This window comes from Phragmites australis, chromosome 11 (assembly GCF_958298935.1).
Source record: "Phragmites australis chromosome 11, lpPhrAust1.1, whole genome shotgun sequence".
NCBI lineage: Eukaryota > Viridiplantae > Streptophyta > Magnoliopsida > Poales > Poaceae > Phragmites > Phragmites australis.
The window spans coordinates 3,684,252-3,815,243 of record NC_084931.1 but is presented as its reverse complement, the minus strand read 5'-3'; the positions used below and the strand labels follow the sequence as shown (position 1 = coordinate 3,815,243).

The 130,992-nt window shown below is 40.8% G+C and overlaps 8 protein-coding genes, 2 long non-coding RNA genes and 2 pseudogenes across 19 annotated transcripts; 5 read left to right on the top strand and 7 right to left on the bottom strand.

Moving 5' to 3' along the window:
- Positions 1–8,553: 8,553 nt before the first annotated feature.
- On the top strand, positions 8,554–11,292 carry LOC133885041 (peroxidase 5-like). Its single transcript, XM_062324672.1, has 3 exons — positions 8,554–8,834; positions 9,710–10,144; positions 10,682–11,292. The coding sequence occupies exons 1-3, from the start codon at positions 8,628–8,630 to the stop codon at positions 11,120–11,122; spliced, it is 1,083 nt and encodes a 360-aa protein (XP_062180656.1). The 5' UTR covers positions 8,554–8,627; the 3' UTR covers positions 11,123–11,292.
- Positions 11,293–14,902: 3,610 nt separating this feature from the next.
- Positions 14,903–18,103, bottom strand: LOC133885388 (GTP diphosphokinase CRSH1, chloroplastic). The gene is made up of 4 exons (XM_062325101.1): positions 17,643–18,103; positions 16,111–17,043; positions 15,311–15,589; positions 14,903–15,201 (listed from the first exon to the last, which is right to left on the bottom strand). The coding sequence occupies exons 1-4, from the start codon at positions 18,006–18,008 to the stop codon at positions 15,064–15,066; spliced, it is 1,716 nt and encodes a 571-aa protein (XP_062181085.1). The 5' UTR covers positions 18,009–18,103; the 3' UTR covers positions 14,903–15,063.
- Positions 18,104–30,987: 12,884 nt separating this feature from the next.
- Positions 30,988–31,746, bottom strand: LOC133885372 (ubiquitin-ribosomal protein eS31y fusion protein). The gene has a single exon (XM_062325077.1). It carries the CDS (start codon positions 31,658–31,660, stop codon positions 31,193–31,195), a length of 468 nt encoding a protein of 155 aa, XP_062181061.1. The 5' UTR covers positions 31,661–31,746; the 3' UTR covers positions 30,988–31,192.
- Positions 31,747–33,654: 1,908 nt separating this feature from the next.
- On the bottom strand, positions 33,655–42,384 carry LOC133883977 (protein MAEA homolog). Of its 6 annotated transcripts, none has more exons than XM_062323389.1 (14): positions 42,307–42,384; positions 41,102–41,374; positions 40,912–41,008; positions 40,611–40,829; positions 40,412–40,532; positions 40,172–40,327; positions 39,776–39,836; positions 38,396–38,453; positions 36,981–37,175; positions 35,261–35,383; positions 34,728–34,913; positions 34,271–34,404; positions 33,965–34,151; positions 33,655–33,888 (listed from the first exon to the last, which is right to left on the bottom strand). In XM_062323389.1, the coding sequence occupies exons 7-14, from the start codon at positions 39,811–39,813 to the stop codon at positions 33,787–33,789; spliced, it is 1,023 nt and encodes a 340-aa protein (XP_062179373.1). In that variant the 5' UTR covers positions 39,814–39,836; positions 40,172–40,327; positions 40,412–40,532; positions 40,611–40,829; positions 40,912–41,008; positions 41,102–41,374; positions 42,307–42,384; the 3' UTR covers positions 33,655–33,786. The 6 variants fall into 6 exon arrangements, with proteins under 6 accessions (XP_062179373.1, XP_062179378.1, XP_062179375.1 ...); XM_062323394.1 differs by having other exon boundaries at positions 40,412–40,518; XM_062323391.1 differs by having other exon boundaries at positions 40,912–40,994.
- A 7,192-nt stretch (positions 42,385–49,576) lies between these two features.
- On the bottom strand, positions 49,577–52,838 carry LOC133883978 (uncharacterized). The gene is made up of 3 exons (XR_009903041.1): positions 52,701–52,838; positions 50,724–50,794; positions 49,577–49,673 (listed from the first exon to the last, which is right to left on the bottom strand). It is a non-coding gene; the product is annotated as an uncharacterized LOC133883978 (long non-coding RNA).
- Positions 52,839–64,563: 11,725 nt separating this feature from the next.
- LOC133885706 (dihydrolipoyl dehydrogenase 1, mitochondrial-like) lies at positions 64,564–68,777 on the bottom strand (annotated as a pseudogene).
- A 1,767-nt stretch (positions 68,778–70,544) lies between these two features.
- Positions 70,545–75,384, top strand: LOC133885286 (uncharacterized; annotated as a pseudogene).
- A 5,587-nt stretch (positions 75,385–80,971) lies between these two features.
- On the top strand, positions 80,972–87,033 carry LOC133884886 (GDSL esterase/lipase At1g09390-like). Its single transcript, XM_062324474.1, has 5 exons — positions 80,972–81,514; positions 85,223–85,408; positions 85,538–85,692; positions 85,862–86,132; positions 86,364–87,033. Exons 1-5 carry the CDS (start codon positions 81,097–81,099, stop codon positions 86,588–86,590), a joined length of 1,257 nt encoding a protein of 418 aa, XP_062180458.1. The 5' UTR covers positions 80,972–81,096; the 3' UTR covers positions 86,591–87,033.
- Positions 87,034–88,720: 1,687 nt separating this feature from the next.
- On the top strand, positions 88,721–93,139 carry LOC133885567 (GDSL esterase/lipase At1g09390-like). The gene is made up of 5 exons (XM_062325291.1): positions 88,721–89,407; positions 91,583–91,768; positions 91,889–92,043; positions 92,178–92,439; positions 92,591–93,139. Exons 1-5 carry the CDS (start codon positions 88,966–88,968, stop codon positions 92,836–92,838), a joined length of 1,293 nt encoding a protein of 430 aa, XP_062181275.1. The 5' UTR covers positions 88,721–88,965; the 3' UTR covers positions 92,839–93,139.
- A 694-nt stretch (positions 93,140–93,833) lies between these two features.
- LOC133884335 (uncharacterized) lies at positions 93,834–103,325 on the top strand. 2 transcript variants are annotated; one of them, XR_009903090.1, is made up of 3 exons: positions 93,834–94,007; positions 94,126–94,207; positions 103,203–103,325. It is a non-coding gene; the product is annotated as an uncharacterized LOC133884335 (long non-coding RNA). The 2 variants fall into 2 exon arrangements; XR_009903089.1 differs by lacking the exon at positions 103,203–103,325 and adding an exon at positions 96,393–96,514.
- A 340-nt stretch (positions 103,326–103,665) lies between these two features.
- LOC133885851 (Golgi apparatus membrane protein-like protein ECHIDNA) lies at positions 103,666–106,571 on the bottom strand. The gene is made up of 6 exons (XM_062325615.1): positions 106,374–106,571; positions 105,924–105,980; positions 105,644–105,847; positions 105,501–105,560; positions 104,418–104,544; positions 103,666–103,931 (listed from the first exon to the last, which is right to left on the bottom strand). The coding sequence occupies exons 1-6, from the start codon at positions 106,386–106,388 to the stop codon at positions 103,843–103,845; spliced, it is 552 nt and encodes a 183-aa protein (XP_062181599.1). The 5' UTR covers positions 106,389–106,571; the 3' UTR covers positions 103,666–103,842.
- A 4,068-nt stretch (positions 106,572–110,639) lies between these two features.
- Positions 110,640–125,701, bottom strand: LOC133884300 (E3 ubiquitin-protein ligase UPL6-like). Of its 4 annotated transcripts, none has more exons than XR_009903054.1 (27): positions 125,526–125,701; positions 125,242–125,419; positions 124,334–124,431; positions 124,117–124,244; positions 122,223–122,334; positions 121,591–121,771; positions 120,391–120,573; positions 119,939–120,121; positions 118,796–118,865; positions 117,892–118,004; positions 117,495–117,799; positions 117,239–117,335; positions 116,797–116,934; positions 116,201–116,287; positions 116,032–116,118; positions 115,795–115,935; positions 115,560–115,685; positions 115,211–115,309; positions 113,914–113,981; positions 113,485–113,551; positions 112,947–113,117; positions 112,782–112,871; positions 112,448–112,528; positions 111,680–111,825; positions 111,494–111,583; positions 111,056–111,386; positions 110,640–110,965 (listed from the first exon to the last, which is right to left on the bottom strand). XR_009903054.1 is itself a non-coding variant. In XM_062323658.1 (26 exons), the coding sequence occupies exons 2-26, from the start codon at positions 125,398–125,400 to the stop codon at positions 111,320–111,322; spliced, it is 3,087 nt and encodes a 1,028-aa protein (XP_062179642.1). In that variant the 5' UTR covers positions 125,401–125,419; positions 125,526–125,701; the 3' UTR covers positions 111,014–111,319. The 4 variants fall into 4 exon arrangements, 1 of the variants encoding a protein (XP_062179642.1); XR_009903055.1 differs by having other exon boundaries at positions 111,068–111,386; XR_009903056.1 differs by having other exon boundaries at positions 124,117–124,238.
- Between the last annotated feature and the right edge of the window lie 5,291 nt (positions 125,702–130,992).

Here is a 130,992-nt window from a genome sequence, read left to right as displayed (position 1 = left end):
CACTTGGTGGGCAAAACAGCAATTTGCATTTGATGAAATTAAGAAATATTTGTCTACTCCGTTGGTGCTTCGGGTGCCTAAAACTGGATTGCCTTTTTAGCTATATATCGTTGCAGGAGATGATGTGATTGGTGTTATTTTAGTACAAGAAATTAATGGTAATGAGCATGCAATCGCTTACTTGAGCCAGGTCTTTTAGAAGCGGAAACAAGATATGTTTTTATTGAAAAATTATGCTTTTCGCTATATTATGATTGTACAAAGTTAAGGCATTATTTGCTATCTAGTACTTGTGTAGTAGCATGTCAAGCTGACGTAATTAAATATATGTTGCAAAAACCAATTTTAAGTAGTAGAATTGGTAAATGGGCTTATGCACTTATGGAATATAATTTGGCTTATGAATCTTTGAAATCTATGAAATGTTAAATTATAGCAAATTTTATTATTGACCATCTGATTGATTATAAGCATGATTTATATGTCGGTTTTATATCTATTAAACAATGGAAGCTTTATTTTAATGGTTCAGCTTGTGAGGTTGCACAAGGTGTTGGTCTTATTTTTTTAAACATCTTGTCATTTAGAGAATTTTGTTCTAATAATCAAGCAGAATATGAAGCTCTCTTATTATGATTAAAATTGTTAAGCTCCATAGGTGTAAAGAACATATAGGCTTTTGGTGATTTGCTACTTGTTGTCCAACGAGTTTCCGGTAATTATCAATATTTTGACGTATCACTAAATAGCTATCTTGATAAATGTCTAGATATTATTGCTATTTTGGATAATTTTGTTGTCAAGCATGTGTCTAGAGATGATAATTTTAGAGCAAATGATTTAGCACAACAAGTATTCAGTTATCAAGTTAATAGAGGTAAATTCTTTGTGATTAAAAAACCGATGCTTGAGAGTGTTGATCATTGTATAACTGAACATAATATTGTGAGTTTGGTTGTGTCTTCTTCATTGAGAGAAAATGTTGGAGTTGTTGTGATTGAAGATTGGAGGAAGCCTGTTATTGATTATTTGAAATATCCAAGCAAGAGTGTTGATAGAAAGATTTGGCGGTAAACTTTCAGATATATATTGTTGAATGATAATTTATATCACCAAACTCTGGATGGTGTACTTCTCAAATGCTTGGATTTAGATGAAGCTAGGATTGCTATGGGAGAAGTGTATGAAGGTATATGTTGCACACATCAATCAGCACACAAGATGAAGTGCTTATTGAAAAGTGCTTATTTTTATTAGCCTACTATGCTTAATGATTACTTCAGGTATTATAAAGAATGCGAGGTATGTCAAAAGTTTGATGATATTCAATTAGTTCCTGCTACTATGATGCATCCTATTATCAGACCATGGCTATTCCGAGGTTGGGGTTTGGATTTCATCGGCCAGATACATCCTTCATCCTCTAAAGGTCATCGTTTTATTTTGATGGCTACTGATTATTTTACAAAGTGGACCGAAGCTATTCCTCTCAAGAACGTGACACATAAGGAGGTAATTAATTTTATATTAGAGTATATTGTTCACAGATTCGGCATTTCAAAGACTTAAACTACGGATCAAGATACTTCATTCATATCACATCAGGTACGTGAATTTGCCGAGTCACTGAAAATTAAGTTTCTCAATTCATCTCCATATTAGGCTCAGGCCAATGGTCAGACCGAGTCTAGTAATAAAATTTTGATTAAGCTCATTAAGAAGAAAATAGATGAACATCCTAGAAGATGGCATAAAGTTCAATCAGAGGCTTTATGGGCATACCGTATATCTAGATTTGGTGTCACTAAAGTAATATCATATGAACTTGTTGATGGTCAAGAAGCTATTTTACCTATTGAAGTAAATCTTAATGCATTCAGATTGGTCAAGCAGAGTAATCTATCGGTTGTGGATTATTATAGTTTAATTATGGACATGATTGATGAAGTGATAGATGAAAGACTGAAGGCTTCGAGGGAGACCGAGAAGGAGCCAAAGCCTATAACAAGAAGGTAAGAGCAAAGTCATTTCAGATTGAAGATATTGTGTGGAAGACTATTTTGCATGTAGGATCAAAGGATAACAACTTTGGCAAATGGAATCCGAGTTGGGAAGGCTCATATAAAGTTGTAAGTATTATTCCTGAAATTTTTTATTTGCTAGAAAGTTTGCAAGGATAGAAATTGTCTAGAGCTATTAATAGGCGATACTTTAAGAAATTTTACCCTAATGTGTGGTAAGATGCTTAAAGAAATATGGCTGATGTATTGATTACCATCGTCCTAAGAAATATTTGTGGCATGTGTCTTAATCATCGCCCTAAGTAGGTAGGAATGGAGATGATATGTTTTTTAGCGAGGAAGCTTCATAAAAAAAAAATAGGAGGGCGTGTGTTGATGATAAGATTTAGTATTTATAGTGGTTATTGCAATAATGACTAGCTTAATGAGCGACCAACAATCAGTACATCCACCGATGAACAGTGCTTCGACCACGATGAACAACGTTTCGACCATGATGAACAGTACCCCCGACCACAGTAAACAGTTCTCGGCCAGAAGAATAGTATTTCCTACCAGATAAATAGTACCATGACCGAATAAACAGTACCCGACCAGTTAACAGTAGCCACGACTATGATCATGTGATACACATATGTTCGAATAAAAAATGTAGTCGAATAAAAAATGTTGAACTATAATAAAGGATACTTAGGTAGATATATGAAAATTTACATGGTTGAATAGGAAATATATGTTAGTTATAGAAAATTTGGACTCATGTGTTATAGCTGAATAATATCTGTAAGTCTTGTTTAGTTTGAATTAGGAGTCTTGATCTCGTACGGCTAAGATCTATCAACTTTTAAATATGAGAGTGTCATGACCGATTGAGAAAATGAACCAATCGATCAAAACACAATCTATCTTTCGTTTTTATCTCTTTTGCCTTGCTTCTGTAGTCGTGTTCTCTCTTTCAATCTACATTACTATGTTTTCTGATCTTAACGACCAAGGGTAAACCACCGGCCATCCACGCTCTGACAAGGTTCCTCTCGAACGTGAGTGATGACGAAGGTCTGATAATACAGTATTACGACCAGAGTATACTAAATACTACTTATCGAATAATACACACTAGATGCTCAGAATTTAACGTGACATCTTTTCACGTCAACAGCTCGTCTGCTCATCTCTCAATCCTCTCAAATTTCGTGAAACATTATAGAATTGCAAACACAATGCACATGTGAGAACGCATCCGAGCCTAGTTAGAAGAATCGACCATGGCTCAAAACGACATAATGTCTCCACCAGTAGCTACAGGCTACCCGTACCCATCAATAACACTGGTTACCGGGGTGTATCTCAGGTGCAAATAATGCACTAGTTTTTGGAAATAATGCAAATTCACTGGAAACCACACTAGAAGTTCTCAAAAAATCTAAAAAAATCTGTCATATGTTCTACATCCATACAATAATTCGATCCCATTTGTGAGATTAAAAGAATGACAAATTTCAGAGGCAATAGCATAACACTATAAACTTTTTCTTGTAGCACTATTGCTTTTGTCATTTTCGTATTTCGCAAACGGAAATGAGCTTGCACATGATATTTTGCATAGATGTAGAACATACCTCAAGTACATCTTAGAATTTTTTTTTTCAGATTTTCATAGAACTCTAAGTATGTTTTGTAGTGAATTTTGCATAATTTTCAAAAACTGGTACATTTGCACCTGAGTTGCACCCTTACCCGTCTGGTTTTTGTATCCTTGTAGCTTGTACAAGACTCAAATGCCGCATATATATCATATGTGACATATGGACCTACCTTGAGCTCAAATTTGACAATCCTTGCAAAAAAAAAAGCAAAAATTCATAAGTGTCTGATTTATGATTTTGTGAAGAAAAGTACTACCAATTATCTGACTCAGAATTCAACAAGAGCAAAAGAAAAATCACCATCATTGACATTTTATTATTTCTGTAGTTCCTTGTGAATGAAGAATAAGAAAAAGAATCTTTCAACCCACTGAAATTCCTTGTCTTTATGCTACAACTGCTCCTTCCCACTTGCAGCATGGTAGGTATAAACAAATGGACTATCTAGTACTTATATAATTGTTAAGTCTGAAATTTATATTTTCCATGTTGTGGATTTCCAGATCAAGATTTCCAGCACATGGTTGATCAATATATAAATAATCGGAGCAGAAAAGAAAAGCAGAACATCTCTTTGTCCTCCAAATCTGCATGCATCAGGCTCATTACCCGTTCTTTGTCTGAAGTTGAAATGTTTAATCAAAAGGGAAAATAAACATTAATTTTACCTTATTGGAATGTACCTAATTTTGAGGCAGATTTTTCGTACACGTTGCAAAAATATAAACATGTGCCCACTCGAAACTTTGTGGCATTTATGCAACAGTCGATCATATTTTCTGAAACAATTAAACATCTAGTTCATGTGAATCTGTTTATCAGTCCCCCCTCCTAAAGCACTAGGCCAAAGAAATATAATATTTTGATAATTTTAAAATGCACTCAGTCTAAATAAATGCACCCTGTCAGAATTAGCCTATCTAAAAACACAAATTTGTTCTTGATTCATAAATACATTTTATCTGAGTTGTTGAAGTACGACACTAATATTGAAAAAGGACTCTTGTCGGTTTGCATCAAAAGAAGCATCAAGGTAAGTCATTCACAAACAATATGCAGTTCTTTATCGGAGAATATAGTTTTAATCCGACTGGAAGGCTCTATACGACGTTGGTTGGTAAACCTCCACAGCATGCCATTGGGTACAGCAATATCATTGGAAGTTTGCGATGAAGATAATTTAATCATGGATAGCCTTACACTTTTCAGCAAATCGAGGTTAAATAAATCATCTAGCCAATTGTCCCACATGCACATATTTAAAAATTCATCTAAATTTACGAAGATCTTTTAAACGGTGCCCTGGAAGTATTCGGCATGCTAGAGGCCTGGGACAGGATGCTTTTTATTTTAGGAATTAATCCACTGCAACGTATCATTTCTTTAGCGGTAGAAGCAAATTTACTCAAACCTGTCCTCTCAAGAGCAGCACAGCTGAGATGCGCCCTATATGCAGATGACACTGCTACTTTTCCAACCCAAATCGGAACGAACTTTTAGCACTAAATGAAATTATCAATGTGTTTGGAAAATGTTGAGGTTTAGTAACAAAATTGAATAAAACTGTGATCTTCCCCATCAGATGCACGTAGCAGCCTATAGACCAAATTGTACATTATCTTGGAAAGATTAGCCAATTCCCATGCAAATACCTCGGTTTGCCATTGCACACGAGGAAAATTCACAGAGTAGATGCCCAGCCTCTCATTGACAAACTAAGTGGCCGACTGCCAGGTTGAAAGGGGAAATTGTTAACACCATCAAGCTAAGAAAATTTAGTAAAGACAATGCTTTCCTCACAGCCGACATATCACCTAACGGTGTTTTCACTACAGAAATGGCTATAAAAAATCAATCGCATTCACCATAGCTTCTTATGGAAGGGAGAAGAACGAGAGAATGTTAGCGGTGGTCACTGTTTAGCAAGCTGGGACATTGTAAGCAAACCAAAAGAACTAGGTGAGCATTGCGTACGAGTATCAAACCTTCGGAAATTCGTACGTGCATTGCGTCTGCACTGGTTATGGTTCCAATGGCGTGAAGAAGAAAGACCATGAACTAGAATGTAAGTACCTTGTGATCAAACTGATAGAGACCTCTTCAACGCCTCTACAGTGGTCACCATAGGTGACGGAAAGAAGGCATTGTTTTGGCACCATAGCTGGGTGAATGGCCAAGCTCCAAAGAACTTAGCACCAGCTATATACACCATTGTCAGGAGAAAAAATCAAACAGTAAGCCAAGAACTTCCTGGCCACCATTGGTTGCAAAGTGTTGTACACATAAACACACAACAAGAGCTTGATCAACTAGTGCTTCTGTGGGAGAAATTGCAGAAGTTTGAGCTTAAAATGGATGTCTCTGACACAATCACATAGTGATGGATAGCAAGCGGGGAATGCACCGCCAGGAGCACTTACAACATCCAATTTTTAGGAGCCACACAGAGAGTTAACATGTAGCCGGTATGGAAGGCGAAAATTGAACCAAAATGCAAGTTCTTCAAATGGATTCTCCTACAAAATAAGATTCTAACGGCGGATAATCTCGCGTGAAGGGGATGGCCACATGACCAAAGGTGCAAACTATGTGGACAAGATAATGAAATGCCAGTTCATCTTTGCAAGAACTGCACTTATACAAAAGACGTTTGGGTGTGCATCGCTGAGTGGTACGGCATGGCAAGTTTGTCGAATTTCAATGATCATCACTCATTAAAGGATTGGTGGAATGAGGCAAATAAGAGAGTGGACAAGTATATGGGGAAGGATTTTAATATATTTTTGGTGGAATATTTGGAAAGAACGTAATCGGAGAACTTTCCAAATTGAAGCCCTGTCATCAACACAGGTCACCTACAGAATCGAGGATATCAACCAAACAAGGGTAGCCTTTGGAGAGCTACAAACCGAATGCTAGTCTTTCGTTACTAGTGAGTTGTTGCTAGTGAGTTGGATTTAGACGGTTTTTCAAGCAACATAGTAACTTCTAGAATAGGGGGTGGTAGATGAACACCCCCTTCCATAGAGTTGTGTAACCTCTAAATTTTGATCCCCTTCTGATATAAAATCAGCAGAGCTTCTGCCATCGTTTTGAATTTTTTTTCAAAATTGTGTCAAGGAGATAAAAAAGGAACTACTACAACCTCTTTCGGATGTTAGGAGGCTCAAAACTCGAAGGTGCTCTATTGGCTTCACTCATGTGACAGCTTCCAATTTGGTTTTGTTTGCTCGCCAGATTACAAAATTGGTTTTGCTGGATACAAGTGTAAGTCACCTTTTTATCACGAGTGAATTGCACAAAACACCATGTTTTGAAACCATATTGTTATATTACACCAGATTTAAACCTTTGTTGCACCTTGGCCAAAGTTTTAGCCCATAAATTCTCACTTTACACCACCTTTTAGCACTTGACAGGATAGAGTGGCCTTAGGCCTACATGTAAGCTACACAGATGGTTTGAGTGTGGCACAGGGGTTGCCACCAATGTAGATGGTATGGTAGGAAGATCTGAACCATTGATATGAAAAATGGCAGCGACATAGACAAGCATTTTGAGATAAAAAAAAGGTTGAGAGGCCATAACATATCAAATGAGGTATTTGATAAAAAAAATATGAATTGAGATAATCATATAGCATAACTTCGTTTCATATTTTGTAATGGAACTTAAGACCCTCATCATTATATCAAATTGTTCTGATGTTCAAGTGCCTCGTTTGATATTATAGTTCCTCAACTTTTTTTTATCTCAAAATGCTAAACTGTCTGTGTGGCTAATAAGGTGGGCCCAAGGCCACTACATCCTACTTAGTGCTAAAAGGTGGTGCAAAGTGATAATTTTTTAGTCAAAACCTAGTGCAAGCTGTAGCATGTTCTTAAATGTGATGCAATATGACAATATAACTCCAAAACATGATGTTTTGTACAATTTGCTCTTTTCTTTTTATTATGGAAACCCACACCCTCACGGCAATAGAGGGCTGAGAGAGTGCCTCTGGAGGCAACCGTCGGGACTCGAACCTAAATTGGCTGCTTGAGGACTGGCTGAAAGAACCAACTGGTTCACCAGCCCTAAGGACCGGCTCAAGGAACCAACTGGTTTTGTACAATTCACTCTTTTATCATTGGATAGGTATATAACATGTTGTTTGACTAAAATTTGTCCAATCTCTACTACTTAAAAAATACGTAGTGATTCTCGCACCAGGCAGGACGTACCACCTCCAGTCCTGCAGATTACCTCTAAAATTCACAGAAATTACCCACTCATACCACTCAATCTCTACTACTCCGCTCGCGTATCTTTCGCTCCCAGAAATCCCACTCCCACGTTTCGCCTCTGGCTCGCACGCCCGCCTGCCTAGAGCGCTGCACGCCATGCATGTCGGTCGCCTTCGCAGCTCCTCACTGACACCCATACATGGATGGACCTAATGACTAATGAATAAAAAAAAAATGCGATTTGCACTTATGAAAAAACCAGTCAAGATGCTGTAGAAAATAAAAACTATTTTTTTTTTCTCCAACACTACCTAGAAAATGAGAACTCACCTATTTTCGCCGAATATTCGGAGGGTCGATCTTGATCCGACTTGCAGAAGCTAGCAGAACATAGCCATGCATGCAACTGCAGCTCAATATACGTCCAAGTACCACGTTCACACTGACAAAACTGCTTCTATTTTTTAAAATAAAAAACTTTATTAACTCTTATTGTTACATCAAAAGTTAATATAACCGTATAAAAAGTCCTTCTAATTTTAAATATTAAAGAAAGCACACATGAAAGACACTAAGATTAAAATAAAATAGAGACAGATAAGCTGGAAACAGATCCCCTCCATTTTCTATTGGCCGGCAAGCATCAACGTCCTATAAAACCCCTCGGTGCAGCACCCAGCCACACATCCAGGCAAGAAGAGCAGCAGCCAGCAGCAGAGCTCTCCGCTCCAACCATGACGAAGCGGCGCTGCTGCTTACGCTTCGCCACAATCCTCGCCGCGCTTCTCTCTGCCACCGCCTGCCTCGACGTCGGCTTCTATGACAGGACGTGCCCCTCCGCCGAGACCGTCGTGCAGCAGACCGTGGCGGCCGCGTTCACGAACAACTCCGGCGTTGCTCCTGCCTTGATCCGCCTGCACTTCCATGACTGCTTCGTAAGAGTAAGTGCATGCACAGGAACTGCTAATGAAATGGAAGCCTATTACATGATAAATCTGATACCATTTGCATGTGTTAATCTTAATATTTTTAGAATATATTTTCGTGTATGCTAGTGATATCTTCTCTACGGTAGAAAACACGGCTCACGTTATTTCTTTCCATACTTTCCTTTTATTTAATAAAAATCTTTAAAATTTAAATAATTTACTTATTTTTATCATCCTCTCATCCTGCAGTCTCGTCATCTTATTAACAGCTACGGATATAAGACACGTTTTACTCATAAAAATAAATAAATAAATCAGAAGAAAAATTATCAGATAATCTCCTATTTTTTTTCAGATCCTATCTAAAATCAAACTACAGAATCGCTCTCGACGAATTCGTTCAGTGGTGCTCCTATGACGTATTCATATCTCTATATTTGAGTTTGTGCTTAATATTATCGTGTTTAATATTTATATTTTCGTTGCAATATACAAACACTTACCTACTAAATTAGTGAAAAATTAAGAGAAAAATTATCGGATAATCTCCTACTTTTTTAATTCCATCTAAAATCAAACTCCGGAATCGTTCTTGAATTCGTTCGGTGGCACTCCTACGACGCATTCACATCTCTATATCTTAAATTTATACTTAATATTATCATGTTCAATATTTATATTTTCGTTACAATACATAAATACTTACCTAATAAATCAGTGAATTTTGAGTGTTTGATTGTGCGTATTACAAAATGACGTCTGTTCATTTACGAAGGTCAGTTGTAGCACATGAACAAAACATGTACTTAGTCTGTCAAGTTTGATTTTTTGACTGTACGTACTACAAAACGACATGTGTTCATACTTTCGGCCGTACATGTTTGCAGGGCTGCGACGGCTCGGTTCTGATCGACACGACAGCGAACAACACGGCGGAGAAGGACGCGGCACCCAACAACCCGAGCCTCCGGTTCTTCGACGTGGTTGACCGCGCCAAGGCGGCCCTCGAGGCGCAGTGCCCCGGCGTGGTCTCGTGTGCCGACGTCCTCGCCTTCGCGGCCCGGGACAGCGTCGCGCTCGCCGGCGGCCTCCGCTACGAGGTGCCCGCGGGGCGCCGCGACGGCCGGATTTCCCGCGACACGGACGCGCTCAATAACCTGCCAGCGCCGACGTCTAATTCGTCCGAGCTGGTCGACGCCTTCGCCGTCAAGAACCTCACCCTAGAGGACATGGTCGTCCTCTCCGGCGCCCACAGCATCGGCGTCTCTCACTGCAGCAGCTTCGTCGAGCGGCTCTACAACTTCACCAATACAACCGACGGAGTAAGCAAACAACACTTCCAATTAATACATGCAAAGTTTCAAAAGTTCAACCGTAATACAGAATCGCCACACGAAAATAATATCACTAAGATTTGTCTCAAATACACTTTCACTATATATATATACTTTTAAATTTATACTACTCTCTACCGTCTAAAATAAGTATCATTTTGGGTTGCGTATAGTTAACTCTTTAAAACTTCAACTATAAATTATTTTTTATATGTTGAGTTTGGATATATGAAAATAACACAGATAGATTTATCTCGAAAAATATTTTCATAATAATGTACTTTTGCTATGTTTTATCAATAAATTACAACAAAAAATAGTAGGCAAAGTTATATCCTAATAATCGTATTTATATCCAACGATACTTTTTGGGAGTAATATATTTTCATCAATAAAGGTACGTGGTCAATGTCTTGTATTAGAGACCGTGAAAAGTGAAAAGGAACCTATATGTAGCGAAAAAGAGAGTACATGCACTATGCATCAAGTGAAGCTCTTACCCAGTTCCATTGCTGTGGTGACCAGATCGATCCGAAGTTGAGCAACGCGTACGCGTTCCTTCTCCAGAGCATCTGCCCCCGGAACACCAACGGGACCTTCCCAACGACGACGACGTTCATGGACATCATCACTGCGACGAGACTCGACAACAAGTACTACGTCGGCCTGGCCAACAACCTGGGCCTCTTCCAGTCCGACGCGGCGCTGCTGACCAACGCGACGATGAAGGCGCTGGTCGACGCCTTCGTGCGCAGCGAGGCGACATGGAAGGCCAAGTTCGTCAGGTCCATGCTCAAGATGGGGCAGATCGACGTGCTGTCGGAGACGCAGGGCGAGATCAGGCGCAACTGCCGGGTCATCAACCCTCTCAACGCCACCGCCGCCGGCGACCGTCATTTCCTGGCCAAATCAGGTTCTTCAGGATCCACTGGAGTGGCTGCAAGCGAATTGCACAGTGATGCCTAGTGTGAATATAATGTGTCATATTGTTGCAATAAGTACAGTAATGAGCAACTTATCTAGGTAGCTTGCTTGTTACAAAGCAAAGAGGCAGCACAATCCAGAAAACCTAAGAAAAAGCAGGTGTATTGCTCTTGTAGTCTGTTGTACGTTACTTGACGTTCATCTGTGTCTGTGCACTTTTGAGTTTGATTTTGAGGGAGTGAATGTGTGCCAACTGCCAAATGTTATTGTTCTTGGCAAACTTGTGATGTTCATCTGATTAGTAAAATAAAAATGAATGTTTTTGGTTGATAAGTTTTTTTTTTTTTTTTTTGGGAAGAGCTAGCTAGCTAGCTGTGCATATGTTGAATCGGTTAACAAAATATTCTCATGAATTGTCAACGACAAACAGGGGTCCAACATGATGTGCAATTTATCCGAATATGCCCGCAGCTTAAGGCGATAAACACGGCACATATAAATTAAGAAGGTGTTTCTCTAATCGTACAATCAAATGGATGAGATGTACCACCAACTTCTTAATCCAGTTGATTGACTTTTGTCCGCAAGTGCTAAAACTATACTCAACACTGGACACGATGTGATCCAAAACAACTGCATTTTTAAATAAAAATATATATTAATGCGGACTGGTAGAGTTTTGTATATATATCCTAAATGACTGTGATTCTGTTTAGCTGGCACCATGTACTTAAGGAGTCCGTTTGCACTCTGGCATAGGAGAATTGTATATTTCAATAAATAACGGTTCAAATTTTCATACCAGACAAAGTGCCCAGGGGAGCTGGCGCCCCATCTGCAAAAGTTACATGATAATGTTTCAAAAATACAAAAAATATTCATGGACGTATTACACATAAAATTACAAAACCTGCAAAAGTTTAGTTTTTTAGCATCAGATCCCCTTCCTCGAGATCTTCATTAGATGCCTTTTAATAGAGATGTAAGCTCGGAGTTCGAACCCTGAACCGGTAAGGACACACCCTTACGTCTTACCAGTGAGCCACACGCTCGTTTACCATAAGTTCAATATCTACAAAGTAAAAACGTTTCCATCTTGAAACCACGGAAATGCTCGATAAAGATCATAGTGGTATCCATATGTTAATACAACTCAGTGCCATATCACACTTCAGTTAGAAAGTCCTTGTGCTTTTAAATTATCACAACATGGAACAACAAATAGACCTGAAGGAAGCTAGTCAAACAAGTATCTGTAAGTTGATATAGATAGGTCTTCGTAGTTCCTCAAAGGTGATATTTATATATATATAAAATATGGATCTGAATTGACCTAGCACTCATCCCAATCTGTTATGACGACACAGGTAGTTAGGTAGACTCGAGTCGAATTTTTAAACCAATAGTACAACTGCGACAGAGCAATTGGTGCCATTTGATCTAATAAACTTGGGGGTAGATTATAATGCAAACAAGTTTTCCAGTTTTCATCAAAAGATTCCAGATCTACACCTCTTTGCTATCAATTAGGTGTTGTCGTTCTCGATGGTAAAGGAAAAGTGGTGTCAATGCCGACGATGCCTGTTTAAGGTTATTTTGCTTGTTGCTCGGGAATTGATTGATTATAATTAATCATGTGACTCTTAACATTGAATGTATATTTTTCTTGTCATTGAAAGGGTTTCGAGCTCCCTTTCCTTTTATTTTTATGTTCTATACCCTAAATCTTCCTAACTTTGTCCACACGCATCAATAACATGTAAGGTTTACATGGTGTTATCTTAGTCAACAAGATAATTTTTCTCAAGAACTTTTTTTTTACTTATACATCAGTCTCATTGTATCGTTATTAATTTTACTATTTTTTACTATACTACTACTTTTATTATTATTATTATTATTGTTGTTGTTGTTGTTGTTGTTGTTGTTGTTGTTTCTCATCATCTTTTTAGTTATATCTCGTAGGTTTCATCTCTAATCTACTCTAACTTATTTGGGACAAACACTTTGTTGTTATTGTGAGTGTATTTTATAGGATCTTTCCGTGCCCCAACTAATTTCTCCCCTTATTTATCTGCATAGTTATTATGGTATTTTGATATATAAAACCCTTGAACTCTGAACGAAAAATCAAGGATAGTTGGATCCAACAAGTATGCGTGTAGAATGAAAGCTAAAGGCATACCATGTCAACAGGCATAGCAGCAGTGCTTAATGTTGCATTTTCGCTGGCTCCTCTGGAAATAACCTGTAGACAGCAACATGCAAATAAATAAGCCAACGCGGTGAATTTCACGGTGTTTGGAGGTCAATTTTGCAACAACATATTTATCAATGAGCTTCATTCGTGATCAAACATGACTTTCCCTTGCAAAAGACAATCATCAAGTTGCTGAAAATTAGAACATCATACTCTAGCAATCAGAAGTAGTAATCTCTTACCACATCCTCTGCCTTTTCACATTGACAGCCAGGAACACCTCCCGGATCATGATCTCCACGGAGAGCACGGAGAATAGCTGAATGGCATCGGCCTGGACTATTTGGTGCCCGCCCAAGGCCCAACCTGCCAAGTTTGCGCAGGTCAGTGCAAACAGCTGCACCCATGGTTTAACACCATGCCCAGGATATGTCTCTAAGGGTGGCAGTGGGCCGGATCGGACCGTCCTCTCATGGGTTTCAGACCCAGCAGGGACGGGTTCAGTGTAAAAACCGTCCTGTGAGGCTATCGGGTTGAGGCCCTGGCTTCCGTTATGTGTTATTTAAAATTTACGTTTCCCTTCTCTGCTACTGGATTAAATTCGTCATCCCTTCTATGTCACTCTCGTTACTTGCTTGTTATCCTATAGTAAAGTGATGGCTGAAAAGACAAACAGTTTGTCATAAGTGGTTCATAACAGTTTGTCACCCAAACCTCTCGTTATAATCTAACACGTAAAAATACATGAAAAGTTGTGCTCTCGATCAAAGGGCATTTATATGCTGTTTACAATCTCTTTTTCTTTTTCCCATTATCACATTTTACGTTTTGTAATTCACATTCCTAGAATTTTCATGCAAAACTCCTGTGTTTCAAATGAACCTAAATCTATTATAATCCAACACACGTAAAATTACACTGTTTTCGGTGAAATTATATCAAAGTTCCTGCAAAATTTCTGCGTTCCAAATGAACCTAAATCTATTGAAATGATTGCATAAGACCATAGCGGTTTTCTTGTGTTAGTGCATCTCACTACAATGTCAGACTTCGGTTAGAAAGTATTTGTGTTTATAAGTTACTTACAACATGGAACAACAGTTAAAACTGAAGAAAGCTTGGTCAAACAAGCACCATTTAAGTTGCTATAGCTAGCCGCCTAGCCCTTTGTTGATTTCCATCACTGATATACATAAAGAATATGGACCTGACTTGGCCTAGCACTCGTCCCAATCTGTTCTAACAACATCAGCACTTAGGTAGCATAGGATAATTTTTTTAACCTATAGTCCAACTTCAGACAAAGCAGCTGGCGCAGATTGATGTAATAAAACTAAGGTCAATTGTAGTACAGGTTTCCATCAAAAGGTTCCAGATAAAGACATCTTTGATATCAATGATAAAGGCATTGTCTAAACGATGCATGTTTATGGTTATCTTGCTTGTTGCTCAGAAATCAAATGAGTGTCAACTTCTCACTATTTCTCTTGTGATTGAAAGGTTTTTTTACATTGGTTTTCTGGTCCTTGCCGGTTTGCCCTAGATCTTGTTAACTTGGTCTACAAGCATTACTCTCAACATATTTCGACTTCTGGTACCATGTGGAGAATTCAAGAAAGAACTCAACAAACAATCACTCAGCTTTTCTGAATCACATACAACACCATGTACATTCAACGAGTATTTACAATTCAGTGATGATATCACTTCTCGGTGCAGTATATATGCGAAACTACAACAAGATGGTGGTCTGGTAGGTTGTGTTAAGTTGATAAGTTCCAATTCAGCTCACAAGCAGTTTGTCACCCAGCTCTTTTCGGTAGACTTGAATGAGACCTGCGCTGTCGATCGTATGCAGCTTCTCTTTCAAGATCTTCCTGTAGTGATCATCCTCGTCCTCCAAGCTTCTCATCAGTTCAACCTGATAAGCCAAGACATGTAAAGGATATCAAACTTCTCGTTCCCTACCTGAAGCCAGTTTTCACAATGATGCACTGAATTGATCACTGCAAATGTATAACTTAAACTACCTGTTTCTGGAACGACTCGAATTCATCGGAGCTCAAGGAGCCATCGCTGTTTGCATCAAGAAGATGCATGAGCTCTGTTGCATCTTCGCCCCCCGCACCTAGATCTTCCATGACCTCGGTGAGCTCCTCGATGCTGATCCTCCCATCCCCGTTTTTATCAAGCAGGCAAAAAGCCCGGTTCTTGCAGTCGCCTCTTACTTGATCACTAGCTGGTAGGTCACGAAGGCGCAGAGCTGCTAACTCTGCTGCAGCCAACATAATTGCCTTGAGTCTTTTAGCCTGGACAACATAAATCAAGAAATGCTTATTCTAAGCAATGCCTAAATGATATTATTTCAGACTTTCATTTTAGTCTCCAAAAAGGAGTACAGATTTTGAACACTGCATATGCACAGCATAGGAGAAGTTCTTTTTGGAATAGTCTATCGAGTTACTAACATAATTTAAGGTAGAAACTACTACTATGCCTTAGCTACAATCACAGCTGTATACTATGAAGTAACTAGTAATAGCCCTGTGACAGTTTCAGTAAGAAACCTTGTACAGGGCGTACCCAGGGCTGAAAATTCCCACACATAATGGGGTCTGGGGAAGGGAATTTCTAGGCATCCTTACACTTGCTTTTTCAGTAAGAAACCTTTTATATAAGCTAAATTTCACTCACACATTGAAGCAAACAACACTGTAGGTAATTCATTATGTGTTTACAGTTTTCCAGTTACCAAGGGGGAAAACACCTGTATTAACGTGACAAATGCTACTTTCCAAAACAACAGAATGAGAATTTCACAGGATTTTACCTCTCCAGGATCGGTAAGACCGCCTTTGTAGAGAGAGTGGGACGCCTCTCCACCAACAGCGAATCTATCCATCTCCTTGGTGCGTATCTGTATCTCCATTAGTGGCCTCGTCATCCCAGGTTCACTTACATCGATGGCCACATGCAAGCTCTGGTAACCATTTTCTTTTGGCCGAGTGATATAATCTTTTGTCCTACCTGGGACTTCCTTCCAGAGAGCTTGAATGATTTCATGTGTCCTGTGGCAAGCTCTGGACCCCCAATCTGATGAGTTACCGTCACATCGACGCTCCAAGATTACCCGCAAACCTAGTATGTCGTTAACTTCTTCTGGTTTCCGGCCATCTTTTACTAGCTTCTTCATAGTACTGAAACGGCTTTTGTATCTCCCTTGAATTGAGATGTCCTGCACAATCCGGTTCAACTCCTCATCAGATTTCAATGCTTGAAGCAACTGCTCCTTGTACTCGTCTATCAAGAGCCTGCTCTCAGTTTCTTGGCTCCTCAACCATTGATCAACATGGTCATATGAATGAGGAAACAGGTACCGAAATGAAAGATCCTCTAACTCTAGTGATAGATTACCCGCTCCAATGGCATGGGCAAGTGGGGCATATATCTTCATGACTTCGAGAGACTTTATCCTCTGCAGATACTTTGGGAGGAAATCAAGGTGTCTCATCATATCAAGCTTCAGTGCAAGCTCCAATATTACCGCACGGATGTCATAGTAAGAAAGGCAAAACTTTCTCAATGCGCTTGCGCTTTCATCATCCAATACGTCAAGCTTTGAAGGAGCATGCTTAAGCCTTAAGCTCTCATGCAGCAAATGAGCTGTGCTAATCCCAATCTGAGCTTTTACATCCCTCATGCTTATGGCTCCTGCATCCAGGGCTTCCCTTAGTATGCCAGCTGATATGACTTCAGCATCCATCTGTCATCAGGCATACAACACGAATTCAAAAGCCTGGTCAGATTGGAGAGCGTCACAGTTGCTAAAGGAATAAATCCAAATTTCCCCCTGTACGTTCATAAAAAGATTAAGGGAGCATTGAAATGAAAAGTATGAGGCAAGCAGTAGTAATCAGTGACATATGATTAAGCAAACGTTTTTTAGTCATCAAGATAATGCAGCCACTCCACGGAAAGATTTCACTCGTTTAAATTAAGTATGAAGTCTATCCATAAATCATCTCAGCTCTCCATAATTTTATTCCATTATCTAAAGAATGTGAACTCAACTGACATTACTAAAATGCAATAAATAAACCAATACATTTCATTAAATTTGACGCTCCAAGCTAACCATCATTTCTCGGATAAGAAAAATTCTTGTTCCAGCATACAAACTTGACACAAAGAAAGAAGAAGAAGAGCAGGAGGCAAGAAAGCTAAGTAACAAGCAAAAAATTTCAAAAATTATTTGAACTCTACCAGTTCATATGACCAAGAAATTCCCTCTTGTACTCCAAAATGCAGTCTTATGCACAGATATAGGGACAGAGGAGATGGTACTTGGCTCAGGAATTGTACCTGGAGGTCGGCGAGGGAGGCGGCGACGGCGAGGGCGCGTGCGAGCGCCCTGCCGCCGTCGCCGTCGCGGAGGGCGGGGAGAGCCAGCTTCAGCGCAAGGAAGAGCAGGCGCGACGACGAGGACGTCGCCAGTTCCTCCCCCATACGCTCCGTGAGCTCGTTGAACGCGCCCACCAGCTCCGCCACTAGCCGCCCGCCGCCCTCCGGCGGGGTCAACGACGCGGACGGAGCGGGCTGGGAAGACGGGGCGGCGGCGGCGGCGGCAGGGAGGCGCAACCGCTGCAGGCGAGGTGGGCCGCAGCGAGGGCGGGCACGACGGTAGGGGCGGCCGCCGGCGGCGACGGTGGCAGCAGCAGCGGTCGCCATGACTGGGTGGGCCCCGCTCGCTCTGGCGATGGATTGGGGGTGGTTACGTGGCAGTTACGTGGGGTGGTGGTTTGTGTGGATTTTCGCGGGGGGGCCTGAGTTCAGGGCTTTATCGTGGCCATCGACGGATGCTTGAAGATTCGCACAGACATTTAATGGTGAGAGAGTATGGCTCTAATTTCTGAGTGCGCACGAATCTCGAAGTGCACCAACGAACAGGATAACCACCTGCTTTCAGCTCCCGCTACGAAACGATTTACCGGGTCTCTATTTGGCAGTTGATGTGGCTATTGGCTTGGGCTTCGCCACGTAGGCAAATCACACATGCTCTCTTCTTTTTGGAAAAATGTAAAAACCTCCAAAAATCACTTGGATTTTGACTTTTCTCCTAAAAATTGTTTTATTACAACCCTAAATTTGGCTTTGTTGAAAAACCCACCAAAAATTCAAATAATAAAAAAATCACAAAAATATTCTAAAAAAACTAGAAACAATTATAAGATCTTATGTGAAATTTGTTTTAAAAATAATATACTTTGCATCCTATTTTATGGAGAGGAAGTTTGGAAAAAAAAGAAAAATATACAGCTCATTTATTAACTCATGTTATTTTAACTTTGTCATGTCTACCATTATTTTTCCTATACAAATAATTGTTTAAGTAAACTAATAAAATTGGTTTCACTAATTTTTAGGTGTTATGGATTAGTTATGAATTAATCTATCTGTCACATATTTACTCAATATTGCACGTTATAATAACTATTTCAAGATATCATATATTTTTACAAGATAGAGGATCATGTAAGAAGACTAAAAAAAATTGTTTCATGATTTTTTGATTAGTAAATAATTAACTATGTATTTAACTCGAATTAATAAATGAACTGCATATTTTTCTTTCTTTTTTTTCAAACTTACTCTCCATGAAATATGATGCAAATGATATTGGGACTGGTTTCTTTAACCAGAGGGAAACAAATTTCACAAAAGGTCTTAGATTTGTCTCTAATTTTTTTTTAGAATTTTTTGTGATTTTTTTTAAAATTGTTTTGATTTTGTAGGGTGTTTTTCAACAAAACAAACCTGTGGAGGGGTTTTTGCAACAAAATAATTTTTGAGGAGAAAGTTAAAATTTAAGTGATTTTTGAGGGGTTTCGCATTTTCCCCTTCTTTTTCCAGAGAGAAAATTGCACCGTTGGTCTTTAAACTTGTGCGGTTGTCTCTAATAGCCCCCGAAATTGAAATTTAGGGCTGCAACGTAGGATTAAAAAATCGTAGGAATAGAAAAAGTATAAGAATATAATAGAAATACATATGTAAAACAGATGGTTGAAAAATAGAACAATTTGTAGTAATTTTCGTTTTGATAAATTGTAGAAAAAACGCAGAAATAGTTAGAAGAGAAATGAGAAGTGAATGGAAAAAATCTTCGTGGTTAACTATTATTTTGCAGGTCAATTACTTGTATACAATTTTTTTCTGATAGGAAACAACCAAGCTATAGGGACCTTCATTCCTATCCACTGGTTTTCTGGTCATCCGTAGCCATTCACAAGTGGTGAGCGGTGACTAGAGCGAGGAGAGCTTCACATCGACCGGAGCGAGGAGAGTTATTATCGATGTAAAGAATATAGGGGTCCCTTTCGAGATGATCTGTAACAACCAGTTTTGCCATTATCCGCTTTCATTCTCCAGCTCAGGCCCACCGCGCGACCAGTCGGCGCCAGCATCTGATCACGGCACTGGCCTTCGCGGGATTTCCCCCAACTAGCCTTTACTGGTCACAGGGCAGGTACTCATCTAAGTTAGTCAAACCTCATTTAATATCGCTACTCACATCGTTTTTCTTCCCTAGGAAGTTCACCCCGGCTGGCGCAGGGCTACCGTGTCCCGTCCCGCAACATTAATTGTTGCGGGACAGGCTCGCAGACACAACAAGGGACGTGGCAGGCGCGCGTGGGAAACCGGCGATGGGACTGTGTAGGCCGGATGACCCGGGCGTGACAAGCGAAGATGTGTCCGATGGATGGGACGGGCATTGCAATGCTCCAGAGCAGGCACAACACATATGCATCCTGTAATGACAACCTACATTAGCCGTCTAGGTAGTCATGGGTCTATTTGATGGGCCCACGTGTAAGACTCCTTTTCTCCTGGGCTATAAGGGGAAGGGGGTCCGTCTTGAGAGAGGGGACCGAAAAAATATAAAGGAGAAACCATACTCAATGAGAAGAATACATAAGATGTAGGGTTATTACCCCAAGGGGGCCTGAATCTGGATAAACTCTAGTGTTCTTAGATTAGCGCAGGCACATCCCAGAGAACACAGATCATGCACACGTAGTCCGATACACCCCGAAATCACTGTCAGGGATTAACCCTCGACATTTGGCGCGCCAGGTAGGGGACATGTTTTTGAGTTCTGGTAAGTGTTGTTAATTTATTTTGGGCTACCCATGTTCGAATCCCCGACGACCAGCGAGTACTGCTCCGAGGATCCAAGTCACTGCTAGGTGTTCTTCATGTGATACGACCCAGATAAACCCGATATGTTCCAGATTCAGGACATTGGATCTGGATCCGAAGGCTTTGGGATTCGACGAAGAGCAGCAGAGGCATCCATATTCCTAGTGCCGACGGGGGCTCACGGACCGCAAGCCCCGGAGGAACCAACCTCATCAACGGCAGCCCACCCAGAAGAACGCTCACCGCGTCGGGACGGCCAACACCCAAGCCTGTGGCGCAAACCAAAACCATCAGCCAGGTATGATCCGATCAGGTAAAAGAGTACCCATAAACTAATCGGGTATGTTGTTTCTTCGAGCAGGTTCATCCCGAGGACGAATAGAAGGGTCCACACTTTGCACTTCTGACATGGGTAACAACCACTTCCCATTGGATACCAGGATCACAGAAATGCAACCCTCTCTTCCCCCAATACTGACCACCCATCAATAGGAAGAGGGAATCCTTTCCCTACCTTGCAGGATTTCAAAGTACCATGGGCGTTGTACTGGTCCCTAAGCGAGGCACGCTTCCTCCGACCAAGAACGAACGAGCACAGGACCCTGCATCATTAAGTACATCGTTCAATTATATTTTTCCAATTAATAATAGCATGGCGGAGTATGAGGACCTCTTATCTGGAACTCGAGCAGCACCCGTGCGAAGGGAGAAATGCCTACTAGCGATGATGGACTCGCTACTGGGTGTGAACCTAGTGCCAAAAGGATTTTTAGTGCTCGAACTAGATGATGGGGACATACCAGTCCGAAGTGAGAAAGCTAGAGCGACGCACCATCGAACAAGAAGTCACGCACGTCCCTCGCAAGGACTACCTCCTTGGCCGATGGGCTGGTCCATCTAGCCTCTTCTTGCGAACCCGCCCCGGTCAGAATCTTTGAAAAAAGATTCACACGACCAATCACCGCGGTATCGGGCCAACATGGAAGGGATACTCCGCTTGAAAATGGAACACTAGAGGCAACACCTTTGGAGGCAACACCTCCCTCGGTGCTGTCGACCTTGGGTGGCCATCTTGTGGTCGCCTTGCTCGATTCGAGTACGACCTGGATGGATCAGATCTTGAACTACCTTCAGAATCAAGCAACCCCTAGCGACGATGTGTCAGCATAAAGGGTCACGCAGGCAGACCGTGAGAATCCTCCTTGGTAGAGGGACGCCTCTACCACCAAGGGAGCAATGACTCTTTACTGAAATACATCGCTCAGGAAAGGGGGAGCATAGCGTTCCCTAACATCCTCAGAGGTATGCGTGGAGGACGAACCTCACACCGCCCTCCAGGATGCTTGCAAGCAGGTGAAACAGTGCGAGTTGTGCCAGTACCACAGTCAAAATATCAACCTACCAGTCCAGGCACATCAACCCATACCACTCTCTCGGCCTTTCGCTGTCTGGGGGCTCGATATCGTGGGACCATTCCCTAAAAACCTCAAGCTATTTTAAATTCCTATGCGTGGCAATCGACAAATTCACAAAGTGGATCGAAACCAAGCTCGTTAGGGAGATCACCGTCACATCAGCGATTAAAGTCTATACGAGCACTGGTAGTGCGGCTTGGCAGTCCTAGTCGCATAAATACGAACAACAGAATCCGATTCGCCAGTCGGTGGTCGCACACTGGTCGTCTCAGATGGCTAGCCAGTCGGACCCGACTAGATGGCCTGGCGAAGACAACGATGAAAACTCGAGCGAAGAGTTCTGCGAGCATGCTCTATGGCTCGAGCAGCCAGGTCCTAATAGAGCCTCAGGCGCGGCTGCGACCACCAAGTGCGAGACTGAGCGCGAGTCGTAGGCGACCTTTAGTTTCCCGGCCTCACGAAGTCGGATTTTGCCAAGCTGGTCGGCCGCAAATTACACAACTCGCGAAGCACCAGTTATGTGTATAAGACTGTTCGGCGACGAACCTGTTTGTCTATTTTGCAGGACCTTCCGAACGAGGGTGGAACATGACATGTAAGTATTTAAAATCCAAAAAACTAAGTTTTCTGTGTTGCAGGACTTCACGGACATGCACGATACTGCACCAAATTGTAAGTGTTTCCATTTAAAGAACTTGACTTCCTAGTTGGCCGTTGAAATGTCGCCTAGAGGGGGGGGGTGTGAATAGGTGAAACCTAAAAATTCTGCGAACTTAAAACAGTGGATCAGAAAAAGTGCGAACATTCCATATTTTTGTCCGGAACGTCCGCACTTATCTGGAGGTTCTGTAGAAAAGTGCGGATACTCCGGACTTTTTGGGAAAACTTGAACTGGAGTGAAATCTGAGATAAGGTGTTACAATTTTACAAGTTACCAAGCATCAGTAGATGTATGCCAACCTATAAGACCAAATACCTGTAGCTCAAACTTTACAACGAGATAGATTGGGTTTAAACCCTAGAATTCCATTCAAACAAAAGAGTATAGCTAAATGCAAGAAACTGAACAAAGTTGATACAAGAATTTGTTTACTGGAATTCGGCTACTCCACAAAGAAGTGCCTACGTCTCCGTTGAGGAGCTCACAAAGAGCCGGGTCTTTTCCAACCATATCCTCACCAAAGCGGCCACAAAGATCGAGCTTCAGATTTCTTACTCAACTTGTCGTGGTGATACAAACGTCCCGGGGCTCACCACAAACTTGGGAGCTCAACGGGCGACGCCTATCCGTCTAGGTGCACGAACCACGAAGAGTAAAGAACTTGAAACCACCGGCTTGACGAAGAAACGAGTGCTCAAAGGATGGCTTTGTACTTCAGTAGCACTATTGCTTAAACTCACTCAACCCTAGCAAGGATCTCAACAAGAATCACAAAAGGGGACTGGAAAGGAGCTTTTAATGAGCTAGAAGCCTTTTGTCTCAAAGCTGGTCGGAATTGAAAAGCTCAGATGTTGTTGCATTGAAGGGTGTGGGGTTTTTATACTCCACACTCAAAAACTAGTTGTTATGCTCTGAAAAGTGCGGACCCTTCGCACAAGTCCGGAACCTCCGCACTTATGTGGACACTCTGCAGAAAAGTGCGGACCTTCCGCAGTTAGCCAAGAACTCACTAAAGTGCGGACCCTCCGCACAAAAGTGCGGACCTTCCGCACAAGTGTGGATACTCTGCAGAAAAGTGCGGACCTTCCGTATTTTTCTGAAACAAAAGATTTAGGGCTAACTTTCTATGACTCTCATGGGTTTGTTTGGACTTTTGAGCATTGTTTCTATACAACCAAGTAGATTTCATGTCCCCCTTTATAGTACGGCATCCTAAATTCAAATATAAAGCATAAAAGAATTTTAAAAGCATAGGAGCCAAGCCGCTTTCCTTTATCCGTTTTTGTGGGGGTTCACAATGTGTCACATTTTTCACTTGATGGAACTAACATCTGTCCATAACTCATAAAGCTTATTAGTTCTTTAATTATTTTGTCATTATCACCAAAACCCACTTAGGGGCCTAGATGCACTTTTAATCTCTCCCTTTTTGGTGATTGATGACAACCCAATTAAAGCTTACAAGATATGTATATGTTAAAAGATTTTAAATGCTTATGATATAGAGAGCTCTCTCTAAAGATGTGCATTGAATTGACTTCAAAACTTTTGGCCTAAAATACCAATTGCACAAATTTTGGGACAAGTGAAGGCTCCCCCTATATCATAGCATTTATGGGGTGCAACAACCATATGTGTGAAGAGGCATGAGTAGACATGATGCATATGACAAAATATATCACAAATTCTAAAAAAGAGAGAAACAAATATTACATATTAAACAAGACATATCATCACACTAACACAAATATAGTCTTACAAATTTAAAAGTTTAACTGGGTATACTACAATCACACATAGGTTCTCATGTCCACCACCACACGAATAGAATTATTACAAAACGATGCGAATAGACGAAATGACCAAAGATAGATAAACCTTTCACTCCCCCTTTGGCATCAAGCGCCAAAAAGGGAGAAATGAAAGACACGAGAAGCAGCTAGTCATCATCTTCGTCGTCCTCAGCGTCATCTTCTCCTTCTTCATCGTTGTCGCCTTCTTCTTCATACTCCTCTTCTTCTTCTTCAATCTCACCACGAGAGTAGAAAGTACGGCGAGAGCGGGAAGCCGGAGGGGCCTCTTCTTCTTCCTCCTCTTCTTGTTCATCCGCGGCGTCCCACTCGGCAAAAGGATCTTCAAAGTCGGGCAACTCTCGATGAGGAGACGTGGGAAGTTGTAGGTGCTCTTTGACTTCCTTCACTTCTCGTTGCAACTCATTCACCTCCGTTGCATTACATTTGCAAATGTTGAAGATGGCACGGAGAACGGATTTTACACGAGAGTCGCGGGTACGAGAGCCACCACCACCACCATGAGAATGAGAAGATGGTGCACGAGGTGGGGTGGCACGGGACGAACTTGCTCCTCCACTAGAGGAGGCCTTGAGCTTCTTCGAACGATAGGGTTCATGAATGCAATCCTTTGGAAATAAGATCTTGGTGACCTTTTCAATGATATACATAATATATAAGGAGCATACGGGAGGTTCTTTCTTTCATCTTTCATGGCATCAATGAGTTCTACCCATATGAAGTCACCAACACTAAATGTTCCTTGTGATACCATGGATTTTTGTCACATCTTGAAAGTGCATCTAGCCCTTATGTGTGGTTTTGGTAATTAATGATAATACCTATGAACTAACAATGTTGTTGAGATTGTTAGTAGGTTGTTCAATAGGTGATGCATGGAGAAGAGACATGCATGAACTCTAGGTGAATGGGAAGATTGAAAGTACATCGAGATGAACGAGCTCTAGGTGATGCTCGGATGTGATGCATGGAGGAGAAATATGCATCTAAATAAAGGAGTTCTTGGTGATGCTCATAAGAAGAAGAAGCTCAATAAGATTAGCAATAAGCTTGAAGGCTAAGTTACTTGTGGAGATCAAGTAACTAAAGGTATGACTTGTTAATAGAGTTTTATGGACTAACCCGTATGCTATGTGTTTAAGAATGTGGTGTTAGATTCTATATGAAGATTTGACAATATTCATGAAGGCTAATAAGTTACTTATGGAGATCAAGTAACTTAAGGTATAAAAATTGTCATTTAGGTTTTATGGACTAACCCATGTGCTTTGTGCTTGAGAGTGAGTTGGGGTTAGGATCCATAAGAAGGCATAACTTGAATTGAAATTACATATGCCAAAAGTGAAGAAAAAAAGTGGACTCCATATATGAAAAAGTGAATTATCTGAAGATGTCGAATACAAAATGGTTTTCTATGGCAAGACGGTGAAGGGCAAGCAAGACTCGGCTGCGATGGACCATCCGGTGGTGAAGGGCAAGCAAATAGCTTGGCGCCGAAGGACCAAGGCGATAGTGAAGAGCGAGTGAAGCTTTGCGCCAATGGACCGTGCGAGGCCATGGGAAGCTATGGATGATTCACATCAATCATATGAAGAATCAAGAAGAGATGAAGTGAAGAATATATGAAAGTTGGCAACCCTCAAGGTTTGAAAGTAAGAAGCGGTACTTGAAAGTATTTAAAAGGCTCAAATTGGTTCAAATGTGTTTTATCTTTGAAATTGAGTCTAGATATGCCGCACTATTAAGAGGGATGCAACGTGAGCTAATTGTCGCGTCTCAGTGCTCAAGAGTTTCCAACCAAACCCAAAGTGAGAGTTTGTCGTTAAGAGTCCGGAGCGGAAAGTGCGGAAGTGTCCAAAATGGGTTTTGGAGTGTTTCTAATTTGATCCTTTGTGTTTTAGGTCATGAATTCAGTTGGGATGTGTAGCCCTCTGAATGAGCTTTCCATAGAGTCCAAAATCGTCGAAATCGGACTCCGGGATCAAAAGTTATCGTCATTTTTCGGAGGTCAGCTGTGCTGTACTCGGAGACTCCGGTGAAGACCGGATTCTCCGGTACCTGGAAAGGCCGGAGACTCCGGTGAAGTCCGGATACTCCGGTGAAGTCCGGATACTCCGGTACCTGGAGTGGCCAGAGACTCCGGGAAGTCTCCGGGGCTGTTTTCTGGGTAAAGTGCCAACCGGAGACTCCGATGTAGGCCGGATACTCCGGTAAAAGTCCAGAAAAGCGCATAACGGCTAGTTCTGACACATTCTGTGACCGTTCTGACGCCGTATTTGGATTTAGGGCCGGATACTCCGGTGTTCACCGGATACTCCGGTCAGTTCTGACAAAAACAGTAACGACTAGTTGTTTGGAGTGGGCTATTTATACCCCACTCACCCCATCCTTTGGGGCTGCTGCAAGGGGCACGAAAAGAACACATTTCTAGAGCCAAAAGAACCTCTCCCACTCCATTCTAGTGTGTGATTTGAGAAGAAAAGAGAGTTGGGTTGAGAGATTGGAAGATTGAGTGCAAGTGAGCAAAATCCAATCTTGAGCACTTGAGTTCGCGATAAGAAGTTCTCGAAGTGTTTGTTACTCTTGGAGGTGAAGCCTCCTAGGCGGCTAGGCGTCACCGACGAGCACCCAAGGTTGTGGGTTGCCGTGGAAGTTTGTGAAGGGCTCGATTTCGCCTCCGCAAGGGAAGAAATCAAGAGTGGATCGAGGAAAGCGGTTGAAAGAGACCCGGCTCGTTGGAGCTTCCTCAACGGAGACGTAGGATTCACGGTGGTGAATCCTAACTTCGGGAAACAATTCTTTGTGTCTCCTCTCTTGTTTCCTTACTTTTATGTTCTTGCTCAAATCTTTGTGCATATTGCTCGATCTACTTGTTTGTGTGTATTTGAGTGTAGGTTCTCTGTGGATCTACTTGGAATCATCTCCGGGAACACATGACATCACTTGGTTTGAGCTAGAACACTCTATCCATTATTTATATTCAGTTTCGGGCTCAGTTCTGTACAGAATCCGGAGAATCCGGACTTTACCGGAGTTTTCGGACCTGTACACACCGGAGTATCCGGACTACACCGGAGTCTCCGGTGAACAGTAATTTCAGGCATATGAACAGTATTTTCAGCCTTTTTCAATTTAAGTTTTATTGCATATCTCTTGCTAGAATTGAGTAATTTTTGTCACCTTAGGATTGTAATTTTCACATTTATTTAGGGTGATTGTGCACTAGTTGAGCCTAGCATATTTAGGTTTTTCTCTTGTGAAAAACTCATTAGTTTATATTCCGCTGCAAGTTTAGGCGAACGGTAGAAAGGGTTGAATTTTTGTAACAACGCCTATTCACCCCCCCTCTAGGCGACATCATTGTCCTTTCACATCTCCCTTCTTCGGATATAAGATCTGACGAAAGAGAAGGTTGAGGATGTGATAAAATGGCTTCAAACCATGAGTGGTACCATCAGCCATCATACCCCTTTCATATAAATCAACCAGAAGATATTCCTTGATTTTCTTCTCAACATGGATAGAGCCATGCTCATCATCTTTGGTTCCAAAGCAAGAAGACGAGAGAATGTCTTGTAGTCTATGTAGTAATGAATCCCAAGTGTTGTCCAATGACTTTCTTCAATTGCTCCAGACTCGACAGTCAAACGCATCACTTCCTTAATTGACTCAGACCTCATTTTACCTTGCAACACCTTGTTGGTTACAATACTAAAAGACTGCATATTTTCCATTATGTCTTTCATTATCTTAACTATAGGGTTCTTTCTATACTTCTTTGGGCTATCATTATTACCAGAAGCACTTCGCTTCAACATATTGGCATCCTTTCTATTGATGTTTTTTTCCTCAACGCCTACATCACCCAATTTTTCCTCATTATTGATATTTGCTCTCACTCCTTCACCAGAAACATAAGAGGAAGAACCATCGACATGATTGTTATCAAACACCCTTTCTAGTTCTGCGAGATTTTCAAGGAGATCGTTCCGAAGTTTCTTCCATTCTGCATATGCTGGAAATCAAAAAAGGTAATGTTATGTTAAGCTTGGCTATAATAAAATGAAAAGTAACATATGAGGTAAAAAGTGATTACCTTTGTATTGTCTTTCCGCAATTGTCGCTTGCCACAACCATTCCTTTAGCATTGTCCCATCCAAATCCAGTAACTTTTTTAATGGTTAACCAAAAATTGTACAATCCCTTCAGTGCATCCCATCAATTTTTGAGCTACAGTTTAGTGGGTTTTCTTCCTGTCTTAGTGAAAAATTTCTCATATAGATTCTTATAGCCTTTGAAAGTTATACTTCCAAGGGGCCTATTCACAGCATCTATTTTCTCCACACATATTTCACAAAACACCTTATTGTGAAAAATGTCCCAACTGACTTTATCCGGCACAAAGTCCTCCATCTATTTTTCATAACAGTAGGTAAGCTAGAATCAAACATCACATAAAGCCCTATGCAAATTTAATAACTAAAATAGTTCAGTTAAATATCGCAAGCATGATATAACAACTATTCCGAGCGAAATTAATAGTCTATACAGAGCTGAATTAAAAGGACACGTTGAATTCAGAGCGAAGTTGATGGTCTATACAATTTTATCGTTTGATTTCAGAGCCAAGAAGGACACGAGAACTTTATTTTCAAAGATTGAACATTTGCAACATGCAACAACTACATATCTCCATAGATGATACGCAACAGAAAAAACAGATCGATTACCTAGGAGGTGTGGCTGGACGAGCACCGGCTGGACCTAGGAGGTGTGGCTGGACGAGCACCGGCTGGACAGGCAGGCAGATCAGTGAAGGGAGAGAGGGGAGAGCCGACGAAAGATTGCTGATTAGAATAGAAGACCGGAAGAAAACGTTTCGGGGAACATAATAACATTGGTGGGTAATTACATGTTGCTTGTTGCTTGTGTAAGTATTTTTATTTTTTCTAAAATCATAATCTGCAAAAAGCTGATTAGACGCATATCGTAGATTGTGATATAAAAAGGGACCTGATTTTGAAAAACTGCTTATTTTAGGTTCAGCTTTTAAAAGCAACTTTTCAGAATCCAAAACTAAAAAAAAAAAAAAGGCACTAAGGCCCATATATGTGCTCCGCAAAATAAGAAAGAAGTTGCATACATTACACGAATGTACAGTGATTCTCACCAGCAAAACCAAACAGGCCAGAACAGCTTAATGACTACTTCATGATTACATTCTTGGTATGAAAGAAAATAACGATCATTTCAGAAAATAATCACGGGAACTTTGCTCCAGCAATGTGAACATTACATGCCAGTATAAGTATAGCATCACTTATCAGACATTTAGACCCCTATAATCAGTCTGACCCTAGGAAGAATTGTACCCAGCAACCAAGATAGCTGAATAATAGAACCATTTTCATTTGAGTATGATTCGATGACAGAACCATGTAGGCACCGACCTATCCAGTATTCACTCAAAATTGAGTTGAATTTTTGAAGGACCAAACACATTCATCTCAGCAATCAACCTTGTCAACCGCTCGCTTAAAATGGAGTTTTCCAAACTAAACGAAAATTCAATCAGCGAGCAGGTGAGAACAAGCTCACAACTGGTCGCAAAATCATGGCATCGACAAGAAAGTAATCCCAGGGTTAACCTAGTCCATGACTACAGCACAATTAGCAACGACCACATGGTTCTAGAAACAGACTAACAAATTCACATGTCATCCAGACTTATATGGCAATTGTAAGCAATTGTTGCACAATGGAAGCCATGCATTACTAATTCTGCAAGTCAAATCATCATTAACAAAATCACATCACAATGACAAATTCCTTAGCATCCCTAATATGCACACATAAGACTAACAATAGGCTAGACACTACTAACCTCCACAATCACATAACTGTAGTGTACCAAGCGTACCTCCATTGCTGACAAACATGATATATCTCCGTTGGCAATTACCAGAAGGGAGGTTCAAAACACTAATCCAACACCTATATCTCATGAAACATGAATGATCAAGAAATCGCAAAGGATCAAAGAATTAAAACCATTCGAAACCTTGCCAGTTGCCATCCCTGCACCAATATCTATCTCACAGTGATCACATCAACAAGAACATAATTAACCAAATCATGCAATACATATTCACATGACGCCAACAACTTCAATGGTAACTTTAAACAATGTCCTGCAATGGAAGCCACGCATTTCTAATTCTGCTAGTCAGAGCATCATTAAAAGAAACACATCACAATGACATATCCCTTAGCACCCCTAATATGCATATGCGCACACGAATTATCACAAGACTACCACTAGGCTCTACACTACCAACCTCCACAATCACAGAACTGTAGTACCAGGTGCACCTCAATTGTTGACAAACATGATACACCTCCATTGGTAGTTACCTGAATGGAGGTTCAAAACACTAATCAATCACCAATATCTCATGGAACATGAATGACCAAGAATCGCAAAGGGTCAAAGCGCTAAAACCATTCGAACCCATGTCAATTGCCACCCTGGCACCAATATCAATCTCACAGCGATCGCACCAACACAAGAACATACTTAACCGAATCATGCTACTATAGCCGATCAATGATAACGAAATGGGTGAAGATATAATCATCTGAAATGATAGCATATGAAACCAAAATTAATGCATCGCATCAACTCAGTAACAGGCGTACCAAGAAGATACTACTACTCCATTAAGTTTCAACCAAACACATATCTAAATAAGATCCAATTCGAGTATCCAACAGCTCAGTTCTTGATAGGTAGGCAGGTAAAGCAAAGCGAGGCGAAGCGAACCCGCCTTACGCCTTCTGGTTGTAGACGTAGGTGAGGCCGCACTTGCCGCAGTAATGGCGGTCGAAGTGGTTGGCCATGAAGGTGCCCGCGCCGCAGTCGGCGTTGGGACACTCCTTGCGGAGGCGGGTGACCTTGCCGGTGGAGTCGTCGACCTTGTAGAACTGCAGCACGGCGAGCTTCACCTTCTTATGCTTGTGCTTCAATTTCTTCGGCTTGGTGTACGTCTTCTTCTTGCGCTTCTTCGCGCCACCACGCAGGCGGAGCACCAGGTGCAGCGTCGACTCCTTCTGGATGTTGTAGTCGGCGAGGGTGCGTCCGTCCTCGAGCTGCTTGCCGGCGAAGATGAGCCGCTGCTGGTCCGGCGGGATGCCTTCCTTGTCCTGGATCTTGGCCTTCACGTTGTCGATGGTATCGGAGGACTCAACCTCCAGCGTGATGGTCTTCCCCGTCAGGGTCTTCACGAAGATCTGCATCTTGGCGGCGGTGGGGGGTCACCTCCGCGCGGCGGCGGCGGGGTAGAGTTTGGGAGCGGTGGGGCGGAGGCTAGGTTTTGGTAGGAAGGGTGGTGTTCGGCTATATAGAGGAGGTGGAGCGGCAGAAGCTGTTGGATCTAGGGGTTTGGGGATCTGACGGATGCAGTGCGTTGGGCTGGGCTGGTTTGTTTGATGTCGCGCAGCCCACGAGTGACGAGTGGGATGGCCTGTTCCGCTTCTTTGCTTTGGAGGCGTCTTAGTATTTTCCGTCTTACCTACTCGTGAAACGTATGGCTTTCTTTGAAGTTAGACAAGTTAGACCATTTTTTTTCTTTTCGCGCAAAGGAGCTACACGAGTTTGACCAAACACGGTAGCCAGTGATGCAAACACGGTACCTAATGAATAGTTTTAGGTCACCATTTAATTCATTTCTTCCTTAACTTAATTGAGAGAGTAAATCTTTAGTTTATTTTTTTAGTTTCAGATCAATCTAATAACTTAGAAAATACAAAACTCGCATCCTAACGGCAGCTAAAGGTTCCACGATCGCACCTCACAGCATTTTTTTTAGACAGTTGGCACACTCGTCGGTCCTGATTCTGATGGGTCCACAACTCATGAGCCTGCATTGAAGTTTTGCTATTCTACTCTTCCCAAGCTATTTGCAGCTGCAGCTGCTTCTCTTTAGGGAAAAATGCAAACCTCTCTAAAAGTCATTTGGATTTTGATTTTTCCTTTCAAAAATTGTTTTGTTGAAAAAAACCTCAAAGATTTAGTTTTGTTGCAAAAACACATCCGAAAATTCAAAAAACAATTAAAAAATCACAAAAAATTCTAAAAAAAACTAGAGACAATTCTAAGAACTTTTGTGAAAAAATATTTCAAAAATAATATTCTTTGCATCATATTTCATGAGAGAGGAAGTTTGAAAAAAAAGAAAAACATGCAGCTCATTTATTAATTCGAGTTAAATGCATAGTTAATTATTTACTAATCCAAAAATCATGAAACCAATTTTTTAGTCTTCTTACATGATCCTCCATCTTCTAAAAATACATAAAATCTTAAAATAGTTATTGTAACGTGCAGGATTTAGTAAATGTGTTGCAGATAGATTAATTCATAACTAATCCATAACACCCCCAAAATTAGTGAAACCACTTTTATTAGTTTACTTAAACAATTATTTGTGTAGGAAAAATAATGGTAGACATGACTAATTAAAATAACATGAGTTAATAAATGAGCTGTATATTTTTTTTTCAAACTTCCTCTGCATGAAATATGATGCAAAGGATATTATTTTTGAAAAAAAAATTACAGAAGGTCTTAAAATTGTCTCTAGTTTTTTTAGAATTTTTTATGATTTTTTGAATTTTTTAGGGTTTTTTGCAACATAGTTAAACTTTTGAGGGTTTTTTGCAACAAAACAATTTCTGGGGGGAAAGTCAAAATCCTTTGGGGAGTTTTGCATTTTTCCCTTCTCTTTAACATGGAAACAAACTTCATGGTTCAGTATGAATGCTGTTCGACATTTGCGGTGAGGTCGGTTTGATACTTCAATGGAATGACTTGTGGAGATCTTCCTGTGTTTAATTCGTGCGCAAGAACCTTGCAATCTGACAAGTTCTTTGCAAACCCAGAGATCCTGCAAAATGATCTGCTAACATGGCGATAATCCTCACGCCTTCACTTTGAAGGACATTTTAATTGGGTCTGAATCTTCCCAAGTTTAGAACATGTTGTGATCTGCTGAAGCCAACCAAATACAACGCCATTGAAGAACAAACACTTTGCATATTTGCACTGAGAAATGGGATTGCGTCAGATACTCTCCAATGGTTCCCCTTTTCTTGTAAAGCTGGGGAAATTTGCAGCTACATTTGTTTTAAACTTATAATGTGCACGGGCAATGAATATTACTCCACTTTGGCAGGCGTTCGACCATCAAAACATTAGCTTCAAAGATGCAACAATCAAGAGGCAGACGAGGTAATTCCAACCAGTTTAACTTAGCCATATAACTCAATCTAAGTTAACAGGACGCAGAATGCGCTGATCATTCTATGTACATTTTTCACTCTTATAACTCAATCCAAGCCACACAAATCAGAGTCTTTCACTCTTACGAGATGAAAGCCCTGACGCAATCTTCGAATTTGCAAACATCTCCTGTCCTGGGGCATTTGATCTCGCCACCATTTTTCTTGGACATCTCTTGAAGAGCCTGTGACAGATATGGAACAAGCGCTAAGATGGTTTGAACAGACGCATTAGAAACAACAGCTCAGCTGAGTGCGCACCTTCTCGCTATACACATAGCCGTTTGGCAGAACCCGTGGTGGGTTCTCTGTGTCCATGAGCTCCTTTGTGATGTAGCAGACAAGCTTTGAGTGGTGCTGCTTGGAGAACGGCAGAGGGTCAGCTAGTTTTCTGAAGCCGTCAAGCGACAAGGGGTCTTCTTTGGGGCAGTTGCCCTCAGAGCAGAACCTTTAGATAGTCAAGGGCAAACTACAAGATACTGTAATCACAAGTTCACGATACTAGCAATTTCTACTGAAATGGTAAAAACTGAAAAACAAAGTAAGCACTGATCATGTGAGGGATACGGAGTCTTGAGAGCTGTCAAGCCTGCTTGAAGGTATATGTTCAGCAACGGCTCTAGTGTCATGCCGTACAATTTGTAGAACTCTTGCTTAAACTGGTCCACAAGATGGTCCCACTGGTTTTGCTCAAACAAGACCTGCAAGTAAAACACGAGGCGTAAGGTAGCAAAATCTTTGTAATGCAGCTAGGAGCTGATCCCACTAGTGATCCACTAGGAATGACAGGAAGACTCCTGGCATGTATAATTTTGCACCATCCACGCTTAAGGCAGGAAACAAGATCTGGCTTGGCAAACATGTTATATTCAGGATTAGACTGTTTTATGGATCCCAGCTCAAGACAACTGTTGACTAGAAACCAAGGATGCTACATTAACAAGGATTTCTCAAAATCCAGCTGTTATCAGATTCATGATGTAGTGACATACCATAACTAGAGAACACAGAAAATGCTGCTAACCTTGTAAGTAGTACAGTTCGTACTGCTTCTAAAAACCAATGTTGCTGTAACACGCTGCAATTCTTTCATGTGCGTAGCTCCCCAGGGAGCAAGGTATTTTCGAGCATACGCTATAGCCTGTATGAAACTTTTAGCCTTGACAAGTTCCACAAATTCTTGAATCCTCAATAAAAACTCAAGCTTACTCTGCAGGCCACATAACAAAAGTCACTAAAGCACTAGAGCAAAGGAAAGCATTGAAATAAAGTCATAGAGAAGATATATGCTACTAATCAACTAGTAAAATCAAGTTCTTCGGAAAATGATAACAGGAAACATCACTCATCGTGAAGGCACAAGTCATTGCAAATGTTGAAGTCAATTTATTCATCATGAAGCAATGAAAAATTTATAAAGAACTATTACTGGTAAAAAAAAAAAATTGAAATCACAGCATTCACCAGTGTTCTATTATATGCACAGAATCATTATCACAGCTCACTGCTATGCTGATGGAAGAAAATCAATAATAAAGTTGCAAAAAGTCAAACAACCTTTGATTTCTTTAACCGAGACTTGTTTTCTGCACACCAAGCTAAAGCAGGAGCAATTTCCTTATTCTGAAGAGAATCAATTACTCTTTTTGCATTTAGGAAGACATCGGTATCAACGAGGTCCTGCGTATCAATAGTTGGCCAGTTAGGTTAGGTTCAAAAGAGTATCCAGGAAAAATAAAATCTGGTTCCATAATAAAGCAGCAGGTACCAATCAGTTTCAGTTCCATGCATGATGTGATCGATGACCACTCTCACTTAGATACTGGTTCTATAATATCAAAAGCACATATCAGCATGTTCAACTACTGCTAGATAGTTATGTTATGGCTTTGGTTCTGGGAAACTAAGCATGGCGCTCTAGGACAGGCCAGACAAGAGAAAGAGGTCGACAGCACCAAGAAGGTGGCCGGCAGCGGCTGTGTGCACGGGTGAGGGAGAGAAGGAGACCGGAGAGCTGAAAGCTGAGAGGATAAACATCTTTAATCCATACTTGATAATTGAGGAATCCATGGCCTTATATTTATAGCCAGACTCAGTACAGATCCCATAGGAGGATCCTTCCTAACTTAAATAAGAGATATAATTCTATTCTTAAAAGATAACTTCCTAATCTACTACAGTCCGGGCTCTTCCTACTGAATGGGTGACTTGACAACCAAGTTGATGAAGCCCTCCTAGCCGTGCAGCTGGTGGTAGTGGCGCTAGCGTTGCCACCCTAGGGTGGCGACAGCAACCTGGGTTGCTGCCCGAACTGGGCCACCAAGCCCATAACAATTACATATAGCTGGACAGCACAATATAAGTGTCAAAGAAATAGAAATAACTTATGCCTTTCCATTTCACAGACATTGAAGCAAATAGACTTTTAAACAAATAAAAGCAGGAAAAAACTAGACACCAAAATGTAACAGAACAGCATAAATAAACACAATAGAATCCCATTGAAATTCAATAAGGGAGGACATACAAGTTTATGTTGAGATCACCTACTAATGCAATGTCCTATCTCCTTTGTTTGGCAGGAGGGATGTCATACATAATATGATAGCAAATGAAAGCTCAACTGGAACTGAACCACAGACGATCAATAATCAATATATTGTTGAGGCGAGATCTTTCTTGTAAGAGTTGAGACCCAAACACGAGGCGAATAGAAATTTTGTATCATTTACGTTCAAAATTTCAGAAATTTTATACAGGCTTTTTAGAAGATATATCTTCTTTACAAGATTACTTACATAACTTCAACAATCAAGATAGATCAATTCAGTATCAAAGTAGCGCACTCTAAGTGTATACCTTGTTGAAAGTCAGTTCAAAACAATATGTCAGCGACATTGATAGTCTCTGCCTAGTTGCTGCTGCTAAATTTGATTTCTGTTCTTCGAAAGATAACATCCTCCTGCTTCCGAATTTCTACGTTGACATTCTCAAGCCGACTTTTCATTTTCTTGCCAAAATCACACATTGACACAAACCAAAAGTTCTTTCTCGTTGTCAGGTTATGCTCACTGAATCACTATTCTTTGTATCTGCACTGTATTTTGTGCTACTTACAACCCCTACTAGCTATAGTGCGCATAGGCATCATTTCAAAATCACCCATAATAAACATATTGGGAAAATGAAGTCAGAGGGAACAAACTACAAGATTACATGAATCAACAAAAATCTCCTATCGGGATGCTCTTCCAGCCAGGTGCAACCATCATTATACCTGAATACCGGAAGTCTCAGCGAGCTTGGCGGCGGTATCGTAGTACGACATCCGCAGCATGTAATCGACCAGGATCCGCTTCAGCCGCATGTCTTCCCACTCGCTGTCATCGCCGGCGCTCGCGGTCGCCAGCCGATCCAGCCGCGCCCGGCACCTCTGCACCTGCAGCTCCTCCGCCCGCGCGCCCTCCTCCATCTGGACGGATCAAGAACCAATACATCACTGAGCAAACATCAACAGAACACATTTTTTCTTCAGTAGAATCCAGAAACAAGAAGTGATGAATCAAAAGGTCAAGATCTTCTCCGAGCCATGTATGATTCGGCGAGATAGGGGGATGCGGGGAGATTGGGGGCGGTGCCTTGCGCTTGAGGCCGTGGAGGCGGGAGACGAGGGAGGTGAGGTGGTCCACGGCGGCGGCGCTGCTCTCAACCGGTGTGGCGGAGGCGCAGGAGAGGACGGCGGCGATCTCCTTCTCGGCGAGGCGGTGGTTGGAGCGGACGGTGGACCGGAGGGCCTCCAGGGGCACGCGCACCAGCTGGTGCTCCAGCCGCACCGACTCCGCCGCGCGCGTCTGCCGCCCTACCGCCGCCGATGGCGCCGGAGACGGCGACGGCGACGGCGTGTCGATGGCCATCTCCATCTCTTCTTTTCCTCTTTCCTGGGTCGAGAGATCGAGAGAGAGGAGAGATGTGGATAGTTGGAGAACAGGAGGATGAAGGAGAAGTGGCTTCGTTACGGATGCTTATTGTATTTTAGTTCTCTGGATTCTGGATAGAGATGTGACTAGAAAAATAGCGCCCTGTATTGACCTGTTGTTGAAAATAAATCAGTTGTATCTTCAGATTGTAATAACGTAAGAACTAAACACTACGTAAGATTAAGACATATAATTTTTATATAGATTATGATGGTAGCTTATATGAAAAGATAGTAGTTTTGTAAAAGGAAGTGACAATAGATATTTAAAGTAAAATAAGACATGTTATTTAAGAACATGAACTGTTAGTTTAGTCAAGTGACTTACTGATATTACTAAAGTGATCTTCAAAATATTATGATGACGTCCTCCGAAAATGTCACGACAACATCATCTCAAAAATTAATGATGCCTGTGAATAAATGGAAGAGATTGCAATGTAAATTTTATGTTAAATCTGAAATTCTAGAAATAAATGAGCAATATATTTTAGGTTCTCAGTACCACTGCAATAGCATATTATTAGTTATGTAAGGAAAGATAACATATTGAGTGGTACTGCACATAGCATTGCTATATGTACATGAAAAAGTAGCTTAATCCTGTGAGGAAGCATGTTGTAGATTAGAATAAAACATGCTATTACATACCAAGCAATAATAAGTATATTGGTAAATGTGTTGGAAAAATATAATATATGTCGTATTGAAATTACCTTGGGATTATTGTTGTTTGGTTCTTTTGCCGTAAGTACCAAGTGCATCATCGTCATCCTGTTAGTTGTTATTTTGGTGAAATTTTAGAACACGGGAAAAAAAATCAAAAGTTGCTGACTAATGTATCTTAATACATACCTTTGAATCTTTCATAGTAGAATCATATGGTCTTTTAGAGCCTGCAAGACTGGATCCATTTTGATCTCTATATAAATGGAATGGTTATTAGCATTGTTAAAAAGGTTTTTGAAAGAGTTGAAAAATATATATAAAATTGTGGTAACTGTGGTATGTACCCCATTGGTTTAATATCCATTTTGTCATCTGCAAGTTGCATCTAAACTAGAAACTTGGAGCTTTGCTGCATTATTTTTTTATGTTAGTCAATTGAATATAGAGGGTCAACTGGGCAGAACATCTGTACATTTAAGTGAACATGGTTGAAACATTGTACTGAAATTTGAGTTCAAATTTATTTTTCAAACTGAATAAATGTTCCCACCAAGTGAAAAATATTGTAAATTGAGGACATAGCAAAGATAAGACAAAAGACATAATATCGAAAGTGCAAGGGTTCCAATATGATACCACAGCACATGTGATTGATCAGAAGCAGTTATTTGACCTGGAGAAAATATTTGATTGAATCAAGTCTAAGTTATATATCAAATTATACTATGTGGCTGAGCATTTGTACATGATGGTCATAGGAGCAATGTATATATTTTATCGGCAATAAACTAAACATTATAGGGTTACTTGTTGCGTTTCCAATTCAACAAACTCAGCTATAGGATTGCAATGAGTGCTTGTAACTCATACTACACATCAGATTTATAGTAAAATCAAAGTGTGCATTCAAATGATAGTGTTATCAGCTTCCATTTGAGTATTGAAGAAATGAGGTATATGTGCTGAACCTTAGCTGTAGATGAACAGTATATTTACTATCTTAATTACAAATAGTGTCAGCCTTGCAAAATTTGCAATCAACAGTTGAACAAAGTATTAAAAAATTATGGTTGGAGAAATGAATTTACCTGAATCTGGGAGCTATTTGATTTAGCTGCAAATAATTTGAATGAAATCATTGGACGTTGACTTGTTAATGTTGGCATTTGTATAGCTACTCTTGACCTAGTCATAATTGCATGCATATCCTGTTGAATAGCAGGGATTCTTATTTGCTTTCTAAATTGTTCTTTGATGTATATTACCTCAAAAGATGGAATTTTTTAGTCTACACTTTTTAGCGGCATTTTGACTATGAATGTGTATTTTTTGCCAATCAAGGATAAAATTTCAGGAGGTGTGTCAGCTTTCTCAAAGAACATTTGTAATTGTTTGCAAGGTTTCCCAATTAACTGTTGTGCCTTTACCTCAAAGAGAATGAACTCAAGTTCGAAGGTATCATCATTGCCCATCAAACTTAATTTGTACCTGCAAGTGTTTTATATGTTATGACGACATAGTAGAGTGGAAATAAGAATGAAAGACATCAAAGTAGGAGATTTGCAATGAAAAGTCATATTGGGAGTTTCTCAGAACTGAATATAAATTTAACTACTACTAATTACTGTAAGAAGGTAGATAAATCATAAACTTGTTTCTTGTATATGTATCACGGGTTATAAACTTGTCAACGCTACAGAGGACATATGGAAAACATCAGTTTGGTTTTGTTGGAAGTAATATGACATAAGGTTGTGCTAGAAGAAAGGATTCAGATCCCATTATCTAAACAATGCTACATTAACAAGTTAATATGTACTTACCGGTATTCCATTTCGGTGCAGAAGCATTCTTTATTAGTGCAAGTATATGTAGCTCCACTGAAATTAGTTCGAGCATGGCATTTCTGACAAGCTGGGTAGTACCACTTGATTTGGAGTAAGTCTTGTGATAGTAACTGTGCACTCGAACCGATTTGTCTGGAATTTTTTATGAGGGGGTAAATAATTAGTGATTGTTGACTAATTTTTAGTGATTGCAAAAATAGATTGATGAATATGTACCTTCTCTTCTAAAGGATCAACATCTTTTAGCTCCAGCAATGTTTTTTGCCTCACTTCATCTTGGTTGTTGTTACTGCTAGCTAATTGTAACCTTTCTATTGGGTCAGCTTCATTAGGCAAGCTGTGAGCAAAGTTTTGCTTAATATAGTATAAGATTGTTATGCAACAAGAGATCTGAATATATAGTGATGTTACATACCTTGCATAAAAATTTCTAATCTCAGGAATACTTTCATCATTAATGTACCAATGACAGGCTGAAGTTCCACTTAGAAAAGGAGTTTCACCCCTCTGGCTTTTCCACAATGTTCCTACAAAAAGTACAATCACAACATCCTTTTGTCCAACCTCGTATATTTGGTCTCCTCGGAATTCTGTTGCTTTTGAGCCCCAAAGTGAAAGTTCAATTATTTGTCCACTATATTATAGTTAAGAAGAATTAGATAGTGTATTATTCTGCGTATTAGGGAGATAGAGATTTTGGAGAAAATGAAATATACCTTAGATCTTTTAGCTTGACTATCCTTTTGGTTTGTATTTTACCAAATGATTTTATTGCTGCAGCATTTGACACGGCAACAACCTGACCAATAACATCTGAAGGATGTTGAAATATTAGAATTGGAAAATGCTGAAATTATAGAATGTTTCATTAAAAGTTTCATAGGAAACAAAATTGTGTATTTGTACCTAGGAATTGAGCTGTCATGTTGAGGTAATGGTCCAAATCTGATAAGTTTATTAAGCGTAAACATGTCGTGGGAAATTTTGAGGTTGTGGGTCAACTGGAATAATTTTTGTTCTTCTGTTCAGCTTTATCATGTATGGATGTTGCACTACTTTGAACAGTGTTCTTGCATGGTGCACAATAAATTTCTTAATTGTGACTACTCTTCCTTCTACCAGGTTGGTTTTCAATACTTCAATGACCTCTGCTGGAATTTCAACATACATTGATGTTTTCTGCACAATGAGAACATAACAGAGGTCTACACTTTAGGTCTCTTATTTTGGAAATTACTTTTGGGTCATCTGTATCTGAAATCAAGCAATTGAAAGGTAAAGGTATATTGGCAATGTTTGTACATGAACATATACGAAATTACCTTTTTCTATCTCCAATGAATCAATAACAAATCTCTATCTAATGTTTTTTTTAAAAACTGCTTGACAGCTTCCTGCGCTGAGCATGGTTACTAATATAGCACATGCTCACAAATAGTTTGTATCTGAATCCAGTGAAATAGCTATGCATTCAATCATGGCAATGCAGATATTAATCCAATCATACACTGATGTTTTTCAACTTTTCATACAAGTGTATCAAAAGTTTGGATGTTTAAGCATTTTTTAAAAATCAGAAAATGGATGCATGTCTTTGAAAATCGAGATCAGTTATTAGCAGTAAACATGAACTCGTGTTTCTGTACTTGAGCACTCAAGTAAACATGAAATCAGTTATCAGTAGTTGAAATTTTCATTCAACAACAAATGGTAAAATTCCCCTCTATGCATGGCATGACCAATAACAGCAACAGGTTTGTCTTTATGCATGATGTAGCCTTCTTTTTTTTTACATGCAAATCTGTAGTAATATATAAGTACAGATACAAGGAGTATGAATAATTTAACATAAGTAAAGGTGTCTATTGTGACATATGCTTGATCAGTGGTAACATAACTTCTTAGTTGAAAGAAAATTAGTATTTTCGAAATAACATCAGCAATAATCATGTCTAATGATCGTTTTGTATCACTGACAGATAATGTTACCTGTATCTGATCTGTAATAGCTGAGGAAATAAGAGATCATACTATTTGAGTGTAGAAGTAATATCTTATTTTAGTAACTACAATAAGATTTATTTATCAGGAAATAAAAAAATATGTTGTACCTTCTCATCAATAATGACCAGATCTAGGTGTTTTACTGGTTCATCATCACTTTTCCCTCGGAATTCCCATACTCTTGACGCGTATTAGATAATATTGTATTCCCAAACGAAGTTCTGACAGTGGTATGACATCCATCTGCAATGAAAAGAGAGAGAAAAAAAAAAGGATAGAGAAGGAGGAAATACGTAGGATTATAAGAATTTTAAAACTTCTTTTTATACTATGTTTCTTGTTTTTGAACTGCAAGTTCCGTCTTCATTTTCAACAAGAATTTTTAGACCTTTTTTAGAAGTCACTCGATATTGCAACGTATAATTGTCCATGAGAAAAAATTGGTTTGCGTAAGTAAATTCCTATGCAGTTTAATGTTTGACCTTGGCTTTTGTTTATTGTCATTTTACAAACTTTTATTGGAAATTGACGGCGTTGTAAAAGAAACGACCATTTTGATCCTCTTGTTGTTAAATTGATATGTGGAATACATACTTTCTCTCCAGAATGTAATCCTGTCTTAATCACTGCTTCGATAACATTGTCACCAAGAGTAGTGATAATTAAACGTGTTCCATTGCATAATCCTATGCTTTGATTCAAATTTCATAAAAGCATAACTGTTGTACCAACTTTTAGTAGAAGTTTGTGTTGTGGAAAATTATTTGCATTTAACGTGTTTAAATATTCTACTGGGTACAATGTATTGACATCATCTGTTGTATCGAAGCATTTAGCAATGCAATCAGCACTCAAGTATTCTCGTGTTTCACCTGGTACAAGTGATAATATATATTCATTTATTTCGTCAACAATTTCATTTGTAGGATCTAGCATAGCTCTTTCTTTTAGATATTCTGAGTTATAGCAATTTGTAGTAAAATTGGGGAAAACATGGTTAAATATTGCAGGTATTTTAGGTACATCTGTAAAGATTAGCAAATCATGAGGAATTTCTATCCAGGTTGGTTCTGTTTCTCCATCGTGTGCAGTTGCGGGTATGTTTCCATTCCCTATGTCTAATACCCATTTTGTGAATACTTTCAAAGCTTCTTTATTTTCTGCTGAGGAATTTGTATTCCTTACATGCATATTTTCGCTTAGCCGTAAGATCTCAACATGATTCCATAATTCTGAATTTATGATTGTAGCATTTACTATTTGTGATCTAGAACCATTTTCTATTACAGGTAATATCTGTCTTAGATCTCCTCCTAGTACAATAACTTTACCACCAAATGGTATACTTTCAACTTTTATATCTATTGCACTCATTATATCCTTTAGAGATCTATCTAATGCTTTGAAACATTGTCTGTTTGTCATTAGTGCTTCGTCCCATATTATTAATGATGTTTGTATTAGTAGCTCTGAAAGTAGTGTTTCTCGTTTAATATCACATATAGAGGTATCATCTATATCTAAGGGAATTTTAAATCTGGAATGTGCAGTTCTACCATTTGGTAATAATAAAGATGTAACACCTGATGATGCAACAGTTAGGACTATTTTTTTTCTTGCTCGTAAATAAGATACAATTGTATAACATAAATATGTTTTTCTTGTTCCACCGTACCCAGACACAAAATAAAAACTAGGAATATTATTTAAGACTTTGTTTATAATAGCATGGAAAGCATGCTGTTGATCATTGTTTAGCTTAGAATATAGTATGTTTGCTTCTTCTTCTAATCTATTAACATCATAAGCTAATTCTTCGTCAATTAACCTGATGTTATTATATTTGTAGAGTGGCTTGCTTCTTTTTGGTAAATTAAAAAAGTTTATACGCATTCCATTTTCAGATAACATATATTCTATGTCATCTAGGAGCATATCTTGTAATTCCTCATTAGTGATTATATGTTGCACTGGATGATAATTTAATTTCAATTGGTGTTTGTAATCATCTACCATACGTATCCAGTATTTTTTGAAAAAATCATGTTCATTTTGAATATCGCAAAAAGAAAGCATTATGATGAATAATTGGCGTAATTGCAAAGCAGATGCCCATGTTGCAGCCTCTGTAAATGTCCAATGTCATTCATCGTCATTGTTTAGTAATCCTCGTACTGTGCATGCTTCTTTAAATGTATTGTGCAATACTCCTTTATAGGTTTTTAAATCATCATAACATGTAGCTCCTTTTATAATCATAAGTAGCATACGTAAGTAGAATCGTTCATCTTCGTTTGGACTAATATAATATAAACGGCCTATTTTAAATCCATGTGTTCGTTGTTTCCAATATCTTTTTGTACTATTCTATGTCCATCTGTTTGGAAACTCATAGTAAGTTAATTCTCTAGCCTTTTCATATTTTTGGTTTGCTACAAACCATTCAGTAAACATTGTTTTCTGATTATTTGATCTTCTATCAATTTTTTGAGCTCAGCATTATTTTTGAAAGTTACATTATTCATTAAAAGCAGATGGACAGGTAAACGTTCGACGGCTGGTGAATGCCGGTGAATATCATAGCCAAGTAGTCGCCATAATGCATCTTGCTCGCATATATATCTTACATCAAGATATTCTTTTATTTCATCTATGTTACTATTATTTTTGTATATAGGTGTGTCATTACCTTTTTTAATACTCTCAAGAATAACTTTTGCTCGATCTGGACCTTTATGTACATACTTACATAAATACTTCAATATTTTACTTTTGTTACAATATTCTACGTTAATATGAGCCTGATATTTTTTTTAATAGGAACATATTGTGTGGCACAACCCATCTATTATCTAGATTATGATTATCTTGCCTTATGTAAATATTTGTATCTCGTCTTTTATACAATGTAAATCCATTGTCATCAAAGATTGTTTCGTCTCGAAATTCTTTTGGATAAAATTTAGAACATTTACCTTTCTTCATACCTGGACAGTGTGGATCTTTTTGACCGCACGGGCCATGCATCATATGTTCAGATACTAACACATATCCTAGTGGATCCAATTTAGGATCAGGTATTTCAACTGAGATATAAGTATCTATTTTTTTATTGTTATTTCCATTTTATCTTTGTTCAACCAAACTAAAATATGAACATGTGGCAACCCTCTTTTTTGAAATTCTATTGAATATAAAATAGCATTTGTATAGCCAAATACAGTACCACATTTAATATTAGTTAATAATTCTTGCAATTTTAAGTGAAAAACTCGTACTATAATATCAGATCTATCACTTGGTTGTTGTCCTTCTGTTAGCATTAGCATTATTTCGGGCCACTTTGGATTGCATGTAAATGTTACGAAGAAATCAGGAGGCCCATATACACGGCATATTGCAATACCGTCATGATAGTTTTGTAACATATATCTCCGACAACCTGTATGACTGGATGGTAAAATTATTGTCTTACCAATTTGATCACCTTGTTACTCCTTTGTCCACTGCATCAACAATACCTTGCAAATATTCTACTCTTATTTAACTTGATTTCTTGCAATATATTATAATCTATCTTCATCTTCAGATGCATGTGCATCTACTATTGCTTGTTTTGATAAACGACCGTAGCATAAATATGAATTTGGTTGGTTCTTTTTAAAATGTACATGATATTTAAAAAATTCATGCATTGTAACTCTTGTCCGTTTTGATGTAGTAGGCTTATCATTAGTATGATAATAGATACCAAGTTGATAGCCTCGTTCACCATATGGAAATAACAAAGGATACTGCAATGCCATATAAGCTGGATGTAATATAGATATATTTTGTAATTGTCCACATTGACTTTGTATTATTATATCTCGTTTATAATTTTCAATTGATAAATCACCTACAATTAGTACTGCTAAATCATCAACATTTGACATTTCATATTGTATTGGATCATTTTTATTAGCACCAATGATACGAATAGCTAGATCTATACCATTGTGTTGTTTAAGCAAGTCTTGTGCGGAATGGAATTTTTTCACAATTGGATTATATGTATCAAGCATATCTATTAAATCTTTGACTATATTTAGGTCTAAAATACTATCATCGGAGTCATCCTTCTCTAAAGCACGTATTCTATTGAAAATCTTATTTTCTGTGTCAAAAATATAAAGCGATGCAAATTTTGGTACATCATTAGGTTTTGGTAGTAAAGATCCTATATGATGATGTACTTGTCCACTGATACGAAAAACATATGGTCCTTCGCCTTTGTTTACGTGTTTTTCTATATTGGCTCCCATTGATGTAAATGCAAATAAACTATTGTATTGTCTTATTTTCTGAAGAAAATGTTTTGACTTGCTATCTCCATTGTAATTAAGCAGTCTTGTTAAATACTGTGGTGGATCCTTAAATGGAGGAATTTGTATTTTACCCTCTTTGCAACATGAGGTATATATGACATTTTTATCTCTGTTTCTTCCATGTCTAATTATCTTCAAACCAAAATATGGCTCCACAATATTTACATGTGTAATTTGCTTCTCCATAATATGAACGGTTATTGTAAGACTCTTTTAAATTCTTAATATGTTCTGGTGAATAGTAAATCATTCCTTGAGGTATTGATAAATATGCAAAAAAAAAAAATTGCATATTTAAACTACGTCTTTTAGCTTGTCTTTCTCGTATGGAATTGTTAAAATCTTCTTGAACTCCATTGCTAATTTTGAGGGAAGACCTTTTCCGTTTATGCATATTTAAAGCACATTTTTTGCTTGGTATATCACATAAATTTTCGTTTGGGAGCTCTTTACGTTTTAATGACATCTTTATATTTCTATTGATACTTATTTCTTTTTTTTATAGATAATGCGAAGAGAAAGTTAATATTTATTTTCAAATATAGACATTGCGATACAGCACAAAACGTAGAAATCAAAAGAATTTTACCTTTCATAAAGTGCCGAAACAGGTATCAAATAGTGGTCTTAGTGGTCCTTCGCACAAATATGTATTGGAGCCAACAGTTGTAACTGTAAATAAAATACTTTTGCAATTACATTTGAGTAGTAATATTTATGAGCTAATCAAAAAATGGATACAATTACTTCGTAACGATCAAAGATGAGTATCAAAGCAAATAACATAAAAATCATTCTCTAATTGTGCTAGTATTGGAATGTTAGCTACTATCTCAGGCTCTCTTGGAAGGATTGGACCAACAAATACATTTGGATTCCCATTGTTCACAGGGGGTCATATTCATCAGTCGGGATCTGATTTCCCATCTAGGTGTTGAGAATACATATACCACATTACTGTCGACTTTTTTTCTAAGAAGATCCAACTCGATAGCACTAAGCCATTCTTTAATGCCAATAAGCATTATATGCATTGCCAGCACCCAAGCACTAAGGAAAAATTAAATCTGTTTGCATCTAGTGAGATTGTATACAATGTACACTGGTCATTCAAAAGACCAGAAAAGACGAGACAAAAAACAAAGCAGGCAGTTTTCCTTTGTCAAATTAAGGGAATATGAACAGTGGAAATAAGAATGAAAAACACTAAAGTACGAGATTTTCAAATCAGGTTTCTATCTTTTTTTTTTGTTGCTTTCATTTTTATTTCTGGTGTTACAATCATCAATGAATATATCATTTGGAAATACAGAAAAAATGCATTACTATTGAATACTTCAAATTGCATAAATGACAAAAAAAAAATGGACAAATACATAATTACATAGTAAGATATTAAACTCTATAGGTATTTAGAAAAGCTGGCAAATTCAGAAATGTTGATACTTGCTTAGGCTATATTTGTCATTTGTGGAGGTCAACTTCCTACTAAAATTGAGTGTATCTATGGAGACATTGATTACTGATTGGCTTTTTTTTTATAGCAACATTTGGTGGTAACTATGACCAGCAATGGTGAAACCATATATGCTTTGCAGTAGATATATGGTTTCAAGGGCAACCTGCTCATGGGGTGGAAGTGAGGCACAATGATGTATTGACCATAGTAAATCAGATTCTTATACATGATGTTCTACTATTTGTACAGTATCAATTTCTAAACCTATTGTTGTACTACCAGCCTATATTATTTCTTGTATAAATGATGCATAATTTATATTTATATTTATCAATGATATGGGCTAATACTGCCAGGTTATATCCAATATGGAATATATATATAGCGCATCGCAAGTAAAATATACAGGAGATATATAGTGGCAGAATTTACCTTGGTTACAGATCTGTTATCCTTTGGCTTTCTGCTTATATTACTGTCTCCAAGCTATATAGTAATTGAACCTATTTTATATTAGGAAAAGCACAAAATGAGATACTGAAAATGTACAATGATTTACAAATAGTATTTATACTCAATAGAGACATGTCGGTATTTTGTTATCACTACATAATGAGAGGCTTAAAATGGATGTCTCTTCAGTATCTATATAAATTTAGATACTAGAGATAGCACGTGGACCAGAGATACTATTTGTAATAGAACTTTAAAGATCAATCTAAGGTTACAATCCTATCCAACTGTTTGGACTTAGGAAGCAACATCATTTTGTGATTTATACAAGGGAAGACCAGATTTTTTTTTTTGGGCGCAACACGTGAAACCAACATAAGGCAATAGCCTATTGAAACAGCTCTATTGAGCACTTCCTGTATCTTAACAGTTTCTGAAACCCCTTTATGTTTATCAAGTAACAATTGAACTGGCCAATACAAAATAAGATAATGTATGCATCCTGAATAAGAAATCAAATGTAGGTTGAATACTTCAAATTGCATAAATGGCGAAAAAATGGACAAATACATAATTACATAGTAAGATATTAAACGCTATAGGTATTTAGAAAAGTTGGCAAATTCAGAAATGTTGATACTTGCTTAGGCTATATTTGTCATTTGTGGAGGTCAACTTCCTACTAAAATTGAGTGTATCTATGGAGACATTGATTACTGATTGGCTTTTTTTTTTATAGCAACATTTGGTGGTAACTATGACCAGCAATGGTGAAACCATATATGCTTTGCAGTAGATATATGGTTTCAAGGGCAACCTGCTCATGGGGTGGAAGTGAGGCACAGTGATGTATTGACCATAGTAACCTCATATTCTTATACATGATGTTCTACTATTTGTACAATATCAATTTCTAAATCTATTGTTGTACTACCAGCCTATATTATTTCTGTATAAATGATGCATAATTTATATTTATATTTATCAATGATATGGGCTAATACTACCAGATTATGTCCAATATGGAATATATATATATATATATATATATATATATATATATATGTATATATATAGCGCATCGCAAGTTAAATATACAGGAAATATATAGTGGCAGAATTTACCTTGATTACAGATCTGTTATCCTTTGGCTTTCTGCTTATATTACTGTCTCCAAGCTATATAGTAATTGAACCTGTTTTATATTAGGAAAAGCACAAAATGAGATACTGAAAATGTACAATGATTTACAAATAGTATTTGTACTCAATAGAGACATGTCGGTATTTTGTTATCACTACATAATGAGAGGCTTAAAATGGATGTCTGTTTAGTATCTATATAAATTTAGATACTAGAGATAGCACGTGGACCAGAGATACTATTTGTAATAGAACTTTAAAGATCAATCTAAGGTTACAATCCTATCCAACTGTTTGGACTTAGGAAGCAACATCATTTTGTGATTTATACAAGGGAAGACCAGATTTTTTTTTTTGGGCGCAACACGTGAAACCAACATAAGGCAATAGCCTATTGAAACAGCTCTGTTGAGCACTTCCTGTATCTTAACAGTTTCTGAAACCCCTTTATGTTTATCAAGTAATAATTGAACTGGCCAATACAAAATAAGATAATGTATGCATCCTGAATAAGAAATCAAATGTAGGTTGAATACTTCAAATTGCATAAATGGCGAAAAAAATGGACAAATACATAATTACATAGTAAGATATTAAACGCTATAGGTATTTAGAAAAGCTGGCAAATTCAGAAATGTTGATACTTGCTTAGGCTATATTTGTCATTTGTGGAGGTCAACTTCCTACTAAAATTGAGTGTATCTATGGAGACATTGATTACTGATTGGCTTTTTTTTTATAGCAACATTTGGTGGTAACTATGACCAGCAATGGTGAAACCATATATGCTTTGCAGTAGATATATGGTTTCAAGGGCAACCTGCTCATGGGGTGGAAGTGAGGCACAGTGATGTATTGACCATAGTAACCTCATATTCTTATACATGATGTTCTACTATTTGTACAATATCAATTTCTAAATCTATTGTTGTACTACCAGCCTATATTATTTCTGTATAAATGATGCATAATTTATATTTATATTTATCAATGATATGGGCTAATACTACCAGATTATGTCCAATATGGAATATATATATATATATATATATATAGCGCATCGCAAGTTAAATATACAGGAAATATATAGTGGCAGAATTTACCTTGATTACAGATCTGTTATCCTTTGGCTTTCTGCTTATATTACTGTCTCCAAGCTATATAGTAATTGAACCTGTTTTATATTAGGAAAAGCGCAAAATGAGATACTGGAAATGTACAATGATTTACAAATTGCTCTGTTGAGTACTTCCTGTATCTTAACAGTTTCTGAAACCCCTTTATGTTTATCAAGTAATAATTGAACTGGCCAATACAAAATACGCTAATGTATGCATCCTGAATAAGAAATCAAATGTAGGAAGTAATTGTATTGAGTGTTTCGCTCAAAGAGTTTTGTCAAGGCTTTGGCACACTTTGACAGCAATATCCTATGTATGCTCGATTCTAGTACCTGAATCAAACAAATGTCATTGTAACTTGTGTAATAATAGTATATACTTTCGAAACATGAGAGCGAACACCATAACTTATGTTGCAGAATGCAGATATTGCTAAAGGTCGGACTTATAAAATGTACACAGACAGCGAAAAGGATACTTGCTGCTAAACATGGCATAAGGCGGGGGTTCCTTCCAAGAGTCATAGAAGGACTATGATGCGAAATATTTTAGTTTTCTGGTTACTTGAGATATTGTTCAGCATCATGCACACAACCTGGACATTGAAATTCTATTTCATTAGAATTAACCTGAAAGGGAAAGATATTGTTTAGGAAGAACACTGATTCAAGTGCTCATGAGTGGGAATATAACAACAGGACATACTCATCCAAATCGGCATGCCCCACACAATATTTTGGTTGCTACAACGAATTATCATGGAACCAAATCTGGAAGATTGAGGCCAAATGCAAATTTTTCTTGTGGCTTAGGTTGCAATACAAGCTCTTGCCAAAAGCAACAGCCATAGCCTGCAAAGTGTTTAACTGCTATCTATTTAGTAATAGGCCATTGGCATCACAATTTGATGTATTTACATGCATATACATGATTTGTTTAAACAAGCTGATGATAATTGCCCGTCATCACCATAGTATCTGTTGCGTTATATTAATTCTAGATTTGTTGTGTACAAATTAAAAGGGAACAACATGATTCATTTCAACTTCCTGAAACTCTATTTAAATGGCCATTGACTAAAATGAAATGCTGAAATGAAAACATATCCATACCAACAGCTTTATCAACTACAGCGAGAGAGAGAGAGAGAGGCAGAGAGGGCGAGAGAAAGATGGAAATGCCACGGGAAAATGGAGGTCGGCGGCGGAGAAGACAAGCTCGCTTGCGGCGGCTCGTCGGTGGCGGACCGGGACTGAGTAAGCCTCAGCCTGGCAGCGTAGGTGAAAGGAGAAGAGTGCGGACGAACAACAACAAAGGAGATGTATTTGAGTGAAAGAAAGTTTGGGATTTGATTGTGCACAACATTGAAATGGAAGACCAGAACAAATACCAACTCCTTATCCATTCCCCTCCCTCGCGCCCGCTGCTGCGCTCGTCGGAACACAGCCGGCGGTGGAGACTGGGTGGCGGCTGAGCTCCTTTTTCCCCTGCCAGCTTGATGCAGTTGCAGCTCGGCTCCTCCTCCTCCTCCTTCTCTCTCTCTCTCTCTCTCTCTCTCTCTCTCTCTCTCTCTCTCTCTCTCTCTCTCTCTCTCTCATCGGTGATGGCCACGCCGCTGTGGTCAAACTCGACCCACCCCCGCCGGCTCACCCGACACCACCGGCGCCGCCTATTTTCCCCTACCGGCTTCATTCTGTTGCGGCTCGGGCTCCACTCTCTCTCTCTCTCTCTCTCTCTCTCTCTCTCTCTCTCTCTCTCTCTCTCTCTCTCGTCGACGACGCCGACGCTGCTCTCCTATATCTCAAACCGTTTCGCCGGCGTCTAACGGAAGAGACATCGGGCTATCTACTTGCGAGGGAGCGCGCAAGGAGGATTTTTGTCTGTGCTCGAGGAGGATTTCTGTCTGTCTTCCAGATGAAAACGAATCAACAGATTAGCTACCAAATCAAGCTGCAATACCTCAAATCACTGATGAGGAAATGGATCGAGTGTAGGTGGAGCTTCAGATGCGAAGGGATTTGGACGAAGACTACCAAAGTCCTGGAGAGGAAAAGCAGTCGCAGACCATTTGGGAGAGAGAGAGAGAAGAAGCTAACTCTCAACTTTTTCATCGCGCTCTCGGGATTTGGGATTCAAATATCTATAGATTTCCTTGGAATCCTCTGGAGTTTCGTCCCACGTGTGATTCATCTAACCATGCATTCCTCTATCAAACGGTCTGCATTTTCTTGCTGATGTGGACACGCTCAGAAGCTCTGCCTGCGACCAGCTTGAGACTATGTATAGATTTGGGGCTTAATAATAGGGAAATGCTAGCAATCAGATGTCCGCTCCATTGGACACTTCAATAATCCGTTATAACATCAAAAATATTAGCTGCAACATCAAAAGTAAGTGTTTGTAACACTAAAAAATATGGATCAAAATAGCTCGTTATATGCATCCAATTTTAGGAGAAAATTCCTACCGCAACATCACTCCATATTGCACGTAACATTTTTAGATGAAACCCCATGGAATAACTCGATCTTGAGCTCGTATAGCATATCTTAAATGAAATTGACTCCTTCACTAATCTCACTAAAAAATAGCATGAAAAAGATTCTAGATCTATAAAATCGAGTTTTCCACCCCTAAATACAAGATCAGTCACCCTAAATAACTGCAACATCCAAAAGTTACTATTGTAACATCTCAAAACATATATTACAACGTCACAAAGCACTTAATGCAATATCAGTCCAACCAAATCATATATAGTAACATCTCCAATTATCTGTTGTAGCATCCTTAATCACATGCTGCAACGTCCAAAATCATCAGTTGCAACATCTCAAACACTTGAGCTATTTTACTTAATTACTATTGATTTTCAAATGTTTTACTTAAAAGCTATTTATGCAAAAGAGTCGTATTGACGTATCATTGTCAAGTCTTCATATGCATATTATTTCATCACCCTTGCTAAGTACGACAAGTGATAGCAGTGAATCATGGACTGATTAGTTGGAGCGATTGAGAGAGAAAGACACGAAAAGAACATGGGAAATACCAATATCCGTCTGACCAGTGAGGAAGAGCCGCGGGAGGAAACAAAGGGAAAAGGATAAGGATGGAGAGAGCATTTGATTTTGTTTAAGTCGTTAGGAGGTGGGGCATGGGAGCCGAGAACGTCCAATATTTTAGCGATGTTAGACACCCAGGTAGGAGCATTCCCGTTAATAATAAGGCCTTTGAGATAGAAATTTCACGCGAAATAGTCATATTCCTATATGAAACATGGTATTCTGTTTCGAACGGGCCAAACTATTTACATTAACACTTTTCTTCCTAACCACGACAAGTTTTACGTGTCTCCACCGTTGTTCTGCCACTGACTCATCCCCATTTGACAACATCAACGATTTACCCCCCATTTGATAAACCATGTCACATACAGCCCCATTTGATAAGTGGTATGAGTGGTGAGAGCGGAATGTGTTCCGCTATTGCAAGTCACTTCCACCACACTCAGTGGCATCTACACCGCGTCAACAACCTATTCTTTGTCATTGCCACATCCACTACCTAATCCGTTTTCATAATCATTGACAACATCACTTCCCCTCTCTTTCTCTAAGCTTTGGGGTCAAAAACAATCGTTGACACCGCCACCGCCCTTCCTTTTATCTAAGACTTGGGGTTGGTAACCCCTCTTCCTAACCTTAACCCTAACCCTAACCCTAAATCTAAACCTATCTTTTCAACTATACTTGTCAAGTGACTATTATTTAGGGTTTAGGGTTAGGACCGGGTGAAGTAAAACCACGCTCGGCCCGAAATCCGCTAGACTTAACCTGACCTGACCCTAAAATGCTAAACGAGCAAAAAATGGAGCCCAAACTTGCACCTGTCTGGCACCCCATTAGATTTTGGGTGCCCATCAGGTTTAGTTCTGCGACAACGGTTGTCGCGGGAGATAGCGGTGCACCACCTCGGCTGCGACGTCGATGAGATGTTCGAGATGCCCTCCTACGGTATCTGCACAGGGTCCCGCCGCCCTCACCGTTGGAGTAGTGACGCAGGTGGGGATTGGCTATCGCCACAGGCCCTCCACGACTCCACACAAGTGGCCGAGGCACCTGTTGCTCGGACCCAGTGCGATTCATGGTGGCTGAGTCGGCGGCTGCTCAGAACTTTGCAACGCACATCCTAGCGCTCAACAGGTGTGAGACCATCTCCAGCGGTGCGTACGGGGTGCGTTGAGGGGCGGCACGGATAGGGAGATTGGCGGCACTGGGCTAGTGCTGCCATCTGTCATGCTGGATTACTGTCACGTCCTAATTCCTTAATTATATCATTTAAACATAAACATATCATTAAGCATCATTATCATCATGTTTATTGTTAAGCACTTTAGATTGCTTACTATCTCAATTGGTGTTTTGATTTTTGTTAGCCATTTTGAAAATAACCAACGTTAGACTTTTCATTAGTTTAAGTCTCACTTAGAAGTTCATCGTTACACAAGTTGTTATAAAAGTTTAGCAGTAGTTATTAACCTCTCTCTCTTGCGAGTGAGACCCACCTTTAGCCAGCCCCACCCTCCTCTCTTTTCCCCTGGGCGCCCACTCCACCTCAGCTCACTCCCTCTCTCCCACCTCACTCACTCACTCTCTTGCTCTCTCTCTCTCTCTCTCTCTCTCTCTCTCTCTTAGCTAGACAGGGCAAAGGCAGCAGCCCTTCTCTTCTCCCTCAAACACTCTCTCCATTCTTTCCCCAAAATCTCATCCAAGGAGCAAGAAACGAGGTTTGCATGTCACTCTATGACATTCCCCACCTCTTTATCTCTCTATCTATCTAATTCTTACTCACATGCATGAAGGTTTAGAGGATTTGCAATCAAATTCGTCACCCTTGTTGTTCTGCAACTTTCAACAAGTTTGCTCTCCCTTCTCCAAGTGTTTTCCTTCTATTCTTCCCTAAATCGATGTCCTCAAGCCTTGGCAAAGAACCTTGGGTAAGTACACTAGGGTTTCCATGATAGAGTCGTAAATTTTAGCTCCGTTTTGGTTAAATTTGTGGACAATAATGGAAGATTATCAAAGCAATATCGTGTTCTTGAGGCATTAGAGATGGAAAGAAGGTTTGGATGAGATAGCTAGTAAATCAAGGGTGTAGAGTAAGTGTATTAGGTTTAGAACCAATGTATTAGTGACATTGCATGTTTGTGTGGTTTAGATTTCAACATACAAGTCGATTTGATCGACGAATTATCGTGAACAATTGTTCTGCAGAACTCCGGAGAGTCCGGATATCCCAGAGAAAATCCAGAAACCCGAAGAGTTGAAAGTTCCTAGAGGGGGGTGAATAGGCTTTTCTGAAAATTAAAACTAAATAGCGGATTAAAACTGCCGGATACTCCGGTGAAGGTCGGATACTCCGGTCTGGTCTCCGGTCTAGTCCGGAGTCTCCAGTCTATACAGGAAATCAAGAACAACTATGAATTAAAGCGAACAGCTAGAATCTAAAGGAGATAATAAGTGTACTAGATATCACAAAGCTAGAACAACAATAAATACTAGCAAGATGATCACTAAGGTAACTTATATGTAAATTCTCAAATCCACACGTGTCGGAGGATGAACTCCTGTCGCAGGGATCCCGAGAGACCCCTTTTTAGAGATTCGGCCGGGGGGATGATCCTGGATAAGCTTGTTTGGGAAATAAGCGGGAACGGAAATAAATGCAGTAGCTGGTGGGAGATGATCGCCCTAGTGCGAGAAAGATGGGTGCACCGGGGTTTAGACAGGTTCGGGCCGCACGGAGGCGTAACACCCTACTCCTGTGTGTGTGTTATACCTCTTCTTGAAGGGAATTCTTCAAGAATGTATCTGTTACAGGGGTGAGCTACCTACAGAGAGTTTGAGGCTCTCGTGTTTAGCTTGGCTTTTTCTTGTTTGTGATGTTCTTCGCCTTTTTATCTGGGCTTCCTTGCCTTGTTCTCCTTATTTTTTCCGTCTGTTTTCTGAGGGCTCTCTATCCTTTCCTTTTATAGGCGCGCCGACCTTGACTTATCCAGAATGGGAAAGAAGGGGCGCAAATACCAAGGTGCCACGGAGAAAGGCGTCATCATTCCGTCTTGGCGAAGTGACAGGGGCGGTGGAAAAATGCGGCGCGCATCCGACCACCCGCCACTGTGGATGCCCTCCGGCGCCATTAAGGGGGCCCACCGGGCAGCCTCAGAGGTGCCCGGTGCGCCCACCCTGTCTTGTTCTTCTGCCAGGGCAGGGTGGCAGGCGGAGCGCTTCGATTCTGGCAACGTTATCCTGAGGCATCCAGATGAAATGGGACGGGACCCGTGCATTTAATGGACCCATGCCCCCCTGCCAGTGCATGGCGGGGTCTGACACTGGGGCGTGGGCAGCTGAGAATGTCAGGATGTCAGGATGTCAGGCCGCGCGTGCCTATTAAATGCGGCATTGGGCCCTTGACTGGCTGACACCCCGACGATGGGACCCTTCGAGTCGTCGAACGATCTTGCGCGAACCTTCGGGGAACCGAGTCCTCGGACGCTGCCACGTGCAGCCCCGAGCACTCTCTCCCGAGCACTTGGATGAGACCTTCGGGGAACCGAGTCCTCGGGGGCTGCCACGTGCAGCCCCGAGCACTCTCTCCCGAGCACTTGGATGAGACCTTCGGGGAACCGAGTCCTCGGGGGCTGCCACGTGCAGCCCCGAGCACTCTCTCCCGAGTACTTGGATGAGACCTTCGGGGAACCGAGTCCTCGGGGGCTACCACGTGCAGCCCCGACACTCTCTCCCGAGCACTTGGATGAGACCTTCGGGGAACCGAGTCCTCGGGGGCTGCCACGTGCAGCCCCGAGCACTCTCTCCCGAGCACTTGGGTGAGACCTTCGGGGAACCGAGTCCTCGGGGGCTGCCACGTGCAGCCCTGAGCACTCTCTCCCGAGCACTTCTTTCCCGGTATTTGGACTCTGTGGATCATCGGGGAACCGGGGTGCTCGGGAACCTAGAGGCTACGGCCCCGAGCACCTTCCCCCGGGACTTAGTTTCTTCTTCTCCTGCAGGGTGGACCCCGCGGGATGGTGACATGTGGCAGACGGCCGGTCCGGTCTTGGGACTCAGGGACCCCTGGTTCCTAATACACCGACAACATGATTAAGTAAATTGTACAAATAAGAACACAAGGTATTATCCCGAAGTTCGGCCACCTCACAAAGAAGTGCCTACGTCTCCGTTGAGGAGCTCACAAAGAGCCAGGTCTTTTCCAACCCTATCCTCTTCTAGCGACCACCAAGATCAAGCTAGAGTTTCCTTACTCAATTTGTAGTAGATTACAAACTTTCCGTGGCACTCCACAAAGATTGGGTGCTCTACGGGTGACGCCTTGCCGTCTAGAAGCACAAAGCTTCAAGAGAAAAGATCACAGTGAATGCTCGAGGAAGAACTCAATGCTCAAGTGGCTTAACCTCACTCCAAACCCAAACTCACTAAATTTTTGCAAAACTTAGCACTAGATGTGGTTGGAGGGATTTTGAATGCTCTTGGAATGCTCAAGGAGTCTAGAGTTCACCAGCAACAGCAAGCATTTAATGCCAAAGGGTGTGAAAGTATATATAGCCCTCTCTCAAAAACTAGCCGTTACTGTTCTGTCAGACCTAACCGGAGTATCCGGTCTCAAATCCAAAAATGGCGTCAGAATGGTCACAGAAAGTGTCAGAACTAGCCGTTATAATTCTGTTAAGTTACCGGAGTATTCGGTGAACACCGGAGTCTCCGGTCCTGACAGGGCAATCAATTAGGCTAAGTCCGGAGACTTGCCGGACCCTCCGGCTTCTCCAGGTACCAGAGTATCCGGTGAACACCGGAGACTCCGGTCCTTTTATCAAAAAGAATAAATGTTAACCGAGACACCCCTGCCAGAGTCTCCCTCGGAGACTCCGGTCAAAACATTTTCTCCTACCGGAGTATCCGGTGAACACCGGAGACTCCGGTCTTTTTCAATAAAAATAAATGCTTAACCGAGGCTCTCTGGCAGAGTCTCCCTCGGAGACTCCGGCCTTAAAACTCACCAACTACCGGAGTATCCGGTGAACACCGGAGACTCCGGTCTTTTTCAACAAAAATAAAGCGGAACCGAAAACCCTCTGCCGGAGTCTATCTCGGAGACTCCGGACTCAATGAACTTTGCTAAACAACCCGGTGTCCGTGGGTCAGTGTGTCTCTCAACTTATTGGTTCTAAAGGATATCTTGAGCATTGAGACACTAATCAAGCAATCAAATGCAACCCTCTTAAAGGAGCAGCTATCCTAGACTCAATTTCAAAAACAAAAGAATTTAAATTCTATTGAGTACTCCAAGTTGCTTCTACTTTCTTTTCGAAGAGCGTCAAACGTCATATGTCTTCTCAATTTGGACTTAGACCTGTTCATGACTTAGATAAACATATTAGATCCTTAATCGTTTTGTCATCAATATTCCAAAACCCACTTAGAGGGCCTAGATGCACTTTCAAGAGTCAGAAGAATTATGTGGAGACTCCAGAAAAATTCGGAGAGTCCAAAGATTTGTCTGGAGACTCCGAACTCCTGTTACTTTCCGACGATGTTTAGATCGCAAACTTCCATTGTTTCTTTATATGTTTTGTAATTTTAGCTTGATGTTAGGATGTATCTACTATTGATATGCATCATGTAGCATATTTCATCGCATCTCTTTTATCCTCATCATTGCACGCGTTCTTCTTTAGTGAACGAAGGATCAGAGGGTGACATGATTGTAATCGAGGGTGATCCGGAGGTTGTTTCCGTTGCTTGTGAATCTAATCAACAAGGCAAATATCTAAATATTTTTACCTCATTATTTTGGATGATCTATCGCGTCAATTGATAAGTTATGCTTTATATATGTTGCATGTAAATGAGTCAACTATCAGGTCGATATGGGTAGATCCTATTTGTTGCATTGCCCTTCCTTGACACTGTTTATCGTTTGTTAACCTGGATGGTTCATGTAAAGTAATGATCTAATTTAAAATGAATGTGTCATGCTGAGCATGCTTATGTTGCGGTAGAAGTCAAATGGTGGTTCGGCTATCGTTCGCGAGCTTAGGGCTTATTATATTTCACAAAGATAATAATAATGGAGGATGATAGTGTAATATCCTGAGTTTTAGCATGTAAATCAAATTCAAAATTCACTTAAAAATATATTTTTTCTAATTATTTAGACCAATATAAAACCAAGAAATTTATATTTGTATATATACTCGCATGTATATTTTCAGATATATTATTTGGGCTAAGTATTCCAAATATCACCAAAACAGTTTCTGAATTAATCCCTACTTTAAATTGCTTCATATGCTTTGGTTTGAGATCTTTATGGTTCGTTGTGTGGAGATTTGAATTTGAATGTCTCTCAAATTCAAATCCCTTGATTCAAATCATCTTAGGAAGCTCAAGATTCAAGTTAAAATCATAATCCAAATATATTTATTTGAAATGATCCTAATCCAAAGTCAAATTAAAATTCAAATATCTCATTTGAATTTAATTCCAAAACCAATTTTCTTTCCCTTTTTCTTTTCTTCCCCGGGCCAGATTCCTCTCTCCCTCTCTGTTTTGGCACAAGCGCTAGCCCAGCTCCCTCTCCACTCTCTCCCATGCGTGCTCGGCCCAGCTCCCGCGTCGGGCCACTCCCACGCGCCCTCACCCCGTCCACGTGTCGGCCATCCATCACTCGGTCCCTCGTGCTCTCTCCTTCCTCCTCTAGTGTGACGCCACGCCATGTTGTCCCATGCCACCGTGACACCCCTCCATGCTCTCACTCTCTCTTCTCTCTCTACCCTCACAAGACGCTGCCCAAGCGCCCATGCAGCGGGAAAAGAGGTGGGTGCTGCTCCACCACCTCACCGACGTCCGCCCGATGTCACGCGTGCACCGCCTCTCTATAGCTCAATCTCCCGCTATAAATAGCGCAGGCCCGACCTCTCTTCTCCCTATTTTCCCCCATTTCACCATCATCGTCGCCATAGAGCGCCATCGCAGCTCGCCGTCGTCGATCCTCTGACCACGTGCTACTGGGGAGCCTCAAGACCTTGCCACCGTCCCTGTGCCACCGCCCGTTCGCCGAAAGCTCAACAGGAGCACCCGCGCCAATAGCCAAACAGCGTCGCTGCCGCCTCTTTGATGGATCACTAGTCGCCGCCCTGCTAGTCACCGTTCTCGGTGAGCCTCTCAGTCCCCTCATGCGTCTGCGTAGACAGCATGTCGCCGCCCCGAGTTCTTTCTTGGTTGGTTGCCGCGCGCCGCTGTGTGTTGCCTTCCGCCGCTGTGCTTTTGCTCGTCGTCGGTGTGCTGGTGCTCCATGTGTATGGCCAGCCTTCGTGGTGTGTTGCCTAGGGGCCTCAGGCCTTATTTCTTTGCAGGTTGGCACCTCCTAGTGCGAGGGAGGTGCTGCCCGTTTTACCCATGCCACTGCCCTCTCCTTTGGCCGCCGTCTGGTGCTATTCTCGCCGCTGGCCACCATCGATGAGCCCCTAGACATGTTCCCCGTAGTGCCTAGATCGATGGCATGAGCTTCCTATTGAAGAACTCCGGCGTGGGCGCGTCTCCGGCGAACTCCCCCGTGCGTGCCGCCGTGGATTCCTCGCAGCCGGCCATTTCTCCCTCCCCTTCGCGTCTCCAGAGAACTTCGGATAAGGTAAGTCCTATCTCCTTGATCATATTGAACCTATGTTTTCAAATAATCTACATGATCAACTTAAAACTGGACTTATATCACATGTGCTATGTATTACACTTTTACAAACTGTTTGTAGTAGTTAATCCAATTAAACACCTGACATGCCATAAATGTCATCCAAAACACATATCACCCTAGGATTACCTATTGTTATCTATATTAATGACAGACGACGTCTTGATATCTAGCATGCTTAGGATTAAATACGTCTCCTCGGAGACGTCGCTTTTAAAACACCTCTCCTCGAAGATAAGATTTACTGTTATCAATGATAACTCATATACCATGGATCTTATATGGTTATGAATTCCGTGATGCTTGTGAAATCCTTGATGTCATGTGGAACATGATGGGAGGTAAAAATGGGTGAAAAAGGCTTTGGCAGGGGCAGGTGGAGTAGTACTCTGGACGAGGATGCTCTTTGGGGCATGACTTACCTTTGTGGTATTCATTGCTGGAAGATACATGTCCTGGCTATTTAAGGACTAAGTCATTTCGTAGCCATATCTTAGCAACCCCCATGCAACCATGCATCCTGAATGGGTAGGACTTGACTTCTCTTTCACTGGACTGAGTTGGGCATCATACTAGGAGGCTAGGAGCAGCGAGCAATCAAGTAGCCATCTGTCCCTCTATTTGGAGGTTGCTAGTACCGGCTAGGCTTAAAAAGGGGACTAGCCTTCAATACATGAACTCTAGCACTTAGGGGTAAATCTTGTAGAAAAGCCTAGCAGGAAAGGTATTTGGAGAGTCTCGTTATGATTCGCTCCTCCATTTGCAATGGTTGGAAACTGAGCATATCGTGTGGGTAAAGCTGTACAACCTCTGTAGAGTGTAAATCTATTCAAATAGTCGTATCCACGGTCATAAAAATGTGAAGGTAGAACCTTTTTGACTAGACTCTAGTGCGTGTGTCTTGATGAGTGAGTGTGTGGACTAGATGTTCGTGTGATGAGGTTGCTGGCTAAATCCACCAGGATCTGTGTGGTACTAGAGGTACACCCGATGTGATGAAAGGTATTACAGAGTGAGGTGTAGCCCCTCCTAGAACCGAGAAAACCCCCAGGTATAGCTTGTTATCCGGTTTGAACTATTTAAACTATTTTAAAGTCAATCATAGATGATACAATTGAATGCCTGGATAAACTACTTTACGCTTAGAACTAAACCGTAAAGCCTCATCCTTGAATCACCCATTTATGAATCTATCAAACACCTTGAAGTAGTATAGGGCTTGCTGAGCACCTCCCATACTCAGTCTTACTGTCATTCAGATGAGAAAGCCGATATTGATTTCGCCGGAGGTGAAGGCAATGATGAAGAATAGTCTTAGAAGTAGCGCCCACACCCTAAGCTGCTTGTGGCTTGGGCTTTTGCTTTCTGCTGTATTTTGTTGGCCTCTCGATCAGGTTTGTAAACATTTTGTACTTTGTAATCTTAATAATTATGTACGAAGTTTGGCTGTGATACTACAACTTTTATACTGTGCGTATTAGCTACTTAATCTAGGGACTGATACTGGAGGCACAGAAAAACTTGGGTTTAGGGTCTTACAGATAGGAAGTATGAGATTGTGAGGATGAGACGGGGTTCGAGCGGGCAATAGGGATGACTCGAGAAGGGAGTCTCAAAGGCTATATGCTAGCTTGAACCGATTAAGCATCGTCTATTGTTGCAGTTGGCTCTAACACTTATTCGTACTTACCACGTATCCATATATGGGACGGATGAGCCGAATACCTTATGTAGCTGTGATCTTTTGGCATGCTAGTCTCGGATGTTGTCGGCATAATAGGCTTGAAAGGGGTATATAGTTTGCTCTAGGAGTAGTTCTAGATGACCCCCGCATGCTGAGGCGCATGTCCAAACAGTTATGGCTTATTTGAAAAAGGTTGACATGAGTACCCCTTGCGTGGACCTGTGTGATCACGCGAGCCGAATGGTTCTCAAGTCGTGTGGGTAAAGAGGTACTCCCCTGCAGGGTGTATAAAATAATTTGAATTGTTGCACTCTCGGTTATAAGCACGATTTTGTCTATTTGCAACAATCATAGAGTTTTCGTTTGTGATCATGATGGTATGATGGGAGATGGATTGTGGTATTGATGATGGGTGGTTTGGTTCGTACTACAGTTACAGTTATGTTGATGATCTCAAGATAGAAGTTTGCTCATGGTTAGATATAGATGTTTATACTTGAGTTGAAATTGCATTTGCTTAAGAACTTACTTAACCTTGAGGCCGAGTTCTTACTAATTATCCAAATTGCATTCTCTTTGAAGTCAGGCTATTTATAAATACCCACTGTAGATTAAGTCTTGCGAGTACCTTCGTACTCACGTGTTTTGTTTGTTTTTCAAGTGAGGAAGAATTAGTTTTTGGCTACTTTACGCCCGCCGATGTTGGCAACGGGCAGGAGTAATGCCTACTACTTGTGTGTGGATATTTTGGGATAACGCCTTAGGGCAAACGGTGCTACCCACCTTTTGTAGTTATGTACTTTCCCCTGCGTAGATACTCTATCGGTGTTTGGATCATGTATTTTGTTGTAAAGTTTAATTTGTTTAAAGACTTATAACTTATTTTTAATTACTCACTCTTTATTATATCTTGTGATGATGTGCTTATTGTAAAGGTGTGTGTTCCGGTCGTAGAAGAAAAACACATGATGAGACTACTGGGGTGATATTCCGGTTAGTCATGAGAGTTATGATTACACAAATGATCGACTTAATGACTAATTAAAATATTATCTAGACGGTTCCTCATAATTGAGCTAGGCTCCCACGTGCTGACTGATGGGGCTCATGTTATTAGTGTGACCCGTGGGCACCCACGGTGGACAATCTAAACCCGCACCCACTAGAAGTCGGGTATCCGACCCGCTACACCCATGGATGGGATTTAGAACCTGAACTTGCACCCGCCAGGTGCAGAACCTGTAGGGACCAAAACTCATGGATCTTGTTGGCGCCTTTAATGCCATTAAGTTGATGTTTCGAGACCAAATCAATAAAAAATATTTCAAGATATTCGGAAGTGTTTTGAGTCAGCTGTTGAAATCATATCCGGAATCAAATGTGGATAGCCTTCAGGTAGGTTTGCAAACAAGTGTCCTTCAGGGCCTCGCTTACCGTTGGGTGTGCATAGCATGCGGGGGCAGCGTCCTCATTTGATGCTCCATCCTGAAGTGCAAGCACGACCTCATGGATGATCTCATCGGCATTATGGGCTATGATGTGTACAACGAGGATTATGTCTGTTTTCTTCTCGGTCACCACCTTCACCAACCCTTCAACATCATTAAGCGCCTTTGAGAGGATGTTTGCCAACAGAGATAATTCCCCAACCTGGTAGGCAATTCCTGATGCCCTCGCCTGTTCCTCTGTCTTGCCAACAGAGGCCATCTCAGGGTGTGTATACACTACACCAGGTATAATGCCGTAATCTACATGGTCTTCCTTACCTGCGATGAACTCAATACTGGTGATATATCCTTGAGACAATTGTGTATGCAAATTGGATCTACGAATGAGATTTAATATGATTAAATGTCCATTAGGGTTTAGAGTCATGATAGGTTTAATGAGATTAAAAGCCCATTAGTGTACTCTATATAAGAGGAGGCAGGGGTCGTGGGTGCAAGAATTGATTTTCGCCACCAAAACCTTGACCGCCACCTCTTCCCGAACTCCCTACGAAACTCTAGTCGGACGTGCGTAGCTAGCACAATGGCGTACGACGTTCCATCCTTGTACGTATGGATACCGTGGAAGCACTATCGCGGTGCTGATCAGCGACAAGAACACTAGGATAGGTTAGACTACTTCCTCATCGCGATCAAGAACATGGTCGAGGCTTTCTCTATGTGGTCAGAGCTGATCGAGGGTGTGGTGCCTGTAGTCAGAACTGCTCGGAGCTGGTCGAGAAGCATGACCACTTACATGAGGCTGGTCGCGGATTTGATCGAGAAGCTACTCAAAGAGTTTGACGCACACGATGTTAGATCGATCTACTCCAATTCTTCTTCCACTGCACTACGTGTCAAGTGGCAACAATCTATGACCTCTTACTTGTATGGTTACCTGGGTGAATACGATAGAAAATTTTGTTTTTAGGCTAACATAGCCAACCCGTTCCCCAACCCTCAACACATGCAATCACATCTTCTTCAGCTTTGTGTGCAAGCATGGCTCCAGGTATTGCATCGCCAATCGCATATACTTCCTGAAAATTTGTCATAAAAGCATTTATCGACAAGGATCCTTTCGCCCTTGGCTGACTCAACACCAATGGTTTCCAACCCATTATCAACAGTGTATGGGACCTTGCTAGCGGATACAAGGACAATATCGGCATCCAGTACGCTCCGCTCTCCACCAGCTGCAAGCTCCACAATTAACTTGACATCACTCCTAGAAGTTTCAACCCTAACTACCTTTGTCTTGAGCATGAAGTTCATTTTTTGCTTCTCCAACATACTCTGATATTGCTTTCTAATATCTCCATCCATTGACAGGACAATGTCAAGCGCTAGCCTATTCCAAACAAAACCCATCTCTAAGCCAATGTATATCCAATAGCTACCAATTTATTTGGTATCTATTGTAATCCGGAGAGCAATTTCACATCTGAGCCAGTAGAAATGAATATATTCTTTCCTTTGATAGTAGTGCCGCCGCCATCAAAAAGCGGATCTATTTCCATATTGGAAAACTTCATGCAATCGTGTGCAAAAGAATTCTTAGCCTTATGGTACATGTGTGACGAGTGAAGAAGAGCCTAGAATTTTGAAAAGTATAAATGTACACATTGATACTTAAGTGGTTGTTTGATTCTTCTAGATGCAATCATGTAGTGGGAGGGGTTAAATACTATCCAAACTGCAATGAAGTAGGTTACTGAGTCCCATGATTATGAACAAAAAATAAGAATGAATTGCTCAGAGAATAACTGAGAAAAAGCCCAAATAAACGGATTCAAATGCTACAACCAGTCAAAATATTCACTTATATTTTTACATTTGCAGGTTTTAAGATATGCCAATTCAAACACAATAGCCAATTCGTTAGGCCGGTAACTGAGCAGAGGTTGTAGCATTATGTGGTCAAGCAACCACATCTCCGAATATTTATCTGACTTCATAAGGTTTTACATGACAATTTTTTATGTGCATGCGACAAGACTAGAAAACACACCACTAAATGTATGAAATCAGCAAACAATTGGAATGTTGAGTAACTAATATTAACTTAAAAAAGTTAGCATAGTACATTTCATGGAAGTACACAATTTATGATTTAGTTAAGCACTATCAAGAGCTAGTGAAAACGAGATCAGGTGGAGCTATTTGAGTGACACTCCTTGAGCCCCATCATTGAGAAACTAAAAGAACAACAAAGTATGACCACAAATGAGAAATGAAAACCACAAAGTTGGTGCTCTCGAAGTGTTTGAATTTGGCATTTAGCTTCTCCACTGGGAAATTACGAATTGCACTTGACATTTTTCCATCACATAACTAGAAAGGAATTCCAAATGTGTGGCATTGTACTGGATAAACGAAGATCATCTATTGAGGCTAACTATCCCTCTGGATTCATTAGAATACACACATACAAAAGAACGAACTCCAAGTTTTGTAAAGGATCAGGTCACTTGAATCCACCCTAATTGCCAACTACATGCTGAATTGTAACCATTCACAAAGGAAATTGAGTTGTGTACAACGAGAAAAGATGTGAACTTAAGAAGCAGATTAGAACTATAAGTGTAGAATAAATTACAAAATAGCATAACTTGGATTAATTAAAAGTTATGAGAAGTTAGTATATAAAAAACAATTGCCATGTTATGCTAATCAAGCTCTATTTGGTATTCATATACTAGCAAACACCTGAAGTTGTTATAGTTACACAATGGTTGCACACGAGAGGTCAAAAAGCTTCACAATTTTCCCATTGTCCTATGAGTTATTAAAATTTTGACCACATATAAGAACTCATACCTACTTCTAACTCACTTGCTCCTCATGAGCATCATCCTCAATAGGGATGACAACGAGCACAAAATCTATAGGTAGGAGCTACACAAACCCATACCCGCGAGCTAATTCTTAAACCCACGTCCGCACACATTACCCGCCACGAGTAAGAAATACCACTCACGCCCGCCGCTCGCTGGCACACCCGTATGCGTCGGGGGCAGACGGGGGCATCGGGAACGGATGAGGGTGCGATAATCAGGGGGTGTGGGGCGGACAATGGCACGACGGACGGGGGCATCGAGGGCGGACATGCGGCTGGGTGGAGGTTGGAATGAGATGAGAGAACAAGAAACCCTAAGGAGTAAGACTGCTAGTTTATATACTAAAAATGATTTAGACCCATATGTCAGATGCGTGAAGCGGGAACACAAACGAAGTTGGCACTTGTAAGACTATTTCATGCCCATGTCTCTCTACCCGTTGGGTTTAACATCAAACCCGTGCATATACCCATGGGAAAAGAATGCATCCCATACCCGTGCCCATTAGGGTTTTTACCCGCGGACACACGGGTAAAATGTGCCTATCACCATCCTTAATCCTCAATAACATGACATGGCTATTATTACAAATTGGTATCCAAATGATGCATCACTTTACAACCATCATTGGCGAAGCAAAAAGGCACCAAAATTACACCCTCACCAACATATTTCCACAATCAATTCTACAATCCAACTACATACAACACTGGTAACCTCCCCATATGAATCATAACCTAGTCACACGGTGCAACAACTATGATAAAATAAGCAACCATACACCCAAATATATCTCGATTAAACTAACCACTAAGAACCAAACATAGCAATTAATAACCGTTAAAATGCCTCCTGACTAGACTGACGAAATGAACGCCAACAATATGCAAATGCAAACCCTAGCACCCAAATCGCCGCACGTGCACATAGATCTATGGACTTTAAGCCTGTAGCATGAACATTTCCAACCATACAAATCATGGTATGGCGAAGGGAAGTGAGGGATAGGGCTGGAGCCTTGGAGGGAATGCAACAAATGTGTGAGGTAGGTGCCCCTCTTCTCGAAGGAGGTGGTCTTGAGCCCCATCTGCATCATCTTGATTGCCAACACATACCCATGGGCCCACCACCAATCACCACCACATTGCTCTCCTTGCTCAAAGCCACATACCCCTACAGAGCCAAAGCCCACATCGCCGCGGGCGGCCGCCAAAGGAGCAACACATTCGTCGCTCCTCCTCACCATGCTTGCCATCACCATCTCGTGGGCTTCTCACTTCAATTTTTTTCCTTATTTTTCTTAAGTTCTCACCTTTTGTGCAAGAAAAAAGAGGATGCGAGAGAATGATAGAGTTGTAAATACACAGAGTCACACAAGATAATGGAGTTGGTTGCTCTAGATGTATGTCGAGATGTACGCTATACCACATTTTCATCAAGATGCTATGATTTATTTTTCTTCAAGATTCAAATTCCAAAATGATGTGACATTTATCGCTATGCACAATATACATCCGGATACACAATAAATGGTGTGGATAGGGGTGCATGTGCCATTAAAGGTGCATTTGCATTTTGGATCAAGCAAGCTTTTAGAGAATTACCACTAGGAATAGTGCATCAATCGAGTTTTTTTATGGATGGCGACACCACTCGTATATTGCAAAAGTCCCATCTTAACTCTTCACTAAGACCACCTTTGAAGCAGAAAGCTCAGCCTGAAGTGTTTTGAAGGCTTAATTAGCAAGTACCAACCGTCAAGGAGTGGTCACCTAGCTTAGATGTCCTAAACTAAACTACCATATGAAAACCATGCAACATGTTCATTATTTTGATAAAGATGTTGGACGTCATAAACAAATATGGCTTGAAGTGGGAGAAGGGGCAATAGATAGGTTCATAGAGCAATGAAGAGAATCCTCCTCATCAAAACTAGATTGTTGTTGTCTTTTACAACCGAGATGATGTTAAGGCAACTCGTGTCAATCTATTTCACCCAATAGAAAAGTTATATTTCAACGTTTATTTGCCACATGTCTTGGTCGTTGTTGTGGCAAGTTTTGTCGTGTGTACAGACAGTGGTAAACACATTAAGATTCTTTCTTGATGAATCCTATAATTTTTAAAGTCCAATTCTTCTCTTTAACGAATAGTTTCTCTTTTAAAAAATATATTGCGCCATATGAATATAGATCTTTGTAAAAAAGTATAAATATTCATTAAAATTTATACGCTACAATACAGTTGTAAAGATGGTGAAACGTATCACAGAGAATAAAGAGTTATTCAGCTCGAGAGCAGCTCTAACAATTAGAGCTACTTGCTAGCTTTTATAGATGTGTCACTTCAACGTCAACAAGAGATAGCATAGCGTGGGAGTGGATGTGCATTCGACACGAGCATGAGAACGTTGCAGACGGCCAGTGTGAGACACAAACATGAAAACAAGTACGAGACTAAAGGCCTCTTTGTTTGGACTTTTGCTTCTAACTTCTCTGAAAAGCTTTACTTTTGGTTTTTCTGAAAAGCCACTTTTAAATTTTAGCCGTTATATTTTACAATAATTTTTTGACTTCTCAGTACACTGCTTCTCAGAAAAGCTACTCTCAGTTTCTAATTCATTTTCTCAGAAACAACCTTATAACTTCTTAAAAATCACTTTTCAGCAAACCCATTTATTTATACTCTTAATTTCCAAATTTCTAACCGAAACAAAAACTAAAAACAGGCTGAAACCAACAAACCTAAACACCTGACTCTCTTCTCTCCTCCACGTTACTAGAAAAAACGACGTGGATCGTAAAAGCTAGTAAGCTGGTAAATGTTGGAGCCACGCGTACTGTAAAGTTCAGTATGTACAGGTACAGCCAGAGCCAGGACTCTCCCTTGCGGCTGCCACTGCGGTCCCACACACTTAGGCCCCACATGTCAGTGAACGCAAAAGAATAGAACTGTACACCCACCAGCGCGCGCACAACCGTACAGCTCCCTTGTCGGCTTCTACAAACTTACCACAGCTCTCAAGTCTCACCTCCCTTCTTTTCCCGCTTCCTCTCCTCCCCGCCTCGTCTCCTCCGCCTCCGCCCCTCTCCCGGCTAGGGTTTCCGCCGCCGGCGACGAGGAGCAGAGGGCCGATCGGGCCGCGGCTTCGTTTCGGTGAGCTCTCTTCCCCCTCCCAACCTGATCCTCACCCGAGCGCGCGCGTGTGCGTGCGTGCGTTGGGCTGCTCGCTTGCGGGGGTGGGGTTTTCCGGTTCTGGGTTTCAGCGAGCGTTCGTTCTGCGAAGGCGCCTTCCGTTCCGATCATGTTTCGTTGGGTTGGGGTTTGAGGTGGTGGTGGGAGTGGAATCTAGGGTTCCATACTTCGGTACGGTGGGGGTTTTAGTTTGGTTGGGGTTTTGGACGTCGCTGCTGCTGAAATGAAGGTGCATTGCTAATGATCGGAGTGTCTGTGCCTTTTCGTTTCTAATTGTGTGAGAAGGGATATGGTAGCTATTGGGTTACAGATGCTTGGGTTTGCAGTTTGCTCCCTGGTTTTTCGGGGAGTTAGTAGAAGAAATGGAGGGATTGGAAAAATTCGGTACTGGATGGTTTCAAGAGAGAAGTGCTCGGTCTAGGTTTTCGCCACATGTCATGGTTAAGGTGGTTTCACTTGCTTGCCCGTTGGGGTTGAAATTAATGGAGACACGCTAATAGTTTTGGGTGTTTTTTTAGATGATGAATAGTTTTGGGAGTCAGTAGACTGTTTTCTGTCGCATTTCTAATCAATGGGATAGGATTTCTGTTGCAGATTAGTTTATCGTAACAGCTTTCCATTTGAATGTTTGGTAACTTGGTATGGTGGCTTGATGCTTGTATAGCTTGGCCCCTTGATTTCTACAACTGAAACTGGGAGAAGATTAGTGAGTTGTTAGTGAAATTGGGGGGAACATTAGGTGAAATGGTTTTAAGGGAGATGCATGCTGCTAATGGTGCTGTAATTGTTGGTTTGGTGGATTGCCTTTTATATACACAAGCCATGTTGCCAATCGTGGTGAACTGGTGATAAACTGATCAGACTCTGCTCGCGGTTGCAGATTACATCAGTGCCCTAATTTTCAGAGTGACTGCATTCTATGGATCTTCAGGCGCATCCTGAGCTCATATTTGGAGAGGAGTTCTGCTTTCCTGCCACCGCAACTTACTATCCAGCTCCGTATGCCCCAACAGGTATATCGGCGGGCTTGATGTGCTGTCTTCATTAAGCAATATATGTTGCTGCTGAAGTTCCATAACTTATTGTATCACTTGACTTGTAATTTGTTTCATCTATGCAGGATTTAATGTGCCTGCTGAGTTGTATGACCACCAGACAATTTTAGGATGTGACAACCAGGGTCTACATTACTCGGTTAGTACCACAAAATGCTACGTTCTTTCTTGATTCTTGTTGTGTCCCACTGTCCATTGTTTAATCAGGTATGTCCTCATCCTTTGACAGGGCCACCAGGCTCAAGTCACATCATGCATGTATTATGTTGTCCCTGACTATGGGATTGCACATGCTCCCCATGGCCCTCACCCTTTCCACCCTCATGCCATCAGCGATAGTAGATTTGTTGGAGCCCAAGACCAAGAGTATCGTGCTGACACTGTGGAGCACACATGCCATCAACCAGTTCCTACATCCCATTATGCCGTCCTTCCATCTGTGGCAGACAGGACCCCAGCTAGCACCGCTCAGTCACTTGCATACACCGATAGTTTGTTTGCCCCCAGTAGACTAGGCCAAACTGTAGCTGCTGCCTCAGAAAGGGGTGTTGCATGGAATCCATCTCTACAATCAATTGCTGTTCCTTCAATGAAATTTCAAGAGTGTTCTGTGGTACCAAAGGTACAACCACGTAGGTCAGCTCCATGGAAGCAACAATTACCTTCTGGAGCTATGGTGCTAGATAAACTTCCCCGTGCTCGACTGGTATGCTGCTGTCCTCGTTCTTGTATTTGTTGAGTTTCACTGCTCTTATATGCTACAGTTGCCATGGAATAGCATGGTCCTGTTAACAAAGTTGATACATGTTATTCTGTCTATTGAACATAGTTTTCTTCTTTTCCCCATTTATTGGTAGGCTGGAGCCGCTTAGAATCAATAATCAATAATAAAAGGATATATATATGTTATTACTGAACTGAAATTATTGTGGATATTCCTGTAGTTATGACAGCATTTGCAGAAGTATACTAAATACTCTGACCAGTGACCACCAGATGCACAATGTGTTCCACACTTCTGTTGTCAATATAGTTCTGTCTTGTTATACTTTCTTTTCCGTGTCCTGTTGGCTAATCGCCTGTGTTGTAATATGATCCAACCTCTAGTCTATACATGGAAATGGTAGGACTAGTTGTACTAGGATTTGTTTTCTAATCCAAAGAAGAAATATTTTAAAGTTTCCTCATATAGTGATTACCTCCTTCATGCGCCTCCCCCAAAAGGGTATACACGATAATTCGTGTCTTGGCAATTTCTAACATTTTGTCTATGATTAGGCATCAAAGCAGTCTCTACAAGCAGCTATTCCTTCTGTCAAGCCTTCACCGCAGACTAATCCGTCATACAACAATCATGTTTCATATGTTGGATCTGACCTTTGTAAGACGGTGTCAGCTGAGGGGTCCCAACCAAGTTCAAACACCAGCAGCTATGCTAATCGAAGGATGAGTTTTGTGAGTCAGCAGAACGTAGGTAAAGCAAAAAAGCCAAAGGGTACATCATCCTCAGAAATAATTGTAAGATCCTATACATCAAGGCTCCATATTGGCAATCCAGAGGGGAAAATAGTAATCAGGACTGATCAATATAACAGAGATGACTTCCAGGTGGTGTATACCAATGCAAAATTCTTCGTTATAAAGTCTTTTGATGAGGCGGATGTTCACAAATCTATCAAGTATGGTGTGTGGTCGACTTCCTCTGGTGGAAACCAGAAGTTGGATAGTACATTTAGAGAGGCTCAAGCGATAGCTGCAAGTTGTTCTACCATGTGCCCAGTTTTCCTGTTCTTTTCAGTGAGTTGATCTTAATTTAATGCGTCTGACATCTTTCATTCAGTTCCTTGTTCTTGAATTACTGAATAAAAATTATGGTCTAACAGGTCAATGGAAGTTCACATTTCTGTGGCGTTGCTGAGATGGTTGGCCCTGTCGACTTTCAAAAAGATATGGATTTTTGGAGCAAGGATAGATGGATTGGCAGCTTTCCTGTAAGGTGGCACATTATAAAAAACGTACCCAACTCCATGTTTCGAAGTATCTTGCTGCAGAACAACGAATATAAGCCTGTCACCAACAGTAGAGGTACACAAGAGGTAAGTTCTCTCTGGTACTTTGCTAGTGTTTCTTTAGTTGAACCACATCTGCAAGGATCATTGCTTCACTGTCTATGTTTGTGTGTAATCTAGGGTATAGTGCACTGCTTGTTTGCTATTTTAGTACAAACCCTGCATATTGCTGTTCACACAAAAAGGGACACACAAAATCAGTAGGACAAACAAGTATTGTTTCTTAGGATGAAGTTAGCATTCACAAAGGTTTTGTCCAGTTTGCATTTTGCTGTGTGACTTGGATAGCGTTGTACCTTGACCTGCCATTTATCTTGGTCTCGTCCTGCAATCTACCACTGTGTTGCATTTGCAGATACATTACACTCCTGGAACAACTATGCTCAAGATCTTCAAATTTGCCAGAGCAACGAGATGTCTGCTTGATGAATTCATGATGCATGAGGAGGAGGAAGCTAGAAGTATACAACACAAGAGGTTTCAGCTGCGGCGGTGTGCTCCACATTTTATACCTGCAGCATCTATACCTGCCCATCGTACCCACAACACTCTGCTGCCCAAATCTGACAGTGTGTTGATGGACAAAATTATCAGGGAGACAAATGATCTGACAGATGAATTACAGAATCTCAATTTGGACAAACATCAGAGCTCATGGCAAGAATTTGGAAGCCTGACTAGCAAAGCTTCCACAGCAAATGCACAGAAAGAAAGCCATTGCTACGGAAAGCAGGCTCATGAGAATGTTGTGAAGGCTATAACATACCAACCATACGAGCCCCAAACTTCAACCTTGAAGGTTGCCTCTGATGGAGGACAACAGTACTGGAAGAAGGTTGAAATCGTCCCAACAGGAAAAGCGCACCCAGAAACTGCTGCCTGCATCTCGTCGAAAGCACAAGCACCTGAGCATCCAAAGGAAGGTAAAAATGCCTTGGTGCACAGTGCATCAGGAATTCCAGTGATGACTTGTGAAGAACAAAAAAAACATCGGGAAACCCTGTCCTTCAATCAATTCTCGGATAAGTGAAGCCTGCTCAAATCCCTCGCTGGTGTTGTTGCCATTGGCTCAATGCTGGTCCCGATTAAAATGTCCAACTAGCAGATCCAAAAGCATTTCTATTATCAGCTGGGAATAAAGGTATCGCTTGCAGATATGAGGGTTCTTTTTTGGCACCTGACTTGATAGTTTCTTGATAACCATGGAGTAAACGATTTACAGCTTAATCTGTCGCCTAGAGATCACTTATCTTAGGATTTTAGCTTCAGTGGGGAGGTTCGGATCTTTTTTCCATTTCAGAATTGCTCTCTCTTTCTTTTGAACCTGCTCTTACCCTAGTCTCTGAAAAGGAAAGCGCAAAGACGGTCATGGAGTATTGTGCTTAACCTTTGGATGAAGTGGATAGCTGAATTCCGAGTTGCTTGATCTTCTTGTTTTTGATTTGCTGGAATGATATGCTACTCTTCAGATATTCAGCTCGGATGTTTTTTTTTTGGGGAACGAGATCGGATGTTTTGGTCGATCGTTGCTTTACAGATTGTTTGGACTCGGGCAGGGCAGGCACGCAATCCGACGCCCAAATGGTAAGATTATTCTCGTCGTGTGCTTGTCGTAATTGATGCAGATGTATGGGCAAGATTTGAGATGGATGATTTCTGTAAAAAAAATATTTGAGACGGATAATTTCTGTCAAAAAAAGATTTGAGATGGATGGCAGCACTACAAACAGAACTACCGCAAGCTTTTAGCACGAGTCTCAGAGCCAATTCGACGATAGGAATGGTCGCTCGTGAAACAAAAAGGAAAACCACGTTCATGCTGCCAAAATGGTCGAATTTCAGGATTTAAAAACAGATAACTAAATCCCAAAGTTCAAAATCTAGTTTTTTTTTCTTTAGTTGAAAAGTCTAGCATACATTCATGATCCTTGCATTTTCTTTTATATAACTCTTGTCCTTATTTGGACTAACCCACTAAGCAAAATATGCTCCCATCATGCAGTGGTTATAGTGACACCTCGAACTATAACCAGAGGTTTGGTGGTGCATCTGAGATTAAAGACTACAGGTAGATTCCAGCAACACCTGTAAGATAGTTTTATATCAACCATCTAAATATTTTTCTTTTCTTTTTTTAATCTAAACATTTTTTCGAAGGGATCAACCACCAAAAACACACATGTGTATATATATATATATATATATATATATATATATATATATATATATATATATATATATATATATATATATACATTTATTTATTATTGATTGTTGCTGCTTTGATTATTGTTGGATCGAACCACCACCGGCGCCATGTGATGGCGTACGTATACCTAGTTGATTTATCCAACCTTGTACGTACGGTGCCGGTGCTCGACTTGATCGCGGCCGATGATTCGCTGCCCGGGACGCTCGCCCAAGTCCAACCTGCTGACTTGCATGCTTGCTGCAGATCAGGCCCCTAATACGTGTCCTATCTGCTTTGCTGTCACTGGACGATGTCTCGCGAATCATATAATCAACCTGCTGCTAATCACATCACCTAACCGATCTTATTAGGGACTAACCACCAAACTTCGTTGTTCATTTGCACAATAATAAACTTGGGAGTGTAGTTTTTTTTTTTTTTTGGAGCCGGGAGTGTAGTTTATGACTTTATGTTGCACCATCGATGCGTGGTCAAATCTGGCGCCTTTTTCTACGCACCCTTCTTTGTATTAAGTGGAAAAGTGTCCAGAGATAGAGAGATTAGAGAGAATAATCTATGTATTCCATTAATGATGATGCTTATATTAAATACATGGTGAAGGGTGGTAAAAGTACTTGTTGGGAGGCCGGTTGCTCCCAACGGTATCCCCTTATTTGTAACGGTTAATTACTTTAAATAACTGTTAATGACTGTTATATAACTAATTGATTACATGCTCATGAAGCTAAGGATGGCTGTTCGTAATACTTGGCTCACTGAAACCAACCGCTGCTTTCACCATGCTGATGTCGGTGGCAATAATACGCTAGTATGGTTTAGTGCACATATAATTTTTTATGTTAAACAACCTAGTAATTATTATAACTAGCTACCAACCTGTAGTTAGTGTATAGTGTATTTAAAGATGTATTTAAACTTTTAATAATACCCTATTATATTTCAAGACGTATTTAGACTTTAATACCCTATTACATGTGTACCCATAGTAAATTAGGAGGAAACGATATAGCTAGGCTATTGAAAGAGTCCTCTGTTATGTTATCTATAGATGATATTGATAATTTTTATGACTATTGATTGGCTATATTGTTAGTGACATTTTATTACTTGCCGTATGATGAGTATGACTTGAGAGTGAGCCCACCATTGAATCTGGCTAAATTTGGGCAGCATTATTCCCAGAAACGGATGGATGGTTCCTTTCACGAGGAAATTAATCCTACGGGACTTTCGGTTCCAGACTGCTCCCTCCAATTAGAAATATATGATGTTTCAACCTCTCTAACTATTTGCTAAATTAATGACTTTATTTACCTCTTGAACTCAGCTACATGCTAAAATTTTAACAAGGACCAGGCGGTGTGCGTTGCAAAATGCAGAGACTGGAATGAACTTTCCATTATATAAAAAACTCTTTACTCAATGCATGTTGGAACTTTCATGCTGCCACTTTCACAAATAAATGTTCTCTCTCTTTCACAATTCTGTATAAATTAATAGCAACAAGGTTTATTTAAGTTACTTTCTTAGTTATCCTCCAGTGACCGCGGAGTCATATTTTTGCATTTCTTCCTGACGTTTTTTTCTCGCGGATAGAATACTGTCGGCTGTCGCATTCAGCGCCTGTACCGCTGCGGTTGCCGCGAGAACCAACGAGAGAGCACAGGTGAGGTGAGGTGGCGCACCGCAAGACCGGTGGCGTCGGGTTGAATGCATGAGCGACCTGCCGGCCGATGCGCCGTCGCCGTTGCGGCCGTTCGCTGCCGCCCGCCGGGCCTTTTGCAGCATCGCGAAGGCAACATCCCACCGAACACAAATACAGCAGGACTAGCACGTTGGCGCATTCGTCAATGGCAACAGCCAAAGCAACCTCTTAATACAGAGTTAGTGTGCCCTGCTTTCTCATAAGTGCCAATCGATCGATCTCTAATCATGGGCACTGCACCGTATTAGCCAATCATTGCCTGGCCCTTTAAAGCTTATTATTACATCCGTCACCATTTCGAAAGAGAAATGCAGTCATAGCTAAAAGAGAAAAAGAAAGAAGAAGAAACAAGCTAGGGTCACCAACTCTCCTCACTTGCTCCCTTTCCTTATTGTTGGTACTAGCAAAGGACGTGTTATTCGTTGATTATGGGACTTTCTAACTGTTATGACTGATTTTAGAGACAAAATCTATCATTTTTTTAATATTCGATGCATATCCTATGGACCAGATCCCTGTTGTATAGTGCATTCCCCTTCCCTCCATGTCTGGACCATCCATTGCCGCCTTCCCATCCCATAGGCCATCGCCCACCGCCGGCGAGGCCCATTGGCCTACCCTGTGCCACCATCTTCCTCGTCCTGGCAGAAACCACACCATCACCTTCTTTGTCTTCGGTAGGATGTTCCAGTGCCACCATCCTACCTCATCAGTGGCGGCCCATGCCACCGTCCACCAACTCGCTAACATCTTGACGCACCCACAGCCCATATTTGAGTCAGTGGCTACGGCAAAACCATCGCCACCTCATCGTCCTGCACATCCGCCACCCATAGCATGGTCGTCGTCACCCATGGCCTCCGTCTAAATCGGGGGGACACCGATGAGCTCGATGGTGACCCTAAACCCTGAACCTGCCCTTGCTGCTAGAGTTTTGGGGGGGGGGGGGTCACTTGAGATGAAGTAGGAGGTAGCCTGAGCACGAATCTTGTTGTCAATGTAAATGTTAGAAATTTGATAGATTTCCCTCTAAAAAATCTGTGTATAGTAAACCATATTTTTATTGATGTTTAATTGCCCACCAACAATTGTACACTATTCGTGGTTTCTAAAGAATACTGTAAAAATGCCATGGTAAAAGGTACCTTTTTATAAAAGAAGTATTTTGTGATATTACTCTCTCCAGTCACAAATAAGTGTTGTTTTGGGTTGCATTCAATCGACATTTTTAAACTTTGGTTACAAATTGTTCTTTATCTATTGAGTTTGTATATTAAAAATGATACATATAGATTTATCTTGAAAAGTACTTTTATAATATTATAGCTTTGTTATATTCTATAAATATATTACACCAAAAAGTTATAATCAAATACGTATTTTGAGGGTCATCGTATCATGTCCAAAATAACACTTATTTGTGACTGGAGGGAGCATATATGTACTCCTTTCAATCATAAATAAGTGTCATTCTTATCATTGACATGGTTCTTGAAGCATAACTTTAACTAGTATTTATGTTGTAACATACTCCATAATGAAACGTAACAAAATATGACTTTTATGAAACTATTGTTCAAGACAAGCAATTTATAACATTTTCAAACTTCAAAACACATAATACACAAAAAGTAACACATGATCAAAGTTTAGATTGGTTGGCTGCGTGTAACTCAATACATCTATATTATTTGTGAGCTGACGAATACACAAGTACATGTACCTCTACCTTTCAGTGTAAAATGTCTAGTTAAACTACCTCTTAGACATATATGATACTATATGGTCCAATGCTATTGTTGTAGCTAAGTAAGATGAAATGGCCATGGGCAGAATTTATGTCTGCCTTGGCCGGCACTGGCGACGTTGAACCGCACTTAGCTGCCACTGAGGTAGCCATCGGGTAGCTGCTCCACTCTGCTATAGGGGGCGGTCCCCTCTAACAATCTGACTATGAGTTACTCCTCTTTAGTCATGAATACTTATCGTTTTGATCAAGATTCAGTAAAACTTTTAAATTTTTGACCGTTAATAGCTTTCAAAATATTTAGTTTAAGAACATAAAAATCAAACGTTTAGATTTGTCTTGAAAACATTTTATAATATTATTTTTTATTTAATATTATAATACTATTTTAATAGAAAATAATGGTTAAAGTTGGATATTGAAGACAATAGAAAGTCAAAATCGATAAGTATTTATGACCGGAGGGAGTGCTAATATCAAAGCACATGTGATTTTCTAAATGCTACTATAAAGAAATGCCACCGTGTAAATGTGTCTTTTAATAAAAGAAGTTTTTTTTTTGAAATTGTATATGTACTCCTTATAGCAAATAAGTGCCATTTTGATCATTGGCACAGTCCACATAACATAATTTTAACTAATATATGTTGGTGAGTATACTCACTCCGATCCCAAATATAAGTTCATTTAGAATTAGAGAAAAAAGATGAATGTACACAAGAATAAAGAATTAAGAGGCAGACATGAGAGAATGAACAAAAAAAAAAAGGTGCATTGGAGTTGTGCTATACTTATATTTGGTGAATTTAGAAGAAAACTATATGAATTTATATTTGGAATCGAATGGGGTACTATGAAATGTAGCAAAATATGACTATTATGCAATTACTGTTGGAAACAAGCCTACTCATACCATTTTCAAATGACCAAACACAATAAAAAAAGGTAACACGCGATAAGTTTAGATTGGTTGGCTGCGTTTAACTTAGTACATCACTTTTTTGTGACAAGAGAAATACATGATTACACGTACCTCCGCCTTTCACTATAAAATATCTAGTTAAACTGTCTTATTTATTTATATATATATTTCACTATAAAATGTCTAGTTAAACTGTCTTTTATATTATATATATATATATTAAAGTCACTTTAACTAGATATTTTATAGTAGTACTGCACCCGCAGGATTATATGGTATTACGAATCGATTTTATTGTCTGGACTAGATAGCCCAATCCCCGTGGTGGCCATCAGAAATTTCAGTATTTTGTAATGGTGCAAATTAATTAACTTAAGAATATCTACTCAGACTCTCTAGTCATCCAATAATATTAGTTTTTTTAAAATTATATAATTTTAAAAATAATATTATTAATTAAACTAAATATCATTAAGCCCATCAATTTATTTCAGGACGGGTGGTGAACTACCAACTCCTCTCTTTTTTATGTACCGTAGGCTCTATATAAACACGCAGACAGAGAGAGAGAGAGAGAGAGCACAAAACACACTCCTCAATTGACGCATCATTAGCGACAGCCGCAGTGGCTGGGTAGAGAGGCGGGAGGCATTGTCGCGGCTGCCGCAGCCGGCCATGGCGAGCGCGCTGAACGGGGGAGGCGGCGGCGCCGGCGGGGTGCTGAAGAAGATGGGCGTGCTGCGGGTGCAGTACTACTGCGTGATGGGCGCGGTCGCCGCCGCGGTGGTGCTCGCCACGCTGCGCTATATGCCGGGCGCCGCCGGCGGCGGCGGCAGCGTCGTCCGGGCGACCCCCGCCGCCGCCGCTGCCGCAGCAGCTCCCGGCAGTGGTGAGGGCGTCGGGGAGACCACCGGAGGGAAAAAGAAGAAGAAGGAACCGGGCGTGGTGCTGTTTAACTTCGGCGACTCGAACAGCGACACGGGCGGCGTGGCGGCGGTGATGGGGATCCGCATCGCGCCGCCGGAGGGCCGCGCCTACTTCCACCACCCCACCGGGCGCCTCTCCGAAGGCCGCGTCATCCTCGACTTCATCTGTGAGTGCCCCCCATCCCTCCTCCCATTTGCCCCCCTCTGCTTCTTGGCGATTAGCCAACATTCTTCTCGTCGGAATGAACCTTGGAATTACTGCCGCTAATCGATTATTATTAGACTATTTGTCTGCCAGAACGCGCAATTAGTCTGCATCTGCACGCCTAGAAATGCACCGTTAATGTCGGCTAACCGCGTGCACCCGTGCCCAGCTCGCATGAGCAAGATTCAAATCCGGGACGGCTTGGTGTTTGCATCGCGAGAATTTCTAAGAATGTTTATGATAAAGTTTCGCAGAAAGCCGACCAATTTCCTGGGAATCTAGACGAATCCCCGCTTTTGAAAAAGAAGTGAGGCACGAAACACACCACTTTGACTCGAATCGCTGTGTTTTTTTTACTCGAAAACGTACCAACAGGGCACGCAGCCAGGCAGACACCCCCTTGATCCATGTGCTAGCCTGCCACACGAGTTCCCATGTCAATCTTTGGCGCCGTTTGGATAGGTTATTTTCTGTTTTTTTTAAAAGTCACAAACTATGTAAGAGGTGGTTTTTGGTTGGCTAAGGAAATAATTATGGTTAAAATAAATTAGAAACTGAGATAAGCTTTTCTTTTTTTTTGGTTGAGAAGTTAAAAATTTATTATAAAAACTAATAACTAAAATTTAACAACTACAATTATTTTCTGGACTAACTAGAAACTCTAAAGTCACAAACTATTTAAACGGGGCTTTAGCTTGGCAGGATGTGCCTCTTAAACTATTCTCAATACGATTGTATTGTATTGCTATTTTCTAGAGTGCTAGATTAGTAAGAGAGTAATAAATACATGATATCTTATTGTTATTTTCTAGGCTTTTTAAGACATTTAATTGTTGTATTCCCCTTAGTATAGATTACGTGTCGGTTTTATGTTACGTGTAGTCAACTATTTTAAATTTTGGCTATAATTTTTTATGTATTAAGTTTGGCTACTTAAAAATTACATGGTAGATTTATCTTGAAAAATATTTTTATAATAGTATATTTTTACTATGTTTTATTAATATATTATAAAAAAATAATAATTAAAGTTGTATTTAGGAGCTGTGTTGATGTTTAAAATGATGTTTATTTTAAACTAGAGGAGTACAACACAATACATCTCAACACGGTTTCATACACAAGATATAGCTTGTCATATCGCCAAAAAAATCATACATTACACCTAATAAATATGTACGATGCCACCAACACCACCAACATGACACCAGCATCCCTGACCAAGAAAGCAACTGTGTTAGAGACACGACGATTGGCAACAGGCTTGCACCGGGAAAACTAATCTTCTCCATTTTGCAAGCAAGCCTGATGAAGTGGTGTCAATCAAAAGCCGATTAACTTTGCTGTAAAGCAACGGAAGGTGGCAAACAAAAGGCAGCGGCGGTTAGCGATGCGGGATGGGAACACGCAGCATCACACGACGACGACCGGTTTTGTTGGGCACGTTTGGCACTAGGGCCGTGGGTGGTCACCACGTTTGTTGCCGCGTCGCCAGTCTTCATTTTCTTCCTGCACACGCACACCACGCTTCTAATGATTTTAATTTCGTTTTACGTTTTTTCGTTCACCAGTGAAAAGATCAAAATTTGTGAAATTTTGGTTATTTTTTGTCTTATGCTCTGTGGGTCTCACGTGTCAGTGAAAGAAAATTTCGAAATTAGATATTTCGTTTCTCTCTGAAATTTCCAAAATTTCGTGATGGAAATTTAATCCCTGACACGCTTAGGCCATGTTTGTTTCAGCTGTAGATTATAAAAAGCAGCTTATAGATTATAGATTGTAAGAAGCTGGATTGTAAAAAAGCTGGATTGTGGATTGTTAGAATCTGGTGGAAAACAGATTGCTGGATTGTTACAATCTGTGTGTTGGATTGTAACAATCCAGCTTTTTCAACCAGCTGTTTGTTTCAACTTTTGGATTGTGATCAGAATCCAGCTTTTACAATCCAGCTGTTTGTTTCAGCTTTTGAATTTTGATCACAATCCAGCTTTTATAATCTGAAACAAACAGAGCCTTACACACTCGTGAGTTCCGAATTTCATCACCCTACCCGGAAATTCATTTCTCTTTCATCTATGCACACACACTACGCTTACACACTCTATTTAAAAGGCTATCCGCTTGCTACCTTAGGTCATCTTTATAGTTTTATTTTTGATTTCTTTTCCTTTTTGTTCGCATGCTTTTTATTTTTTATCTTCAACAATTTTTCTTTAAAGTGATTCGTGAAGAGAAATGAGAGAAAATCTCGAGTGAAAAGAATGGGAGAGAATCCTTCGTAAAGAGAAACATAAAAAGAAGCCGATAGAATGTTGAAAGAAACAAATATCCTATTATGAAGGAAGCTAAAGGAACAAGGCTTGCGAAGGAAAGTTGTTGAAGATGGTCTTAAGTTCGTCCCGCCTTCCGGTGCAAGTTGCGCGAGCAAGCGTCGTCGGCGTCCAGCGAGCTCACCTACTCTAGCGTTGGTCACTCATTACTTACTCACACATGTCACATGACAAGGTTCCACTCCACCATAGCCGCCGTCACTGCTGACTTTCTTTACACCTTCTCTCCATCTCCTTTGTCTGCTCGTGCACGTGGCCAATTGGTGATTATCTTGTATTGCCTTTGGGTGCTGGGCCCCAACGTGCGCGCGTCAGATTAGCAAAATAACAGTAAAAGTAATAATAATTTGCACCTAATCCGTTTTAGGCTCTTCGTTGAACACACGACCGTCGTTTCGGGGCATGAAATGAGTTGGCCGGTCCATCCAAAGTGAGGAATTATGGAGTGATCTTCTGATAAGCCAACACCGCAGACCAAACACCCGGTGTATGTTCATACACGAGCGGCGGTGTCAAAAATGCGCTCTCCGTTTCTTTTTCTTGTGTTCTCCTTCGTCTTTCTGTGCAATGAATCCTTTTTTCCTTTTCAACTGCATCCTTTTCTGTTCCAAGCTAAGCTTCTCCATGTGTTAGGTGAGATGGAAAAGATCGTCTTCTGTAATTTTACGAGTGTAGTAGTAGTACTAGCGCACAATGCATGTAGCGTACTACTCCCTCCGGACACAAACATATAAAATTTAGCACAGTCGGTCAAACTTTTAAAACTTTGATTATTAATAACTTTTAAAATATATAGTTTCGAAACATGAAAATTGTCTGTGTAGGTATGTCTTAAAAATACTTTTACAATATCATAAACTTATTGGATTATATAAATATATACTAGTTTAAAATAGTGGTAAAAAATATGTATCGAAGACCGTGCTATATCTAAAACGAAGTATTTTTGGCCGGAGGAAGTAGTCTTCGTAATACAGAGCGGTGTATTCTCCTCACAGTATAACAGGTAGTGCTAGTGTACTCTTCAGTCGATAGTCTTCTTCGAGCGTCTACATCACAGCGAAATGCCTTCCAAATTACTAGTACTACTCTACTACACAACTCAACTGCACTGTTATATACGCATATGGAATTTTGTTTCACCAGGGCCACTTCATTTTTAAGCACAAGCGAAGTGTAAAACACCTTTCAACCTTTGGAATCTGATCCGACCATACCCCAAGCATGTGCTGTCTGACTTGCACTTTTGAGTCTTCTACTGATACTACCAAAGCATTGCAGAATTGACTTTGGATGTCTGAACTTGATGATGATTGCTTTGCTCTGACTTTTTGGTTCAGGTGAGAGCCTGGGCACGGACCATCTGAGCCCGTACATGAAGCCGCTGGGCTCGGACTTCAGCAACGGGGTCAACTTCGCCATCGCTGGCTCGACGGCGACGCCCGGGGAAACCACGTTTTCTCTGGACGTGCAGCTGGATCAGTTCCTATTCTTCAAAGAAAGATGCCTGGAGTCCATCGAGAGAGGTCTGTTGCTTGCTTCCGATTTGATCAAAGTTTGTTCTGAACAATACGGCGAAAAACCAGTGAAATAGTTTGACTTCATTTATTTGTGGTTTTCTAAACTCACAAAACTTGTTGACTTCTGTCGCCCAGGTGAGAGTGCCCCAATTGATCAGCGGGGGTTTCAAACTGCTATATACACTATGGACATTGGGCATAATGACATAAATGGCGTTCTCCACTTGCCCTATGATCAAATGCTTGCAAAGCTTCCGCCCGTAGTTGCTGAAATCAAGAAGGCCATCGAGGTAAATGTTAGTTCAAATCTTATGCACAATAGTACAACTGATATCTGAAAAAAGAGCATTGTCAGTTAGTAGCCTTTGTTTTTTCTGAACTTCCACTATTTCCTTTTAAGAATATTCTCAGACACTATTTATTCAGTGAAGCAATTATTGAATCCTCGTGAAACTGCAGACATTGCATAAGAATGGGGCCAGGAAGTTTTGGATACACGGGACGGGAGCACTAGGATGCATGCCTCAGAAGCTTTCTATTCCGAGGGACGACGACAGCGGTCTCGATGAGCATGGATGCATCACAAGCATCAACAATGTTTGCAAGAAGTTCAATGCGTTGCTGAGCGAGGCCTTGGACGATTCACGCTTAACGCTGAAAAAGGCGACGATCGTCTTTGTGGACATGTTCGCTATCAAGTACGATCTTGTTGCCAACCACACGAAATACGGTAAGTTAATCTGTCAGTGTTCTTTCGCCAGTACCTACCAGTAGATCATTCTGTAACTAAAAAGATACTTCTCTATCCGCCAAAATTGCTTAACTCTATCATGCTGAAAACTAAAAGCTGTCAAATCAGAGACAGAACTACGACAATGTTTTCCCTCCCAGATCGAACTTGTTTGCCATTCTCAATTTCTCATCCAGCCATCCTAATGCGGCTCATCTCGTTGTTCCTCAGGGATTGAGAAGCCGTTGATGACATGCTGCGGTCATGGAGGGCCCCCTTACAACTACGACCCCAAGAAGAGCTGCATGACCTCAGACAATGACCTATGTAAGCTTGGCGAGAAGTTCATAAGCTGGGATGGGGTCCACTTCACCGATGCTGCAAACGGCATAGTAGCTTCTAAAGTACTCAGTGGTGAATACTGCATTCCCAGAATCAAGCTGGCCACTCTGATCTAGTCTGATTCATGATGATACGCCATGGAAGCCCTTCATTTGGTTTGTCTCAAGGATGATGATGAAGATGAAACTACTAACAGAACTGACCCCCAAAGTTAATTATTATGAGGTTCTTACTTCTTACAGCCATTGCGGAAGAGGATTTTTTTTTGGGGGGGGGGGGGGGTACAATTGGGGTGTGTGTATACCTAGGGGAGATGCAGATGTCTGTACCATGTTTTTTTTTTCTGAATTTTGATCAATAAATAGAGATGAATGTGTAACATGGTTTTATCAATTTGTGGACAAATTTCAACATTCTACTGGCCATGCCTTTTATTCCCCTTGGGGGGTTACAATTGGGGTGTGTGTATATCCTAGGGGAGATGCAGGTGTCTGTACCATTTTTTTTTTCTGAATTTTGATCAATAAATAGAGATGAATGTGTAACATGGTTTTATCAATTTGTGGACAAATTTCAACATTCTACTGGCCATGCCTTTTATTCCCCTTGGAGCATTTTCCAAACTTCCAATATGGATAAACATTTTCCTTGAGCATTTTCAATGCTTCGGCTGTACATTTTCTGTACAGTCTGTTTTTTTTTACTTTTTCATTTCCTTTTTGGATGTGTCAAGACTGACGAGAGTTCCAAAGGGAATAAAAGGAAGATGCATCCAAGTCACAGGCATGTGGAGTTTGGAGTCTGGACCAGGCCTAGCCATGTTTGGCCACGTTTCAGTAAAGAACTCTCTGGTTCCTGCTCCATATGATAGTGCTCCTCACTTTGATCAGAATAAAGCCAAGTGGGACAGCAGGTACTGAACAAATTGCAACCTTGCCAAGGTACTACTACTAACTTGTCTGGTGGACCCGTTTGAAACACGGGATTTCCATAGGATTTGTACTGATTCCTGCAAATTTCATGTGGAATTCCTGTGAAATTTCTGCGTTCCAAACAGAGCACTCAAGAATGGCACCTGTTGAGTCTAAATGCTTCAGGTCTCATCAGTTCTCAATTCAGGGGATCAAATTTTGCTACTATGACGAGTAAATTGGATTATTTCTTGGTTGAAATGTGAATCTGAATACAGCAGTTTGGTATCCAGAGTAGGACGTGGTCAGATGACATGAGGTCTGAAGCTTGTAAACTTTTGCAACCTTAACAGCTGGTTTCATATCACACCAGTCGCTATGATGCATGTCCCTATCACAGATAATGATGCCATACACTTCTGCAATTTGGTTGGTATACTGCAACTTCACACAACGGACCGACAGTGGAATTTTGTTCCTGTCCTCTTGTTTAATTGTGCATTTTCTCTCAAGCAAGGAACGACCATGGTCGACCTGGAAGCACTCAAAAACATTATTGACGATTTGGACCATACAGAAAATAAAAATATAAAAAGGATATTTATTTTCTGCTCAGATAAAAAAAAAGTCTATACGAGTCTGTCCATGCCCTTGTGACTGGGTAAGAAAATACTACTAGAAACGAGAACACATGGGCCACCCTGCCTGGGACAGCGATCCTTTGCAGTGGAGAAGCAAATGTATTTACTGTAGCAGATGGAACAGTAAAAGGTGAGTGCGTGAACAGTGATGTGCAGTTGCACTGTAGATGAAATACTGCATCAACAGTAGTCCGTTATACTGTAGCGACGGGTTCTACTGTTCATACACCTGACCTGATCCGTTGATTTCTGTCTGATGGCTGAGGTCCTAATGCAATTTACTGTAGCCCTCTGCAATTTAGTAGCACCTGCAGAGAATCCCGATCGCCCTGCCTCGCCTTCGATCAAGTCTAAAGATTAAAGAATCCAAGCCATGCCGCCGTCACTCCGGCTTTGTCAACACCATCTCCCTCCAATAATTATGTTAACAGCTAACACGCGGCCTTAACAACAATTAGCAACCCAAACAGGCTCCAAGAATTGATTTTTTCTATGTGATTTGCTCTATGGGAATCTTTAGAGATTTCTACAAGAATCAGGGCGGAACCAGTCCTAGGCCGAGACCCAGGCTGGTTCATTCCAATTTAGTTTGAATCTAAAAATTTCTACTGTTTTTATAGTAATTTTATGCCAGCTTGCCATGGGCTGGGTCTGCCCCAGACAAGAATTGATTTGTCCCTTGTGAAATTTCTGTAAATTAGTCTGCTCCAAACAGGCTCTAAACTATTTGTTTTAAACCAGCTAAAACTCCACAATTTCTTTTAAAAAGATGCCTACAGAGATTGCCATCTTCTGCACACTATATATACACGTACACTTTTCCACCGTTGCTGAATTTTAGAGAGAGACGAGAGAGAGAGAGAGAGAGAGAGAGAGAGAGAGAGAGATCCATACGACCATCAAGAAGAGAAGGCAAGAGCTCCAAGAGAAGAGACCGCCATGGCAGGCGCCACCAACGGCTCGAACGGCGGCGGCGGTGGCGGGAAGGTGATCACCCTGCCGCTGCAGTACTTCTGCGTTCTTGCGGCGGTGGTGGTGGCGGTCATGGTGCTGTCGCTGTCCTTCATGTCGCCGGCTGCCATGGTGGCCGTCCGCCAGAACCTCGGCTCCGTCAAGGCCGTCGCTGGCAATACCAGCGGCGCCGGGGAGGGCGGTGCGGTCCTGGCGGCGCCGGCGCCGCCGGCGGCCGTTGTGAAGGAGAAGGAGCAGGAGCAGGAGCAGCGGACGCCGGTGGTGCTGTTCAACTTCGGCGACTCGAACTCGGACACCGGAGGCGTGGCAGCGGCCGGCGGCATACGGATCATGCCGCCGGAGGGCCGCACCTACTTCCACCACCCCACCGGCCGCCTCTCCGACGGCCGCGTCATCATCGATTTCATCTGTGAGTTCAACTAATCTCACTACCATCCCCATTCATTAATCATTTCGCCGTTTTGTTAGTTTTTGGCAATTTACCAATAAACCGAGGCCTTAACTGCACACAAAAGCAGATAGATGTTCATGTTCTTCCTAGTTTGGAAATGCAAAGTAATACCACGCTCAATCGCATGGCAACTTCCTCTTTTGAAACAAACGTTTCCTGTGAAATTTCAGCGAAAATATCTCCTCTGTGAAAATTCCTGCGTTCCAAACCAGTGATTTCAAATTCTCTTTACATTTTTTATCATTCACCGGTGAAAAAACCAAAATTCATGAAATTTTAGTTATTTTCGACGTCTGCTCTGTGTGAGTCTCTCCTGTCAGTGAAATTTTAGATTTTTTATTCATCTTCAAAATTTGTGAAATTTCACCGAAATTTTGGCGAAATTTTAATCCCTGTTCCAAACATGCTCGATTTTGGTTGGGTAATTAGCGTAAGAAGAGTTACAAAGATGGTTGGTAGATCGTCGCTAGCAAGTTTCATGAGGTCAAGGCCATGCTGCTTGCCGCCGATTAAAAACTGGCTCAGTGGTGGTTGCAGTAGTAGCCCACATGTGCCTAACAATGCCATTTCGGTCTTTGATTCTTTTCCTCTCCACTTGGAGGAGAGAGAGACTGTAGTTTGCAAGCTTGACTTTGCTAGTTGTAGGCTGGCTCTGGCTGGACTGTTAATTGTGTTTAACGTAGTCCTTGAAAAAATAATATAAACTGCAGGGTTTAGAGAGAGAAACTGCTCTTGCCTGTCTAAGCAAACTTGTCCTTGGGTAGACTAGATCATGTGCTTATGTGTGCAGACAAGGTGGTGCTGGGACAAATAGGCAAAGAAAAGATTTCTTCGTCACAAAAAGTGTGGATTGGTAAATTTGGGCGTGGAATTTTCACCAAACACGCCCTATGTTACGATTGAAATGTAGTTGGGTTATAGTTCAATGTAGTACATCAATAGAGATTGGACCAGATCCAACAAAACCAATCACACACTTGCTTGTTCAGATTCTTTTTTACTCTAATTTGTCCTATGTGCTAGTTGCTGGGTCAACAGTTAAACACTGGGCGTTGCGATTAACGCCGTGATTAGAGAATATGGCATCGCCAATGGTAGCTAGAGAGTTAAACCTACCAGGCACATGGTTTTCTTGCCCACATTATATTCTCCATTGCCTGTACATTGTGTCAGGATGCAGAGAATCATTCAGTTACGGATTATTCATGCTATTTTACGTTTGCGTGGTCAAACGTTAATGAATTGTTACCGTTTTCCTGCCAAACGTTCAGTAAAAGGAAAATAATGTGGAACAGAAACGGTCTAGATAATTTTACAAGCTTTGTTACTTGTTTCTATTGCCTTTATGATGTGATCAGAACAAGTCAATTCCTCGCTGTTGTGCTTTTTTTTCTTTTATTTTAAAGAAGTCTTCCCCACACACGAATACACAATGTTCTTGTTTCTTTATTTATTTATTTTACCTCTTTAATTAAAATAAGCAATTTGCAAATACTATCCAGTCACATAGATGCCACGATGTGATAGTTCATGGTTGGCACATTTCATCATGTATATATTATTGGGTTCACCAAAAAAAATGTATATATCATTTGTGTCCACATGCAGACCCATCCATTTTGCTCTCTGAGATGCATTCTGTGCCAAAAAAAAATCATTTGGAAAAAATTACCGTAATGTATATTTACCGCGATAAGCGTAAATTGGGAGAAGAAAAGCCTTTTATCATGGCCCATGGATGCTTCATCAGGACAGGCTGCATCTGTACTGTCAGTACGTGGTCATGAAAGCTTTAATCTTCAACTGATCATCTCAAGTACAAGCATCGTATCTGTGTATGTGGTTGAGATCTGATATGCACATGGTGGGGCACTTGTGCATTATCCGTTCATGATCTGAAATGCAGCACCACTCTGCATGCGTATTGGTCCATGTGAGAAGGTTCAAATTAGTGTAGCAGATCCTTGTGATAGTAACTATCTGAAGTCTGAACAGCAATGTAAAATTTCAAACCAGAGCGCTTGTCAGTAACAGAAGATTAACACATAGCATTTAGTCTTGCCATATTGTTCAAAAGTTCAAATTTGTTAATCGTCTCTCAGTTTTACTCATGGCTTAAGGTCGTCTTTTCAGGTGAGAGCCTGAACACGCACGAACTGAATCCATACCTCAAGGGAATTGGTTCAGACTACAGCAATGGTGTCAACTTCGCCATGGCTGGCTCGACAGCTTCGCACGGTGTCTCTACCTACTCCCTGAACGTCCAAATCGACCAGTTCGTCTACTTCAAGCACAGATCCCTTGAGTTCTTCAAACGAGGTTTCTCGCGGTTGTCACAGAAGATCTATGCCATCATTTTTATTCTCACAGTTTTCAGTACAAAAGGAAGGCAAATCTGAATTCTGAACCTTAGTGATGACGAACCTTATGTGCATGCAGGATTGAAAGGCCCGGTGAGCAAGGAGGGGTTTGAGAACGCTCTGTACATGATGGACATTGGCCACAATGACGCCGTTGGTATCGCTCACACACCATCTGATAAGTGGGACAAGAAGTTCACAGAGATCGTTGGTGAGATCAGGAAGGCGATCTCGGTAAATTATACTCGCAACGTTTTCTTCTCCGAAAATTTCAGCTTGACAAATTCCATTAGTCAGTATAATTTCAGCTTGACAAATTCCATTAGTCAGTATACACTGACAGAGAAGCATTTCTTGGCAAACTTCAGATTTTGTATGACAACGGCGCGAGGAAGTTCTGGATACACGGCACCGGCGCCCTGGGCTGCCTGCCGGCGGTGGTGGTGCAGGAGAAGGGCGAGCACGACGCGCATGGCTGCCTCGCAAGCGTCAACAGGGCTGCGCAGATGTTCAACAAGAAGCTGAGCAACCTCTGCGACAGCATGCGGTTCCAACTGAAGGACGCCACCATCGTGTACACCGACATGTTCGCCATCAAGTACGACTTTGTCGCCAACCACACCAAATACGGTATGGACAAAACAATGGCAGACCCTCTTCAGTTTTCGTCCTTTGGAATCATAAAAGTCTGTTGATTCATGCATCCAGAACTGCCATTGATGAGATATGCTAAGTTCCCGATATCGCGTCAGGATTCGCTAACATTCTACTTGCTCGTCAGGGATTGAGTGGCCGTTCATGGTGTGCTGCGGCAACGGCGGGCCTCCGTACAACTTCAAGCCGGGGAAGCCCGGCTGCGGCGATCTATGTGAGCCGGAGTCGAAGGTGATCAGCTGGGATGGCGTGCACTTCACAGATTTCGGCAGCGGCCTTGCTGCCAAGCTTGCGATGAGTGGTGAGTACTCCAAGCCCAGGGTGAAGCTGGCAAGCTTGGTCAATGGCGGCTCCAAGAAGACGTCAGATTCTTGATGCTGATCACTGACCCGTGACATTTGAATCCATGAATGGATGGGTAATGGTGAAGATGAACTCAGAAGATGGTGGTATGGCTATTGTGAATGATGGAGGTGCTGCAGCAGATTGGCTCTTGACATTCATCGACTCCTTTTACACAGAAGGCAAAGTAGCAATGGAGATGCTCTCAGTTACAAAGAAAAAATTGGGTATCTTTTTGGATTTTGTGATTCTGAGTATAAATATTTTTTGTACCTTGATGTGCGTATATAGACTATTTATGGTAATTACAGCCTCCCGGAGCTCCCAAAGGAAAGATGATGCATCTTCTTATTTGCTTATTTGAAAAAAAAAAAGATAGAGCACACAAAAAAATTGATACATGATAGTTTTGTCTTCACCTCTGCAAAAGGTGGCACATCAACTTCCAAACTCTGTGACTTGTTTCAGTTAACCTTCTATTAAACAATGAGCATGTTTGGTATCTCATCACTATCTTTAGTACAGAAATTAGTCTCCCATCACTATCTTCAGTACAGTAGTTATATGGACGCTTTATTGGCGTCCCTTATTCTATTGTCTTGTACAATATTGTTGTTCTCAATTGGTATTCTGAGAGAGAAAAAACATGATACCATATTACCGAACAAGCTTAAGCAACAAAGCAGAAAAAAATTATGCATTGGATGTTAGGTTCAGATAAGTACATTGTTCACTACAGTAATAATTTTCATCTCCATCGCAAAAGAAAAAAAAAAGAAGCTGCAGGGAATGTGCTCTTCAGTGCAGGAGACAAGTTGTCACGTCCCGAATCCGTAATCACGCGTTTAAGTCTATTGATGCGTCATTAGTATCATGATTAAATTCGAGGCAATTTATTTCGACGTATTAGAGTACTTCGTTTGAAGTTAATCGGGCAAGAGAAAGAAATTCGAGAGAGAAAAAATCGTTTTGCAGTAAAATAGGCTCTCTCTCTCTAGCACATGGGCCCACCTGGCCGGCCCCACCACCTCTCCCTTCACTTAGGCAGCACCCACCTGCTCTCTCCCTCTCCCTCCCTCATTTCACTTCCGTGCTCCCTCTCTCCTCAACTGGACAAGCCAAGGAGAGCAAGAGCTCTCCCTCCCCCTCAAGCTCCCTCTCTGATTTCCTCCCAAAATCCCACCTCAAAAGAAGCAATCGAGGTATGTATGTGCTACTCACACGTTTACTAGCTCCTAAGCTATCCGTCTATCCAATTCATTTTCATTTTTCCAAAGGATTTCAGCCGGTTTTGATGTCTTTTGGTGTTCTTGGTTGAAGCACAAGGAGCAAAGGCGTTCTTCCTCTTTCTGAGCTTTTCCTCCTTCAACTGACAGTCCCCAAGTTCAGCAAAGCATCTTGAGTGAGTCTCCTAAACTCTCATAGCATAGATGCACGTTTTGGTTAGATGAATCTCGAGTTTGAAGCTTTGATTGCAAAGTGCCTGAGTTCTTGAACTTTGGAGCTAAAATGTGAATTTGGGTGAGATTTGAGTTAGGAATCATGTTGCTAGGTTGGGGAATGAGTTCAGACTCTATGAACTATCTCAAACATGTCTCCCTTTTTGGTTTGGAGAGGCTCGCAAATCAAATCGGCCGAGATTTCCCCCTTAAGTAGTCTCTCTGGACAACCCGGATAATCCGGATTGACCCGGATAGTCCGAGTAAACCTGGAGAAACCTCATTGAATTGTCCTTAGAAATCGTTAGGGTTTAGGATGCAATTTAAGTCTAGAACCCTTTGGATAGTGCATATACATGTTGATATAGCATAGATTTAGCATGCGAGTTGAATTAGCCGAAGAAAACACTTTAAAACTCAACTCGGCCAGAACCTAGACAGTCCGAATTAACTCGGAGTGTCCGTGTAAATTCAATTTAGATTTATCCAAGAGTCTCACTCAGAGCCTCTCCCGGAGTGTCCGGCCCAATCCGGAGTATCCGGACTTGACCCGGAGAGTCCGAGTAAATTCAGTTTAGATTTAGCCGAGAGCCTCACTTGGAGCCTCGCCCAGAGTGTCCGGCCCAATCCGGAGTATCTGGACTCGACCCGGAGGTTCCGAGTTATTTCAAAAATGGCTAACCGAGAGCCCTCACCCGGAGGTTCCAGAACCTAGATACTCCGAGTTTAACCCGGAGTCTTTGGCCTCCTGTTACTTTTCCGGCGTTGTTTAGATCGCAAGTTTTATTATTCCTTCGTATGTCTTACACATTTAGCTTGTTGCTATGTATATTGTAGAATACATTGTGCACTTCATTCATGCTCATCATTGCACATGTTCTTCTTTAATGAACGAAGAACCGGAGCGTGTCGCGACCGTGGTTGAAGGTCACACCAATCTACCTGAGTTTTGCGAGTGTTGCGTGGGTAGCATAAGGCAAAACCCTAGAGTAGTAAGGCAAGCATCTAAGCATACTTCTCCCATTAATTTGTATCATATGTGTCTAATGTGTTAAATATGCTTTATGTACGTTATGCATGCGTTCGAGTCAATGTCGGGTTTATGATAGGTAAAACCTATGTTGATGCACTAATTCTCCTGTTATAAATAATTGTTGATTCGCATCCTTATAGTCTAGGTTTAATATGATGTTATCTAACTTAAAATGTTATTCGTGATTCTTAGTAAATGCTTAGGTCCTCGGCAGAAGTCGAGCAGTGAAATGTTCCATCGTTCGTGACCATAGGCTTTAATTACTTGTACAATGATCACAATGATAGGTTGATGGTGTTAGTTGGATGAGTGGTGAGGATGAAATAAGATGTGAGCGGTGTTGGGGGTGTTTCTCCTGCCCGGATGTCGAGATCCCCTGAGTAGATCGGTAGAGGAACCCGAACACAGTAAACCGCTTACGTCACTTAAGCACTAATCGTTATTGCAGTTGGCTCTAGCACTTACCGTACTAACCATATATCGATCTAATGGTAAGACAAGCCGAATACCTCTATTGTTGTGATCATTTGGGCTTGAACATCGACGATGTGAGCGAGCGGGCTTGTAGAGACACTTGTAGTTAATTTGGGAGTTAACCAAAGTGGGTTCCGCACCGAACGATGCATGATTCAAATGGTTAGGGCTTATTGGGAAAGGTTGACATGAGTACCCGCTTGTATGGACCTATGTGGTCGTGCAAGTCGTATGGTCCTTAATTCTTGTGGGTAAAGTTGTATCCCCTGTAGGGTGTAAAAATATTTCAAAACGTCGCGCTCTCGGTTATGAGCACGCTTCTATCCATTTACAGCAGTCGTAGAGTTACGAATGTGGATTGAGGTGGTTGATGGGTTGAGATGGTGCTTTACAAATCATATTCCTATGTTCTCTTTTACATTATGTTCAGTTGATGTTTATAGGCTAGTTTGTTACTTTGGTCAAGTATAGATGCTTACACATGTTTATGTTAAATTTTGCTTTCGCATACGAATTTACTTAAACATGTGGTCGTACTTTTGCTAATACCCCAATGCATAATTCTTGAAGTCGGAGTATTTATAAGTGTTCATTATGAATTAAGTCTTGCGAGTACCTTTGTACTCACGCTGCTATTTTAGATGCTACTGGCAAGAAAGAGTTGGTCTTTGGCTACTTCACATCCGCTAAGAGTGGTGGCGAGCATGAGTAGGCATCTACTCGGAGGTCGTGCTTTTGCGATGGAGTCTAAGGGCATATGGCTTTATCATTCTTTTGTTGAATAGTCTTTAGTCTTCCATTGCGTAGTTTCTTTTGTTGGTTAGGAGTTGAGTCTGTTTTTATCTCCTCCTAGCGCTCTTTTGCTGTAAATTGTAATAACTTGGTAACTGCTTAAGAACTTGTAATATAACTTTAATTACTTGCTCTTTCTTAAACTACGTTGTGATGCTATATGTTGGAGAGGCATGTGTTCCGATCTTGGGCACAAAACACGTCTCGGGACTACCGGGGTGGTATTCTGGTTAATCATTGCAGTCATGATTATACAAATATTTGACTTAGTGATTAATTAGAATACTATCTGGACGGTTCCTTACAGCGTAGTATCAGAGATTCGTTGAAGGAAGTAGCCTAAACATGCTTAGGACGTGGGTTAGTAAAGTGTCAAATCCACTGAGAAACCCACTAAAGTTTCTTTTATGCCTCCTCAGAGTTAATATGTATGAACTTGCTATAATATGCCCCTAAGTGTTATGTATGCGTGCTCGGTGCACTTGGATTGTTTGTTTGTGCATTGTGTTGTTTATTGTTATGTTGCATTAACGCATCCCGATAGCAGCAAGTATCGGGGGCTCAACAGATGCGAGGTATGGCCCGGTGTGTCCCATAAGGCAATGGTGCAGAAAATGAATACGTTAGTAATAACATATGAATATCCACCATATGATGGTAGATATGGTCGTCTATCCATATGGTGATTACATGGGGTATCCCGTAAGGTGATGGTACGGGACGTGAATACGTTGGCAGCAACGTATGAAACGTCATTTGTGTGGTGAATTGCACAAGCACCGTTCACGTGAATACTTGTTTTTCTCGTGCGAAAGGTGATGAATGTGATTGTGATGCTTGTATGAGAGAGAGATGCACTCGAGAAAGAAATGATTAGATGAGGATCGAACATATTTTCATTTTCTGTCTCTCATTTTGCACCGTACCTTTGAACATGCACTTTTCTTGATATATAATGCCTTAGTGCGCATCACTTGTTTGAGTCCGACATAGCAAAGATAGCATTGATCTATGTTGGAATTTGACTTTTTGAATGTACTTAAAGTTGCCTAGAGGGGGGGGGGGGGTGAATAGACGTTTCTGAAAATTAAAACTTAACAGCGGATTAAACAGATACCAGATACTCTGGTGAAGGTCGGATACTCCGGTCTAGTCCGGAATATCCGGGCTATACAGGATTTCGAAAACAAGTGAAGCTAGGCAAGTATAACTAGAGACTAAAAGATAACTCTAGTTCTATTATCAGTAAAATGCTTAAACAACAAGAGCTAACAGCAAGATACTCACAAATACTAATATATGAGAAAAATCACAAAACTACAACAACTAGTAAAGCTTGCACAAGTGATGAGACAAGAAATTATCCCGGAGTTCGGCCACCTCACAAAGAAGTGCCTACGTCTCCGTTGAGGAGCTCACAAAGAGCCGGGTCTTTTCCAACTCTACTCGATGTCGATTACAAACTTTTCGTGGCACTTCACAATGGTTGGGTACTCTACGGGCGACATCTTGCCGTCTAGGAGCACGAGGCTCTAAGAGAAACGATCACAAATGTATGCTTGATGACGAACTCAATGCTCAATAGCTCAATTTCACTTCCAAATATAATCTCTCAAATTTGGCGCAAAACTAAACACTAGAGATGTTTGGAGGGCTCTTAAATGCTCTTGGAAAGCTTTTTAAAGGTGGAGCTCAGCAACAACAACAAGCCATAAATGCTAGGGGGTGTGGGGGTATATATAGCTAACCCTCAAAAAGCTTTTTGAACACCGGAGTCTCCGGCCTGAAATCCAAAACGGGGTAAGAACGGTGTCAGAACTAGTCGTTACAGTTTTGTTGAACTGCCCGGAGTATCTGGTAAACACCGGAGTCTCCGGGCAAGACTTAGACACCACGAAGAAACAGTTCGGAGACTTACCGGACTCTCCAGGTATCGAAGTATCCGGTGAACACCGGAGACTCTGGTCATTTAAATTTAATGCTAACCGAGACTTTCTGGCGGAGTCTCTCTCGGAGACTTCGACCAAAAACTCACCGGAGACTCCGGTCTTTTTCTATTAAAAATATAAGCTTAACCGAGGCTCTATACCGGAGACTTTCTCGGAGACTCCGACCGAAAATTCACCAACCACCGGAGTATCCGGTGAACACCGGAGACTCCGGACAATTAAAAATATTCGGAACCGAGGCTCTCTGGAGGAGTCTTTCTCAGAGACTCCGGCCTAAAACACTGAGTACCGGAGTATCTTGAACATCGGAGACTCCGGGCTCAGCACAATCTGCCTATTTCTCCCGGTGTCCGTGGGTGAATGTGTCTCTCAACTATTGATTCTAATAGGTTACTTTTAGCATTGAGACACCATAAAAGCTAACAATTGCAACCCTCTTAATAGTACAGCTATCCTAGACTCAATTTCAAAGATAGAACAAATTAAATCCTATTGAGTACTACAAACCGCTTCTCTTTTCTTTCTAGGGGCATCAATCGTCGTGAGTCTTCACAAATAAGACTAGAACCTGTTCATAGCTTCGATAAACATATTAGTCCCTTAATCGTTTTGTCATCAATAAGCCAAAACCCACTTAGGGGGCCTAGATGCACTTTCACTTTTTCGCCTCTCTTTTATCTTATCGTCACAATAGGATGAGGACCCATCAAAATCTCGGAGATCGTCCCGAGGGTTCCAATGAGAATAACCTCATGCCGACTCCACCGCCGAGCATGACGGATGTATTGATACAGATAGAGCAAAACCATCAAGCTCAAACTGATCTCCTCAAAGCCCTCGTGCACAACATGGTCCCTCATGGAGGAGGTGGGGCTAGGCACCGAGATGACTTCGCAGATTTCGTCCGAACTCAGTCACCCACTTTCACGCGTGCTGAGGACCCACTCGATGCGGATCATTGGCTTTGCACCATCGAGCAGAAGCTCGCTCTCCTTCGGTGCGAGGACCATGAGAAGATGCTCTTAGCCGCCCATCAGCTCCAAGGTGCGGTTGGCGCTTGGTGGACCAACTATTTGGCCCTGCATCCCGCCAATCATCGAGTTTCTTGGGCAGAGTTTCGCTAGGTATTTCTGGATTTTCATATTCCCAAGGGTTTGATGGAGATCAAGAGGCGGGAGTTTATGGACCTCAAGCAGGGAGGCAAGCCTGTGATGGAGTACGTGCAAGTGTTCAATCACTTGGCATAGTATGCTTCGAAAGTGGTCAGCACCGATGAGAAGAAACAATATCGCTTTGTGAACGGCCTCACTTCCAAGATGCAAGACCATCTCTTAGCGCATGAGTTCGCTGACTTTAACAAGTTGGTGAGAACCTTTCTCACGGTGGAGTTCAAAATGAAGAACCACCAAGAAGAGAGATGCGCAAGAGGACTTCGTCACTTTCTATGGGCGAGAGCTCTTAACGCCCGCGTGCAGAGAGTCAACCCTCTCCATCCCACATGACGATTTTGGCTGCTCCGTAGCCAATGTGGATAGTGCGGCGTCCAACTTTTTTCACTCCGTAAGGATAACCCACAGTGTCTCAAGGGAGTGTGACAGGTGGCCCCGACAGCCCATGTTACAATTGTGGGCGCATCGGACACTTTACGCGAGAATGCCCTTTCTCGAAGCTCGGAGCCGCGGTGAATGCTCCAAGGTCACCACCACCCGCGCAATCCTCCCATCAAACCTCAAAGACTATGCAAGTCCCTAAGCGCGGTCGTGTCAACTACACCATCACCAAAGAAGCTCAAGAGGGTGCGAATGTGTTGATGGGTACGTTGCATGTGAATTTTAATTCTACCGTAGCTCATGCAGTCGTTTTTTTTGATTCTGGAGCTTCTCACTCATTCATAACAACGAGTTATACTCAGCGTCACAAGCTAAAAATTAGCGTCACCTCTACACCTTATCTCATAGATGCACCCAGAGCCAACGTTCTTGTTAATCAATATGTGACTAAAGCGTTGGTTATTATCAATAAGATGTCCTTCGGTGCAAATGTATCGGTAATAGACTCCAAAGGGATATATATCATTTTGGAAATGAATTGGCATACAAAGAATAAGGTTATCATTGATTATGCTCAGCGGACCGTCACCCTTAATGGTCTATCCGACGCCCAGATTCATGTGAAGCTCAGTGACGCAAATCTTTGTCTTTATGACCTAAAGGTTGTCGCAGCCACATATTTTCTGATTATTCCAGTCATGTGTGAATTTCTTGATATCTTCACAGAAGAATTGCCAGGAATGCCACCTGACCGAACTATGGAGTTCTCCATTGAGCTATTGCCCGGTACGGCTCATATTTCAAAGAGGTCCTATCGGATGTCGCCGAACGAGTTAGCGGAATTGAAGAAGCAAATTCAGGAATTACTTGCGATGGGTTTCATTCGTTCGAGTCAATGTCGGGTTTATGATGGGTAGAACCTATATTGATGCACTAACTTTTCTGTCATGAATAATTATTGATTCATATCCTTGTATCCTATGTTTAATATGATGTTGTCTAACTTAATGTTATTCATGATACTTAGCAAGTGCTTAGGTCCTTGGTAGAAGCCGAGCTGTGAAATGTTTCAGCGTTCGCGAGCATAGGCTTTAATTACCTGTACAACAATCACAACGATAGGTTGATGGTGTTGGTTGGATGAGTGGTGAGGATGAGACGAGATATGGACGGTGTTGGGAGTGTTTCTCCTGCCCGAATGTGAGATCCCCTGGGTAGATCGGCAGAGGAACCCGGACACCATAGGTCGCTCGCATCACTTAAGCATTGATCATTGTTGCGGTTGGCTCTAGCACTTACCATACTTACCACATGTCGATCTAATGGTAAGACAAGCCGAATACCTCTGTGGCAATGATTATTTGGACTTGAATATCGACGGTATGAGCGGGCAGGCTTATAGAGACACTTGTGGTCGCTTCGGGAGTTAACCAAAGTGGACTTCGCACCGAGTGATGCATGATTCAAATAGTTAGGACTTATTGGGAAAGGTTGACATGAGTACCACTTGTATGGACCTATGTGATCGTGCAAGCCATATGGTCCTTAAGTCTTGTGAGTAAAGTTGTACCTCTCTGCAGTGTGTAAAAATATTTCAAAATATTGCACTCTCGGTCATGAGCATGCTTCTGTCAATTTGCAGCAGTCGTAGAGTTACGAATGTGGATTAAAGTGGTTGATAGGTTGTGTCGGTGACATGGGAACCAGGGGTCCCTGAGTCCTGAGGCCAGAACAGCAAAGTGCCACATGGTGCTCTCCCTCGGGGGTTATCTCCCCGAGGTCAGAGAAGACCAAGTTCCGGGAGAGGGTGCTCGGGGCTATGAACAGTAGTCCCCGAGTACCCGAGTTCCCCGATGACCCGAGAAGGCTGAGTTCCCCGATGACAAGAGAAGTCAGTTCTGGGAGAGGGTGCTCGAGGCCGTGAACAGTGGCCCCCGAGCACCCAAGTTTCCTGAGGACCCGAACAGTCAAGTTCCGGGAGAGAGTGCTCGGGGCCGTGAACAGTGGTCCCCGAGCACCCGAGTTCCCCCGAGGACCAAGAGAGGGCATATCCGGGAGAGAGTGCTCGGGGCTGTGAACAGTAGTCCCCCGAGCACTCACAGTTCCCCGAGGGCCTGAGAAGTCCTTCACCGGTGGTCCCCACAAGGGCTCAACGGTGAGGTGTCAATTGGTGAGAGGCTTGATGCCGCATTTAAGAGGGCGCGCGGCCTGTCACTTTAATGCACGAGTCTGGCAGAACTAGAGGCACACCGCCTGCCGCCCTGCTGTGTCAGGCTTGCTCTGACCGGGCGGGCACGCGGGGCTGCTCGGTGGCTACCCGGTGGGCCTTCCCCGCAGCACTCGCCGAAAAGCAGAATGATGGCGAACAAGACCGGACGGGGGCGCGTTTTCAACCCTCTCCATTACCTCGAGCTGCAGTCCATGATGGTTACTTTTCATTTATGGCGCCTTAGAACTTGTGCCATCCTTTCTGGGCACGCTACCGCTCCAACGGGTATATAAGCGGGGTGGACTCCCCGGAGAAGGAACGGATCGAGACTTGGATCGACCAAAGACATAGAACACGTCGGACGAACTCCGGACGATGACGACGGAAGAAGCACGAAGCTCTAGACTTAGACAAACATTCTTGTAACACAGCAGATCCTCAGAGAGACATCCTCAGAGCATTTATAGCATACACACAGGAGTAGGGTATTACACTCAGTGCGGTCCGAACCTGTCTAAAAATCCCCTGAGCATTTACTTCCTCCTGCATCCGATCATTCCACCCCACTTGCATCTCATTTACTCCCATTTATTTCACGTACAAGGCGGGTTCAGAATCATCCCCCCGGCCAAATCTCAAAAGGGGTCCCTCCGGATCCCCCCTTGAGGAATTCACCCTCCGACAGGTTGAGATGGTGCTTTATAGATATTATTCTTATTGTTCCTTTTACATTATGTTCAGTTGATGTTTATAAGCTAGTTTGTTATTTTGGTCAAGTATAGATGATCACACATGTTTATGTTAAATTTGCTTTCACATATGAATTTACTTAATTATGTGACCGTATTCTTGCTAACATCATAATGCATAATTCTTTAAGTCAAGCTATTTATAAGTGCTCATTATGAATTAAGTTTTGCGAGCACTTTCGTATTCACGCTGCTATTTCAGGTGCTACTGGTAAGGAGAAGTTAGTCTTTGGCTACTTCACGCTCGCCAAGGGTAGCGACGGGTATGAGTAGACATCTACTCGGTGGTCGTGCTTTTGTGATGGAGTTTAAAGGCATATAACTACATCCTTCTTTTGTTATATAATCTTTAGTCTTTTATTGATTAAGAGTTAAGTTAGTTTTTATCTATGCCTAACTTTTTTTCTGTAAATTGTAATAACTTAGTAAATACTTAAGAACTTGTAATATAACTTTAATTACTTGATCTTTCTTAAACTGTATTATGATGCTATATGTTAGATAGACATATTTTGATCTGGTATATAAAACACTTGGTGAGACTAACATGATGATATTTAATTAATCATTATAGTCATGATTATATCAATTTAGTGATTAATTAGAATACTTTCTGAATAGTTTCTTACAAAGGGTACGGAAGTTTCATGGACAAACCATCCAACTGCATTAACCGATGGTGTTTGATCAAAATCGACCTATTTGTTGTATGAGTCAAAAAACTGTATGCCGGCGGTTTTACATCTTTGCGATCCGAGGAAAGCAGTAACATACAATGCACACTCATCCTTTTGACAAATTGTACACTGTTGTGTGTAATATTTGGGCCTCCATGTGGGACTTCAGATGACTCCAAATGCTGATTGCAGCGATGATGTGACGCGGGAAGCCAGCGCATTTTGAGCGAAAGCCTGGATGTTCTTCTTGGCATCTGTAAAAGAATAATAGCAATGCAGTCCGTTAGATTTTGGTTGCTACAACTCAGGCTCCGCAATGAAGTTGTGGCAAGATTTCAAGCTAAAAGTTCTATTTCCACAACAACAGAGACCTATATGACATGAAATGTAAAGCAGGACTCCAAAATCTGATTATTTGATTAATAATAAGAGCATAATACTGTAGAATAGTAAAATGTTCGAAGAGATATGATCGAACAAGCATAATAGCTAATGAAATTTTATTCCTGCAACATGCAAAATTCAGCAAACCAAGGAGCTGAACTGTTTTGAACATTATCGAAGATAACGAAATTATGCAAAATCACACTCATTATCTTTAGAACTATTATGCTTACTCTTGGTATACAGCACTGTTCATCTGAATCAATTATCAGTTTTTGAGAGGTCAATCATTATAGAGCATATTAACTCAGCCGAGAAATTTTGACTGGAAAGTGAACGTCTCAATTATGACATACCTTTGTTGCATTTCGTGAATCCAACAATGTTTGCAATGCTTAGAGTCAAGCAAACTCCAACAACAAGAAGGAAATCAGCCTCAAGTCTGATGAGTGAAAATATACCGAGAACGATCCATGCAGCAGCCTGAAACATGGAGAGGTCTATTTATATATATTCTAATACATAATGCTTATCACATTAGTAGGTAAACATAGAAAAGAGATAATAAAAAGCCTTCAAGGGGTCGCCCTCAAGTATTGGCACATGTGAGACCCTTCTTTGCTATCATTTCCATCATTAAGACTTAAAGATAGACTTCCGTTTTCTCAAAAGAACATACAGAATAGCTAGATTTGTTGAGAAGTAATGATACTATCACAGAAACCCTAACTTAGTTGTCATGGTATATTGGTAGCATGGGGGGAACGAACAGAGGGGACAGTTGATGCAAAAGCTGTATGCAGGAGGGTCAATTTTGTTATAGGTCCTAACAATGTGTGTGACAAACAGAGATTGTTGATTTAAGTGAGAAGCTAGAATCCACTATAAGTATAGTTTTTTTATTCATGCAGGATGCAGCACTTACCAAGACCTAGAGTTTCATGCCTTTAGCCCATGAAACATTTGAGGAAGAATAAAGTGATAGAGAAATAGAAAACATTGCAGCCTCCACATATTTGACCATCAACCATAAAAGGTTGCACTTATATGAAGTTGTTAGCTAAACTTATCCCCAATGGTTATTTACCATAGTTGTAATTTGTGACAAGTTTAGGTGCTTTTTTCTCCTCTGTCAAATTAAATCCAATAATTAATGAAACTAGTGGGAAATAGGACTATCTTAAAATTAAGAATCATTAATTGGACATGGACAGACATAGCGAAGGAACAAGGAAAAATGAAACAATCAAGAACATTTGAAAAATGTAAGTAAACTATTATAGCATTTTGCTCCCCTAATTGAGTAATTATTAACTGATTGGTTCCAAAAAAATTCCAATCAAGTAATCTCAGACATCGTGATATCTATCTAAGCTTAATGCTAGTAGTCTACAATCTATGCCATTGTATGCTCTATAACAGATAACAACATCACTTACAGTCAAGTAAAGAGTCCACCAGAACAGCCACGAGTCCTTTTTGTTCATCCGAGCGAGAGACTGCAAGGAACCCTCAAGTCATCTTACAATAATTTCACGCGTAAAACAGCAGCAGCAACATCACAGACAAAGTAAGCACAAACCTCCCCGTCGAGGCACTCGAACTTCCACACGCTGTTTCCCTCGTCGTCAATCTCATTCCACCATCGCAGCCCAACCAAAATTCTGCCACTCACGTTCTTCACCACCCAGAAGTCGAGTGCTGCGAGGAGCACGGTGATCACAAAGATGATGACGAAGCTCTTCACGAAGAGCGAGAACAGGATGTAGAAGGCCAACGCCGCCGCCTTTGCACAAACAACAAGAGTTACCATGATTCTACATGAACACAATGTAAGATCCATGAGACAGGTAAGCGATTACCTTGAAGAGCACATGGAAGAAGCACGTTATGGGATTGGCATAATTCTCGCTAACCACCTGAAACAATGTCCGTGTCATTATTTGTTTAGACAGACTAAATCAGATCAGAACTGAGCAAAAGATTAAGCAAAACAGAACTGGCAGTCCAATTCAGCACAAGAAACCGACATAGCGACATCCACCTATCCTAGAAACCAAATCTTGATTCATCGCTTCTTCATTGATTAGCTCAGATCTCATGTCGCCAATCCCCTTTCGTGTCACCTAATTGAGATTCCCAGACCATTCCAAGAAGACGCCACTTATCCGAACCATAACGCGTGAACCCTATTCCAAGAAACCACCAGATCCGAAGCAAGTTCCTACGCGAGACCAAATCCGAGGAAGAATGGGAACAGAACGAACTGCTCGGATCCAAGAAGAGGCGGGGGAATGGAGCGGGGGTACCACCTGGCGCTGATCCATGGATGCTTGGCGCTGCCCCCTGCCGCCAACGGATGCTCGCGCCCTTGCTCCGTCTCTTGGGTGCTACGGATGCGCGTGCTTTGGTGGATGCTCCTGCTCGCTCGGGCGCGCGTCGCGCCCTGTCCCGGGCTCTGCGCTGGTCTGTCCCTCCCTGGAGGTCCAAGACGTCACACTGAACTGAGAGATGGTCAAAATTGGAAAAATGCAAAAGTTAAAATATTTTCAAGCTTTTACCTTCTGCAAGAGTTTATGTAGGAAACCCATGTTTAAATTTCCACAAAAGTTGAACCATTTATACAATACTGATGAGAAAACCTTTCGAGAGTAAAAAGGAATAATTCATCATTGTGCAAGACAATGTACAAGTCTTGTGGATACTTGGATCCAATATTAACGTGGTAAATACAATCAACCCCATAATTATACCCCATCTAATCATAAATATATGTAGTTTTGGACAACGTTACAACCTTTTAAAATAAAAATATAATCTACCGTAATATTTATAAAGCCTGGAGAATTATTACAATATATTTTTCAAGATAAATCTGTATATATATTTTTTATGTTCCTAATTTAAATAATTAGAGAATGTTGGTAGTCAAAGTTTAAACCTGACAGCATGTACATCTAAATTGACATTTGTTTATGATTGCCGGAGTAGTCAGTCACTAGCAACCGGAATTTATAAGAAAGTTATAGCGATAATAAGTAGCTTGGAGAAATTAGGTCGCAGTAACCTCCCAATGCAATCTGCATGAGCTCACTCACTCACGATTGACCTGTGGTCAAGTGTAAGGCATGTGATAACAAAAAAAATTAGAGGCAACGTTGTACACGCTGCAAGTCATTGTGGTCTCGTGAAGCTATCGATGCACCATCCGTTTCGAGACATATCAAGGAATAGTATTTCATGACGAAACTCCATTTTGACTCTGAAAATAAGTGCGACATCACTTATGCTAGACTACTGGATGGTTTGCTTCTACGTGGGCAAACAATGAGCAAATCTAATCCAACTGATGCTGATTGATATCACCAAAACAGAAAGTCTAGCGCTGCTACCGGTCTAGCTGTTTGTTAAGTAACTAGAGGGGCCGAGCGGGGAGAGCTTTTTCTCTAGCATGTGGTGTTTGTTTTCGATTATGTATAAACCATTGTTGTCGTTAAAACGAGCTTAACAAAATGAGATTCATATTGAATATATTTTAAAGACATTCTATATGTACGGGTAAATAATATGTTGAAATTTTTACCAAACACTTGTTAAATTTGCTACACATATCCACATAAGATGCTACTATAAGTTGAGATTTAAAGTTGCTATGTAAGTTCTTATACAATCTCAACACAAGTTACCATAAAATGTTCGCTAAAGTTTCTATTAGATTCGAATCATAGCAAATTCTTACACTCATTGGAGTTGGAGTTAGTCAATCAATAATAAGTTGCTACTACTAACTTCTGAGGAGACTATGTAGTAACTTCAAAAGGTGTTCAGTACCAACTCCAATAAGTGTTGGTAACCGTTTCAATGAATATTTTGTATCAGTTTCATGGAATGCTTAGTAACAATTTATGTAGATATAGTGATGAAGGATAAGGACTCCTAAAAGAAGATAGGTGAATTAGGATATTTAAAATTATTGGCTCTAAAATTTTCACAAGATAAGTCTATATCAATTTCTATCTAAATATGCTCTAGGCTTATTTAGTGTGTCTACTCTATCGTTTAAGAGAATTGCAAGGTAAATTATAAGTAAGTAAATACGGTAACGTAAATGATGTAGAGAGACAAACTCGGTACGAGGGATTTTTATCCCGTGGTATCAGTGGCGCATAAGCTATCTCTAGTCCACGTTGGAGCTCCATAAAAGATATACTTCCGGTCGTCGAGTCTCTTCCGGTCACGGCTCTTAAGATACTAAGTCACCAAGACAATGCCTCAAGCACGATGAGCCACCAAGCCACTAAGACGAGGTCTCACCACTAACCTCTCTTCTGATCACTTATACACCGTCTTCACTTCGGAGCTTTAGTCATAAAGACAAGAGCCTCCGCGTCCCCAAAATTCTCTTGTCGGAGGGTTAACAAGTTACCGGCGAGTCACAAAGAACCAAGATGCCAGCGTACCAATAGGTACAAGCTTGGATCACTTTTTATCCACACTCTAAGTTGTAGCACTTAACAAATCTTCTCTCTAGACCTATAAGCACTAATCACTCGCTAATAGTGTGTTTTATTGCTTTGGATAAACACTTTAAACTCTTGGATAGCTTAGATGTCTTTTAATGTGTACAAGGATTTCTCTGGACTCCAACTGCTCCAAACGAATGAGTGGAGGGGTATGTATAGCTTCAACCTAGCGGACTATTCGTTATCCCAACGGCTCAAATATTCTGTGAACATCAGATGATCCGGTGTTAACAGAGGTATAAGCACTGGACCATCCGGTGTGTACATTCTCAGAAACTAGTCATTTGAACTCCATCCAGAGTTCTTCTGAACATTGAATACTCCGGTATATACATCCTCTTCATCACCAAACTATCCGGTGCCTTATCCTGAGCTAGACCACGTCAAACTTCTTCTCTGCACAAAATACTCCAATGTGCACTATCTTCATCACCAGATCTTCCGGTGTATAGAACTTTCTTTTCTGGGTTTTCCACACACTCTGTTAAATACTCCGATGAAAGCCTTCGGTGTACATCACTTTATTACCGGACTATCCGGTGAGTTATTAGTCTTCTGCACCGTGACACAAGTCACAAAATGCTCCGGTGTGACATTCATCTCATCGCCGAATCATCCGGTACCTTATAATCCATTTCCACCGAAAATACCAAACTTCTGTTAAATAGTCCGGTGTACATTTCTTCTGATCGCCGGACCTTCCAGTGAGAACAATTTCTCTAGAACTTTTTTTAATTCAATCAAACTTTGTCGCGGCTGTGGTGACTTTTTTTATGTATTGTATCCATGAGACCTACTAACATATATTCTTGATAAACATGTTAGTCCCATCGACTGTGTTGTCATTAATCATCAAAATTACAATCAAAACTTAATAGAATCATTTTTGCTACAAGTATAGCTACTCAAATTTTGTTATAATTTGGAAGCCTAAAAGCATTCAATGTAAGTTGCTACATAGTTTCTACAAATATCATCTAAAGTTGCAATACGGTATGCACGTAAGTTGCTCCGTAGAGTGTTTACATGTTGCTATCAAACACGCATTAAAGTTTTCAATCTTCTCGTAAGTTGCTACCATAAGTCTACACACGATCTTCTCGTTGGTTTTATTTGTGATTTTCTCATTTAGGTGTAGCAACTCTACTAATTTTTTTCTAGTATCAAATCTACCTAAATTGTTGTAACCATTATACATAACTTGCTACTACAAATATATATCTTCAAAATATATTTAATATGAGTCTCATTTCATATATCATATAGTAAAGAATGCTATAGTACAAGCGGAGTAGAAAACGGACATCGATGAAATAGCTACAACCATTTAAATAAGAAAAAACTACATATCACATCTGAACTTTACACTGATCTTTAAATTTCATCTTGAACTATATATGTAATCAAATATATTTTATCTTGAACTTTATAATACCACTCAAATTTCACCATAAATTTTAAAACCAAATATATTTTATTTTGAATTTTACAATACTACTTAAATAACACCTTAGTCAATTTTGAAGAGTGGTTTTGCTTATGTAATAGATATGCATGAAAGTTTTTGCCACAAGAACATACTAATATGGTTGATTTGGTTCAATTCACCGCCCACTTCACGGAGATGTGACAGCACATACCCTAGCAACAGCCTATGTTAGCCCAACTAGACATCGAATGATGATGAAGCAACATGACCGAGTCAATACATAGCAAAAACCACTTGAAAAAAAAAGAAAAAAAAATTAAGTGATACGTTGCATGAATCTTGACGACAATCCATGTTAGCTTAGCTAAACATTGAATGATGATAAAGCAATATGATCGAGTCAATACATGGCAAAACCATTTGAAAAAAAATAAAATAAAAACAAGATTAAATGACATATCAATCTGCATGACTTAATGCCAATGCAGACTTGTCATATAAACAAAATCACTCTCCAAAACTAGCTAATGTGTTATTTAAGTGGTATTGTAAAGTTCAACATAAAATATATTTGATTTTATAACTCATGATGAGATTTAAGTGGTATTATAAAATTTAAAGTAAAATATATCTGATTTCATAATTTAAAATGAAATTTAAATAATATTGTAAAATAAAATATATCTGGTTTTATAAGTCCATGATGAAATTCGAAGATTAGACTAAAGATAGACAAGCACAACTATGGAATCATCTTTTCTTGCATCGGAACCATACTGAGACATCCTGAAAGCGACTCATTTCTTTTTTCTTCTTGTGATTAAGAAGAGCAACGTGAGCGTGGATGGCATTCATCTTGCATCGTGCGTCGGGCGCTCTGCTATAGCGCGATTAACGGTGTCCCACTGAAGTCACATGAAGGGGCGCCAAAGGGCTCAAATACCTCACGAACCTGAAAAATTGTGAGGACAATAAGGGCTCAGCTAACTGAAGCAACATAAAACACACATAACCGGCTATGAACTTTTAAATTAAAACCAACCATTTATTATACCACAAGAGGCCATCAACCACAACGATAAAATACATATGTACAATGTTCATGGCTGATTAAACAACATCTGCCTATGTTTTTGGGAGCCTAGTTAGCGGCATCCCTCCAGATATCCATCTACTCTGAGAAACATCTGCTTTTTCTTTATGGGGCTTCAAATGAGGCCCGATGGTCGGTGCTTCGCCCCTGGGTGCCTTTAAGCTTGTTGTCTAGCAACTATCTACACTGCACAATATTGAATCCTGAACGCGATTAACTTAGATCAAAACCAGCTTCTGAATTTATCGCATACAACAATTTGGTTTGCATCTGCTCCTTGCTGTTCAAGAATCAAAGCACCCGTTAGTCGCATTGAAATAAACCAATGATTAAACGAGATGTAAACTAATTCAAGAATCAAAGCACCCATAACTGTGAATTACTAACGTTTTATAAGGGGGCAGCTTCAGAAGGTTCATGCAAGTAGCCGATGTAGGCAAGCGGTCTCCATGCTCCGCCATGCCTGGAACACCAGCTCTGCATTCAAAGGGAGGAATAGAAAAAAAAAGTCAGGAGAACAATTCATAATTCTCATCAGAAATGATGAAACATAAACAGGCAGATATAGTGAACCTCTGAATGCAAAATTTTGGTTCGAGGTACTGAAATCCAAGGAGTGGGCCACGAGAACATCCGGTCACAAACTTGAGAAATCTTTTCTGATTATCCGAACTGAAGCTCTTTAAGACCTCCCAAAACATCTCAATAAGCTCATGGTCCTGAAAGAAAACCATCATCACTCCTAATCTAACCAGGAATCCACAAAATAATATGACCTTTCAAAATGAACTTTTAAAAAAAGTATATATGAAAAGATCTCCATCATGTCCCTCCCACCGCGTAACCCAAGCAATAGTGCCATACCGTCTCTTGCTAGTTACCAGTACAAAGTAAAGATCACTCTAGAACCCGCCATGTCAACTACATGGAATGAACTTGCTGGTTGTGATATTTAAATTTGATGTAAATCTTTTGACACTAATACTTGACCAAAACTTTTTTGTTTTACTAGCTCTTAATTGGAAAGACATTTTGCTAGAAGTTGTTGATGAAATCCAAGTTTAGAAAACGATAGTTTTCTTCTACATTTGGAAGAACTGGGCAGTTCACCAGGACACGAGGAGCTTATCTTGGCCGAATCGGCCAGGTTTTGCACTGCTGCTATCCACAATATTTCAGTCTTTTTGAAGCAAAAAAGGGTTGAACCACATGACTGCTTCTGCCGATATAACATCAGATAAATCATGCAGATTAACGCGTCACATATTTCAATAGGATTGTTAGGATGCATTTATGAGTAATGAAATGATGGCCTTTTCTACATAAGAAAGCAACACATACCGGATGATATCCTGCAGAATAGTTGGTGTTTGACCGCAAGTCGTCGATGTCCAAGCTTTCTAAAGAGCCAGATATGAGAACCTGCAGGAGAAAAACACAGTAAGATAAATAAGAAAACAAGGTAGGAATATGCCATGATAATGTTAGAATGAAATACCCTTTTATCCGAAAAACATAAAAAATGTAAATTCAAGCCATAGCAGTTCAGCAACTACAGTAGCACTTAACATGTCAAGGATGTATATATTTTCTTCTGTCAAAAAAAAACACATGCCATTCCATATCACCAGAGACCGAATGTCGCATAGTGTATGCTACAGGTAAGTAGACGTACCTGAATTTCATGTTCATTGAACATATCGATCCAATCTTTTGGTATAAGCTGTTGGAAACCTCGCAAGAAGTGTGTACTTTGTGCGCGGATCTGTGATTGAAACCAAAGCAAACTTTTTAGCAAAGTATTCCAAGGCAAGCAAATGACATAACTACAGTCTTTTACCTGATAGTTTAGCCGATGGTTGGCAACAAGATGGATAAAAGTAATAACATTATCATTAGTAACACGCATGTCTCTCCCACCTGGGAGAAGTTCTTCTTCACATTGTTCACCATATTCATTATTTACAATAACAAAGTACAGTTCCAATTCTGAGATGTCACCATTGTAATGCTGCGCATGGAAAAGAAGAGAGATCAGAATGGGCAAAATGAACATCAGATTGGAAGAAACTTTGTAAATCTATATTAAATCCTCTTATCCTCACAATACCCTAACCCCCTACATATGTGGATAGCAGTATCATGCATGGAGCTGCACATTTTTGTATTCTTAACTTCCTTTTTGAATCAGTAGTTTGTATTTATACTAACAAAACTTTGATATTTTGCAGACCACACTGACAAAACTAGTTAGATACATAGCTCATGGTTTGTGCTACATAACAGCACCTCAATTATATATAACATTTGAACAGATTATCTTTCAAACCTCCAGGAACCATTTTCTGCTTTACCCATTAATGGAAATGGGACCAGACCTTTAAAAATAGAAGATGCCGATACAATTCTGGATCCAATGAAGGCAGATCGTTTAAAAAATTGTACCTGATAGATGAGTAGAATATCAGATACAGATGCTAACATCATCAAAAAAAGTAAAGCACAAATAGCATAATAGAATTACAACATGTGACACAATCAATTGGCTAACAGATTTATAAAATAACAAAGCATAAAATCATTCATATAATGTCCAAGAGTTTACTCGACAATCCTCTGTTCAATTTTGATTTGGTGACTGTCAAATCCATGACACCCCAAATTCCCAAACTACATCCTCGCATGTATATAGCAACTAGATGATCACCCCTTTTGCTATATAACATACACACACACACACAAACAAACACAGAGAGAGAGAGAGAGAGAGAGAGAGAGAGAGAGAGAGAGAGAAAGAGAGAGAGTACTTTTGTTTCAACTTGCTCAAGAAGAATGTTGCAAATGGCAAGTCAACAAGTATGCCCTCATACATTGCCTGAAAAAACATGAATCAGACAGATCATATCCTCAATCATGATTTTTCCATTAAAAATTAAATTAAGAAAGATGCATAAGGGTCAAATGCATTTTCTTTAATATTTGGAACCAATATAGGAAAATATATTGCAACTTGCACCTTGAAGCACCCAACAAGGCTAGTTACTAAGTTATCAACTTTTCCATGGACATTCCTTCAAAGGAACTTTTGCATGCACTACATAAGCATCCAAGAGACTAACAGATACTCCCTCTGTTTCATAATACAAGACATATAGTTTTTGCTCTCTTTTTGTCAAAATATAAGGCATGTATGTAGTTTTAATGCAATCTCTTTCGCTTGCCCTCGTTAACCTTCCCTCTCTTCAACATTTATGAGTTAGCTCTCACACAACCATTCTCTATCTTATTCTCAAGACATTAACACCATGGCACTACAGTCATTTTCTTCTAGCATTCTCTTAGTTTCATAGGCTCCTTAATCACCATGCCCAACCCTAATATACCTTATAAAAAGAAACAGAGGGAGTACTAGATTCTCAATTGCATTTTTATGGATTCTTTGTCAAATCTACATGTGCATGTCCAAATAATCACATGAATATAAGCGCATTAATACATATACACAAGGGCAACTTTAAAATAGGTAAATAAAGTTGCAAAAAAAAAAACACTGCAAACTAAACAGTTCCGAAGAACCCCAATAAGATTTTGGCAGATCATTAAGAATGGGAAAGCAAATATACAGGATGTCCGAAGATTCTTTCCAGGCGTTGAACGCAAAATATTCTACGTAACATGTTTATTACATGTGAAACCTAAAACGGGAAGACCTCGTGTTTCCAATGTCTGGTTATAATCATGATTTTTTTTCTTTCAATTAAATACATGTTGCATATTACAGGAACAGGCATCAGACCTTGAACCCACTAGCAGCTAAATGCAACATCATTGGAAGCTGGCACCCATATTTTACACAGCTGCTCTCTGCCATAGTGATGCAACATGGAGAGACTAACCAACAGCTTCTACTGCACAATACATATCCAATGTAGGATAAAAGCTCAGAAAATGCTGGAACACTAATATCAAAGTAATCAAACAATACTTTCGATGCCAACCTAAGCAAAAACTTACGGCACGCCACCACAAGGAGTTATTTAAACTAATCTCTACTAGATTTAATAACAGTTCAGCAATAGGAAAAAAGGGGCATGATTGAAGTACCTTCCCAAGGAGAATTCCAAGAAAATGGAAATATTGCATATGCAGTTCATGAACCAATCCTGATCCAGGGTTTGGGTACATAAGATGATCAGCTGTTTCCTGCGAAAGGCAAATCAAATATTGCAAAAGAAACATGTAAAGCATCGTCCAAACAGTAAACCAACAATACAAGTACATCATAGCTATTCCATCAGTTTATTAGCCATTGTGTTCATGATATTAAAAAATAAATATGTTTTTCTATCAGCACTCTTCCAACTTAATAACATGTAGCAGGTAGCACACATCAATAAAATAATGACTATAACTGATGCACTGGATGAACGAAATTGACTAAAAGAGCAGATACCTTGAATAGACCATACTGTACATCAAAAGCAGCTCGAGTGATATTTTCCATGAAATCCTTGAAAATTCCACCACCATCAATTCCAGCCTCTTCCTCACCATGCTCATTAATAAATGCCACTCGAATCTACATACATGAAGAAGTTTGGATATCATTGAGAAATCGTAATTGTTTCATATGTTAGCACTTTAGCAGAACATGTCCATGGGAAAGATAAGAGAGATTATCATCATACAGGTCCTTTGATATCTTCTTCAGAAAGCAAACTTAGCTGATCAAAAGCATCTTCTAGAAGTCGACTTCTTCTTATTTTGAGCCGATGTCTTGTCAATGCAGAATGGGATGCAGTCGATTGTCTAGAACTCACCAATTGAGACTGCTCATAGGAAGAGACAAACTTTTAAGACATTATCCTAAAAGATGTAGCAGTCTTATTCAGCACTATTTTCACAATACATTAGCAATAACTTACAGTGAATATTTTGACTCTACTGGTAAAAGGCGCCAAAAAGGGAGCAAGCTTTATAATCTCTGATGCTCGAGTATTGCCAAGTATTGCCTGAAAAACATGTGCATAGTCTTGAAAAAAATGAACACTTGAAAGCTTTTTCAATTGATCAAACAGCATAGAAGTTAGGTACCTGAGAAACAAAATTTTCACTTGTTGCTTCTTGAGAATAGAAATCACTTGCAGAAGTGAATGGGAGTCGGTTGTTCCAGTCTTGCAACTGCAATTAGGTAGTAGTTTTAGTTAACTTAAAGAACTTCATCTGATAATTAAATATTATACGGAGTAAAAGTACAACGTAATCAGAAAAGACATAGATCAGCCGTACAGTCAATGGAAACAGCTCATAAAATGGCAGGATTCATATGAATCATCTAGAAGATCAACAAGAAGTGTTTGCGTTCGATAGACAAAAAACTAATGTTCAGGCATTAATAGTCTTGTAACTGAAGGACCACCAATTGGCCCGGGGAAAAGCTACATAGTGAAATTCAGGACACAGTATCAACTTTGTAACATTTTTCCAACCAGTGTCGTGTACACTTCCCAAAGATAGGCCAGTATGCATCAAAAGATGAAACTACAGTGCCATTGATATCTTCTCAACACTCAATATAGCCATTATGGTTAGAGTACTACAACGAGAAGTAACGCAACCTGACAAAAATGAGAATTCAAAGAAATAAAAAAAAGAAAGGATAACATGATATATCAAAACAGAGTATCGACCTGTGTGAGTAGTTCAGATAACCCAACCCTAGCTCTTGTCTTGACATTCTCAACTGACAGTTTCTTAAGGCCTGAAGGGTTGGGTAACGCTTTCTGAGTAGAAGAGGGAGCAATAACCCACAGAAGTTGCCATAAAGCCTGCAGATATACTCAATTGATACAAACAACTCAAAGGTGGATGTAACATATAGAAGTCAAACATTACCAACTTTACAGAACAGCAAATAAAACAAAATGGAAAGTTGGAAACAACAGATCGGATGCATGACTCTATTTGAGAAGTTCAAAAATAACACTATTTTTTTGTTCATATATTGATAACCTTAGTTAACCACCAGTACGAGCCAGGAATAGAAGGTGGAATCCCCATCAGAACTCCAGGGAATATAGTTATCTTGAAAATAAGGTGTAACCAAAAAGATAATAATCAATAACAGGATACCTGCTTTAAAATGAGAACCAATGACTTCAAATCTTTAAGCGAAAGAGGTTTCTCCTGTTCATAAAATTCCTCATTATCAATGATCTTCAACATGTGCCTGGTATAAGGTACAATGACAAAGCATTGGTAAGTATCTGAAAAGATATTGAACTTTTTCTACATTCCAACAGCTTTGACAATAGAAGCCGAAAACCATATAAAAAATGAGTATTAGCTAGCAGAAGTTTGTGACAATAAGAAAAAACAACTGCCTTACTTGTATATGGGGCAGAATACAGACACGGGCAGGAGCCAACCAGGAGCATCTGCAGGCAACGAAGACACAAACTTGGAAAAATATGGCCATCTTCGGTTATCATGGCATCGTTTTATAAAATTCCATAGTGCAGGAACAATTTCAGTCCGGTAGGCCAGCACAGTCATATTCCTCTCTAGAGGGAATGTGTTGAATGTGACATGAAGAAAGGCGCAAATAGATCCTACGGCTTCCACCTCAACATCCGATGGTCCAGAAAGATCAGAATGGTTTGTGCTTGATATACCTCTGAAGAGTGCATTCACCTATGCATTATACAACCTATGGTCAAACAGGAGAATAAAATATGGAACCCAATGAGCGCAAGAACATCCGTTCGGTTGTTTAGGATTCATACCAAATGTTGAAGTAGCTTTGAATCAATTGCTGCAGTTATTTGTCTTTCCAAATCAGCATCAAGTCCATTTTTAAAATCAACATCCATTGGCATGTCATCATCGTCATCTGCCCCTGTCCATATTTATGAAGAGTAGAACTCGTATTAGAGTTTATCTACTTAATCAGATCTTTTACCCGGCATAACCTATTAACTTGATAGTTTTGCAATAACCGGATCCCGCAGGGAACCTAGTCCACATACATAGCATAGTAATTGGCTTATAGGGGTGGTTTTTTAAAAGCTGCAGTACATGCCTACGCATAGATGGAAAGGATTTCTCACTAGGGCCTGTTTGGAAGAGGGGGATTGCTCTAGGAATTTTCAGGATTTACTTCAAATTTCAATCAAACCTAAGGATTTGGATCCTAATCCCCCATCCAAAGAAACCCCAAGTGACTTTGAATAGTTGCCGTTTCCTCTCAGATGTTGACTAGCCGGTTGAACTGAATTCTATTCTTATAAGAATATAAGATTCATGGCTATTAGGGTCAAAGGCATTTGAATCCTAGAGCTGTGATTGTGTGGGATATGTACTCTCTCACTTATTCATTTGCTAGTTTATTTGACTCTATTTTCCAGAACTAACAGTATTAAATTCAGGCGGTGATTAGTTTGTCCTAGTCGTGGATCCTTACATAAATTCAGCCGGTATTATGATTCTTTCATAGTACTTTTGATTAGTCCATAAATATATAACCATGAAAACTTTCATCACAAAACCTAGGTTGATGTAAGATGAACTGCATTTGCAAGTACCTCCAATAGAACTGAATGACAACAAAAAATGCTACATAAACATATAGTCTACTAAATATACCACCAAAAATCGGAGGTTCTTTTGATTTGCTGGCATGCAACTTACATTCAGTAGGTGATGTGATTGCTGGCAACACATCCAACAACGACGTAGAAACAGCAATGATGTCAGCTGCCTGGTTTGGAAAAAGTATATACAGAAAATATTTAAAAACCAAAATAATTACAGATATTGACAATAATAAACCAGGAGGCACTATGTGTTTGGCATCACAAGAAAAACATTTTCTTTTTCTTAGGAACCATTAAGGAGGGAGGAATAAATACAGCCTGCTAAGACAAGATGACTCACATAACATAAACAACATAGAACATGAAAAAAATTCTTGGGAAAAGTATCAAAATTAGAGTCTATTGAGAACAGGACATAGTTTCCTAATTCTTTTTGCTGTCATTGGAGTTATGTATCTGAAATTAAAAAGAATTAAAAAGCGGAGATCCTTCGTGTACATAAGAGAGCATTTTCTGTGAACTGGATAAATCAATCACTGGCAGTAATCAATCACTAGCAGTGATCAATTTTTTTTTCTCGAACACGCAAGAGAGCTGCGTGTCATTCTATTAAAGAAGAAGAGAGTACGACGTACAACACCAAACACACACCAAACACCCACTAGCAGTAATCAATAATGTCAGCAATATCAAATTATTGCTAGATTACCGTATACTAATGAAACTAGACAAGTTGTCAACAAGAAAATGAATAATGTTACAAAAATTCAGGTCTCTGTGTGAAGAATGTAGGATGCTTTTCCCTTAAGAAAAAGAATGTAGGATGCTAAAGAGATCAGACTTCTAAAGTGGGCAATGAGCTAGCCTAGACTTCCTATGAGCAAGTGGAAACAGTATTTAGCTCAGTTTTTCAATTTTCTTTTATGGGACAGTAACAGAAGAAACATCTAGAGTTTGCAAGCAGTATAATATGATCATGCAACCTAATTGGTGAAATGAAAGCACAAGTGACAAACAACCTGCTATGTTTTTTCAAAGAAGATAATTGATCACTCGAGGACATAAAATCAATAGAGGATTGTACCCAAATGTTACTTATCTGAAAGCATTGGGCCTCAAAAGCTCAGTTTGGAATAGGTACCTAAATGCTCCTTTTCTCAACATAAAGCGGCTTTTCGTGCATTTTCAACTTAAAAAAATGCTGTAGAAACCCAAAAGGTAGAAGTAGAACACCTACTGTGTCAGAAGCAAACTTTGCATCAGACAAAATCCAGGTTGCAGCTTCAAGAACATTTGCAAGGACACAAGCATATCCTGGATGATTAACTGATATGTCGTTTGGAAGAACATCAGCAAGACTGGGCAAAAAGCACACTATTTGATGGATATAATATTTGCTGAGTCCGTTAACTGAGAAAACCTGAAGAATAAAGAACAAGCATCAGATATATTACCATTGCAATAATTGATCAAAGCATTTAATTCCTCAACGAAACTAAATTTTCTTACAGATGTATCAGTTCATATTAGACATTAATATTTATAGTATTGAGTTAGACTCAATATAATGAAATATTACATGGAGCGAGGCTGTACTGAGAAAAATGTATTGCAATTTCTATGGTTGCCAGTCATAGGAAATGTTTAGGAAAAGGAATGATCAAATAAGATATTAAGGGAAATGCTGACCTTCTTGAGGTGCGGCAAACGATGCCATAGAAAAGGAATGGATAGAAGCTGAGAGGAGAAACTCCATCTTGGATCCACTATCTGACAACTACATGGGTGATACCCAACATGTGAAGCAACAAGCATGAGAACTTGCTCCAGCGCAGATGCATTATCATGATGCCTCAAATTTCTGGCATTTTGCTGAATCATGATCATATCCATCAGAAAAATAATAGAAGAAATCATTTAAAGCCAACTCCATGTCGTCTACTAGACAAATTAATGACACAATAAAAGGGCTTATTGTGCTTGCAGTATATAAATATACATTACCTACCAATAGATGCAAATCAAAACCAGTTAACACTTAACAATAGCAATAATTTTTTACTGTGACTGTTTTATGTCTGATCTGCCAGAAACATATATTAAACTTATCTGTGTTGGAGTTCTTAAAGGCAAAAATTGAAACAAATCTTACACTCAAGTCAGCTTTCCATTTATCATTATTATCACAAAAAACTCAATTGGCTTAGATGGACTGTTAGGTCAGGAAGATATGCTCTTTCGAGGTTGTACAGAAGGACACATGACAAATCGTTTATTATCATGTGGACTGGAATTGTTGTAATGACATGTTTTATAAATAAACATGTCTTAGGTGCATGTGTCTGTATTTATGAGCACTATTTGAACGTAACCCATCAATGCATCCACTGTCTGAGACAGAGGAGTTTGACCTAAATCTTATTAGACAATGAACTACTTAGGTTCATACATGGTAAGACGCAGCAAGTCTCTATGCTCGAAAACAGTACAAAAGCTCATAAAGGCTATTTCACTTCATTGCAAACAATATAGGACTGATATAGAACTCTCAAGAGTACAGTGCCCACTTAGATCATGAGCCTGACCAACACTACCACTTCTGGCTGGTACGCATGGTTTCTCACAGTTTACACGGGTGTCACATGCCTGAGGTGTACAGAACAAAAGCACCACAGTTTCATGTTCCAGATAGGGAGTAGTTTTTTAAAAAGAGTTGGAACCAGCAAATATATACCGACACAGTGGAGGAACTAGAGCCATATACCCTCGAGTGAAAGTGCACTCATCTCTCGTTTCTGAATTAATATATTTAGATCATCAAGTCACCTAAAAATGTCCATACAGGGGTACAGAACAAATAGAAGACTGTAGTACAGAAACAGAACTTACCGGTACAGAAAGAATAATGCCCCGAAATAAGCAATAGATCTTTCTCCGCAGAAGATACCCAACTACTTTGCAGTTCCACGGAAGTTTAGGATTTATCAAGCAAGCTACAGTTTCTAGTAATGAGACAGAAGGCACTGATGCGGTTCCAGATGCTGTCAAACGCTGGCTACCCCAATCATGCCTGCCAAAACATAAAAACAAGTCACATGCAATGTTGTTAATTTTATCAACAATAATAGGGGGGGGGGGGAGGGAAACATCTGCTAGAGGTGAGCTGCATATGTACAGTAAGGAGGGGAAGAGGAACAGTGGTGGTGCACAATGCTATATAGAAAAATTAAGCCGTAGGAATTCCCCATGTAAAATGATAAATGGATGTTTCGTTAACAGAAGTTCATTCTATTCAAGCTGTATCTTGAGCAAAACCGTAAGAATACAGTCAGCTAATGTTTCGTTAATGTTCGTCCAGTTTAACATGTTCCTGTGTTTAAATTAATAATGCACAGAAACAGTACTTCAGATTGTGATTCTTCTCCATAAAGATGAAAGAAGATATTTTTAATCATATGATTACAAACAAGAACAGCATCAATGAGAATAATCTAAAAATCAGCTTTGCATAATTGAACTACCTCTTCTGATAGACTGCTTGCACACAGATGAGTGTAAGTTTTTTTACTCTCTGAGCCACTAGAGGTTGCAGTGAGGAGTCATTTATGTCAGCAAAGAGAATTACAATATCTCCTACAAAAAAAGGGATATTATAGCCAATGCTAGAGAAACAGTTAAAACAAGTATGGAATATCATGATGAAAAGATTGTGCACAAGTTAAATCCAAGTCACAACAAATATGCTACCTAGAAAGCTTTAGTGCCCAAAGAGTTAAAAAAAATGCAATAAAAAAAGCGAAGTTTAGAGAAATTAATTTTATTAGCATTGAGAAATTAGTTTGGTTGGAGGACAATGTTGGATTGTATAGGGCCATCCCTGTTTTTTGGGATGGGATGAGCCGATTTTCTGTTTGGTTTGATGGATAGGATGATCCAGTTTTCTGTTTGGTTGGATGGATGGGATGAGCTGAGTTGATTGTGATGATTTTTTTGTGAACATCCCAATTTGTGCACATTCATATTTATATGCATTCCATAAGCATTTGGATGAATTTGTGCATGCTTGAATTTGTTTGAATTCAAATTGAATTAAAAAGAGAATATCACATGAAATGATAAAAATGCATATAAATGGAGCATTGCAAAGGAACTAACTTCTTCACCAAATAACCTAGGGTTGGAAATAATTTTAGAAATTATTACGCCACATGACAGGAATATTTTTAGTAAAATTTTCCAGAATTCTGGGAATTTCTTTGAGGGCTTAAAAATTGCTAGAATTTCTAGGAGTAGCCCTCTTTGGAGATTTTTATTTTGAAATCTACAAGGGATATTGAGGTGAATCCTTTTAAAATGGATTCATCATGAATTATAGAACCTATAGAAAAAGTTTCGTCATTTTTGGACCATGGCAACCCCACTGTCCAAATAGAGAAAGAGGGAAGGAAAATTTGGAAACGGGTGGGTACTGTTCATTCGACCCCACTGTCATCCGCTCCAGGGGTGAGGAGTCAAGGACGCGGACCGAAGTGGACGGGCTCGTCCGTGAAATTTTTGGGGATAGACTCGCCCCGGATCTGAGGGTATATCCATATATTCCCTCTTAGGGGCCATCTTATCCCCTGTTGACCCCAAACCAAACACCACAAAAATAGGGATGGCCCCCTCCCATCCCACCCCATCCCCTGAACCAAACACACGCTAAATGTCACTCGAAAAACACTAACTATCGCTCCAAATGAGGTTGTAAGTTGATAGCAAACTAAAGTATCAAATAAGGAGTTAAATTACAATAAGCAAACTGAGATGATTGAAATTAACTCATGTCCGAACAATATATCTAAAGTCAATGCCTAGTGGGCCCATATATGAGGTTAAGAAAGGGGAAAAGGGCCTAAATTTTTTTGTTAGTATGAGCATTAGCTAGTTAAAAGTTCAACAAAGTGCATATTTGCTGTCAAGTTCTGAGAGAGAATTAACCCAGAGCAACGTAGGGGAGCAAATTCCTACCATATTACCAAGGTGCCATTCGAACTATATATATATATATATAAGTTAGCTCCTACAAATTAACCTTCATATCTCGTCCTATCCAACATGTATCACCCAATCCAGAAAGCAGATGTCAGTTGAGATGTATCCTCTCTAACCTTTCAACATTTCTCATGATTTGAGAAGAGTAGAATTAAGTAAAGCAATATCAGAATTATAGCGTACCTAAATTAGATTTTTCTACCCCAGTTCTTGTGTTAAAAGTAATTGGTTGATATTTCATGTACTTAGAATTCATTATCCTACATTAGTAATAAGACGCAAGTCCTAACTTCAATGTCGGCACGAGGTCACCTAAGCTCTAAGAAATAGCAATAGAACAGTGACAAAAAAGGGAACATTGTTAAATAACATGATACTTACTGCCATGTTTAACATATTGTAGCAGCAAGTTGCAGACTTGACAAAGTATAGCGATATCATCGTCTTCATTTGCATTGAAGAAAAACAGCAATTGACGAAGAAAATCAGAATTTGTGCCAAAACTGTTCCTGATTCAGTAGCAAATTAATCAGAGAGAATCAGAGAGCTTGACGAGAAAAAGGGATATGGTCTATGTTTAAGGTTTGGTAATGCATACCAATCTATCCTCTCGCAGTGCTCCCCGAAGGTAGAGCAAAAGTTCTTCCGAATTTCCGAACGTGCCAATTCCAAAGCCTTCTTCCCTCTGAAGAATTTCTGCAGCTTATAATTAGTCAAGTTCCATTTTTTGTGTCAAGTTCCATTTTTTGTGAACTCAAGTATATGTATCTAAGCTGATATACATGACTATAATGTTTCTTTCGGAAGCATACAAGGAAAAAGTGGCAGAGTGATTCTTCTCTAAAAGACGGTTGACCAAGATATTAAGATATCCGTTATACCATAATCCACAAAGGCAAAAGAGATGCATGAACTTTTGTCACTCCCTCCACCTTGTAACACCCGACAAACCAAAAGCTTTCCAACCATCAACCCACACCAAACGACAAGGCGAACACATGCATGAAGATCCCACTCTCCACTCACCTCGTCACACCAAGCAAACCAATAGGAAATTGCCAGAATCTATACGGCCCTGATTCCTCCCATGTTCCCGCCAAACGATACAAAAGTAGTGCACTTACTCGACCTAACCATAACTTGCGCTGACAAGCAGCATGGACACATCAATTCACCCCGCACCGGCCACCACATTACACAAACAGAAATGGAAATCGCGTCAATGTATGTCATATTCACTAGAATTACTCAAGCCAGAGCTCCACCTTAATGCCCAGAAGCCTACAGCAGTATCCTAACACACCATCCTCTCCGTTAAACCCACACCAAGTGAACCCCCACCATCCACCAACTCCTAAAAACCGGAGCTGGATCTCAGCTCCCATCACACTGCAGGGCTCGCCTAAACCCCGCCCGATCGCGCACCGCACTGCCACAGCCCCTACTCCCAGGCTCGCAGCCCCACCGCGCGAAACCACGGGTACTCAGCGTGAGTTCCGAACAGACCTGGATCTTCGTGGCAGAGGAGGTCTGGAGGCGGAGTCCCTGGCGCCGGCGCCGCTCCTCGCGTGTCTGCTCGAGCAGCACCTTGCGGTCGCGCTCTTTGCTGCTCCGCCCGCCGAGGTCCACCCGCTTCCGCGCCGACGGATCGCCGGAGAAGAACATCGCCGCCTCCCTCACCTGCCTGCACGCACGTCCCCACCGACCGCCGAAGAGATCAGCAAAAAGAAATCGCAGAAAATCCGCCGAAATTCGGGGGCAAAGAGGTGGCGAGGCCGATCGGATCATACCGGAATGGCGCTCAGGCCGATCGGGTTTGGGGAGCTGGGAGACTTCGGGAGGGGGCAAGCACAAGCGAAGCGGAGGGCGGCGACGAGGCGAGTCGGGAGGGGAAAGAGGAGTCGAGACGGTCGATCGGATTTGGGAAGACGACGGTGAGAAGGGCGATTCCATTTACGGGTTTGCCCCTTGCCTGCGCCGGCAGTGACGTAGTGAAGGGAAGCGTGCTGACGTGGGTGTCTTTGCGCGACTGGTCGTTGGGAAGGCAACGGTGGCATCTTGGACCATCAAGGTACCTTGCGCTAAATTTTAGCTTACGAAGTAACTGTTTCACCAGACAATTTTTTTTTATTTGCAAATACCTTCCTGTTTTTTATTTTTTTTTAAAAATACTACTATAATAGCAGTTTTAATAATATTTTTTAATTTTTTAGTAGCAAGATTGCAATAACAGCAGAAATAGTGGTTTCTTTGCAATTGTTACTAATCTTTTTCCTCTCACATTCATCACTAAGAAACATTAAAACAAAGAAGACTTTCAATTTTTTAAGGCGAATTCGGCTTAAAAAAAGGATCCTTGCTATGCCAAGCACTGTAATTTTTTTTAAATGCCCAATTTGTTTGTTCAGAATTAATGGGCTAAAGTGGCTAGGGTCGGCACTCCTCACTCGGCAGGCCGTGGGCCTTTAATGCTGGACTTTGTCCTAAGGATTCGGCCCAATTCAAGCCGTCTTCTTCCTCCTCTCTCCAACTAGTTGGCCGCCGAGGAGTCGCCGCCGAATGCGACGGCGGGGCAGGCGTACCTGGGCGCTGCATCGTTTGGCGCCATGGTGTCCGGCGTCGGCGGCGGACGCAGCGAGTGCTCGGAGGTGCTCAACTGCGACGAGGTGTTTGCTTGGCAATGGCTTCGTGCCGTCGGCGGTGTTCCTTGCCCCTCCCCGTTGGCCGGCGTCGTCAGGAACCTCGTTATCCGCATTGTGCAAGCCTTCAAATGCAAGTAAGGACAGGAAATTACTGCTTTTGCCTTATTTATGCACGTGCTGTCAATCCGTGGCTCTGTTCTTGTTTGCATCGGTGAAAGAGGCTGAAATAATTGTAAGCAGGCCGGGGGAAAGGATATCATTTGCGCCACAAATTTTTGGGCGCAAATTTTACATCTTTCGATTCGCGTTCATTTTAGTTGGAGATGATAGATTGTTCGCTCGGAGCTCTGACTAAGACGAACTAATTTTAGTGTTAGAATTTATAGAAGATCCTATTCTTTCAGGGGTAGAATTTTCTGCTGGTTTCTGATTGGTCCCCGCAATGTGGGTACATTGGCAAGCCCCTAGCTGTTGGAGGCACAGCTCAAATATGTGTGTGGCTGTGGTGGTCTAATGTGGTGTAGTCTACGTATGTGAGCACATCTCCCTGTCTAGAAGATTACCGAGTGTTTGAAATTGTAAGATGAGCCATGGGGTTATGTTGATATGATATGAAGTCGTCTAAAATTTACAGAGTACAAACTTTGCCAGTGTTGTCAACTGCCAACCTCTGGTTGCAAGCTAACAGTTTGTAAAAAGTTTGCAGACTTAATAATCTGGAAGTCCCCTTCAATGCCCTCCTTCTTCAGTGAAGAATCGCTTACTGTCCATGTGTCGAGTTCTGTTCTTGTGGATATATGCAATGTTGGAGAATAAAGCAAGGGCCGTTCTTGCCCTTTTTTTATTGCGTGAATACTGTCTTTCAGATGGCATCTTTTCAGTTTCTTGCTGGATGTTGCGTACTGAACCACAAAAATGGAGTCGAACAATGTAAGTTCTAGTAGCTACTGAAGTACTTTCTGGCCCAGAATCTTACTCCTTTCACCGAACATGGAATACTGAATTTTCTGTTCGGATACTCTTTCAGACACCCTGTAACATCTAATCCAGAAAATGGAATTGAGCGGCTGGAGGACATTGTATAACTCAGTAATAACAATAAATCATGAATAAAAATGTTCTGTTGCTATGTATTCATTCAACTGATAGAGTTTATATTTCCAAGCTTGATCATAACTGCATACAGTTTTAGCAGTTCTGCTGATATGTGATGTTTGCTATGATTGCTACAGCTGGAAGCCTGGAAGTATTCAGGGATTCATTTGAATGTAGATGTTAAGCAACATCTTCTTTCTTCTTTAATTTCTAGTGCTCAGCGGACCTTTGACTATGCACCACTTAATTTCTAGTACTTCATAATGTAAATTATCATTTGAAGTAGAATACTCGTTGCTAAAGCATGATTTTAGATGATAGTACCAAACTTTTGTTGAATGGTGTTTGTAAGTTATTCAATATTCTTAGTGGGCTTTTTCATCACAGCTTGGCCTTGTGCTAGTATTTCCATTTCATTTTGGAGATCCCATGTCATCTTTTGGGTAGCATATCTTTGTTCAATAGCTCTATTTTATCTCCAAAGTACTGCATATTTTCCAAATTTGCATCAAAACATGCCTTTTTCTATTAGGAATGGAAATTTGTATTTCCTAAGACCCTGAGCTAGTATATATACATGTACATGTATCAATATGCACAAAACCCCTTATATGATGGGGGTATTACACAAAGGACTATGTATATCTAACTAATACAGTAGATACGGGGCAGACTGCCCTTGGTCGAGCAGGACTCTCCCTTGTTCAACTTGGGCTTTGATCACGCCAAGGTTTTTGGTGGAGAAACTCCTTTTCCTTATTGATTCTTGCTTGGTTCTACAACTCAATCACTGCCTTTATATAGGCTCTTACATTATTTATGGAAAGGGAAACTAAGGAAGCTATTAAGCTAATTATAGAAGTAACAACTAAAGAAACTATTTATTCCTAAACTTATCTCATGTGGCTGTATCAACAGAAGATCTCCTTGCCCTGCATTTATATACAATACCAAATCGCCCTTCCATATCATTTCCCTCCTTGTCATGAAACAACTTGTCCTCAAGCTAAAATTCTGGATAATTTTGCTGGAAGGACTCCAACGTTTCCCATCTTGTGTCTTTTGCTGAAGAATTGTTCCACTGTACCAGCACTTCTTGCATCCCTTGATTGATATGACCGCGAAGAACTTTGGACGGAGAAGGAACTACACGTCCATGGACAAGAGAACTCAACAATATCAGAAGAAATTCTGGCTTCACACTAGCAACCAGAATAGACGCAGCACGAGCGTCATCATCCATCCACTGAGCACAGTCAGACAATCGATCATGGTACAACTCTAAAGCTTCCTAATAGTCAGAGACAACCTTCTCATAGGCAGCAGTGCATGATGTCAATAGCTGTTTTATCTCCTTTGTCAATAGATGGCTGCACAGGCTCCGTCGAAAGCTTAGGGGAATGCGCACAAGGAACGTCGTCAGAGGGAACACCCCAAAGATGAAGCTCGCGCATGTGAATGCGGATATGCTGCACGAAGTCCTAGCCATCAAAGATCACCGAGCATCGAGGAACTGAAATGGTGCTTGACGACATCCTGAAGAAATAATGAACGACGGCAAGAGCGCAAAGGAGAAGCGGCGGTCGACGGCAAGAACACAAAGATAATGGTGAGGTAGCAAAAGCGCAAAGGAGAAGTGGTGGTCGACGGCAAGAGACGGCAAGAGCGCAAAGAAAGCGGCAGTTGATGCAATTCTTTTTCTCATTTTTCTTTTTCTTTCTTTTTTTTTAGTTGGATGCGAGAATGAGAACAGAGCAATCGACCAAATAGATCAGATCGGCTCAGGATCAGACTGGCGCGACACATGAGGCAGTTGGGAAGCAGCAAGCGGAACAGGAGGACCCGGCTGCCGGGCGGAGCAGCCGAATGGGCTCGCCGGTGGGAAGACTAGCCACCAGTCGGAGCAGTTGGATCTGCCCGGCGGCGGGAAGACCTGCAGACTGGCGGATCTGTCCAGCGACATGAAGAACGTTGGATGGGCAAATCTTCCTGGTGGCAGGAAGACTGGCGGACAGGCGGGGTGGCCGAATCTACCTAGCGACGGGAAGACCAACGGACGTGCGGATCGGGCCAGTGGCGGGCGAGTCAACCCGAGGCGGGCAGATCGACCTAGCGCAGCCGAATTGGACCGGCAGGTGACGAGTCGTATCAGTGACAAAAACAACGTGAGCACGACCTAAGAGAGGGAGGCGGTGCAGAGACTGATGGGATGGGCGGAAGCCGAGCCAACCGAGGAGCAAGGAGATGACCGACGGAGAGAGAAGGTGGGTTGATTAGTTCGGACGAGTTGCGGCGTCAAAAAAAAAAAAAACCTAAGCTCTAATACCATGTTAGGAATATCAACTTATATTTTCTTTAGATTTTCTGGAGGCCTTGGGTTAATATGTACATGTGTTAATATGCAAAAAACCCTTATATGATGGGGATATTACACAAAGGACTATATATAACATTTTCTAACAATATTATTTTTTAAGGTAGTTCAATGCTGTATCATAATGGCGGATCTCAGTCTACCTCATTGTGACAGGTACATGCAAATATCAAAAATAGCTTTCCTTTTTTTTTTATTACTAATCACTATACCTTATTTTGTTTAAATAGTTTATCATTTTTTCTATCCCTGCATGAATACGCGGCAATTAGAGCTGACTCGAAGGGTCATTAATAATTTAATACACTGATCAACTGTAATCATGACTTATGAGTTCACGACTATGGCAACCTACCTGGAGAATCGAACATGAAGCTATCGTGGATGTACCAGGCATGGCTCTTACTTTCTTTTTGACCTGTAGAGACAAAGACGCTGTAAGAAAACACAGGGCTGCTTGCATTCTAGCTTGCATGTAGGACCTTGAGCTACTTGGAGACTTCTCACTACCTCTCTTAAAAGAATAGTCAAAGCATATACCCCGGCCCATTAGTGTTTCTAATTTCGACCCGTGTAGCATAATTGTTCCGGTGTGGTGGGTTTAGTACCACTTTGGTAATTTAGATAGCTTGGGGCCAGTTTATAAGTCATCGTGTTCTAAACATAGCACGTATGAGTTAACCTTTTTATACGAAGCGACGACGAGTGTAAGAGATATGCTATGAGTATGCGAGCCTGCTCCATAGGTGGGCTGAGTTGTAAGTGAATTTTGAAAGCGGGGTGTTACATATGGTATTAGAGCAACTCTCGCATGCGAGTGCATATGTGTCAGCCCGTGGAGGGGACATGGCACAATCGTGGCACCGAGAGTAGATCTTGTATTTGTCTGTCGTGTATGCGATAAGCTGCCGAGGGCGTCAGCCTTGAAGGGGGGGGGGGGGAGAATGTAATACCCGATCCATTAATGTTTCTGGTTTCGACTCATGTGGCCATAGTGTTCCGGTGTGGTTGGTTAAGCACTACCTTGGTAGTTTAGATAGGTTGGGGTTAGCTTATAAGCCTTCGCGCCCTAAACATAGCACCTATGGGTTAACCCTTTTATACGAAGCAAAAACGAAAGTGTAAGAGAGGTGTTATGCATATGCG

What these genes read in the sequence shown, in the direction of transcription:
- LOC133885041 (XM_062324672.1), top strand. Translation starts at nt 8,628, where the DNA reads ATGACGAAGCGGCGCTGCTGCTTACGCTTCGCCACAATCCTCGCCGCG. An exon ending in TCCATGACTGCTTCGTAAGA is followed by an intron (nt 8,835 to 9,709) that starts GTAAGTGCATGC and finishes ACATGTTTGCAG; the next exon opens with GGCTGCGACGGCTCGGTTCT. An exon ending in TCACCAATACAACCGACGGA is followed by an intron (nt 10,145 to 10,681) that starts GTAAGCAAACAA and finishes TGTGGTGACCAG; the next exon opens with ATCGATCCGAAGTTGAGCAA.
- LOC133885388 (XM_062325101.1), bottom strand. Translation starts at nt 18,008, where the DNA reads ATGGCGACCGCTGCTGCTGCCACCGTCGCCGCCGGCGGCCGCCCCTAC. An exon ending in GTCTTACCGATCCTGGAGAG is followed by an intron (nt 15,590 to 16,110) that starts GTAAAATCCTGT and finishes TATGTTGTCCAG; the next exon opens with GCTAAAAGACTCAAGGCAAT. An exon ending in TCGAGTCGTTCCAGAAACAG is followed by an intron (nt 15,202 to 15,310) that starts GTAGTTTAAGTT and finishes TTGGCTTATCAG; the next exon opens with GTTGAACTGATGAGAAGCTT.
- LOC133885372 (XM_062325077.1), bottom strand. Translation starts at nt 31,660, where the DNA reads ATGCAGATCTTCGTGAAGACCCTGACGGGGAAGACCATCACGCTGGAG.
- LOC133883977 (XM_062323388.1), bottom strand. Translation starts at nt 37,623, where the DNA reads ATGGAGATGGCCATCGACACGCCGTCGCCGTCGCCGTCTCCGGCGCCA. An exon ending in TCCACGGCCTCAAGCGCAAG is followed by an intron (nt 37,176 to 37,341) that starts GCACCGCCCCCA and finishes TGATCCGTCCAG; the next exon opens with ATGGAGGAGGGCGCGCGGGC. An exon ending in CTCGGTTAAAGAAATCAAAG is followed by an intron (nt 34,914 to 35,260) that starts GTTGTTTGACTT and finishes TGTGGCCTGCAG; the next exon opens with AGTAAGCTTGAGTTTTTATT.
- LOC133884886 (XM_062324474.1), top strand. Translation starts at nt 81,097, where the DNA reads ATGGCGAGCGCGCTGAACGGGGGAGGCGGCGGCGCCGGCGGGGTGCTG. An exon ending in CGTCATCCTCGACTTCATCT is followed by an intron (nt 81,515 to 85,222) that starts GTGAGTGCCCCC and finishes TTTTTGGTTCAG; the next exon opens with GTGAGAGCCTGGGCACGGAC. An exon ending in CCTGGAGTCCATCGAGAGAG is followed by an intron (nt 85,409 to 85,537) that starts GTCTGTTGCTTG and finishes TCTGTCGCCCAG; the next exon opens with GTGAGAGTGCCCCAATTGAT.
- LOC133885567 (XM_062325291.1), top strand. Translation starts at nt 88,966, where the DNA reads ATGGCAGGCGCCACCAACGGCTCGAACGGCGGCGGCGGTGGCGGGAAG. An exon ending in CGTCATCATCGATTTCATCT is followed by an intron (nt 89,408 to 91,582) that starts GTGAGTTCAACT and finishes TCGTCTTTTCAG; the next exon opens with GTGAGAGCCTGAACACGCAC. An exon ending in CCTTGAGTTCTTCAAACGAG is followed by an intron (nt 91,769 to 91,888) that starts GTTTCTCGCGGT and finishes ATGTGCATGCAG; the next exon opens with GATTGAAAGGCCCGGTGAGC.
- LOC133885851 (XM_062325615.1), bottom strand. An exon ending in TCGAGTGCCTCGACGGGGAG is followed by an intron (nt 105,561 to 105,643) that starts GTTTGTGCTTAC and finishes GGTTCCTTGCAG; the next exon opens with TCTCTCGCTCGGATGAACAA. An exon ending in GGTGGACTCTTTACTTGACT is followed by an intron (nt 104,545 to 105,500) that starts GTAAGTGATGTT and finishes TCCATGTTTCAG; the next exon opens with GCTGCTGCATGGATCGTTCT.
- LOC133884300 (XM_062323658.1), bottom strand. Translation starts at nt 125,400, where the DNA reads ATGTTCTTCTCCGGCGATCCGTCGGCGCGGAAGCGGGTGGACCTCGGC. An exon ending in CAAAGCTACTTCAACATTTG is followed by an intron (nt 117,800 to 117,891) that starts GTATGAATCCTA and finishes TATAATGCATAG; the next exon opens with GTGAATGCACTCTTCAGAGG. An exon ending in ACCATCGGCTAAACTATCAG is followed by an intron (nt 112,872 to 112,946) that starts GTAAAAGACTGT and finishes TTTCAATCACAG; the next exon opens with ATCCGCGCACAAAGTACACA.